Genomic DNA, 144,179 nt, shown 5'->3' on the forward strand with positions numbered 1-144,179 from the left:
AGAGGAAACAACACCCTCTCTCTCTACTCCTCCACCTATTTTGCTCAACTAGGTTGTCTCTAGAATTTGGTTAGTGTTGAGGGTTTTTATTGGTGGTTAATAAAGAGGTATTATTATTCTGCAGCCTATAGCTATACAAACACATGATAAAAATGACTACTACCCTTGTAAAGGTATGCCTGTATGAAGAATGCAGTCATGTAGTAAGACCACGTGAGATGTTAATAAAATGTCATGTTGACACATAGAATGAATCCACATTTCTCTTGGACCCTTAATTTTCTATCTAATTTTCTTTGGAAAATAGAAAATACCACCAGGAAAATGTACATGATTGGTAGGAAAAAAAAATTAAAATCAAAATTTTCACTTTAATAAATATGATTTGTATAAACCATAGTTTAAATGGAGATTGCACACTTCCCAAAAGCAGATTAATTGGATTTAAGAAAATGAAAACTATAGTCTCCACCTTAATTAAGTGAGACTAAAAATTATTATTTTATTTTTTTGGAAAATAAAATAAAATGTTGTCATCTCATAGTGCGTACCCAAGCCAAATGACATGGGTGCATTTTTTTTTGCCTCGAAAGTCAACAACATTTGAACTAGACATTTTTTGGAAATGGGGATTTTTGAGTGCTTTGAGCTCAACGATGATGTTTGTTTGGGCTCAAAGTGCTCCAAAAAATAGGTCCCCAAATCTAATAAAAAACTCCTCTACAAACCAAATATGAAAATCAAGACAAATCTCTCAAGAAAATAATAGGGGCATGAAGATTTGGAGCTCTGATACCATGTTGAAGTTAATGAAAGCTCAACCCTACATCTCCCAAGAATTGCCTACATGCAAACATCTATCAAAGAAAGAGAGAAGCAAAGGCTATGGAGGTTGGAATTCCTAGATCCACAAACGAGACATTCTTGATGAGTAAAAAGAGAGATTGTTATTATCAAAAGTGAATGAATTTATAAAAGGAGATCAAAACCCTAAGAGGTAACTAACCTAGGTTGCATGATAATAATCAATAAAATAATTAATTATTATATGCCCAAAGTTTAGCTTAAGTAGACTATATATAATAATAAAATATCTAATTACTCTAACAAGTTTAATTGCCTAATCACATTCATATATCACACATGGGACAAAGAGCCTTTCCTTGCATTGCATTCCTTTCACAATTCAAATTTAGTATTGACATCCCTTCCTCTATTTGGGCCTTGTTAATCTAATTCAAATTCAAAAGGGGATAGTGCCTAGAAATTATCCTTCTCCCCACACACGTATTAATGCTTTTGCATGAAAAGGAGAGGTTTAGGTCCTATTTTACCCTCTTCCATTTTTCACCAAAACATAAACAATACTACCATGGGGTAGATGTGTGTACAAAGACATTAATGCATGCTACACATTTGACACTCTTGTCCAAGATGTTTACCCAAGTGAGCATTGTGTGCATTTAGTGCATACGAAAGAACAAGATCACAATGATTCATAATAACTATTTGCAAAGCATTGTAAACACAAGATGCAACCTCACATTGTTCAAGTATCTTGTGGGAGAATAGACCACTAATAAGATTTGTACATTCAGTTCCTCGATATGCACAAATTGCTTCATAACAACTAACTAGTGGAACAAAGTAATGTTGTACATAAGCATTTGATAGTTTCTCAATGACTCTTGGTTGTTGTATCAAGTCCACACACTTCGTCATGAATCATGAAACAATAGTGGCATAGAAGATTGTTCCTGATGCATTCATCAAAAAGTCTTCATCTATCATTGACCTCAAAGATCACTCAACACATGAATAGTCAAATAAGAAAACATATTGCATTGTGGTAGACTCATTTGACCCTATAATAGGATAGTCCCATTGTGGCCTTGGAATATATATTCATTTGCAAGTTGTACAATTTGTTATACTATACAAATCAATAGCCAGTACATGAACATGTCAACAAGCTATCCACATGTATTTTGATCAGTAATTCATAAAATTTTGCAATCTTCTATTTTAAAATTCCTAAGATGAGAAACCATATGCATTTGAACTTACTAGATAACATGGAACATATTCTTTCTTACCTTCTTGACGGTTCTCACTTGGTCATATAGTTATTGGTTCACTTTACTTATATCATCACTTTTATTCAAAGAGTATGGTCAAATGCCATAACACTAGAAACACTACGTTATGAATGTTTGTACACTCACCATATGTGGTGATATTAATATCACTCTATGATGTTCACTCTAGTCAAAGAGTCAAATGTAAAAAATATACAAAATGACTAATATGTTTATTACCAACAACACTAAAAAAAGTTGTCTTTTCTTCATTGTGATTATCAATGAAAACTATATAACCATTGCAAATGTCAATATGCTTAATCCCATTTCTATGCCATTGACAAAGTCCATCATTTCAATAGTCTTACATATGGGAAATTTTCTCATATTGTTTTGCTAATATGCTTCAATCTTTCCAAGGTACCTAAGTAATATGTTTAAAAAACATTTGACCATTCATTGATGCCTTATCTGGTATGTTGTAAAAATGTCATGTACATTTGATCTAGATTATCTTCTACTAAATGATGTCTTGCAAATATATGAGATCAATTTTTATGTTATTTTATGCATACACATTGTCAACTTTGACTCTACATATATAAATTATATGGTTGTAGACTATATGACTCTCATTATGCTTAACTTTTGCTAAGATGCAATTATACCAATATAATTTGTATATTTGTATTAAACCTATATTTAGATGTTGGACAAGATATTTTCAAAGCATAGATGTCATTGGAAAAAATTAATGCAAAAAATAGTACTTATAGGACTTTCTTTTTCAATGAAGTATTGCACTTAAATCTTATAACAATTTTTGTATTGTGCACTCAACTTTGTTATTGTTCTGTAATGAAAACACATGTAACACCCCACTCAGGAACCCAAAAGAAATAAACCTAATATGTTACAGAGTTTACTGAACTATTTTTTAAAAAAATTTAAACAACATCAAAGTAACAATAATGCAAAAGCAATATATACATACACATCAAGAACGCGTAATCAATTACAAATATAGTTTCAATTCCTCAAGAGTTCCTTCACATTGAGTCACATTTAAGAAAGTTTTATGAATAAGTTTAAGTCTTAATTACAATATCCATAATCATAAAATGAATAAACACATACATAGTCATATAAGCAAATGCATAAGTACAAATAATAATATGGAAGCACATCTAATGAATAATATCCACTGCACATGTCACAGGGTATGTGAAAATAGATATAAATACATCAATATATAATACAATATCCCGTAGGATCTCAAAACACATGATACATAGTGTAGACAATTAAAATCGTCCCTAAAAATTATATTAATTTATTAATATTGCCCATGACATTGTAATTAATTATTAATTAATTAATTATATTGCTCACATTCTTCTGCTAATTTAATTTAATTATTTTAATTAAATGAGTTCATTCTCCTAAGTATTTAAATTTAATTTAAATACTCCTAACCTTAATGTGTTAAATTAATTTAACACACGATCCCCCATCATCCCCCTTTTTAAATAAATTTTGTTTATTTAATCCTCACATCCTATTAATTCCTCTAAACTCAGGATTAAATTAAATTTCATTTAATTTAATCTTAAACTTAACCTAGAGCCTAGCCTATAACCATCATTTTCATCCTCTTAAGCCTACTTCTTCTCTAATCTCACTTAATCATCTTAATCTCCTTCCTAATCCCCCTCATTAGCTTAAGAGTGTGCTCACACATGTGTGAGCAAACTTTGAATTCTTGACTATTTGCATGGCTTGCATGTCATCTTATGTGGCATCTACATGGATGCCACCTCACCAAGCCCTCTCTCAAGCCTGTAAATAAAGTTCTTGTCTCAAGCATTTGCATCTCTCATTATTTCATTGTTACCATGTTGGTTTGAAATTTGAGCTTGCATTCATAGTTTGAGCTTTCATGGTAGTTTGAACTTGCATTCATAGTTTGAGCTTTCATGGTAGTTTGAGCTTGCATTAATAGAGTTTTCATGGTGATTTTGTAGGTGCATACTAACCATTTGGTAGTTGGTTTAGCTTTGGATTTGCATGGTTTAGCTAGTTTGTCTTTGCATTTACATTTTCTTTGCATTTACTTGTTGATTTAGCTTGCATATCTAGTTAGTTTCTTTGTTGCATTTTGTATTTTTACCATTGAATGCTTTCAAGTATGGCTTTCTCCATAGTCATTTTTTGAAGTATTCTTCATCTCATATAGTTTAGGTTCATATTGCATCAGCACTCACATTTGCACATTCACTCAAGAGATTCATCATTTTGTTGTGTTTGGGAGAGCACACCAAACATACCCCCCATCTTAACACACCAACAAGGCCTCTTATGGGTGCCTTTCTTGAGCTGTAGAGGTGGCTGGAAGATTGGGTTTGTTAGCTGCTTAGAGTTGCAAAACTTAAGCAAGCATTAGTTAGTAAATGTTCTTTCACTTTAATGAGTCTTTGATGCATATTTGATATTTTAAACTAATGTTTGCTTGTTGATTCGTGCTCCCAACAGGTCACATTTTCTAGCACACATTTTGGCACGTCTGGTGGGACCCACGTCCCTGATTTTATTTCAAAAATATGTAAACAAACTTGGTTAAGTCGTAAAACATCACATTGTCATCTCCGTGGGCTGCAACGTTGTCTTCGTTCATCATTTGCACAGATCAATGTCTACATAGACCAGCGTCTCCACTTTTTAGCATCTCTGCCGTAGTTTAAAACATTTTCACTGGCATTCCTGTTTTAACATCTGCGTAGGAATACTTTGTGTCGTCTAAGTCTTTTAAACTATCGTCTATGTGACAGAATTGTGCAATTTTTGAACAATGTTTTTTGCTAATATATTGATTTGCAGGTTTTTTTTTACTGACGGTTTTAATGCAGAGAATTGACCTTAAAAACCTAAAAAGAAAAACCAATAGTGATTTTTATCACTAAAGGAGATTTGTAGTGATTTTTATCACTTAAACTTAAGAGTTAATGAACTTGTATAGATTAAACACTTTCATTTGAATGCATGAATGTTTAGGTTAGCCCACATTTGGACTTGGTGCTTAAAATTAACATGAATTTTTAGGTTAGTAAACATTTGGACTTGGCGCATAAAATTGACATGAATGTTTAGGATGGAAACAACATTTGATTTTGGTGTTTAAAAATAATTCACACCATCTTGAATGCATTAAGGGACAATGGACATATATGCCTAGGCTAGATCACATTTGGATTTGGTGCTTAAAATGAAATCATACACTCTCGAATGCCCTAAGGTAAATTGACTTTATTTTTTGCATTTTTATTTTTACGCACTCGCTTTACTTTCTTGTTGATGAATCCACATTTTCATTTACGTTGGTTCCATTTCAAGTTGGAAAGAACCTTGCATGTTTTAATCACGAGTGTCTTCAAGTAGATAGAAAACTTAAAGCTTCATTGGGAAAGAACAAGTGTCTTTTAAACTCTAAGACCACTTACGTATTCTCTTCCCTCGTGCCTTCGGGTGATCTTGGGTGCACAAGAAATAAGTGGTCTTGTTTTTCATTTTTTTAGGAGGCCTGCTTGGAGATTTCATCACCCCTTGGGACAACCTCAACTCTAGTGTTTTGGCAGAGTATAAATAGCAGGAGGTGAATTGAAAGACACTTCTCTTAGAAGTGGAATATTGTCACTCTTGGCTAAGCCCCGAAGAATTTTATACCTTTGGAAAGTGAAGGAGGAGATTTAGGTTATCGTCTCCCCCCGACTATGTGGCAATATTTCTTTTTATCTACAGATTTGGGCCTCATGTACCTTGTGTATATTGAGGACGCCTCTTAGATAAGCCTTGTTCATCTTAGTAATAGCCTTATTAGGGTTGTTGGCATGTTCAATGTGCTTGTTCAAACATTCAAAACCAAAGCCAAAACATCAAACAAGTTCTAAAACGAGTGAAATTGTGAGGTACCCTTTCATTGAGTGAGATAGGTTAAGTGAGGTCTTCTTGACTCACGGTTACTTTTAGCAGTTGCATTGAGTCTACATTTGAAATTGGTTGAGTCTAGTGATATCTTATTGCAAAGTTTTTGGGTGCTTGAAATTTGGGTCTTGTTTTATTCCTGCCATGACCGATAAATTCAACCAAGTCAAGCACAAGAAAGTGAAATTGTCCAAACCACCTATCTACAAGGAAAGGAAGAACTTAGCACATGGTGACAAACAATTATGATATGATATCAAAGACATTCAAAAGGAAGAAGCTAGACAAGACCGTTATGATAGAATTGAATACAATGGAAAACTTCGAAATTGGTCTGCCTTCCCAGGAGTGAACCCCAAATTTTTATTCCCAGTGAATGAGGATTGAATTAACCACATAAGTGACCATAATATCTTCCATTTTCTATACCTACCTCCATTTTCCAAAACTCCTAGTTTTCCACTTTCAAATCTTCTTCTAGAGAGCTTAAGCCTTTAAAACATCTTTCAAATTTGTGACGCTAGACCTTTTATCTATAAGCAAACATTTATCCTAATTACACTTACTTATTTGGGATCACAAGTCCATCTCCAAATAGTGAGTAATCAATTTGGTGTCCTATCTTGCCTAAAGATCACTTGACTATCTTTGGTAGGAGAAAGATACCATTATCCTCTAATCAAACTTTGTTTGCTAAACCAAGGTCTTTTATCCACACTTGGGTAGTTGACCCCTTTAATCACATAAGCTTAATAGCTCTCATCCTCATTTTTCTTTTTCTTCCATAATCTTCCACCCATTGGTTGGTCACTGTTGCATGGTACACACATGATCGGGAAGGTTCACATTTAATCCCATGTCATGTTTATGGGAATCATTAAGACAATCAAAGATGGAGAATCCATTTCCTCCACTCACAACTTCATTAGGGAGCACAATTCTCTCTAGTTCGAACCTTGGTATGCCTAACTCAACATCCATGCAAGGACCAGAAGATCCCTTCCGTAACACAACTTTAGGGGGCAATGATGAAGAAGTATACCAAGATGAAGATCCTATTGATCCCAATGATGTACCTAGAGATGTTAGGACATTCCTTGCAGATCCCTACAATGTGGAAATGATGGAAAAATCCATTAGGGCAAATAAAACTGAGATATTCCTAAATTTGGTCAAGGATGGTGTTAATGTTCCCCCAAGCTTTGATGAGAGCACTTTGTTTAGACAAATTACCAAATGTGGTGCTCCCGTATTGCCCACTTCAAACGCAGCTCCAACTTCTAGCAAAGGGAAAGAAACTATGGTGACAACTAGTGCTATGCCTACATCTAGCACTTCCACACAACCCACATTCCAATTGAGTGCAGAACATATTCAACAAATCATTAGTGCCATGCCCAATGTAACCACCCATGCTAGTATTCCACAATCTACCTTGACAACTTCAATTGTGGGATGCTTAGGCATTGGGAAAGTGCCTACTCAACCAATGGCAATTCTAACACAACCAATGCACTCCTCTTATTTACAAGTACCAACCAGTATGGTAAAGACATTCGTGCTAATTCTGACAACTGCATATCAATACATTGGCCAAAGTGGAATATTTCCACCCCCTTACACTACATTTGGGACTCAATATAATTTAGGAGGTGGATTTGTAAATTCCCAACAATCACAAGTGCAACCTGATCAAGATTTGGCTCAACAATTCCAAGAATTGTGAAATCTAGTCCTTTACATGAACAACAAAGGGGTAAAGGATGTCTCTTTCGAGGAAATTTGTCATTTTTTGTTCAATAAATCCATCAATATGGTACCATTTCCATCCGGTTTCAAAGTTCCTAAATTTGACAAGTATACGAGAGAGACATGCCCTGTCACACATCTCAAGGAATTTTCAATTCTGTGCCAAGAAGTAGCTTATAGTGATGATTATCTTAAGAGACTCTTTGCATAAAGTCTTGGAGGCCCCGCACTAGAATGGTTAATGAATTTACCTAAGGGCTCTTTTACTTCCTTCAATGATTTGACAAGCAAGTTTATAGCACAATATTCTTACAACATTGAACATCATGCCTCATTGAGTGATTTGTGCAACACAAAGCAACGAAACAGTGAAACTTTTGCCAACTTCCTAGAAAGGTGGAGACATCTTTCTAATCGAATGTCCTATAAAATTGAGGATTCCCACCTTGTGGATATATTCATCAAGAATTTAATACCCGAAATGTCCTTCCACATGAAGATGGCTAGCCCTGAAGACTTTGCCACTTTAGTCAAAAAGGGTAAAAACATTGAAAATGGACTTTTGGAGAAGGGTACCATTAAGCATTATAACTCCTCATCCTCGCACAATGAGTCAAACAACAATAGCAAACCCAAATTCTGGTCCAAGAATAAGGGTGTTACACATGATGGTGTTACTGATGTCAAAAATCTTCAAGGAGGTAACAACAACTACCGTAATCAAAACAACAACAATTCAAATCATGATAATCAAGGCAATCAGCAATCTTGTAATCAAACGCAATTCTTTCCATGCAACACCAACTACAATCGTGACTATGATTGAAATAGGAAGTTCACTAACTTTCGTGAACCTTTGGAAGTCATATTTCAAAAATTAGTGGATCACAACTTGATGGTATTTCCTAACACCCGTCCTTTTGATGAAAATCAACCAAAGACAAAGTGGTAGAGAGAAAATGAATATTGTAAATACCACCGCATCAAAGGACATGACACCAACAAATGTATCAAGCTCAAATTTTTTATCCAAAATCTTGTTGATGATGGGGAAATTGAAGTAGAAGGAGGTCCAACTTTTAAAAATGCTAAATTGAAGATCTTCCAAAAGCCATTCCCCGATCACAACAATGATAACAACAATACCAACAATATGAATCAAGTTTCCACATCAAATGCATTACCTTATGATTATTCTACTAACCACATATCAAGATTTGACTCCTTGTGTGGTAAGAGAGAAACCAGCGATATATGTGGATTTGACTCCTTGTGTGATCACATTGAAGAAGTAGACACTCATGTGAATACCCTTGTCTTACAAACAGTTGATTATGATGCCACCACTCGACAAGGAAGACTTACTTTGCAAGTTGCCACTCCCAACAACACTAATCCCTCAGTGCCACATGCGCCCGTTGTGCCATCCACTTTACAAAGGCCCGCTTCTAGCTATTATGTGTTATCTTAGTTAGGTAAGACTCCTGCACAAATATCCATTCTTGAGCTTCTTACCACATCACCCATCCATAAAGAGATCTTGGAAAAGGCTCTCCTAGAGTCTCGTGTTCCTGAAAATATTAATGCATCCCAATTCACCACCATGATTGGAAACCTTGCAACCCAACAACACCTTGTCTTCACAGATAAAGATTTTCAAGGCCCTGATCCCCACCATAATTTTTCACTCCACATTGAAGTCCTTATACAATGACATAAGATAAAAAGAGTCCTTATAGATAATGGATCCGATTTGAATCTATGTACATTAAAGATGATTTTTTCTTGGGACTTCCAGAAGATCTCCTAGATGTCAATAAAAGGATCACAATAAAAGCATATGATGAGAGGGAAAGAGAATCAAAAGGAGTTATCATGTTACCACTAAAAGTTGGACCAGCCATCATAAATACTGAATGCCATGTCCTAGACTTGGATTTGCCCTATAACATTTTGCTTGGTCGGCCTTGATTACATACACTAAAGGCGGTCCCATCTACCTATCATCAATGCTTGAAATTCCCCCACCAAGGAGGAGAGGTCACAATCCTAGGGGATCCCACTCCTTTTGCATTTTGTAAAAGATTGGAAGGTGCACCAGTGAATTTTTGTCCAATCAGTGAGTTTTCCAAAGTTATACCTAAGCCTCTCACCATAACAGAATCACCTTCCACAACAGTGTCAGAATTAGCTAATGATGATTCCAATTCCTACAAAGGAAAAGAGAAGGTGGGAGATACTAAGTTCAATACTACAGGGAAGAAGGTTACTTTTACTGATTTAGGAATGGGAGAGTATAAGTTTGAAAATGCCTTGTGTGTTGGACAACTACCGCTCTCCCCTCGTTCCTTTGGAAAACCTTCGCAATTGCCACCTCTTGCCAGCAAAGAGACTATGCACATTAACAAGACAACATTTGAACATTGGGGTTCACTTAGTGATGAGCATATGGAAACTAATATCCTAGATTGGCTATATTATGACAAAAAAGATGAACCTGTAGAGTTCCCCAAAGATAAGTATGTTAAGGCCCCGCCCATTATCAAGAACATGGGATATCATGGTACCGGCCTTGGACCTAAAGAAGATGGAATGAGACAACCCTTAGAAGCTAATAGCTATCCTAAAGGACATGGTTTGGGCTCTGTTAAACCTAAGGTATCCTTTGCTAACAACTATTGTATGGTTGAACCTGATTCTGAGACTAAAGAGGAGGAATTCTTCAAAGTGTCTTTCCAATACATTGAGGATGACCTAGATAACTATGTCCACACCATTACCATAGATGACCTTTCATCCATCAACCTACCTCTCACTAACCCCGACATGATAGACTGGAACCTTCAAGATACACCACTAGCTCTCGACATTTATAAGTCTGATGAAGCAATGATGGCACTCTTTGGCCTTAAGAATCTCAAAGATTACAAACATGAGATCCAATACAATGAAGAAGCCTATTTTGGTAGCCAAGTCAACTCTCTTAGTTGCAAAAGTGAAAAAGAAGATAAAAATAAAAAAATAAAAGAAACATCCTCTAGTGAAAACTCCTCTGGGGCACTTTTGGATGAAGAAAAAGATAAAATAAAGGTTGCATCTTCTGGTGAAAACCTCTTAGAGGTGCCAGAAGAGGGAGAGATTGACTTGCCATTCAAATCTTTACCACTAGAAAAGTCATCTATTTTGAATGAAGACAAAATTCCGGTCAACTTGGGTACAGAGGATAATCCACAAATCACATACATTGTCACTACTTTGAATCTTGAAGAGCAAAATACAATGATTGAATTCTTGAAAAAAGGCAAAATCAATTTTGCATGGACATATAAAGATATGCTAGGTTTAGACACAGATTTGGTTGTGCATCATTTGACAGTAGACCCCAAGATTAAACCAGTGAAGAAAAAGTTGCGCAAGATGCATCCTAAGGTAGCACTCTTAGTCAAAGCAGAGTTATAGAAAATTTTAGAGGCAAAGTTCATTCGCCCTATTGATTATCCTGAGTGGGTCTCCAACATTGTTCCTATAGGAAAAGCATCTGGGGGCATCCGTGTTTGTTTAGATTTTCAAGATTTAAATCTCGCATGTCCCAAGGATGATTTTCCACTTCCTAATATAGACATCATAGTGGATTTGACTACTGGACATGAGATGTTATCTTTGATGGATGGATTTTTCGGTTATAACCAAATCAGAATTGCAAAAGAGGATCAACATAAAATGGCATTTATCACCTCATGGGGAACCTTCTGTTATCAAGTCATGCCTTTTGGCTTGAAAAATGTCGACACCACATATCAACGAGCAATGAACACCATATTTCATGATCTTCTACATGTCATAATGGAAGACTATGTTGATGACATCCTAGGAAAATCAAAGACATGTGAGTCACACATTGATGTTCTCACCACCATTTTTGAAAGGTTGGAGAAATATAAAGTGCGCCTTAATCCAAAGAAATGTATATTTGGGGTCAAATCAAGCAAATTTTTAGGCTACATTGTGTCAAGAAGAGGTATTGAGGTAGGTCTTGCAAAAGTGAAAGCCATCATGGATATGCCTCCACCTACTACATTGAAACAACTTCGCAGTTTTTACGAAAAGTTACAATCCATTAGGAGGTTTGTGTCACAGTTAGAAGATAAGGTCCATCCACTTCAACATTTACTTTGCAAGGGAAACAAGTTTCAATGGGATTGTCTATGCCAAAAAGCATTTGAACAAATTAAGACATATTTGGCTAATCCTCCAGTTGCAGGACGACCATTGATTCTATACATTTCAGCTACTTCAGTTGCCCTAGGAGCACTTTTGGCACAATTAGATGACAATGGGAATGAGCAAGCTATATATTACCTCAATCCAACACTAGTTGGTTATGAGTTGAACTACACTGCTATTGAGCCAACATGTTTGGCTGTAGTCTTTTGCACGTAGAAGTTGTGCCATTATATGCTTAATCATACTACATACCTCATTGCCAAGATAGATCCACTCAAATATTTGCTATCAAAAGCCACCCTCACAGCTCATGCAACAAAATGTGTCTTGATTTTAAGTGAGTTTGACATTGTTTATAAGGATCATAAAGCCATTAGGTGACAAGTAATTGCAGATCAGCTTGTTGAAGCTCCCCTTCAAGGTGACCACCCCATTGTAGTAGATTTTCCAGATGACAACATCATGACAATAGCCCCTAGTACACCGTGGAAACTCTTTTTTGATGGATCCTTTACACAAAAGGGATCGAGGGCAAGAATTTTGTTTGTAAAACCACAAGGGTATCTCATTCCTAAGTCATAAAATCTCATTCCCCTACACAAATAATATAGCTGAGTGTGAACGCTTAGTCACAGGATTGCGTCAAGCTATTAGATGGAACATCAAAAGCCTTCTTGTTTTTGGAGACTCACAATTGGTTATCAAACAAGTCACAGATGAGTATCACACCAAGGATGAGAAATTGTTGCCCTACCGTTGGATAGTTGAAGATCTTAAGTAGTACTTTACAAAAATTATTTTTCAACAGATTCTAAGGGCTAATAATAAAGCAGTAGATGCCATGGCTACTATTGCCTCCATGATTGCCATGCCAAAATATAGTCCTAAATGTGAGTTTCTTATTGAGAATATTTTCACTCTTGCTTATGAGCAAACTGATTCAGAGTTGGTGTGTGAGATTGTTAGTCCCGAGTCTCCATGGTACGTTGACATCTTTTCCTATTTACATCACAAAACCATTCCCATAAACCTCACCCCAAATCAGAGCAAAACCTTTATCCATCGCACAGCCCAACATACTTTTTCGAAAACATTTTGATGGAACCCTCCTCCAATGTCTCGGTTCAGATGAAGCCAGAATCACATTAGAAGAGGTTCACCAAGGGATTTGTGGTGCCCACTCCAGTGGCCTTATGTTAGCGAAAAAGCTTCTTAGGACAGGTTACTATTGGCCCACTATGGAAGCAGATGCATATCATTTTGTAAAGAGATGTGTTCCTTGTCAGCAGCATGGCGATTTGATACATGCTCCCGCCCAAGACCTCCAACCCACCATCACTCCATGGCCCTTTTCCTGCTGGGGATTCGATCTTGTTGGTCAAGTATACCCAAATTCCTCAAACAGCCACAAGTATATTATTGCTGCCACTGAGTACTTCACAAAGTGGGTCGAGGCCATTCCATTAACCTACATAACTAGAAAATAGATTTCAAAGTTCATCTTGAACTACATTATTTGTTGTTTTGGTATACCTCAAGATATTATGACTAATAATGGAACCCCCTTTAAAAATCAAGAGGTTGCCACATTGTGTAGGAAATTCGGAATCACCCAGCACTTTTCCACCAGATACTACCCCCAAGGTAATGGCCAAGCTAAAGCTACCAATAAAACCATTTTGAAAATCCTAAAGAAAACTGTTGATGCAACTGGCCATGATTGGCACATCCAAATTTCTCCCGCCCTTTGGGCCTACCATACCTCCATCTGTACCGCCACAAGAGCCACCCCATTTTCCCTTGTTTACGGTTCTGAAGTCGTCTTGCCCATCGAAATTGAGCTCCCTTCTCTCAGAATCTCTCTCAAGAATTTGATATCCAAAGAAGAATACCGAGTTGCTCGCATGCAAGAGCTAGCACTCCTTGATGAGAGACGACTCAATGCCCTAAACCACCTCCGTGTGTATCAAAATCGCCTTCAACTTCAGTATCACAAGAAAGTCAAGCCACGGGAATTTGAATTGGGTGACTTAGTTTTGCAGCATAATATGAAGAACCTCTAGAACTGTGAAAAGAAAAGAAAATTTGAGGCAAATTGGCTAGGTCCATTTATTATTACAGCCAAGTATGGTTCTAGGGTATATCAGATTGCTACTCTAGAGGGAGATCCACTCCCTGAGCTTGTAAATATCCAGCATCTCAAGTGATTCTATGCTTGAGCCTTTGTAGTTCCTATACAGTGTTTATAGTCCCATAAAATCCAAAAAAAAATCAAACAAAATCCAAAAAAAATCATAAAATGTTCTTGAAAAAAAGCCTAAAAAGCAGAAAATGTTCCTGAAAAAAGTATGGTTGATCCATTGTCTATAAGGCTCGTTCCACCTCACTTCATTCCACCCTTCCATTTCCCTTGTGCAAAGTCTTATCTAGCCTTTTGCTTATCATGCATCCAATAGAAGACCTCTTGTCCGTGAGGCTTCGCTCCACTTTCATCTTTTGAAAGACCTCTAGTCTGCAAGGCATTTTTCCATTGAGTGATTGTCAATCCCATTACGCTAAGATTTCTCACAACAGTGACCACACTTGGACTTACATAAAATCACCATTGGAGGTTTGATGATTCAAGAAACTTGTTCGCTTCATAGCCCTTTCCAAAATCACATGACTTTATGATCATTAACATTTGATTTGACAGATTAGTATAGGATGAATCCTTCCTATAAGCGACATTGCAACACTCACTTCTAAACCTAAGGTTCTTGGCAGGAACTGTGGACTGAATGACTACTTGGTCATGAGGTCTTTTATTTGGTTGATTCTATTTTTGTGTGTTAATGGAGAGGATGCACCTTGATCTTCCATATTTTGGTCATACCTGAATGGCTCTCATTGACTACACGTGTTTTTTGTGATATGATCTATTTTTTTGAAGCTTTATTTCATATGTGTTAATTTCAGGTTATGTTAATGCGTTGCGTAATGGGGGCAACGGGTTAGCACACATACCACCAAAGATCCCTAAAAGATTTTGGGTGTGCCCAGACCTCTTCATTGCGTAAATGACATTTGATCCATCATAACTATGCAAACTACACCTATCATTCTAAAGTCTCTATTGTTTGTCTAGTCCACGCAAAGGAGTCATGTCATTTATGCTTCTATAGCATATAATGCATAAACTCATTTGCAAAATCAACTTAAGGTGTGCTCTCCATATGAACACAATGGAATCTCTTGATATCATGTAGTTAGGATGCATGTAGTACAGGGTTTCATTTGAGTCATGCTTGAGACAAGGTTCTATTTATTTCCCCCCTCCTATGCTACGCTACTAGGTTTTTATGAGTGACAGTTTTGACAAATATTCATTCATCAGTTCATTTCCATCAAGTTGCATTAACTTCTTATTATTGCATTCATTCAATTTCCATTACATTAGTGTTCATTTGATTCATCTCATTTAGTGTTCCTTAGGCATTTTTAGTTCATTCCATTAGTTGCATACATTCATTTTAGTCATCACATCTAGGATATATATAGTGCATCCATGCATGTAAAATAAAGCAATGCATACATAATCGCCAGTAAAACCTGCATCATCCACATGTTAGGCATCATGTACATATGCATACATCATAGGACACATCACATAGCATCACATCCTACATCACAAACGTTAGTATCCACATCATAAACATCATATGCATCATATAAGTGCATACACATATAGAGCCATCGAATCATGTCATGTATACATCTCAAAAAATAGTGCCTATACAGTCCATATACAAATCATGTAGAATCATATAGTACAAATGCATCATCAAAAAACTCGCTGCATCTACACATATCTATCAAAAAATTAATCACTATATAAAATCAAGTCGCTGGCTGTGAGGGCCCAGCCCCCCCTATATCCCCCCCTCGAGGAGGTCTCTACTGTCCTATGGACTACTCTGATCTGGCTCTGCCCCCCGAGATCCATGAGCTGGCTCCCCTCTCAAAATCTGGCTGTCGTTGATTAGCAGGTACGACCTCAATATAAAGTGGCCTATAATAGGCTGCCTCTCGTATGGCCCGTGCCTCTGCTCGGCTAGCTATGATGGCCTCCTGCATCACTGAGATGGTTGCCCCAGGTTGTAGCATTGGTCTAGCTATGTCCCTCTGCCTATGGTATCTGTCCAGTTGCGTCTGATGGGTGGATCGCTTGGCTCGTAATGCGGCTACCTCCCCTCGGAGTCTCTCCAGCTCTACCCGCTCCTCTGCCCCTGTATGGATATCCATCCCTGCAAACTCCCTAGCATCCACCCGTGCTTGTAGGGCTGCTAAGGCCTCCTGTGCACCGTCTCCCCTAGCCCTTTGTACCTGCAGCTCTGCCTGTATGGCCCCATGGCCTGCTCTAAGCTGCCTGCTCGTGCCTGCTACACTTGTGCTATCCCCTGTAGTCAGGCTACCTCTGCATGGAGGCTATCTCGCTCTGCCCTCACCATATCCAAGTCCTTTGTTGGCCCCTATCTCAGTCCCCCTGCTAGCACTTGTACCTGCACCTATGGCTACAGTGGTGCCTGTACCTCTGCCTAGGGCCCTATCTATGGTGGTCCCTGTATTGGTGTTGGCCCTCGACCCCTCCTCACACTAGCTCTGCACCTGCAAGGTCCCTGTTGTGCACCCTATGTCAGAGGTGGCATCATAGTTGCCTATCCCCCATCCCTTGCGCCGTCTCTGTCACCTCGTGCCTGCTCTACTGATGGAGGTGCCCCTAGTACTGTGAGTCTGACTCATTGGTGGGCTGCCCACCACTGTGCATATGCCAGTGTGACACTTGCATTTCCCCTGTCCTGTACATGCACCCATGGTACTGCTGGCATCGATACCCATGATATACGGGCCATCCAAAGGGTGGTCTTGTGCCCCCATAGCTGACCATACTCTTGCGACACCACAAGATATAAGAATCTATCTGGCATTGCATCCTGTGTCCTGCCAAATTGTTGTCGCACTTGAGAGGGCATATACCGCATGATCACGTGCATGGATCGACCAATGATCCAGCAGTCAATCTGTGTGTACAAGAGGTACATCTGATCCTCTGCGTCATCCTTTCCATCTGTTGCCAATGTCTGCCCCCACCGCTCTACCCCATCATATGGACTCCACTCGAATATGATAATCTCATCGATGCACCGGTGCCAAAACCCCACAGACTCTTTCGATGTATACTGGATGGGAGCCCAATATCTACAGAGGAATAGCTCCCCAAGCTACCTGGTCTCCTGGTCTCCCGCCAAGTGATAGGCCATGTGACCCCAATGTGCTCCCACGACCAGACCATCAGTAGTGTCAATCCTGGTCCTACAGTGTGCTGGGTTTGATATGCACACATGTGAAAATCATGATATAACTCAACCAAGATCATTTGTCCCCAATAGTAGACCTCTCCCTCCTCCTGTAGTAGGGTGCTCAATACCCGCGCCCAACCGATCAGCCACCCATGTCTTGCATGATTTGGCAGCATCCGCCATATCAGTGAGGTTAGGTATACTGCCAGCTTCGATAGCCTCTGCTCTAGAGCTCCTCTCCACGATAGCCACGATCACTAGACTAGTAACTGTTGTCGTCATCTACCGAAGCACTCCCTTAGGAATGGATTAGAACCCTCTAGTACATACTCTAGGTATGCGCCTTTGATCGGCACTCGCAAGATTCACCACACATCCAAGAGTGTGACTGTAGCCTCCCCCGTCGATAGATGGAAGCTCCCTTTTGGTGTGTGTCATCGCTTTATGAGCGCTAATAGCTATGTTGAGTGGGCCCTCAAGTCTGGCCACTCGTGAAGGTGCTCTAGGTCGTACAGTTGCACATGTCCCCAATCCACGTCTATGAGTCTCTCCTAGATCGCCATGGTCGGAGGGTAGTGCTCCCTCGACCTAAATACCACAGTGTCCTCCTGTAGCATAGACATGCAGCGAGTCAGTCTTTCTAGCCCATGACATCCCTAGAATGGGGCATCTTCCCTTTCCTCCTTCGGATCTATCTTAATAGGCAGAGCCGCTAATTGGCGCAAACGTCGATATGTGTAGATGTTTATTAATGGAAACGTTGATCCGCGCAGACGCTGATCGGTGCAAATGTCGATCAGCATAGATGACAACATTTTATCGTTTGTAGAGATGACTACATGTTCTTCATCGTCTCCACTAGACCTAATCCTAATTTTTCATCTGCAAAGATGACAGGAGGAAACCTATCGTCTAAAATCTTGTTGTCTCTGCGGACACTGAGATCGTCGCTTTGTTGTCTACACAGATGACAGGGTGGAGACTATCGTCTCCGCTCGAACCTCATTTTTGGTGCATTTATGGCATATTAAATGCACCTAATCTAGCCTAGTCTACTAAAACACGAAGAGGATCAGATGACTTACCAGTGGGCCCATCTCTACTGCTCGCTGGTATTCCTGAATGAGCTCACCGAGCTGTAATCGATCAATAGGGTCCATGTTTGCTCTGAATGCTTTGCTCATGGTGTGACAATGACCTTCTTTGGGCCCCTCGGAGGCTTATATAGGCCCCTCGTGGACCTCATTTGAGCCCATGTCTTCTCTAAGTCGTATCTATTTCTTGTTTACCCACAAGTCATGCAAATGTTGTCATTTATTTCCATTTTAATCATTTTTATCAGTTTTCTTATTTTCTTAAGACCTTTTTGCGAAAATTGCCCAAGTTTTATTTTTTGCACAATTTTCACGAGGGGGCACCCTCCTCCTTTATCATTGCCATAGGACTCCCACCTTCTTTAGGGCAACCTATATTTTATTTTCTTTGATATGATGTTGTTCTAACATTACATCAAAGAGGGGCAAAATGTAGACGATTAAAATCGTCCCTAAAAATTATATTAATTTATTAATATTACCTGTGACATTGTAATTAATTATTAATTAATTAATTATATTGTTCACATTCTTCTGCTTATTTAATTAAATTATTTTAATTAAATGAATTCATTCTCTTAAGTATTTAAATTTAATTTAAATACTCCTAGTCTTAATGTGTTAAATTAATTTAACACATGATCTTCCATCGTCCCCTTTTTAAAATAAATTTTGTTTATTTAATCCTCACATCCTATTAATTCTTCTAAACTCAGGATTAAATTAAATTAAATTAAATTAAATCTTAAACTTAACCTAGAGCCTAACCTATAACCATCATTTTCATCCTCTTAAGCCTACTTCTTCTCTAATCCCACTTAATGATCCTAATCTCCTTCCTTAACCCCCTCATTAGCCTAAGATTGTGCTCACACATGTGTGAGAAGACATGCCTACACACTCCCCTTTGCACTCTTGTCTCTCACTCTTTTTCTCAAATTTACTTACAATTGTGTGAGCAAACTTTAAATTCTTGACTATTTGTATGGCTTGCATGTCACCTTATGTGGCATCTACATGGATGCCACCTCACCAAGCCCTCCCTCAAGCCTATAAATAAAGGCCTTGTCTCAAGCATTTGTATCTCTCATTATTGCATTGTTATCATGTTGGTTTGAGATTTGAGCTTGCATTTATAGTTTGAGCTTTCATGGTAGTTTGAGCTTGCATTAATAGAGTTTTCATGGTGATTTTGTAGGTGTCTACTAACCATTCGGTAGTTGGTTTAGCTTTGGATTTGCATGGTTTAGCTAGTTATCCTTTGCATTTACTTGTTGATTTAGCTTGCATATCTAGTTAGTTTCTTTGTTGCATTTCATATTTTTACCATTGAGTGCTTTCAAGTATGGCTTTATTCATAGACATTTCTTAAAGTATTCTTCATTTCATATAGTTTAAGTTCATATTGCATTAGCACTTACATTTGCACATTCACTCAAGAGATTCATCATTTTGTTGTGTTTGGAAAAGCACACCAAACACACCCCCCATCTTAACGCACCAGCAAGGCTTCTTATGGGTGCCTTTGTTGAGCTGTAGAGGTGGCTGGAAGATTGAGTTTGTTGGCTGCTTAGAGTTACAAAGCTTAAGCAAGCATTAGTTAGTCAATGTTCTTTCACTTTAATGAGTCTTTGATGCATATTTGAGATTTTTAACTAATGTTTGCTTGTTGATTTGTGCTCCCAACAGGTCACATTTTCTAGCACACACATAGATACTTCAAATGAATAGAAGTCTTCAAGATAAGAGGAAGAATGATAATGGTACCATTGTATCAAGCAGCATCCAACATCTGTCAATCTAAGAGGGACCCAAATGGTAAGAATGCACTACCTCCTGACTACGTGGTCACCTAATCAGAGTCCCACTCCCACTGTGCAAGAGAGATAATGTACGATCCACACACAGATAATCAAATCATAAAATAATCCTAAGTAAGAAATCCTAATAGCCAAAACTACCTCAAGGGTAACACAAACTACTCAAAAAGAAAAGATAACCAAAGTCAAAATAACACTCATCCAATACCAACACCACATACCAAGTCAATATCTAGATACCAAATATAAATCAAGTATCAAAACCCAAAGAAACACAACCACCTCCAAAACAATGTCAAGTGTTGCGTGCACAATAACAACTGTCGTCATTAAAAGTAAATCAGCAACCATTAACTCCAACAATAAAAACACCACTAATGAATAACTAATCATTCATTAATAAAAGTCACTTGTCAACAATAAATGACATCCAATCAATGAGTAAAACTCACAATAAATATACCATCAAAAGCAATATCCAACAAGTATACCACTACAAGTAAATATTAAAAAAATCATGAAGGAGACTTAGGCTACGTACTATGGAGTGGCATCACATGAGCCAACTCTAGAGTTACCTTAGCAGTCTCTTAGGACCCCAGCCCTCTAGTGACTCTATGTGAAACTAGAATACCCTCTCCTAATGACAAGGAAACTAGTCATACCTCTCAAAGTATTATCTTCATCTCATCCTTAGTTTATACAAGCACTCAAGGCATGGATGAAGAAAAAATTTTAACTTATATTTTTAATATATCTCAAAGAAAAGGGCTAGACAAGATATTTTAATTACTATGTTATCACTTATTACACAACATACAATGAGTTACCTTGGCAACCACTTTGGACCCCGGCCCCCATTGCAAGCCACTCCCATAGACATGCACCTAGACTACCTTTCCAAAAATTGCAAACCATAATAGTGTCCCATACCACAAAAAGTAATATTGATCAAGTTTGGTTCCTTAACAGTCAACCAAAAAAATAACATTAGTTCTCAAAACCCAAGTTCTCAAAATTGCTTAATAGCATAAAACTCATAAAACATAAATCTCAATTCAAATAATAAAGCTCATTATGACATCTAGTCAAATAATCATAAATGAAATATCAAAAATCGCTTCTAATTCACATCCTAACGTGGCCAACTAAACAACCCACAAGGAAAAACCATCATAAAAATAAACATCACAAGACTATAAATAGAATATTAGAAAACAAATAGTTTTCAGCTACATAATTTAATTCCACCAATTTTTCTTATTTAGTTTGGGTCATAAGAATGTGTTTAAAAATAAAGTAAGAATATATATGTTAATATAAATTGTTATGCTAATATATTTTTTTAAAAAAATCAATAAGTATTTAAATATCCAATCTTTTTGTGTATATAAAATATCACATAATATTATCATGCTATTAATTTAAATAATCTTAAATCATAAATAATTTAATTAATAACATAAATGTATATTATTATATTTAAATATTGATATTAATTTCAATTTTTAAAATATTAATATGATTTTTATTTAAGTCTAATATTAATATTTATTTTTCTTTTAATTCATAATGCAACTAGAGATAAAATTATAAATTTAATTTAATTATTTATAATTTCTCTCATAAAGTCAAATAGTTATTAACTAAATGATTACAAAATGAACTCTATCACAACTTCTCTTAAAATATAATAAAATTATAACTATTTAGTTATTAACTTCCCTCTTGCATTAATAAATATTAAATTATTTATATGCAACTAAGAATTTAATTAGACTTAAAGAATCACTAATATTACTAACATTCAATTTAAGTAAATGAATAATATTTATTTAAATTTTAGAAATTAATAAATAATTTTAAAATTTTATCTTTAATTAACTAATTTTTTTTTTTTTAAAATTAAATAAATAAATCTAAAAATTATATTATATTAAATAAAAATACACATGCAATTAGTATTTTTGCATGTCTTTGATCTCTCAAATTATGCAATCATATTATAATTATTTTTTTATTTTTAACATATTTATTTTCACATACATGTAATCATATTATATTTAGCTTTCTATTTTTAGCATGTTTGTTTTCACATGCATGTAATCTTACTATACTTAGTTTCTATTTTTAGCATGTTTGTTTTCACATGCATGCATAAGTTAGTCACAACATGTTTTTCCTCTCAATTAATCTTTTTTCTTTTTTTCAATAAAATTTGCAATTAAATTATTTTAGATATAAGAATAATATTAGAAAGGGGTTTATAAGAATATAATCACAATAATTTTCTACAGCTTTTCTATAATTTACTTCAGTCAAATTTTCTTTATTAATAAGTTTTCCTTTTTCAAAATCTACAACATAATTTTTTATTCAACAATCAATACAGTAAATTAATAAGCAATATGCAAATACCCAGAAAGACATGAAACAGACAGATCTTTCAATAAAATTTTACAATGAATTTTCAAACCCCGCCTCAAAACCACAGCTAAAATCTGAGACAATCTGTAAATGCATGCAAATTCAAACCCTTTAAAACTCTCATCAATTCTTTTAATGCAATTCCAAATTTTGCTCCCCAAAACTTGTGTATTTAGAAACAAGCTTTAATTTCCTTAATAAAGAGTTTTTTCCCCCAAATCAAGCCTTTGATCATGCAATCATGTGAAAACCCTTTGTCTTTAATTACTATATTGTGCATGAAAATTTTATTAAATTAAAGCTTTCTCTCCCTTATTAAATCATGCGACATTTTTAATATAATATTTATTAATTTAACTAATAATATTATTTAGAGTTTATTAAAAATAAAACTCCTAAATAAATTATTATTAAATAAAATAAATATACATATGCCTAAAATATAACTTTAATCAAATTTTTTAAATTTAATTCTTTCATGCACATTTAATTTTTTTAAATTAAAATATTCTCTTATATTTTCTTTTTTTCCACTTTTTAATTAGTGCAAGCACTAATTAAAGCATAGTTTATTATTTAAATTAATAATAATAATAATCAAAGCTCATTGTTTAAATGCAACTCTAATTTAATTATTATTAAATAAATAATTATAATAAAATAATATTAAATCTTTAATATTTTAATATTTTAATATTTTAATTATCTCTTTTTGTCCAACTTCTTAAATTAAACTTTTAAATTTAATTCTTTTAAACTAAGTTACATATTTAATTAATTAATAATTAATTAAATATCATCATATTCTAATTTCTCTTTAACCAATTTTTTAAATAATTAAAACTTTTAAATTAAAGCACATATTTAATTAGTTTTTTTGATTAATTAAATATTCTCATGCTTTAATTTTTTTTTTTAATCAAATAGTATTTAATAATTCTCAATATTATATGATTAACTAAAATATTATAATTAAATCATTTACTAAATAAATCACATAGCGAAACCCACATAAAAGCAACATTACTAAAATAGACCAAAACTCAAAATCAAACAACACAAACAAAGATAAACCCACAAGTTTTAAAAATGGTAGAAAGTCAGTTACGAGTCCTCCTTGCAAGACAAGTATATAGGCTATGGTTGGGATTGGACCTGAACATTATCTCTCCATTCTTACCATTGAGTTATTGTGATAGGGCATGCTCATTCTGACAATTTAGGGAAATCGATGCCTAGTACCTACATTCTGCATAAAAGACAAGCATGTACATGTATATAAATATATCTAAACTAAACAAGCAATGGCGAGGAGTGGTACATCGTGTAGATTCTGACTAGTAGGTGACTATGACTCCCTCCCTTAACCACATCAAACACGACAAATAGAAAGATAAAGCAGACACATGCACCATACACATGCAAGTATGGGGTAAGTACCATAATAATTATAAGTCAAACATCAAATGCTCAGATAAAATTATGCATCATTACAAATATAAAGTAATCATCATTAAAGCATCATTAATGCGCTAGTAACCATAATCATCAATAAACATATGAAATATAATCAGCTAAGTAATTCTTTATTGATATACAAGTGATCCAAGTCATGAAATAATTTCATTATTATAAATCCAATACCCTTGAAACTAACACATGCATGAAATAGACATAAACATAGTTTGGTAAATATAATGGAAAAGTAAACTATGGGTGGGCATTACAACACAAAAATACTATTTTCTACAAATTGCTAGTATGTTTTTTATATCTTCAAACTATTGTAGTTTGATTTTTTTTGCAATTGTTTTCGTTGTGATCATAACTATAGAAAATATTGTATATGAAAGTTTCCATAACATTTTTGTATTAACCCAGAGAATAAATCGCGATAAACAATACAATGTGTTATTAAAAAATTAATTATGCTCACAAATGCAATTATTTGAAGTGGGCACATGCATTTCACTTTCTTATAACCATTAATTCAGTCTCACTTTATAATCTTATGATCTATATATGGTATAGATAAGCTTTTGTTGCTAATTTCTAATGTAGTTTACAAACAACACAATAGGTCAAGTCATTGGCAGTGCAGGTATAGTAGTTTACATGGGTACAATTTTGCTATGGAATGCTTTTAGCAAATCATAGATGGGGCTTTGTTAGACCAAATAGGTTGTATCCACATAATGTAAAGGGATTTTCTCATATGTAGTAGTTTGAGATACCCTAGTAGACATGCATGGAATGAAGGAATACGTGGAGGCTTTGCAGGTTGTGGAAAATGTGACCATGATTAGGTAATTTGGAGTGGGGTTTAACTTTAGCATTGCCTTAACATTATCATCAATAATCAAAAGTGGTCGACTCTATCTTTGAAACATTCTTTCTCCACCCATTTAAATAAATACAAAGGCATGCCTAGAATGACAAAATTCATAGAGGCTTTACAAATTTAAATAAATTTTCCCTATTTTTATTAAAAACAATATATTAATTACGTAAACTAACCATCCAAAACTCTTTTTAGAAGGAAAGACGGTTCTACAAATCAAACAAATATACATTACCTCCACTAAAATTTAGACAAAAGATGTAATAGATATTTTATTAGGTAAAGATTACTCATAATGACAAAGAAATGAGCAAGGTATAAAAGAAAGAGATGATGGTATTGGGATTGGAGAAGAGGAGGTGAAATTGTTTCAAGGATTTGATGTAGGGGAGCTATGCCTCCTCCTCTAATGGCTACCCAATCTATAGTGAGATGGGCAATGATTAATTAGACTAAATGAGAGCATATCATAGTGAAGAAGAGGAAGACGTAGATTTGGTTCAGGAAAGGGATATACGAGATCCCATGAAGTAATTAATACCATAACAAAGGAATGCAATGTATTCACTAACCTTCATATGTCTCTCTAGCATCAAGCATATAGACACCAAGGGCCCATTTGGCAATTGGAATGTGCAATTTCAATATTGGTTATTCTACATTTGTTATCTTGAATTTGTAATTCTAGTACTGGTTATTCAAAATTTTAGTTTTCAGATTTCATTTCATTCACTAAATTGAAATTGGAATTAAAAGTGGTTGTTTCTTCAAAAGCAGTTGTTTCTACTCCTTCGTATCAAATTGGACATTAATCTCGGCTCTTACTATAGCTACCTCTGATTTGCTCAACACACTTGCCTCAGTGGAGTCTTTTACTTTCAAGTAATTTGTAGTCATTGCAAGTAATAGAGATAAAAACTACAGACTGTGAGAGGTTGTGGATCAAACTCAGGACTCATCACAATCAACTCTTTAAATTCCTTCACATGTTCTACAAGCATTATGAAATTGTAGGCTTTGAATATTGCACTACTTCTCACTACAAATTTTACACTTTGTCTGATATTTTTTGCATCTCATAAGGAGTAGGAGTGGGAAGCCCTCAAATTACTATTGCACATGCCATGATGATATTATCATCAAACAAAGTGCACTTGAAATCATAAATTTTAACATTTATGACTGGAAGTAAGATTTACCTAAAAAATTTGATTGGGTTTATCCAAAATAAAAGCATGGTCATTTTGGGTATTATTCACATAGCATGAACAGGGGACAAACATATCTTTGTTTGAAGAACAAATGTTGCCATTAATATCTAAGCTTGAAGAAGAAATATTAGTTTCATATGTCTACAATGTTTTGAATATCTATGGCATCTAGGGCGACCATTTACTTTGTTGGAAATCTAATAGGGAAAGTAAGATACTGAGGGGGGGAGGGTGAATTAGGATCTATAAAACTTTAACTATTCAAACATGAACCATATTTGATAACTTCACCATAAACCCTCATTAAAACCTTAATCTGGTATCAATTCAAAATCATGTACTTCAATATAACATGAGATCTAACATCTAATTACATGAATAAAACATAAAAATAATAGATCAACACATAACATTAGATATGGTAATACAAAAACCCTCTAAGGTGAAGGTAAAATTGTAGTGGGGATGACACCCACAAAATCTTCACTACTACACAAATAAAGTTCACTTAGTTAAGGCTACAAATTTGATCATTGATGATGATCTACCCTGTGAAGGGTGTTCCCTGTTAAGAGCTTACAAGATTGTTAAGTCCCACCTTGATTAAAGGATTAAACATCACAATTAAGTTAGTACTCTTTTAGGATATTTACAAAAGGTTTGTTAAGACCACTCTATTAAGAGATTTAAACCCTGAAACACATGTTAAAATGTTCAATACTTAATCCTTTGGTTTGCACTCAATATTGATAACATATCTCCTCTATTGAATTCACAGATCACATTTCTAATATGATGTTACTAACTCTGCAATTCACTACTCAGTTGCTTCTACCTTTAACAGTTTGATTCACCTCCAAACTTCACATTTAAACTCTTCTTGATTGCACACTCATGCACACATGAATTAGTTCTAAAACCCTCCTTTTATACTTGTTTGATGAAGTTTCTAGATCAAAATCAGATCTAGATTCATCTCATTTGCTACTTGAGCGTTCCATTTTTTTTATTGGCTAAACTCGTTACATAGGAATTAATGATCTACAATAGCATGTGTAATCAACTCCTTGATTATGTCCTCGATCTTCCAACTCAATAAAAATGATTTACCTTGCAGTTTGTGCAATTTCAAACAATTATGCAAAACTATATTACTTGGCTTCAATAGCTTCCTAGTGCACGACCTCTACTACTCTTCCTTGTTGATACTCGACTCATACTCAACTCGACATGAATTGAATTGCTTAGCTTATACTTTGGTCTTTTATGTTTGGCTCAACTTCTATATCACTCAGCATATACTATTTTGCTTGGCAATGCTTGTGTGTACTCGACACTAACTAGTGCTCAGTCGTAACTAAATAAGTACACAACTTCATATATTTTCTTGGCTAATTATGATGGCTCAATAGCAGTGAAGATCAACTAACTCTACTTAGAAAATGACTAAGTGTTTGACACTAATATAAAACTTTACCTTAGGGATCAACAATCTCCCCCTTTGACATTAGTGGCAAAAACACTTAACATTTCATGCTCAACAAAACTTCAAAATTTTAGAATGCCAAAATCTGCACAAAACTACCCCTTAGGATGTGCTTCATACCTTTGCTTAGCTCATAAACTATATACATGTTTTGATTCAGAATTCCCCTTGACTTGATCATCACCCCCCTTATTTTTGTCACTCATGGCTATTGGGGTGTAGGGGTCAAACCAGACTTATCCATAAATGGTTTGTGGATTTGCAAAGTTGAACTTAATGTACTATCCCAGTTTGTCCTTATGGATTCAACAGCTTGAACCTCAATCTCTAACTTTGCTGCTAGATCCACCAAACTATCTGCAACTAACAGATTTAGATCTTTCTGGACTAACTCTTTTGCAATCTTTAAATGCATTTGTGTAACCTCTAAATGAGGTGTCATCATAGCTTGAATTGATATAAGTTTAGCTGCCTCCCTTGTTGAAAATTTAACTTGGATAAGCGTACTACACTAGAACTTGCGTCCATTGTCAGTATGACACTATGTCATAAAACTTCCTCCAACTTCTCCATTCTCTCCCTTATATAAATGCAGATGTATCACATAACCTCCTAAATAGTGTATGTACATTTAGAGAATCTTTTTCCAAATTATTTACAAGGTTTTACCTATCTAACAACGATCTCTGTTGCAACCTTCTCCATAACTCTCTTTTCAAATTTTCTTTCTGACCATTGCATTAGCCTTTCATTTTTATCTATGTCTGGGTCATTTATTTTCTCCGCAATCTTAATTATTTGCTCGAAAATGGGAGCATTCTCATCCAGATTATCAACAAAAAATGAAGCATTAAATATGTCCTTGATATCATAAAGTACATGTTTTTGTGCTTTCTTTTGTTGATATTCCCTTCTCAACTTAGCTTTCTTAACCTTTCTTGCAAATAATTCACTTAATATCTTCATCTGCTCCTTTGTCAAAATTGATTTGTCCCAATCAGGTACAATGATGTCTTCATCCAGCATAAGTTGAAATGCAATAGGGGGCTGCACTCTTTTCTTCTTGATTTTCTTTCCTTTGGAGTGAAGAGTATTATAGCTCGACATTGGTAACTACAAACTTTGCATTTATAACTCTAGACTTAGTCTCCAAACCTCAATTCTTGTATCCTCATCTTTCTTAGGAATTTTGCTTAACTTCTGCTCATCTATGGGTTTGAGTTCAATTGCAAAACTCTATTGTTCTTCCTTCTTTGTTCCCTCAATTTGAGGTCCCCAGGCTTGTGGCCTTTCTTCATCAGTAGTAGATTTTTGCACTCAAACTTTTTGGTCCTTGTCTTTCTATTTTTCTTCAACATTTGTTGTAAAATTTCCTTTTGTAGCTTCATTTTTCTGTGCGATCTCTCCTATATTGATTGACACACTTTATTGCTCAGTAATACTAACATCTACTTGTACTTGATTGCCAATAGGACATAAAATAATAATAGAGATAGGTAATTGTTCAATTAATTGAGAAGTTACTTGTGTATCCATTTTAGGATATTCTTTCACTTGTACCAACACATGGTTGATGTTCATCAACACTTCTTTTGTTGACTTTTTGTGTAGGAGCTTGCTCCTTATGCTCTTGTTCAGTCAATGTTGTCTCTTCGTCTCTTCCTTTCCATCAGTCCCATCTTTTTGTTGGTCTTCTATAAGTTCATCCTCTGTGGTGTTTGTTCAACTTTTCTTTCCACTATCTTGAGCCATTAGATGTATAGTCTCAATAAGTTGTTATGCATCTTCATAAATGTCTTCTTTATTATCTAGCTCAACTTGGCCTACCTCTTTCTCTTCCTCTTCCTTGTCATCATCAAACATAAGACCATAGATCTTCTTCCATGTATTTTTTCTCTCTTACACCACTTCCTCAACTCTCTTTTTTAGTAACAAGTAGGCTCTCCTCTTAGGTACAAATATGTTTGTATGATTCCTCAATGCTAAGTTGATTTGTCGCTTAGTGAGTTCAAGCACAATTTGGGCTAGAATGGCTTCCCCTATTTGTCTTTCAATAGTTAGTGCCCATTTCTAGATAACATCAACTTTATTGTATAGTTCTTCAAGAATCATCTTACCTAATTATATAGGTGTATACTTGAAAGTGATCATCATATCTAGCACTACTTCCTCTACTTTGCTTTTATTAGCATCACTTAAAGTGTCATATTTTATGAAATGAAATCCAGATAGCCCTGCATTGCTTCTTATATTTTGCATACTTCATTTAGGTTTTGTAACTTCTTGTGCATTGCTACCTTGAATTGACTCAAGTCATCTAACTCGATCCTCTTTGCTACTTCTTCTTCATCATTCTTCTTAACCACGAGCCTTCTCCTTAGTTTCTTCATTGGTTTGCTCAGTTTTGCTTTCTTAGAAGTGGACTTCATCTTTGTTGCACTTGTGACTGGTGTAGGCTTGGTTATCTTTACAATTCCTTTCTTTAGTGGCTTGACAATTACAGTGCTAGTTGCCTTGGTCCTTTGTCTTGTAACCCTGGATGGTGTGGTTGTAGGCTTAGTTGCCAACTTCTTCAAATTTTTCTTTACCTTGGGGTCTACCACGACAATTTTTTTACCCTTGGTTGCCTTAGGCTTGAAAAATACTAACTCTTTTCCTTTGCTTTTTTGTCGTTCTTCACTATCACCTTCATCCTCTTCATCATTTCCAAAATCTTCTCCTTTTTCTTTCATAAATCATTAGTGGGGCTTCACCAAATGTTCCTTCCAAGTTCTCTATCATCTTTTTCCTTTTCCTGTCTAACTCTGGAACCTTTGTTTGCACCATATTCTTGATCTTTGCAGTCTCATAAGTACCAAATGGTTCAACATATTTATCAATCTCCTCAACCAATAGTGCAATAATTGTTGTTGACACTTCTTCAATATTCACCTCACAGTGAAGAGGTCTCAACCAAGCAACTCTTGGTATAACAACTTGTACATAGGTGTAATTAGTATCCACTAAGAAACAAATATCATTGTAATACTGGTCTACTACTGACTTAGGGATCTTGTACCCATTTTTCATCTTTTACTTAAACTCTTCAAAGTACACATCCATAACTATCTCAAGATTCTCACCCATTTGACTAATAAACTCATTAATTTGCTTGGTAACAGGTTTCTTCTTATCCCAAAATACATTTCCTATTGTAGGGAATAAATTTTGTACATAAAAGAATATGAAAACAATGAGAGAACCAAACTTACATGAACTATTCTTGGCTTTTCGTATGGCTCCCAGATTTTCTACTAATTGTATATGCTTGAGCTTAGCTAGATCATAATTATGATCCTTCTTAACAAGTTGTAACCCATATCCACAACAACACATGACACACCGTTAAGTTAGCTCGACCGGTATAATTTATGTGCTATGATTCTAACAACAAATTTAATGTTTGGATCCTTTGTGGTTGTTATTGACACAACTCTGTCATTCCATTTTGCTTGAGTATTTTTTTTTATCACATCTCTTCCTTGTCAGTGAATGGTCTTTAACCTATCCAGAACAGGGTAACTTATGACATGATGAATGGTTGACTTTGTAATCTTCACCAGTCCATTCTCCAACTAGAGTTTCGTGTCATGGATTTGGCTTAGTAAAAATTTAATCCGTTCCACCTTAAAAACCTTTAGGAAGTTTAGGGTAAGAGTTAATCCTTTCTCCACTACTACCTTGTGTTCATCCTTCAACCTGCCTTTCTCACACAATTTTTCATACATATTCCTCAACTCAAAGTCTCCAATCTTGCACATACAACATGATCTAACATCATGAAGCATAATGACCCTTGGTGGAATTACTGATAATGCTTCAGAAGAATCATTAGTTAATGCAATATATGGGTATACCTTGAATTTTGGTGGAGGGCATGCTTCTTTTCAAACTATCTGATGATTATTATCCTTCAATACAACCTTCTTCTCACTTTTAGATGCGGTTGATGCCATTTCTTTATATTAACATTTAATTTGTAAGAAAATTTACAACTCGGTCTCAATTTAATTGTACACAACTTACTTGAGATGTCGATGACACCTACTAGATCTTCAACAACTTTGCACAAATTCATTTTGCAATCGCTTTCTTAATTGCTTTGGTAAATTTTTGAAAGCTTGGCGAGTAAAATGAGATTTGGAATGCACTATATAAGGTTAAGTGGTTGAATTAGATCTCCATAAATGCTTTGTACATACATTAGGTTCTCAACAGTTGTCTCGACCAACTCAATGGAACTTTACAAACAAACTTTATTCATCTTCACTCAGTCAATACCAATACTCAGTTCATACTTAAAACCAACTTAACACACTAGTCTCCACTCGATTGATGATACATCTCGGTTCATACTGCAACTTAGTCTTGACTAGACTTCAATATTGGTACTCAATCTTTACTAGATTTTCAACTTGGTATTAAACATCATCATTATTCTTCTCAAACCTTAGACTTGTTCTTGTACATCTACTATCATGTTGATTTAGACTGACATGCATATAATATTAGGAACTAATGTATGATTTATCAATTTAAAACATAGTTCCATACATATCCTTTTTACTTAGTTTGAGGTGGGGGAATCACCTAATCCAATAGATTTGGTGATCACAAATTTGCCATTTGAACTATCGCCTCCATCATTTTTCTTCTTCCAGGTTTGATTCATCTTGGTTTTTACTTACTCAATATTGACCTTTGTCTTTCCATTGCTCTCTTCATCATTATGTGTTGATGCTCAATTCATACAGTCCTTACTTAGGTGATTGACCTTCTGACAATTGAAACATACTGTTCCAAAATTTCTCCAATTCCCATATCTTCCTCTAAGATATATCCTAGCATAATTTGTTGTAATGTGTCCATACTTTCCATAGTATTGACAATTCACCTAAGTATTGTAATCCCAATTTATGGTATTACCTTGTTTAGGTACTTTGCCTTAACCTTTAGGTGTCCAATTGTTCTTTACTTCTGATTTTCATTCTTGTGCGTTGTGGCCATACTTATGACATGTATAACAATAACCTTCAAATCTAGAAGAAGTTGGTGTCTTATTGACCTTTGCTCTACACTCATGTGCTTGATGACCTTATTTTTTGCAATTACAACAATAACTATTGAATTTGGGTTCAGGATTTTACTTACCAATTTGTTAGAATTCTTTAGAATAACGCGGGGGGGGGGGTGAATCAGTTATTCAAGGTCCAAATGCCCTAATAATTTTTTTCACAAATTATAGTGAATCCATAAACTTTTCATCCATCAAAGCTTAAATCAATCATCCTTAGCAAATTACAGTAAATCAATATGCAGAGATAAAACATGCAAGATCAACAAATGACACAATGACTTACGTGGAAACCCAATTTGGGAAAAACCACCAATAACATGCTACTTGATTTTCACTCTTCTAAAGTGATGCCCTGTTAAAGGCTTACAACACACTGTTAAATGTGACCTTGTTAGAGGATTTCACCATACTGTTAGGAATGGGCATGATCAAAGGACTTTAGAACATTCACTTGGAATGTCACCCTGTTAAAGGATTTACAATATGGCTATTAAACCAACCTAAGTCCATAGGATTTAAACTAATTGTTACAATTGCTAGAAAGTAACAATAATAGCTTCTTGATCTGATACAACTTACAACATATCTTGCAGATTTCAAATCACACTTCAGCTCAATCCTTTGCTTGGCTTTAATCACTTCAGCTCTGACAGCTTGTCATCTCAAGCTTCATCTCCTTGAGTCTTCTTACTCATCATACCAATGCAATCATATCTGTGGTCCTCTGTTGAAGTAGAGTAACTGTGCTTTCTTACTCCTTAGCACTTCCTTCAGCACTTTATGCTTTCATGCTTGACCTCTCCTCTCTCTCAGCTTTGTGACCTTGTTATTCCTTAAATAGAAATCTGGATTGCTTTTGTCGCTCGATTCTCCCTCTCCAACTTTAGGGTTTCATATGGATTAGGTAGGATACAATGTATCTACCCCATATCTTGCTCTTTTCTAAAAACTTCGTCTAGAGTCCAGTTGTACTCTCCAAAAATGTTCTACATGGTGTTCTGTGCCACCAGCTCATCACTCTTATCTTTTATTCAATTCACAGAATTCAAGATAGCAACCTTGTCAGCTCATATCTGACGAATCTTCAATTTTTGAATTAATGCAGCAACTTGACACTATTGGTTTACTGATGCTCGGCATCTCTATGTTACTCGACACTTGTATTTGCTCGATACTTGTTTCTGCTCGGCACTTATTTCTGCTCGGCACTTGTTTCTGCTCGGCACTTATTTCTGCTCGGCACTTGTTTCTGCTCGGCACTTGTTTCTGCTTTACAAATGACTTAGCTAAAACCTTGCATCTTTGATATGTTTTAGTGTGCCCATTTTCTTGTGTCTTAGAGTATGTTATCAATACACTTTTTCATCAATGGCTTAGCTGATCCTTGTACTTCATTACAACATCATAACTTCAACCTTTCTCTAGGTGTTCTGGTTACATCTTATTGATTGCCTCCTCCTTGTCAATCAACCATTTGATAGTGTTTGGATCACTAAAGCAATTGTCATTCCTGCAAATAGCAAGTTTGACATCAATGACAAAACAATGATTGAGAACATTCTTTACCAGTTCCATTACTTCCATTACTTTTTATATATGATCATTTCCAACAATCTCCCTCATGATCTTTTTCAATCATTTTCAACAATCTCCCTCTTTGGCATTGATGGCAAACCAAACTGATCAATTGATCGACTTAGTTACCACCAAGATTGTATGCATTATCTTGACTGCTGCATCCTTACTATTGATCTCATATATCTCCCTCTTTCTTATATATCTCCCTCTTGCATTGTATTGATCAATTTTTTGCATATTTCTCCCTCTTTGACATAAATGCCAAAGATGTAGCATCTTTAACATGTGAAGTATAAGCTTTGCATCTCATGTTTTCTCCCTCTGTCACCATGCTTGTGATTGATTTGGAATTTATGCTCCTGTTGTCATCCTCTACATCATTCTTTTGATATTTCAATGATTTGTTCATGTTGATGCATGGTAGCTTCCTTGTTGTTTTATATTGCTTGAGTTAGGGGCATTACCCCCAAATTGCCTCTAAGATATTCATAAGCATCCTTGGGCAATGGTTTTGTGAAGATATCTGTTGTTTGCTCCTTTATATGAATGTGCTCCAACTTCACTTGTTTGTCTTCTACCAATTCTCTGACATAGTGATACTTGATTGCAATATGCTTGGTTTTTGCATGCATTACTAGACTGGGATGTGCATATTTGTTTCTTGTTGGTCCAAGTTACTAGCCTTTTACCTAAAAATAATGCACCTCCACTTGTGCTTTTTCTATTATCAATGTTGCCTCCCCAATCTGCATCTGTATATGCATTGAGTTCAAACTTCTCATTCTTTTTGTAATATAGACCAAAGTTATTAGTTCCTTTGAGATACCTCATTATTCTTTTTATTGCTATGAGATGATTTTCTTTGGGATTAACAGAGAATCTAGCCACTATTCCAACTGCTAATGCTATGTTTGGTCTGCTATGTACAACATATTGTAGTATTCCAATCATGGATCTATACATTGTTTAATTGACTTCAGCTGATACATCATTTTTGGATAGCTTATTTCCTGTTGCCATTGGTGTGCTAACTAGTTTGGACTCCTCCAATCCAAATGTTTTAAGTATCTCTTTGATGTATTTTGATTGTGTCACAAATATACCATGTTTTAGTTGATGTACTTGCAATCCAACAAAGAATTTGATCTCTCCAAACATAGACATCTCAAACTCATGTTTCATTTTGTCAGCAAAGCCTTTGCAAAGCACTTCCTTTCCTCCAAAAACTATGTCATCCACAAAGATCTCAGATACAATAATATCCTTACCTTCTTCTGATTTGATGTACATGTTGCTATTATCATCAATTCTTTCAAATCCTATTTGCACTAGATACTTGTGAAGTCTTTCATACCATGCTCTGGGTGCTTGTTTCAGACCATAGAGTGCTTTATGTAATTTACAAACCATATCCCTGTTGTTCTCATCAACAAATCCCTCTAGTTGTTCAATATAGACTTCTTCTTTTAGTATACCATTTTAAAAAGCAGACTTTACATCCATCTGATAGACTTTAAAACCTCTATATGCAGCATATGCAAGTAAAGTTCTTACTCCTTCCATTCTAGCAACAAGAGCGAATGTTTCCCCATAGTCTAATCCTTCTTCTTGAGCATAACCCTTGCATACTAATCTAACTTTGTTTCTAGTAATCTCACCATTCTCATCTAGCTTGTTTTTGAATACCCACTTGGTGCCAATCACATTCTTGTCAACTGGTTTAGGAACCAAACTCTAGGTTTTATTCTTCTTTATTTGATCAATCTCTTCTTCCATAGCTTTATACCAGTAATCATCTTATAATGCACCATATATTGTCTTAGGTTTAGATTTGCTGATCAGATATGATTCATGTCTTAGTTTGTTCCTTGTCATTTCTCTTGCATCTTTATCACCAATTACCTGTTCAACAGGGTGATATATTTTTACATATTTGGATAATCTTGGTTCTGTCCTTGTTTGCATGTTTGATCTTTCAGATTCAGGGTCACTATGCACTTCGTTGTTAGGTTGTTCTTCATCTATTTCATGTGTACTGACTTCAGGATCAGATTGTGCATTTTCTTCATTCTGTAACTCGGCTTTTGAGTGTAACTCGACATTCACTGGTTGTGACTCGGCTGAAACTGAAATTTGTTGTTGAATTTCAATTTGATTGACAGCATCCTCGTCAACAGGCATTCCTTCATAAGAATACACAAAGGTTCTGTATTCATTCATTCTCTTTGGTTCTTCAGCTTGGACTTATGTATGCTCATCAAAGGTTACATTTGCACTTTCCACAATTTTGTTAGTGTTAGTATTCAAACACTTGTATGCTTTACTTCTAGTGGAGTAACCAAGGAATATACTTTCATCACTTTTTGCATCAAATTTCCCATTTCTAGCATCTTTAAGGATAAAGCATTTGCAACCAAATATTTTGAAATGTTTTACGTTGGGTGAGTGACCATACCATAATTCAAAAGGTGTTGCGCTAGTACCTTTCTTAACTTGTACTCGGTTCAGTGTATGAACAGCTTCTCTCCAGTATTTTAGAGCAACAGTCTTGTCCATCATTAATGTTTTGGCACAGTCAATCACATATCTATTTCTTCTCTTAGCAATTCCATTCTGTGGGGGAGTTCTAGGAGCTGACGTTTGTCTTTTGATTCCTTTGTCATTACAAAATATCTCGAATTCGTTTGATGTGAATTCACCACCTCTGTCTGATCTCAAGCATTTCAAACTTTTTCCTATTTCCTTTTCAACTCTAGCCACATACCACTTAAACATTTGAAAAGCATCAGATTTTTGCTTTAAGAACATAACAGTCATCATCCTGGAATAGTCATCAACAAACAACATTATGTATTTATCTCTTTGTAGCTTTGTACTTCCATTGGACCACATAAGTCAGTATGAACTAACTCAAGTACTTCTTTAGATGTATAGTTTTTGCTTTTGAAACTTGACTTTGTCATCTTTTCTAGCTGACATTGTTTGCACATGATATTGTTAGGTTTTTTTAATTTAGGTAAACCTCTGACTTTCTTCATTTTACTGATATTGACCAGATTGTCAAAGTTGACATGACATAGCCTTCTATGCCATAACCATTCATCATCAAATTTTGCAACAAAACAAGAAACATCATCCATATCAAGGTAAAACATATTACTTCTTGTTTGATCTCCTTTTCCTATCAATTTTCCATCAGTATCATAGATTTTTGCAATTTTGTTTCCAAATTCTACTTTGCATCCTATATTGCCTAACTGTGAGACACTCAACAAATTGTAGTTTAATCCTTCAACATAGTATGCATTATCACGTGAAATTTGTTCTATAAGTTTAATGGAGCCTTTTCCTTTTATTTGACATGGAGCACCATTACCAAATCTAACACTATTTCCATCATACAGAGTAAAGTTAACAAACTTACTTTTGTCTCCTGTCATGTGATGTGAGCATCCACTGTCTATGATCCATCTGTCATTTTTGTTCATACATGTTACTAGTGCTGTAGGTTCACCTTCATCAGACTGATCCTTCATGGCTACATAAACAACTTCATCATCATAATCATCAGAATTCTCTTTAGCAATATAACACTTCTTGCCTTTGTCTCTGTAATCTTTCTTATCATCTTCTCTTCTATATTTATATTTGTTGCCTTCCTTGTAATCCTTTTTCTGTGTACACCTTGCAGCAATATGTCCTACTTCATTGCAATTGAAACAAATGATAGGCATCTTACCTTTGAATTTTCCTTTGCCTCTGTGAAATCTTCTAGCTAACAATGCTTCCAATTGTTCCACATCTTCCTCATCAGTGCTACTGTCACTGGATACATATTTCATTTTTCTTCCTTTCTTTGATTTTACCTGTTCAACATCTTTCAGTGATAGCTTGGCTTTGAAAGCAGATTCAACATTCTCAAGTCTATAGTTATCAAAGTTAGATAACTCAAATGCAGTCAGTCTACCCACTATCCCTTCAAAACTTAGATAGTTTCCTGGTACACATCTTAGTTCTTGTATTGTTGATACTCTAATAGCATAGATAGGGAGCAAGGTTCTTAAGAACTTACTATTAACAATATCTTCATCCAATTGACCATTCAAACATCTTATTGCACTTACCACTTCCTTTATTCTTGCGCTATACTGAGCAGCATTCTCACTTTCCTCCATTTTCATATCATCAAACTTTCCTCTGAGGCTTTCTCTTTTTGCTCTTTGGACATTCTGATCTCCTCTATAGATGTCTAATAGGGATTTCCACCTTTTGAATGCGGTGTCACATCCTTTGATATCATCAAATTCAGCATAGTTGAGTGCAGAAGCAATCTCCAGCATTGTCTGATTATGTTCCTGTTTGTTTTTCAAATCTTCTGCAGTAAGAGTACCAGTTGGATCAACATGTTCAGTAACAATTGAATTTTGGGCATAATCTCCTATGGATCCAAGATGTAGCTTCATTAAACTTTTCCATGCAACAAAGTTGTCTTTGTTGAGCTTGGGGACTTCTCTCTTAGGCATTCTGATCTTTTATTATTCTAGTCCCTTTAAACTGAATCAATAGTTTAGCTCTGATACCAATTGTTAGAATTCTTTAGAATAACTGGGGGGGGGGGGGTGTGAATCAGTTATTCAAGGTCCAAATGCCCTAATAATTTTTTTCACAAATTATAGTGAATCCATAAACTTTTCATCCATCCAAGCTTAAATCAATCATCCTTAGCAAATTACAGTAAATCAATATGCAGAGATAAAACATGCAAGATCAACACATGACGCAATGATTTACGTGGAAACCCAATTTGGGAAAAACCACCAGTAACATGCTACTTGATTTTCACTCTTCTAAAGTGATGCCCTGTTAAAGGCTTACAACACACTGTTAAATGTGACCTTGTTAGAGGATTTCACCATACTGTTAGGAATGGGCCTGATCAAAGGACTTTAGAACATTCACTTGGAATGTCACCCTGTTAAAGGATTTACAACATGGCTATTAAACCAACCTAAGTCCATAGGATTTAAAATAACTGTTACAATTGCTAGAAAGTAACAATAATAGCTTCTTGATCTGATACAACTTACAACACATCTTGCAGATTTCAGATCACACTTTAGCTCAATCCTTTGCTTGGCTTTAATCACTTCAGCTCTGACAGCTTGTCATCTCAAGCTTCATCTCCTTGAGTCTTCTTACTCATCATACCAATGCAATCATATCTGTGGTCCTCTGTTGAAGCAGAGTAACTGTGCTTTCTTACTCCTTAACACTTCTTTCAACACTTTATGCTTTCATGCTTGACCTCTCCTCTCTCTCAGCTTCATGACCTTGTTATTCCTTAAATAGAAATCTAGATTGCCTTTGCCGCTCGATTCTCCCTCTCCAACTTTAGGGTTTCATATGGATTAGGTAGGATATAATGTATCTACCCCATATCTTGCTCTTTTCTAGAAATTTTGTTTAGAGTCCAGTTGTACTCTCCAAAAATGTTCTACATGGTGTTCTGTGCCACCAGCTCATCACTCTTATCTTCTATTTAATTCACAGAATTTAAGATAACAACCTTGTCGGCTCAGATATGACGAATCTTCGATTTTTGAAATAATGCAGCAACTTGGCACTATTGGTTTACTGATGCTCGACATCTTTGTGTTACTCGGCACTTGTTTCTGCTCGACACTTATTTCTGCTCGACACTTATTTCTGCTCGGCACTTGTTTTTGCTCGGCACTTGTTTCTGCTCGGCACTTGTTTTTGCTTTACAAATGACTTAGCTAAAACCTTGCATCTTTGATATGTTTTAGTGTGCCCATTTTCTTGTGTCTTAGAGTATGTTATCAATACACTTTTTCATCAATGGCTTAGCTGATCCTTGTACTTCATTACAACATCATAACTTCAACCTTTCTCTAGGTGTTCTGGTTACATCTTATTGATTGCCTCCTCCTTGTCAATCAACCATTTGATAGTGTTTGGATCACTAAAGCAATTGTCATTCCTGTAAATAGCAAGTTTGACATCAATGACAAAACAATGATTGAGAACATTCTTTACCAGTTCCATTACTTTTTATATATGATCATTTCCAACAATCTCCCTCATGATCTTTTTCAATCATTTCCAACATTTTGCTTATGTAGAAATTTGTTGTATGACCCAGTTTTCCACAGTGATAGCATTTATGCTTCTTGTTTTTTGGTTTTGCAGTCACATTCCTTTGCTCTCCTTGCTTTGATGACTCTTCTTGCTCGACGCTTGATAGGAACTTGGCATAGCTTATTCTAGAAGTGAAATGAGGTCTTCTTGGTGCATTCATCTATTCATTAAGAAATTTCATAGCCTATTTAGGTTTGTTCAACCTCTCAATACGTTCCTTTTAAAATTTCAACTCGTTCTTCAGTCTATCATTCTCTGATTTTAGATTTGCAATCTCTAGCTCCTTCCCAACAATCTCATATTTGCACTTAGTAACTCATTGACCATCTTAAACTGATTGTGAGTTAGCCTCTAACTTCATTGATCCTTTTATCAAGTCTTGTAGCCATTTTTCTTTTGTCTCTATCTACCAGTGCTTTGTCTTCTTCAACCTTTGCTTTGTCTTCCTCGGCCTTTTTCTTTTGTTCAATCACTTCACATAGTCATACTACTTGTATCTCATGTTCTATTTTCAATACTTTAACTTCTTCATTCAAAATGTTCTTCTTCTCCAATATATCTTCAATTGTTGCATCAAATTCACTAGAACTGCCTTCATCAAACCATTATTCATCAATCTCTTCTTTGTATTGGTTGTCATTTTGTTGAATTGCCATGTCTTTCCTTCTCTTCAAGGATTGCCTCAATGTCTCCTTTGCAATCTTAACTTGTTCAAATGCAACTTGAACATCAATCTTCTAGTTCTCAATGATCTTTCCTAGTTTGTAGGCTTCCATCTTCAAGATCTCTAACTCGTGAGTGGTTAGACTTCTACCAAGAGTACAAAGCTTTGATACCAATTATTGGAAATCTAGTAGGGGAAGTAAGATACTGAGGGGGGGAGGGTGAATCAAGATCTATAAAACTTCAACTATTCAAAAATGAACCATATTTGATAACTTTACCATAAACCCACATTAAAACCTTGATCTCATATCAACACAATCATGTATTTCAATATAACATTAGATCTAACATCCAATTGCATGAATAAAATATAAAACAATAATTCAACACATAATACCAGATATGGTAACACAAAAACCCTCCAAGGTGAAGGTAAAACTGTGATGGGGATGACACCCACAAAATCTTCGCTACTACAACAATAAAATTTGCATGTTAGGGCTACAAATTTGATCAGTTCTAATGCTCTACCCTGTGAGGGGTTTGCATTGTTAAGAGCTTACAAGACTATTAAGTCCTACCTTGATTAAAAGATTTAAACATCACAACTAAGTGAGTCCTTTATTTGGAGATTTACAAAAGGTCTGTTAGGACCACTCTATTAAGAGATTTAAACCTTGAAACACATACATGTTAAAAATTTCAATACCTGATCATTGGGTTTGCACTTCAATATTGATAATAGATCTTCTCTATCCAATTCCTTGATCGCCTTTATTATCTAATATGTCACTAACTCTGCAATTCACTACTCGATCGCCTCTTCCTTTAACACTCTGATTCATCTCCAAACTTTGCATTCAAACTCCTCTTGATCACACACTCGTGTACACACAAATTAGGTCTAAAACCCTCCTTTTATAACTACTTGACGAAGCTTCTAGATCAAAATCAACGATCTAATTTATCCCTTTTGCTACTTGAACCTTCCAATTTTTTGATTGGCTAAACTCAGTATATAGGGATTAATGATCTACAATAACATGTGTAATAAAATCCTTGATTATCTCCTTGATTTGTAAAATATGCTTCTAGCTCGATAAGAATGATTTACCTTAAAGTTTGTGCAAATTTAAACAATTATGCAAAACTGTGTTACTCGACTTCAATAGCTTCTTGACATTCGTCCTCTACTGCTCTTCCTTGCTGATCTTCGACTCATACTAGCTTGGCATGAACTAAATTGCTTGGCTTATACTTTGGTCTTTCTTGTTTGGCTCAACTTATATATTACTCGACAAATATTATTTTTCTCCGTGACACTTGTGTGTACTTGACACTAACTAGTGCTCGATCATAACTAAATAAGTACACAACTTCATATATTTGCTCGACTCATTATGTTGGCTTGGTTGCAGTGATGACTGACTTACTCTGCTTAGAAAGTGGCTAAGTGTTTGATACTAATAGTCAACTTTTCCTTAGGGATCAAAATACCTTACAATGTCTTGTTGGCTTTCTTCCCTTTGCATGCAATCCTCAAATTAGCATGCCCAGGCTTTGACATTCAATCCCTTCAATTGCTTCTACAACGAACTTGAAATTTTCATCAAATACAAAAAGTCAAAACTAGATTAGGAATTACAATTCCAATATTACCTATTTACGTTGAATGACAAATGCTCATTTTGGGGCCAAAATGGGAATACAAATTCCTATTTCTAATTTTGATTTGGCATACCCAAACTAAAGATTTGAAATTTTGGGAATTTGTTGATGCCTATTCTAGATCAATTGTAGTAGCCAAGTGGGCCTTAATAAAAGACGCAACACAAAGGAGGAAAAAATATAAAACACCCCAAAAAGATAAAATGATCAGGCATCTGAAAATAATAATAATACTAATACCAATATAAAATAACACGTTGATTGCAAAGTCAATTGAGAAGGTCAATGCCTACCGTGATAGTGCTGGGTTCAGGTTTCATCTTGATGATATATTACATTAAGAGATGTGCGTATTGTAGTGTATGCTCTGTGATAAAAATTTGAAGGACAACCAAGTCAAGAATAGGGATGACTAAAAGGAACATTTAGGAACATTTGTTAGGCAACGATATATAATGAAGCAAGCGTAGAGTAGATATCCAATCAAAGTGTTGGCTCAAGGGGCTGTGGTGGCGCACTCGCTGGTAAGGATCAAACTCTTGATTCCTATTCAAAGCATCCATGCAGGTAAAACTCCACTATAGCCCCCCCACCCGGGCATAGGGATTCTATGCCCAAACAAACATACTATGCCCTATGCCCGGAAAAAAGCCTAACTAAATTAAATAAGACACAACTTGCTCAATTTTTGAACAACACGTTAGTCTCCAACAACCGTTGGATACAAAAAGAAATATGTATTACAAATAATATAAATAGACAATGAAAATCTAGAGCTCTCGGCGACTCCTATCGCACACACAAATTAGCAAACATACTACATTAAATATGTCAAACATGTAGTTGAGTTCCAAAATAATTCATTTCCACAAATGCATTGAAATATCCTACATGATTCGAGATAAAGCAAGATGTGATATTGAGAAAAGTCATAAGGTCAACATTGCTCCACTTTCTTGTTTTTTTGGGAAGGTATGCAATTGTTGAACTACATTTATGAAAGATTGATTTTGCTTAGACTCCAGTAGAAGAAGATAAAATATCCTTCACTGAGGATAAGAGGAAGAAAATGTGAGACATGACGAATGTTTAATCATTGTACTGGACAACATTTCCTTTCCAAGAAATGCATACCACCAATTTCAAAGTTGAATTATGAAAGCACGTAAGAGACTTCAAGAACAAGAACAAGAAATTTGAAATGACTACTGCTCATCCAAGAAATCAATAGGAAATTAGCTAAATTTCTTCTAAGAAATAGAAAAAATATTTATGGACGTACAAACATTTGAAAATAACACGACATTGCAATAATAAATACAAATGAGTGGCTAAATAGAAAAAAGAAATAAGATCACACATATGCTATAATATCTTGTCATCCGACAGGAACTAAAAAATAATGAATCAATCCAAGAGTATTAATAACCCTTGATATGGCTATCATGCAATCTTTTTAATCAAACTCATTGACTTGTGTTTCACAAGTAATAGTTCATAAGAACATCTAAGTATTCCATTCAAAATCATGAAAGAAAGGTTCTTGTGAATCGCCACTCATGAAACATAGGTCAAGTTTGATTCAACAAACTAGAAGTTGAATCCTAATAACAACATCATAAATTTACTTACTCTTGAAAATATCTCTTACTTATCAATCAATAACTCAATTTTCATATTTTTAGTTTTTCATTTGGAACATAATTACTTATGCCCATGACATAATTACTTACGCCCATGACATAATTTTGGTTTATTTAGCAACCTCTAATCTTTGACCTCAAATATATTGATAAGTAGGAGATAATTTCCACAACAAGTCAAATTATGATATTGCTATGAGGATTTAACTATGGAGGAAACTCTGTAGTTAAGTGCCTCAGGTTGGAGTAGTACTGGGATGGGTGACCTCCCGAGATATCCCGATGCTTCACCCCTGTGAGCATCACCTAGATCCAATGAGTGCTAAGTCTTTCATTTATTCTCATGAGAGATGGATTCATGTTGAATCACTACTCATGAAATATGGATCAATGAGTTTGACTCAACAATCACACAGCTAAATCCTGATAGCAATATCATAACTCAAATATATTGTGTGTACCCACCACATCAATTAAATTAAATAAATAAACAAGAGAATTCTTGCAAAGCGATCCATTGCATCAAATCCTGTGTAGGTTGAAATAAGTTGAGAGCGCTGTATAGGGTTTTGGTAAGGTTTGGTGTTTTAGACATCACTAACTGAAGCGGCAGAGGGGGAGCAGTAGCCAAATCTAAGACTATAGAGATGGATCCGTTTTCCTCCCCTTCGCCGAGTTCTTCTTCAAGCGCTTCCAATGATCACTTAATGGACCAGCTGAAGACCCAGATTGCCCAGGCATACGCCGAAGAATTTCTCGAGGTACTTTCTATGAAGTAAACCACAGCCAATGCTGATAAAACTTGTCTTTGTCTTTTGCTAAATTTAGTCCTTCTTTAAATAGTATTTGTTCTAATGACAAAGGCATATGTTCTAACGATACCTTTTCAATGATATCGAACACTCATGGCATGGCCAACATAGCTTTGACCCTGTGTTGCGAATATGGGTTTAGTGTTTCTTGAACCGGGCCCAGTATTATGCGTAGGGCTGGGTTTTTCAAATTTTTCGTTTCTTAGGGTTTATGGAAATGTTCAGTTCATTTTAGTTATTGTATGTCGGAAATTATGCCAAAAGGTTGTGGTGACGAGCTTCATTTCCTGTGCCCGCGAGTGAGAGTATCCCCTAGTTTTTCTTCATCTAAAATCCTCTTATTTTGTTTTGCGTTCCACCAACGGGGTATGCAGTCCCACCTGTTTGCTTAGGCTTTATAGGTTGCAGGGCTTTGGCATTTTCTCCTGCAATCAGGTGAATTGCAAAGGCAAGTTTGATTACCTGGTATCTGGTGATCGGTCCCTATCCCTGGAAGGAGATTTTTTGGATTTAGTTTCAGGCACTCATTTAAGTGTGGGTTAGCATAGCCAGATGCCTCACAAGCTCAAAATCATATTCAGGCCTGCTAATATTTTTAAGACACACATGCCTGTGTTTTTGATGTATTGGGTATGCTTATGTTTGTCATTGTTTTGGTTAAACAGGAGAGAAAATGTGCAATAATAGTTGTGGATGTTTTGCTCAAAAGCTTAATTAATATTAATACTGTAGATAACAGGATTGATGGTGAACATGATAGATATTGTTTTTAGCTTGAAGAAAAAATGATTGTAGTAGCAATCTAGAGTAGGAAATTGCAATTAGTCAGAAAATACACAGCCTGAGTTGTCTGAGTGGTGAAGAATTTGTGCTCTTGAAAAAGAGCTCACTAGTTCAAATCCCACTGAGGGTGAGCTATGTGTACTTCGTTTGTAGCACAGTTAGGTGCCTCTAGCGAGGAGTACGAGGCAGTCCCATATTATTGCCACCTTATGTACACCAAAAAATATATGGCTGGTATTGTTGACTATAAATGGTCATTCCTCTCCTTTCCTTACAATAAGCATGGTGAGTGCTTAAGTAGACATTGCACACAACCTTTTTCTTAATTGGATTGTTAAAAAGTTCTAGTTCAAATCCCACTGAGGGTGAGGTATGTACGCTGCATTTGTAGCATAGTTAGGTGCCTCTTGCAAGGAGTATGAGGTAGTCCCATATTATTGCCACCATATGTAAACCAAAGAATAGATGGCCGATATCATGGACTATAAGTGCTCCTTTCCTCTCCTTTTCTTACAATAAGCATGGTGAGTGCTTAAGTAGACATTGCACACAATATTTTTCTTAATTAGATTGGTAAAAAGGTTTTTGTGTTATATATCGAAATATCTTGTTACAAAAAAGTGGCCTTACCACTGATTTCAACTATACAATTGTGCCTTCAGAACGCCAATGTACGTTTTTGAGTTGTTTTAGCATCTCTTCTTTATACAAAATTACACTAAATACGAGTTTATATAACAATTTAATATTTAACAAAAAAGGAGTAACCAGTAAAATGCACCAAAATCTTTGAAAGCCAAATCTATTCTTACTTATCCTTCAACTCTCTTTTCTCTTGATGATGGATCACAGAGTGTGATCCGAAACGTTGACATAAAAACTCTTAACACGGTCTCTTCCAGAAACTGTTGCTATACATGATTGATTGTGGAAAATTGATGTGTTTAAATTGTTTTGACTTATTTTTTCGGCTTGTCAATTCTCTATTTATCGTCATTGGTCAATCTCCATTTTACAATGTCTGCTTATAATTAATCTTTAATGAGCTCTTTGTTCCTCCTTGTCCATTGTGGTGCTCCACAAAAGAAATGACATAATGGTGGCTTGAGCTCTATAGAGTGGATCCCCTTACCTATATTAATTTCCTTGGTATGGCAATGACCATAAATGCCTGTATGCCATACACCATCCATCTCTTAGACAAGTGTTCATAATCCACGTGGTCTCATCTTTACTACCAAATTCTAGATGCCAAGCCATAAGTAGAGAGTCAATGTTGGTGTTTGTGCAATGCATGTGTTCCACGTCGTCATCTCATCACCAAACAACTTTTTTAGCATTTGCAAAAACACGGGGTCATCGATCTTGGGGACTTTTTGGGCTCGTGTCAGTGATTTTGTCAAGAAATGCCAATTGTTGCTTTTTGGTTTGCAATTGCCCCCATCTTGTTAAACTTTGCACTACATAGCTCTATTTTTCATTGGCTCAATACTTTGCAATGGCTTCTCCATTTCAGTGACCGTTGCTCTGCAGATATCCTCGCCCATGTTTTGCCAAAAAAATAGAGGACGCAACAATTGCAAATGAAATAGACCCTTTCTAATCTCACTTTAAGATGGTCGATGATATGATTTCTCACTAGCCAAAATATACTTTTTTTTGTGATTCATACGATGGTTGGCAAGTCAAGGTATGGCAAAATTCAATACTTTTCCATGAAAGCCTACAAATTCTTAAGTTTTGTGTAGTTTATATGCTTCATCGTATTGTTGCTCCTTAAATGTTAAATCTTGCAAATCTTACCATACCATGCCATCATCTCTACAATTTAGTGTTATTGCCCATTTGAACAATATGTTTGCCACCGCGTTGCAAGATTATACATGAGTGACTTTGAAAGCTTCAAGAGTTGCCAAATTGGCACAAATTAATTTTATTATTTTGTTGATTTTCCAAATTTGTGATGTCCCATATATTATTGTATTTGTGATTCTTTGGTATTCGCCTTTTAGGTGCAATTCTTTTCAATATACCCCCAAATTGATACTAGATAGATTAGTGTCAATATTGCCTTTCCAATATTTACCTACACATCTTGTAGTAGACGGTCTTGGATTCCCTTTCAATATTCCATCAAAATTAATCTTAATCCGACCCTCTTGTGGAGTTGACCATGCTAGTTGGATTAATCTAAGAATGCCCATTAATGAGTAACATTGCATACAACTGTTGCTTGAATGGGAAAATGATTTATATTTTTGTTGGACTCATAGCTAAGTTTAACCTAGGCATATCATATTCTTAGGCAGTGGGTAAACTTATTAATATTTCATTGTTAACATGCATTTAATATTTTGTGCTAATAGTTGGTAGGTAGTTGTTCCTTCTCTTGCACTTGATTGGTGCTACCTCTTTCACTTTTCCCTGTATAAGCAGAGTCATTGTACATTTATATTATACTTTTATGTGAAGGCAAATTGGTTGCACGTGTACCTAACATTAAAGTACAAAATTTTGATTTTAGAGGCATTGACATTTGTCTTTTCATTAGCGATGGAGTATCTTCATGGGACATTCTATCCCATATTTGCTAGAAATTGGAGGTATTTTAGGCTTTAAAAACCTCTTTTCATACAACATTAATCACAAGCTTAGGCTCACACTAGATCTCTCTCCTTCCTTCATATGCACTATGGTGTCGCTAATGTGGACTTGGTTTTGTGGCTTGTAGGTCCACTTAGAGTCCCAAATTGTTTGAATTGAGTTTTGATCGACCATTAACCAAGGTGCCTTGCGATAATTAGCGTGATTCATTTGCCCTATTTGGGCCTCTAAAGTCTTTGATCACAATTTTAAGGTACTTCCTTATCAGTTGAAGATCTTTTAGTGGCGTTTAGGATTTCCCAATATTTTATTTTGCCAATTTTATTACATTCGGGAGATTTCTACATTTTCTATGTGACGACACTATCTTTGTGTATTTGAAAAATTATCAATGTTGCACTTGGGTTTTTCTTTTACCTTGGAGAAGGGGAACTATAGGCAATGCCGTGATTTTATCTTGACTCATCTTAGTGAGTGTCATTTATTGCCATATTTGTTTTATCTTTTTCCTATTCTTGGTAGACCTTGTTAGAATATTTTTTGGAAAAGCTCTAGGGCTAAAATCTATAGAGTTATTTTTGACAGTGATGATCTTTTGGTGTCACTTATTTGTTTTGAGTGCACTCACATTATTTGGTATGATATTCGAGAGTTGTATGGAGCATAGTTAACATATTCAAACTTGGAGAGCACTTGGCAAGCCCAATTTTTTTGATTCAACATAAATACATTGGGGGAATAGACACGATGTGGGCCGGCACAAATCCATTTCTACACAAGGCTAAGATTGGATGTCTACCACAACCCACTTGATTGGTGGCTTGTACTTGATTTCCCCAACAATGGCTAATCTCCATACAAACAGTTACTATCTTCTGGAGTTGGGGGGAGTTTGTAGGAGGTTTCTTGACTTTGTAAGAACATTCTTTGTCCTAGGTTGCAATGGCCCTTATAGGATGACCTACTTAAGAGCCCACATGCACCCTCCTCTTATACCTCAGGCTCTCCTTCTCACATGGTGGGTTTCAATTTGTATGCATATTTATTCTCTATCATATAGGCATACACTTCAGCATTAATCCCACACACAAAGATCTATATCATGGTTGGAGATCTTTGGGTTTGTCAACAAACCCTTTCTCTGTGCAATAGGGGTGCTTTAGTAGCTATTCCCCCTACTTGTCTCTGTTGCAAGGTGCCTTAAAGTTGTTCTCCCTTACTTCATACCTCCTTTGATGTAGGAGCAGGTAGGTAATCTGACATCATTGCATAGTTGTGTTTTCCTGTTCTGTTCTTATTGTTTAGTATGAGAGATTTGGCTGATGGTTGAGTTGCTGATTAAATCAATGGGTGATACCATAGCTTTGTGTTCTAGAGGATACTTGGGTCTTTCCTCTATGACCCCAACACATTTGGTTAATTTTGGTTTGAGTTATGATCAATTTGTTGGCAAGTAGTCTGTTCTTGGTTCTTGGTGAACAATTTGTAGAGGAAATTTGGCGGCTTTGATTTATTTGGTTACCTCATGGGTTGTGATCATAAATGCTTAATGGAGACCAATCTGAGGTTAGTTTCCTATGATTGTGCCTTGTTCGGATCAAAGGTGTTTAGGTTTGGATCTTTGATGTTTTTATGGATAATGTGTTCTTCATTTTCTGGGCCGACTTGGAAGATCTAGTGTTTAGTCAAGGATTCTTGGATTTGATTGGGTGTGATTGTGGATCTTGGTTGGTTGGTCATGTGTGCACCTAAATCTAAGATAACGTGGTTTTATATGAGTTATGTTCTTTATTTGGGGCCCGTCCTAAATAAAGTTACACGCTTCATTTAATTCTTTGTTTGAGCTGACCTGTAGGTCTAATTTGCATAAATATTGTACCTATTGATATAATTGGGGGAGAGGAGATAGAAGCTTGAGTTAGGGGCATCTTGAGAGATGATAGCTCAGAGGCGAATGATTAGACTGAGATTTGAGTTACTTTCTTTTGTATTTGGCCGCAACTAGGGAGGCCTTACAACCTGACATGTTGCTTGTAATTTGAAAAGATTTTGTGAATAGAATGGTTGATGTTTGAAACATATCATCTGTGTTTCATTGTGTTTATGTTGCGTGATTCGTGCTGCAAGGTGTGGATTGTCTATTCTTTAGATTTTCTGTCCTTGGTGCTGCATCAGATGTTATTAGAGCAAAAGCTTGATTCTTGTGGTTGCCGCTCTAGGATTCAGTACTTGTGAATCTTTGGTTGGTTGTTTATGAGGTGGCAGATTGCAGATCTGGCGTGCAACAATTAGAGGTGTGCACAAGGTGACTGGAAGTGGACCTGTTGTAGGGGGTTGTTCCTTTTGGTTTCTTCCTTGTTGGTTTCTTCCTTGTTGAACATATTGCCAGTTTGAGGCAATTGCACTTAGGAGTTGGAAAATGCCTCCTAGAAGGATAGACCCTAGGGTGATTGAGCAGATGAAGGCAGATCTTAAAGATGAGATTAGAATTGAATTGGCAGGGATGAGGAATGAAATCATGAATGCTATTGTAACATGCTAAAGTTTCTTACTAATTTAATGAATAAAAAATAAAAAATAAAATTTCTTTCCCAAAGTCACATGAATGACAATTATAACGACCATAGCATCATCTACGCATGATTAGCAATCATTTCAATTTACATACATTCAAGTAAAGGAAATAATTGATCTAACTGCTTCTTAATCCAATGAAAGAGAAAGTGATCTTAACCATAATATCCATTTACAATACATATTTGTAAATGTGGAACATAAATATTAAGTAAAATACCCGAAATCCAAATGTCTTGCATATAGACCTTATCCTTGAGTTGTGCAATCCTTGGCTTTCAGAGGAGAGGAGAAGCATTGCCAAAGGCTTAACCTCCCAACCACAAACCCTTAAGTATCTCGACACAATCTTTACTGAGAAAGGCCCTCCCTACGTGGGGATTAGGCTTGGGACACCATTGTCTAGTCACTGAGCATCCTGGTGTAGAGTGTCGGCTAAACAACTAGCTAGGCTTAGGATACCTTCCATACACCTATCTGCTAACTGGTAGCAACCTTGACCTCTAGTGTTCACAGCAACATGCATGCCACTAACCTACCATGGCCAAGGGTTTGTCAGGGCACTATGTACATGATCACCCACCACTCAACTTGACAACATGACTTATACAATGGACTATCACGAGCTGACATAGATTTTAAACATCTTTTATTACTAGCTTAAGTTGCTGATTGTTTTCTTTTTATCATGCAAGACTAAACTATATTTCAATGATTGCTATTTCACACCCTTCATCTCGACCATGTTGGTCTTCCTAGATGAATCGTTGGGTCAATGTATAAGCATTTGTAATCACAACCAATGCACCTACTCAACCTAGGCCATGGCATTATAAAAGATAATTAATTCTGTAAAGTCTATTCATGATTCATAATGGTGCAGTCTCTTATCTCATGGGATATGTTTCAGAGATCCTTGAACAAATTCACACTTCAATTATTTATGAATTCTAAAAGGAAAATTATTTATATGAGAAATGCTAGAGTTCTGCTCAATTTGAAGCATTCTTATGATGTTATACATAAAGGAAAGAATACAATAGATCATATCTAGATTGATCTCTAACAACATTAATATTACTCTCCAAATCCAAACTTCAGCTACGTCTCACTATATCAACTAAAAACATAAAGTTTTTAGTAGTCATAATTTCATGACCCGATTAGTGGCCGTCACTTGAAAATGCTTGAATGGTTCTTGAGCAATGTTGGAACTATGCTCACTAGCTGCTATGAAATGCAAGAATTATATCAATCGTCTACTACCGTCTAGTGCACGAAGCCCGGCACTGAAATGATGAATATGATCAAGGTAATGCTTGAAGAAGGCAAGAGCACTATCTACTGAAAAATGAGGATGACAGATGGTAAGCGTATATTGGAGATATGTATGGAACTCACAGAGAATGATTGGGAAGCAAGAATGAAAATAAGTGTTTTAGATCGTAGGTGATGGTATTCACTTTGTGGGAGGTATTAATTTTTTTTCCAAATGAGCTATGGTCCCATAAATCTTTGCCTTCTTGGCTGCATGCTTAGTTACGAGCAAGATTGTGAAGGTGGTGAGGAGATCAATATGGCAATAATATTAAAATGACCATTGATAAAAACTATAGGCCCGACAAGAATGATATCGATATTAAGATAATATCTTTAATATCTTTATTAAGATATTATCTCCGTAGTTAAATACTTTTTATAATGGTCAACTACATGTCTGTAGTCTGTCTTTCAGTCTAGATAGGAATGTTTCCTGTCCTGTCTCTTTTGTCTTCAATCCAGATAGGAATGTTTCCTATCTTGTCTTCAGTTTTGTTTCTAATTTCGTCTTCAGTCTACGTTGTTTCTTTTAGAAACAACGTCCTTGTAATTCTTTATAAGGAACACATTTGTTCCTCTGTCAATTAATCAATCATCCGGAAATCCGTTAATCTGCCAATTCTTGAATCTTGTAACAATAGAAATATGGTTGCACAAGTGAAATAATAAAACTATTGCCAAGAGTAAAAATAACTCATGCTAGAATCAATAACAAAACTTTTGCCAAGAGTAAAATAACTCATGCTAGAATCTTAATATAATAATATCATACTATACCTACCTATACTCATGTATGTATGTAGAAATGTATTTATATGCGTGATATTTTAACAACACATCTAGCGTATGTCTTATATCGAGTGGATGTATACATACTTCTAATTTCAATTCACGCGTATATATATATATATATATATATATATATATACTGTGTCACAGGTTCGTCGAATTTTCGGCTTCAAGTTCGAAATTCGGCGAACCTATAAAAAATGTTAAAAAATCGCTCAAGTTCATAAAAAAATTTGTATGGAATTGTTTTCTAGTTTTTTTAAAGAAAAAATGCAACCATCTAAAGCTTGGCTAGGGCAAAATGAAGCTCTGAAGGTTGCGTCTGCAGAATGTTTGAAGGTCGCGTCAGCTCCATTTTCATCGTCTGTAGGTCACGTCTGCTACATTCTCATTGTCTGGCGTCTGAAGATTTTGACGTCTGAAGGTCATGTCTTGCGTTTGCTACTCCATTTTCATTAGCCGACTGCTCTCCATTTTTGTCCGCAACTGTGCTTGCATTTTCCTACGACAGTATCTCCATTTTCGCGTGTTTTTGTCTGCGTCTCCAATGTGGATTGATAGTATAATAAATGTTTGATAAGATTATTAAAATAAATGTTATTTTTATTGTTATTAGGTTTCAATATTTTATAAGATTATAATAATAAATATTAAATGTTATTTTTATTATTTTTTATCAACAAATTTACTATAGGAAAATATTTATATTTTATACATATTTATTTATTTTTAATCTGTACAACTTTAATGTTTTCTACGTTTATTTAAATAATTAATTATTAATTATTACTATATTTTATTATTATTTATTAATTCTGTAATATTATTGTTTTATTTAGTTAAGATTATATTTTATTATCATTTATTTTATTAATAAAGATTAAATAACTATATACTTTTTTTTTTTGAAAATTACATAAGGCGAATTTAACGTCGAATTTTTTTCAATTATTTTTACTTGTCGAATTTCATCCAAATTTATAGTTGTCGAACTCGAACTCGAACCTTGTGACTTAGTGTGTATATATATATATATATATATATATATATATATATATATATATATATATATATATATATATATATATATATATGCAAGCATATGTAGATGCTATGTTATTATTGTACTAAGGCATAACAATATCACAGGAAGGTCTGAGATCATCCAATTTATAAGGTAACACATTTTAATTTAATGCTTACTGATCTTTTAAATAATGCATATTTATTGAGGGGGTGGTAGTCCATAGTATACTCTTGCTTGTCTAGTCGTTTACCCCTCAGCCTTGTTGGTTAGAAGTCAACGTGTCGACCATTGATGGATTGGTGTCCCTTACCCAATTCCTCTCTGACAATGCTTCTCCCCCTTTGATGTGCTCCCGCAAAATGGAAATTCTCCACGATAATATCATATACCGCAAAATAATTAAATTTACTATAACAAGTTATTATTCATAACCATCATAACGACTAACCACCATTTCACTTCCGATGAATTTATAATGAATAACCAACTTTCCATGCTTTCAAGATAACAATAATCATAATAACATCATAATGATTAACTAATATGTCATTTTCACATTAAACAATATCAAATGACCGTCCTACCATTTAACATGATCATAACTAATTTTACTTGTCAATTGACTTCACATCAGACCTCAACGACTATATGAACATTTTTAAATTAGGCAAAATTTGGTGTGTAACAGCTATAGCTGGTTTACAGATATTGGTTTACACAGAAACCTTAGAACTAAGGATGGTTATGAAGAGGTTGCTAAGGAATTTGGAGTTGAAGCTGAAATATCTGATGGTGATGACAAATATGACAGGTTGGGAAGATCTATGGTTAGGTTAAGTACCTGACATAGGATGGAAGTATCTGATTTCTCATGTAAATTGAATCCAGAGGACTTGATTGATTGGATAGGTGAACTTGAGGACTTCTTTGAGCTCGAAGACATTAGGGATTCTCTTAGAGTGAGATTGACACAAACTAAGTTGAAGGGACATGTTGCATTATGGTGGAAAGAATTACAGAAAGCTAGATATGAAGAAGGTGAAATGAGGATCACAGGATGGAGTTTATTGGTTACCAAAAGGCAAAGTTCATACTTGCTGACTAGGAACTTGAGTTATTCAAGAAATTGCAAAACTTGAAGCCGAAAGACATGGGGGTGAAGGACTACAACGAGGAATTTTACAAGACCACTTCTTTAGCAAAAAGATAATCGAAGAAATAATGCATGATGGTTTCACGGGTTCTATAGGTAGAGAAAGTTCTGTGTTTTAATAGGCAGTTTAAGCAAAATTAGCTGCCACAAAAAAGTATTTTTTCTTTGGCTCAATAGGTCTACCCTACAGAGTGGTAAATGTATTATGCCAAGAGGGAGGGTTCTAGTTGAACTTTCAGGAAGAGTTTAAGTCAGACAAAATGTCATCATTATCAATAAGACAGGAATATATAGCTTTGACTTTCACATTAGATAGAAGGGAACCATCAGGCTAAGTGTACGTGTAAATTGATCCTTAAAGATCTCATAAGTCTTGGGAAGGGAAAGGGTCATAATGACATATCTAAGCATTGAAAAAGTACTCCACTGAATGTGTGGAACATTGTATTCACCACAAATATCACCCCATAAAATCAATTGTCCTTCAATAATGATACCACTAAACAATTTTATCCCTTCTTGTTTACTCGCTGCTTGACTTGACACCCATGCGATAGAACTAGTGGTTTGTCCTTATGCTTCTAATTCCACCAGATGGATCTCTCACAACCTAAGATATTGTTTGTGATGATATTATTATGACCAATAAGGTACCTCACATGTTCCCACGCTTTCAAGATGTTTTTGAACATAGAGATCTTGTTGGTCTCACTGGGAAATGCCCAACTAAAAGATTAGAGAGTGGAAGTTCTTTCCAGTTGGAGTTTTGTTTAGGGGTTGATTTGGCAATATTCTATCTGATCAAGACCTTCGAAGGTTCATTACCTTGCAAGGCTTAAAATATCCACTTCTATCTAGACATAGGCCCTGCACCTTTGGATTTTTCAAGCCAAGTCCCACTTTAAGCTTACTTGCTATACATCAAGCCCACCTGACAACATTTTTTATCCTGTGCCTGCTACCATCTAACCCCTAGAAGATCCTAATTTGTTTGTGGATGTGATTAAATTAATAATTAGTACCCAACCATGCAGGGGTATAGTATATGTTATATGAGGATAACTTTGTTTGACATACCTATTGTCTGCTTGTCAAGGACAAGAAATATATTTTCAATTTCTTCAATTACGTATATATCTTTTCCTTTACGCAATTCCACATCTCTTGTAGGTTGGGGTTCATAGAAAATTGAATCCCTAGATATTGCACCTACTGCTCCAATCCACCCCAATGCATCAAGTTTTTCTCAAACCAAAGGGGCTGTTTAGAGTGCCAACTGAGCATTACAAACTTGGCCAATGAAATCTTAATACAAGAGGCATCAAAGAATAAGATTAGTTTAGTCATCAGGTGATCTGTGCCTTATTCATTTAATTTAACTAGTATTGTTGTATCATCAACAAATTTGACTTAAGTCCTTATTAGGTTGGCCAATGCCATGAACTCTAGGAGATAGGCAGTTATCTTGCAAAAGGAAGTATATTGCGTCAACAACGACAAAAGTGGACGTCCCCATCTAATGGATTTAGAGAGATCAACGTATTCATACTTATTTGCATTCCCTCCCACACAAGCCCTAGCATCTTGCATTAGATTCCCAACCATATTGCAAATTCTCCTAGGGAACACCAACCCTTAAGTATCATAAAGATAAAGCTCCATTCTATTCTGTCCTAAGCCTTCTTGATGTCATTTGGAAGGATACCTTCCAATCTCCCAGTGAGCAACTTGTCAAGGTTTTTGTATGAGACATTTAGGAGGTTATAGGCCTCCAATTGTTAACGGGGGTTCTATTCCCCCTCCTTTAGAATCAATTTTATGGGACCACTATTTATATCTTTGCCCAATGAACTTTTATCTGAGGCTTCATTATAAACCAATAGTAAGTCTTTCCCTATCCACTCTAAATGTTCCTTGTAGAATTCCACTGGTAGCCGATTGCCATGGTGACCTCATTACTAAGGGCTGTTATTGCCTTCCTAATCTTATTTATAGTTATGTCTTTATTAACAATATAACATCCTTGTTAAACTTGCAAAGAATAATATTTTTGATCTTGTTCCTGGCATGTTCCTTGCCAAGGTCATTATCTTGTGATGGGAAGAGTTTACTGTAGAATTGTTTGAATGCATTCAAGATTCTATTGAATGATTAGTGTTTCTATCACCATCCCAGCCACATTCTATAGTCTCCCTGGCCTCTTTACTTTTAAGTATTTGAGAAAACAACTTAGATCCCTTTTCCCCAATATTCAAGTCAGTTCATTTTGACCCTCATTTTGAGGCTCATAATCTTAATGTCTTGCAGTTTCCTCAAAGCATCTTTAGCTTGCCAAAGTGTGTCTCATGTGCTTCAAGATTAGCAGGGTCCATTTGCAAACATTCCAAGGATCTGATTAACTAATGATGAAGTAAGAGTCTCTCCTATTCTGCTAGCTTTGTCTCTCTCTCTGAAATTACACTATCCAACTCCTATACTGCTGGTACAACAGATGGACTCAAACTCTCTTGTGTGTCTCTTGTATCTGTTTGGCTCCTTCTCTTTACTGTTATTCATTGATTTCTGGATTTAAAATTTAACATGAATGTCATGTTTTATTTTTGCCATTTTTTGTGAACATCAGCAACACATGATTTACATATTGTTAAGTCATCTGTTGTTATGAAATGTTGGCCATGGGCCATCCCAATAATTCTTGACTATTACCTCATCTTCACCACAGATTATGAACTGCAAAGTTATATTTTAAGTATATCTGTTGATACATCAAAGCTATATAAGCAATAGCTTGTAGCACAGATGGGGGAGGAAAGAATATACGAAACTGATATTATTTCTGATAAAATATTTCTTGAACTGATTTCTGAAATTCTAGTCTTCAATTGGTTTGCTGGGAGGAAGGGTCCCCCCGCAGCAGCTGCCGAATGAGTGTAAATATTTTATTTTTCTGCAAGCTGGGATTATTCTGGATTGATTTTTTTGTTGAATTAATTTTGTAGTTGATATCTGCCTTAGTTATCTATTAATTCAGATTGAATTATTCATTATAATTTCTGTCTGAATTAATTATGTTGTTGATTTGAGCTTTATTCCCTAGCTTTGGATTCTATGAATTCTATTATATGTGTTAAGGTTTTGTTTGCGCAGCTCCTGTTGCCAGGAAGCGACAATTCCTTAAGCTAGAATTATTTTAATTTGCATTGGATTTATTTTCTAGCTACATTTCATAGCCACTCAGTTTGCAATCTACATCCCTTGTGTAGATTGCCACAGCACCTTTCACAAGCTTACAATCCCTTGATTGACACTTGGACCAAGCTGAACCTAGTTTATTCCTTACCGTAGTGTTGGCCTATCATCATCCATGACAATAGAACAACCATTCCTAATCCATGTTTATCTTATCTTCCATTAATATGTTCACTTTTGGATGGTTGATCAAGGATGGAGGCACACAATCTGTACTATCCAAGGAGTGCATAAGGTGGTCTGACTGGAGTTGCATTTCTTAGCCTCTCCTTGAAATAAGATCTTGCACTTGAAATGGGATCGCATGGGCATAAAATATTTTTGCCGTCAAATTGTTGGCTTGCTCATGTTGCAGATTCAATCATCTCACTAATGTATTTTTCCCTCTTGTAGTAGATTTGGCGTCTCTCTTCTAGCTGATCTTTTGGAATCAAAATTGCATGGATACGGATACAGATACAAATACGGGTACAGTATTAGATGTGGCCATTTTTTAAGACTCCTGATATATGGTTGGATACAACATAAAGAACAAATATATATATATATATATATATATATATATATATATATATATATATATATATATATATATATATATATATATATATATATATATATATATATAACACATCTTTTTAAACTATTACAGGATATTTTCATTATTTTGCTAGCAATATAGACATATAATGCTACATACGTAATTATTAGTTGATTTAAATATTTACAATGCAAAAAGTGGTAAAGTTGCTTTTTGGAAGATAACCCAAAAAAATAGGTAGCTGAAATAAAAAACATTTCATCTGTCTTCCTCATTTGGTGTAGGTTTTTGTTTATATCAACGAAAAAAAAGTTGCATGATTGAAGTTTGTTTTAAATTAAGGAATATTTATGTCAAATTTCTATAATAACAAATCACATAGTATTTGCCAGAGTTGAAAAATTAAGATTTTTTGGGCACATTTGGGTAGGGAATCCAATGTGTATCCATGTTGTATCATATCTATATTCATTTTTGGATTGTCAAAGATGAAAGAAATGTTCCAGAGGTTGTTGGTGCTCTTGAACTGCAGTTTTGAGTGAAAGCAAACTCAGTAGAACATATCTGAACTCAAATTTAAATATAAAGAAAAAAAAAACCGATTGCCATGAAAAAAAAAAAATTGTAGAGCCTTTCTTAATGCCTGGAAATGTTTTTCAAATTGGAGCCCTTCCTCTTCAAAAGCACAGTGTAACTGTTGACATTAGTAAGCATAAATTTGTTCAAATTTAAGTTGCTGCTCTGTGAAATCACAATGATAGAACCAGGAATCTTATCAGTGGTGGGACAAAATAATAAAAATGCTTATGCTTTACTTCTCATTTTCAGGCATTTAGGGCTGGATAAGGGGTAATGGGACTAGTGGGATGCTCATCGCCTTCATAATTTTTTAAATTTCTATAAATTTAAGTAATTAAAAAGAAATCCAAAATGTCTTTTTTCTGTTTTGGATGGCTGGATGACCTCAAGATGGACAAGGGATGTCTCAGGTGTCCCGTACTGTATCACAGATGTTTCCTTACATTGTGGGACACTTTGGGGACTTTTGGGATTTTTGAGAAAATGTATAATATATATAAAATACTTAAAAATAATATTTACACAAATATATCAACAATCACTATGTAATTAATCTGGAAACAATGAAAAAATTGAAAAAAGAAAGTGATGTTAATGTAGGGGTCAAACAGAATGACTGAAAAGGCAAAACAGTGCATATGCAAATATAATTGATAAATTTCTATCATACATAACTATGGACTAAGAAGGGAAGGGCAACAAAATTGAGACTTCACTTAAAATAGTCATCTTTGCTAAAATAGTATCCCTTCCCCTACAGCAGATAAACAAGATGTGCACAACCCTGCAGTTGGACCTTGGATCTTAGCTTGCTTTAAAATATATGTGGCTGTTCTTTGCTTCCTGCTATGAATTTAAGTGGGTTTTATGTTGTTCTCTATCATGATGGATGAGAAAAACAACTCTCCAGGCAGATCTGCAAAACGTGAAACCCACAAACAGAAAGCCAATTTTTTTGAACTAGGGTTGGATCTTGTGGAAAAAAATTCAGTTGGGTTTAACCTTTTTTTCCCTCCATAACTGAGTTTCACAATTTCACATTCTTTGATCCATATCTCTGCTTCTGTTTGATTCTAGTTGATTTTTCTCACAAAAAATTTCCTGTGGTTTCTATAATACTTGAAGTTTGTGTTGGATGTTATTTTAGAGTTTTTCCTGTTTTCCTCCAAAAAATTATGCTTTCTACTCTTCAATTCATAGTGTTTTGCAGTCAGTTTTGGTTCAATTTGCTCATCTGCAATAATTTGGAGGGTTCCACAGCTGTTCTTAGTGTATCTGTATTTCTAGGGAAGAACAATTCTGTTATCCAACACTAGATTGGATGAGTCTGTGATAATTTCTGCTCACTGGTTTTGTAAATTTTTGAAGGGTCAGTGGAAGAGTCTGTGGTAGACTCTAGTCTCTTGTTACACATCATTCTGAAGAAGGGGACTGCTTTCACGTGGTCATTATCATTCTACAAATACAGGGAGGTTCTCAACAATAGCAGGATGTTTCGACGTATTTGTGACCACAAGTATAGACTTTTGTAGGGTAGTACAATGACCATTAAGGGAGGGTATTAAAATAATATTATATTTACTATAATGGTCATCTTAGGTTCTATATTTAGATTCAGATAATTTTTGTGCTTTAGTCTGCTATTTTCAGTGACATGCCTTGTAATTTGTTATTTATGGAAACTCTGTCTCCTCAGTTTAATGTAATCCATTTATTCCGTTTATTCAGTTTTGAACAATTTCATTTGATTGTTATTATCATCATTTGCATCACAGATTACAATGACATTCACACGCCAATTTATCCGGTCTGTCCAAATGTGGTATCAGGGATGTATGGGCTGGATTTTAGATGGACCTGGAGTATTCCCAGCTTTGTATCTAACCCTAAACAGGATAAAAATAATTCCAAAGCTTTTCCATATGAAATTTAGGATAAGTGTAAATTAATTTTTATGATTTCTGAATTTTGAACTGCATGGGTGAAATTTGGTGAACCTTGTGACATGGAATACGTAGGCGAGAGTTTCTTGAATCTGCTAGCTTTTGGGGTGAGATTTTCTTTTAGAGGGTTTATTCAGCTCTGATTCCATGGACATTCTTGCATGGTTTCATGGAGACTTTTATTCCTTAAGATTTAGCTTGGCTAATATACCTTCACATAAATTGTCATTCTAAAAACACATTCAATCCAAGGTTCCCGAGAAAAAATATGGACCCAGATTTGCAATGGCATTGTTGTAGGTGTGCAATGACCGTCACAGATGGTGGGCAACAAAATGTAAGGTTGATTTCCAAGATTTTCAAGATTTTGGGACACAAGATGCATTATAGTAGTAGGGTTAATTCTGTTTCAGTAGGGATCATTCTTGCAACATATAAAACTGTTAAAGACAATGAGCATTATGATATATGTGAGATCATAAGAGTTCAGGTGTTGGACAACCTCAAAGGATCAAACATGATAAATCGCAAGCATTTTGATTTGGTTCACTGATTTTATGAATGTTTCTCCACACCATTCATAGAATATCTAACATGCATACTAGTGCATGGAAGGATGTTCCCACAACAACACAGGTTGTAGAGTGTACTACAACATGCAAAATAAAAGTTTGATGGATAATGATTTGTTTGGTCTGTTCAAAGGTTATCAAAGGGAAATGAAACAAAGGATGCGGATACCTAAGGAGATAGTGGACAAATATGGAGACACCATTTATTTTACGGTAGAGATTAATTGTACTTGCATGGAGGCAGTGGAACCCATATGCTGTTACTCAACACGTGGAAGCTATATCGGCTTCGAAGAAAGACCCTAGTGCAGAGAGATGGGATTGTACTTGCATGGAGGCAGTGGAACCCATATGCTGTTACTCAACACGTGGAAGCTATATCGGCTTCGAAGAAAGACCCTAGTGCGGAGAGATGGGGTACATACAAAGCAAAGTTTGAGAAAGTATGGGAGGAACTCACGAGGAGTTCAAGGAAGAAAAAACACAAAAAATAGTTGACAACATTGCGGAGAAAGAAGGTATATCCAAGGAGTAGATGGCTGAGTTGAGAAAGAAGGGTAAAGTAGCTATGTAAGCTAAGGTAGAGGCTTCTACTCTTGTGAGGATTGAGGGTGAAGGTACCGTTGAACCTAAACTTATGAAGTTATTAGATTCACCTTTGTTAGTGTAATAATCCGAGCTTGTTCTGGTCAAAGAAAATCAAACTGGGACTAGAGACATTTTGTCAAATGGTTGGCATGTATCCCGAGTCTTTAAGTCTTGATACTGCTGTAAGAAATCAGACTCTAGGAAATACAACAATATTACAAAGACTTTGCAAGACAATGTGAAATTCAGGAAACAACAGTGCTGGATTATACTATTCTCCACTATAGCAGACTTATGCAATAATATAGCTATCCGGAATCATAGAGACAAGGACTAATTGTATTACAACGTGCTAGCTTATGTTTATACCACTAACACAAGTTTCAAGCACAATGGAGTGAATAAGTGGAACCTGGTCTAAAACGCATAGAACTGGAAGTCTGCACTGCTGCTCACAGCATGTCTCCAATGGCTACAGTTCTGGAACTGTCAACTCCCAATCACTCCAACACTCATCCTGATTTACTGGATTCAGACTTAGCGTCATGTTTATAGCCTGTGACCCCTCTGTAAGTGCAGATGTAGATGCCGTAACCAATATACTGACCGCTAACCATGCCGTTCCTTATGCTCCCTGCGGATTATGGTGTATACTCGCTGACTGTAATATGCATTACTGAAGGTGACCCAACTTCCATGTAGGCTTGGTATGCAGGTTTCTCAGCTATGTTAAACTCATACCCTTGGCTATGGATATCTTCTAACCTTGAATGTTGTCCAAGTATGAACTGTCTGGTGATGTGCTGCACTCACTGATTACTATAACCAACTTTCTTCTGCTATACTTCTTCCTGCCATCAAGCTTCAATCTCTCACAAACCTTCAAAATATCAATTCTGACCTGTACGTGCTAGTTACCTGTAAATATCTTCAATCACCTGTATTTCTGTCGCTGAACTTCCACGTCTCATAAGTCTTCAATGTATCAATTTGGAAACTTGGTTCTGAAGTGCAATGTGGGGTGCTAGGTTTGCGTCTAGCCTCACTATTCCTCCTTGAGGGGTTTTGTCCTTAGGAAGTATCCAGTCACAATAAGCAACCTTTCGGATTTGTATAATAGCATATATTCATGGTGTCCATCCCAATGTAGCTCCACGCTTTTATAAGCTCAATATGAGAGAAGACACAAACAACTAGGCAATGTGGGATTAAAAACCAATTTCGTCTTTAGTCACTTAAGTAACTTTGTAACTTTATAACATTAAAATATTTAAATAAATCACTTAAGTCACTTGAACTTTAATATTTTTTGAAATACTTGTCTGATTTGCCATGCCGTCTGAAATAGGAATCTCTCCTCATAATTCTCCATGTGACCAAATACACTTTCTAAAAATAGAAAGGGTCCATCTCTATTACTGTTGACTTACTATACATAGTAAGTATGGCAAATGGAGTCCAAATGACACATCGAACAAAGGCCAAATCCATAAATTGCTAAAAGTTGGAGATGAATTCAATCCTCAGAAGACACTCTAACCATCCTCATTAGCCTATGAGGGTCCAATATTAGGCTAACTCCCGAAATTCTGATGCTGGCAACTAATGGGGACATTATAGTCCTCCCTTCGCTAGATTGCTTGCCCTCGAGCAATCCAACAATGATAGTGAACTCCAACCTCCACTTGGATCCCAAATGAAGTAGTACGTGACACCCCTGTTAACATTGAACCAACTGCATACCACCAATATCATCAGGACCAACAACATAACTTGCAATATAGCACTTAAAACTTGTGCTAATGATGTAGGAGTTAGAATATCACCAGGAGGATCCCCCACAAGAAATATCTTCATCCTAGTTCTCACCCATATAATATAAACTAGACTGGAATTCATATCAACAATCCCTTGAAGAGACGTAGCTACAAGAGAACAATATGCACCCATGCCAACTGTATCAACCATAGGTGTAGCCACGTCAAAATCCGTGGACAAAGGAATGTTACTAACTACTGCAACACAAAACTGAATCTTTACAGATGGTGAAAATTGAGCCCAACTCCACTCAGGTTAGTGATCAACATCAACCTCAGACAGCGGATTGTCATAAAACAATGTTGCATCCATGTCAAACATAGCATTATTCACGAAGTGAACATCAACACTTTGTTGATCAATAGTATAGCACGACTCTAATACTACATTGCTCACTTCATCAACAATAACAAGTGTACTACCATTAGAGCACACATATACAACCACCTTGCATACTGCTAAACTCCTCATTGGGTGGCTCAACCAACACAGAAGTGGCTGTTAATATGACAGTATCCTCACATGCTCCTACTCCTACTATCGTTGCATCGCCATCAGATACATGATCCGGGGAACTCATGCCAACAATTGCATCATCTGACTTAACCTGACATAAATCCTCATCACATTCCACCTCAATTGTGCCCAAATCATGCAATGTCTCATAAGAAATGTCCTGCAAATCTGAAGCCGCAGTTGTATCATCACCTTTTGCTCCTAGAAAAAGTGATATCATTCTCTGCTCAAATCTCGGCTATGAAATCAGTTGGGTTATCCATTTGTGATTTTGATTCATCTCATTCACTAGCACATCCAACTATTTCACAATACCCTGTATCTCAGAATCTCCCTCCATTAGCGGAGAAGTACGCCCTCTGTGGGTGTAATGAATACCAAACCTTCTGTCACCATCCATAACATTGAAAACCAAGTCCTCCACTTGTGGGTTGAAAGAAAAGTGATGAGCACTCTTCACAGTGTAATGTGGATAAAAGCTCCCAATCTCTGTCAAGGGCTCATCGTCATCAAACTGGAAATTAGAAGATGGTTCCAATCTCTGACTTTGAACTATTGGTCGATTAGGATCTTGGGCAACCCTCTCAGTAAACCCAACCACAAAATCCTTATTGGGAAGCATTTTAGCTAAGGTCTCTACAATCTTGCTCACCAATCGTCGAATAGCGCGAGAGCCCCGAATGAGAGCACCCTCAGATATACTGTGTGAAACCTCCCGCAAATTCGAGCTCTCAAGCAAATACTCCATGAATGACTCAGTACAGTAGAAATTATATGTGGAAGCATCAATTTGCTCCCCCACAATCCACAACTGATCTCTCTGAAAATGTGACAATGCCAATTGTCCAATGCTACCAGCTATAAGAAAAGAAGAAATAGATTCACTTTCAGTAGAAGGAAGCAAATCACCATGAGAGCCGGTCTCCACTGATGCTCTTGCCTCCTCTGTACATACTACACTCATATCCTGGACGAATGTGTTTGCTACATCATCACGTCCCTCATCCTTAAACATAGAAGCAAACTCACTACCAACCACAATATGTAATTGAACAGGGCCTGGGGCTGGTGTTTATTGTACCCGTTCTAAGTCCTTAGTAACCTCACCCCACTGTGACTGTGACTCTTGAAGACCCAACTGAGTATGTTGAAGAGAGTCCACCGTCACCTCAAGCTCCCGAGTGAGCTCAACCACCTCCTCTTTCCCTAACAACACCTCATAGCAGGTACTACCCCACTCCAAAAGGCAATCTCTGTCATCAACTAACTGAGAGTAACTATGCTTCAAGATCCTAACGGCCTCTCGAAGCACATGAACCTCTGCTAGGGAAAAACTACTATCACCATGCTCCTCTGACATTGGGGCACCCCAACTAGATGTAGCTAGCATATGCCCAATAGCATCATAATGATCAAGAGATGAATAAATGTCACTATCCTCTAAACTATCTTTGGATCTGACAAGCTCTCCGCCAACCTTTGTTGATGAAGCTTAAGTTTTTCCACTCTCCTAGAAAGTATTCATTTTGGTGCTAAATTCCTCATTACTCCACCGGCTTCTAGAATTACCCGTCCTCCTATGTCTGTCCATAGGAAAAAACAAACAAACTAAAGTGCTGGTCACTCCAACTGGAACAACAAAACTGAAAATAAAATAACTTCCCTACTGCCACCGACAGTTCATATTAAACTTTCCTATTATTCTCCATTGCTTGTTACCTTTGCTCTGAGGGATTTCCGTACTGTGTGATTGTTATGGGACGTGAGTTTGATGTCACTGCAGCTTCCAGTCTCCACGTCAATCTCTGCTATGAATAATGCTCAGAAAAAACCATCTGTGCTGAAATAACCCGTGAGAATGGAGAGCTAAGTTCACGCCAAGTTTACCTTGTTTCATCTATGAACTGATCATTCTCTTGTCCACCAACTGCTGCTATGACCTGTACAGCTGCTGTCATCAATAGCCAACTTCCTTCTTCTAGCTTTAGAAATTTACTCCAAGCTCATAACCAACTTAAGCACCATTTTCAGACTTTATAATAGCACCGGAGGATCAAACTTTTATCAAACATAAGCACTCAAAGTTTCTAGGATATAATATGGAAGCCCAAAATATATTAAGAATCCTACAGAATTGCAAATATCTATATTTCTTTGTTTACTCCAATCTGATATAAATTTGAGAACTGTAAATACCATTTACTCAATCTGTAACTCCACAACTAAACTTTGAACGAACCTCTGACTGTACCCAACAGGATGGCAGGTTTGAGGCTCTGATACCACTGTAATAATCTGAGCTTGTTCTAGTCAAAGAAAATCAAACTGGGACTAGAGACATTTTGTCAAATGGTTGGCATGTATCCCGGGTCTTTAAGTCTTGATACTGCTGTAAGAAATCAGACTCTAGGAAATACAACAATATGACAAAGACTTTGCAATACAATGTGAAATTCGGGAAACAACAGTGCTGGATTATAGTATTCTCCACTATAGCAGACTTATGCAATAATATAGCTATTCGGAGTCATAGAGACAAAGACTAATTGTATTACAACGTGCTAGCTTATGTTTATACCACTAACACAAGTTTCAAACACAATGGAGTGAATAAGTGGAACCTGGTCTAAAACACACAGAGCTGGAAATCTGCACTGCTGCTCACAGCATGCCTCCAATGGCTACAGTTCTGGAACTGTCAACTCCCAATCACTCCAACACTCATCCTGATTTACTGGTATCAGACTTAGCGTCATGTTTATAGCTCGTGACTCCTCTGTAAGTGCAGATGTAGATGCCGTAACCAATATACTGACTGTTAATCCTGTCGTCCCTTATGCTCCTTGCGGATTATGGTGTATACTCGCTGACTGTAATATGCATTGCTGAAGGTGAACCGACTTCCATGTAGGCTCAGTATGCAGGTTTCTTAGCCACGTTAAACTCACCACCCTTGGCTATGGATATCTTCTAACCTTGAATGTTGTCCAAGTATGAACTGTCTCCTGATGTGCTGCACTCACTGATTACTATAACCAACTTTCTTCTGCTATACTTCTTCCTGTCATCAAGCTTCAATCTCTCATAAACCTTTAAAATATCAATTGTGACCTGTATGTGCTAGTTACCTGTAAATATCTTCAATCACTTGTATTTCTGCTGCTGAACTTCCACTTCTCATAAGTCTTCAATGTATCAATTTGGAAACTTGGTTCTGAAGTGCAATGTGGGATGCTAGGTTTTCGTCTAGCCTCACTATTCCTCAAGTGGTTTCGTCCTTTAGAAAGTATCCAGCCACAGTAAGCAACCTTTCAGATTTGTATAATAGCATATATTTGTTGTGTCCATCCCAATGTAGCTCCACACTTTTATAACTTCGATATGAGGGAAGACGCAAACAACTAGGCAATGTAGGATTAAAAGCTACTTTCGTCTTTTAGTCACTTAAATAACTTTATAACTTTATAACATTAAAATATTTAAATAAATCACTTAAGTCACTTGAACTTTAATATCTCTTGAAATACTTGTCTGATTGCCTTGCCGTCTGAAATAGGAATATCTCCTCATAATTCCCCATATGACCAAATACACTTTCTAAAAATAGAAAGGGTCCATTTCCATTACCCTCGACTTACTAACACAATAAGTATGGCCAATGGAGTCCAAATGACATAGAACGAAGGCCAAATCCATAAATTGCTGAAAGTTGGAGATGAATTCAATCCTCATAAGACCCTCTAACTATCCTCATTAGCCTATGAGGGTCCAATATTAGGCTAATCCTCGAAATTCTGATGTTGGCAACTAATGGGGACATTACAGGTAGTGGTTGTTGTCTTAGACACAATCCCTACATTTTAGAGAGTTACAGGGCGAACATCTAAAAGAACACCACTGGTAAAGGTAGATGGGAAGAAAGATAAGGCAGCCCCAATTGCTAAATGTATTGCAAGATCTTCTAGGATTCCTTGACTCAAAGCTATGTCTAAGGGATTGGGTCCTAAGAAGAACAAGAAAATTGAATCATCTTTTGAGGAGCTTGTAGGGAAGAAGTCAAAGAGAGAAGAGAAAACCAAATGGAAGCCAAATGTGAAGGTGACTGTGGACATAATTGAGAACAAAGGTATGATAAATCAATTGAACAAATACTATGACAGATATAGTTCTGACGAGCAGAAGATGTTAGAAGATTTTTATCAGTTATCTTTTGAATTTCAAGAGGAATCTCATAAGAATTGAAGGTAACATTTTGATGAGTTCTTTGAGAAGTTGGATGTGCAAAGACAAAGGGCACTAGAAGAGGATAAAAGGGTTAAAGAAAAGAATTTACATGATATTTGTACATTTCATTATTTTTGAAGTAATGCATAGAATCCTTAGGAAAGCTAAGGATGAGATGAGATCAAAGATGTGGATCATTAAGATTATGACATGAAAATATGATGAAATTGGAGAAGAGACTATGAATGCTATTCCAAAGGTCGTGATGGAAATATATAAATCAAGGTTACTCAAGTACTATAGGTGAAGGATATTATCATTAAGTATCAGATTGAAAGACTATTGAGCCAAAGGTCATCAAGCAGAACAAGGATGATGATGACAATAAGTTCTCTAGCACTGTGCAACAAGCCGACTTCTTTGTGTTTGGGTGCACATCACTTTGGATTATTCTAAAGAGGACTAAGAAAAATATTCTTTCCTACGAAACTTAATTTCTAATAAGGAAATAAGAGAGATAATGCTAGAGGCAGTGTAGATGGCTGAAGAAGTGGAAGGAACCTGATAAGGACAAGGAGGAGGACAAGACAAATGAGATTATGATTGAAGAGGAGATCAGACTAGTTATTTAACCTTCATCCTCGAGCAATGATCTCTCTCTTTTGTTCTCACAACGCCTAATAGGGTTAAAGACCTTTAACATGATCTAGTCTTCTAACAGGGACTTATGTACTGGGTGTATTGTTTTGACTCCTAATAGGGTGAGCTCTCCTAACAAGGGCACTTTTATACTAGTGCATTATCTTGTGGGTTCGATCCCCACTGGGGTTTTCCCTTGGCTAGCGTTTCCTCGAGAATAAATGATGGTGTTATGAGTTCATTTATGGTGTATGGTTTTCTTTCATGCTTTATCATTTCAGTTATTGTTTGGTGTTGTTATAAGGAGATTAATTTGTTTAACAGTGCTGCAACACTGATTTACCCTCGCTCTAAGTGTTGCTTGATCCTAACATTTGCCTCCTTTTGCTAAACGAGAGGCTTAAATCCTTTCCACCTGGATAGAGCCTCATTTCTTCTCATTGCTTTGTCAATCCCAATAGGTCACCTTGGAAAGGGGAGTACGTCTCGAAATCACTCCTCACAAGAGTTCTAGATGCCATCATGCATGTGGTCACCTTGGAAAGGGGAGTAATTCCCGAAATTACTTCTCACAAGAGTTCTCAATGTTGTCATGCATGTCAAAACCAACCGTAGGTATTGCCCATTCTAGGACAAGATAAAAAGCTCAGCACAATTGTCCCTCACAATGGCTTGCATCACCCACATTATTATTCACATTCAAACAACCACCAATCAATTGTGAGTTGATACTAAATCACCCACAACGCAGTTTGCAAACTTTGTAAGTACTCTTTGAATAAGGAAGTTGTAAGTTCTAAACAATGTAAATGATTATTTACAAGTAAATCAACCTCAAGGTTTACATTGCTTACTTGCAACTTTGGTGTTGAACACAACTAAGTTATCATTATGTGATTTTCTGATAATCACTTGGGAACTTATGCTTCCATTTTTGTGGAGGATCGATAGGCTTTCTAAGTGTGAATGATATGGCAATTTGGGTGCATCAGCTACTTCTAACAATGGTTTGAAAAAAAGTGCCAATCAAATGAAGGCTTAGAGATCTAAGCTATTTCTAATTCTAACTCTACTAATGCAAGATGCTACCAATGTTTTGGTTAGATTAAACTAGTCCTTCGCCAAACTGATTACACTAAGGAGGGTGCAATCTTCTAGAGGTGCCCACTTATGCTCGTCAAAATTATGCAAATCAATGAACATCAAGTAATCGAAATGAAGTGCTTGTGTTGGGGGTTCAAACAAACCTTACATTGTTACTTGGAATCAACAACACTAAATTCTATGAACATGAAGTTACCATGATTCAACATCTTTCAGACCATCCTTACAGTGTTACTTGGAAAACACAAAGTTACCATGATTCAACAACATCTTTCATTATCTACCTAGCTACTCAACTTAAACTATTTCTAACTTCTATTTAACATAAGAAAATTTTATTTAAAGCGAGAAATCTAGGAAGTCATTTAACACTCTAAAGCTTCTTAAGTATTCACCATGATAACAACAATGAATTAGGAAAATCTTTAGTAAAAATTTCTTCAAGATCAGCAACCTAGATTATTTCAATTAACTCTTATTATTTACAACTACCACTTACAAGCATTAAATGTTTACCAATGAGAAAATTGCATTCCTTTCAAATACATATCTATTTAAGGATGGACTTGTGAGATAATTCAATAGAGGTAAAACATTAAATGCATTCCTCGTGCCATTTGAAACAATTAGTATAGTGGAGATGAAGGTTTTCCACCTATGCATGCCTATCTTATTTCAACTTCACTTCTCCATCCTACTTCTCTTGGAAATCGTCTCATTCAAATGTTCTTGAAATTGAACTTGTCTTGACATCTCGATATCTTGGCCTTGATCTTTCTTCATGACTTGAACATGTGTGCATCTTGACTTTTTTTATTCCAGGGGATGTGTATATTTGCAATTCAATCATCATCCTTGGTGGAGGTTTCCAATAAATTTGGATTTACAACATTAGTAATTGTGACACATTTTCTTTCATGCTGCTTTGATGTTGCCCTGATTTCTCTCTCAATCCTTAGGATTGTTGGCTTTGACATTGCACTTGGACTTCCAAATCCTGGTTTTCTTCACTTGCTTGATGGAGGACTTGAAAATGCATTGTTGATGTACCCATATTGACCTTGATGTGGTACTCACAACACTCGCCCTTGAATGTCACCCGCGCTAATTAAATGTCCATCACCATGTTGATATTGGTTCTCATTCGCTTGAACTTTTTTCATTTCCCTGTAAAACATGAAAATGCTTGTGTTAAGCTAGTAAAAAAGGCAAACATAAGGAAACTTAAGATATTCTCATGATCAAGTGGCACATGGTTTCAAATGTTGCTGAAGTTGCATTTGTATGAATCCATGCATTGGTATTAAACAACTTCTAAATGATTTAAGTTCTGATTTATGATATCCAATTTCAAATCATTCAATTTCCCTTTACACATGCCCAGCAAACCATTTGATTTTCTTAGTTTATTATTGCAAACTTAGTTACAATCCATGCCATGTTGAAATGTGTAAGGAATTTTGAGTTTCACAAAAGTTTAATTTTCTGATTTTTTCCCCTTACCTATTTTTTGCTCCCTGCCAGGTCTACCTTTTTCCCTTGTTCTTTTGATAAATTTGCTGGGGTATGGATTAAATTGCATTTGATTTGAAATGAAGTCATGGATTCCTTCTTTATAAGTTTTCATCCAAAAGGTCATGTCTATTGTTTATGAGGCTGACCTAGCCTTTAATCAATCAATTTGCAATGATTCATCTTTTAATAGTGTAACATACACTTTTCTCGGGTCTTAATTAACAACTTGACATATCAAAGAAATACAGTTATTACTTCATTTTCATAGGAAGACAGTTAAATCAGTTACATTCATATGAATGAGATTAACAGTTAAAATTAGTTAGACAAAATTTCATAACTAAGAATTGAAATACCATAAATGAATTTTCTATGGAAATTAAAATTTACATAGCATGGAATTTGAACCGATAAATCATTGTAAAAATGCTTTTGCAATCATCCAGATTAGTCCACAAATACCACTATAACAATATCATATAACGACTACCATTCAATACCGCTATATCAAAATCAAATGACAATTACCATCAAATACCGCTATATAAAATTAGGGCATAACATACCATTATATCAATTAGGGTATCAATTACCATTGGATCATTTAGGGCTGCAAACACCATTGTATCACTTAGGGCTTCAATTACCACTGGATCATTTAGGGCATCACATACCATTGTATCGATTAGGGCTTTGGATACCACTGAATCAATTAGGGCTTTAGATACCACTGTATTATTCATTTCCTTCTGAATGCTTAACTATGGCAATAACATAAGATTAGAAGATATGCTCATATTTATTGTTCATATAAATGAAAGATTGATATAACAATCCATCAAATAAATCTTTCTCTTGCAACTAAATGAAAAATAATTGTAATGATGATAAAACTCAATTAATCTTACCTTAGTCTTGCATATACATCATAAAAACAAATTTACCTATTTCCAACAAACGTTTGAATGCATAGCTTATCTTTGTCTGTTGCACTTTCGACAACTTGTGGAGAGGTGAAACATTGTCAGGGGCTTAACCAACCCACCTCGGAGCATAACTTATCCCCACACAATTTCTATCGAGAAAGGCCCTCCCTACTCGGAATAGACACGGAACATCTTGTCATCCACTGAGTATCTTGGTTTTAATCACACCACTCGACTTGACAATAGGAGAATACAATAAACATGCATGAGCTATTAAGTATATTTCATTTAAGTTATTCATGTCTGATTTTTCTTCTGCTTTCTTGTAAATCTATTCCACCTCTTCACCTTACATGGCTACATAGCCGATGATTCCCAGGTGCTTGAAAGATTATGAGCACTCAGCCCTTTTTACACCTCTTCACCATTTCATGGCTACATTGCCGGTGAATCCCAGGTGTTTTGGAAAAGTTATGAACATCTTGCTCTTAATATCTTTTATCATAATTTATGACAACATAGAACTTGTTCTTGAGATCAGCATTAATCATTGGATAGTATTTTCATTTCAGATTTTATTGTAGTTGAAGACGCTTACATAAGGGTTGTATCTAATTTACTATGAAAGTTTAAAGAAAATAAACTGATAACAAGGACATTGAGTATGTAGCAACTCATATTTGTATCTTGAAAAATAAATCTGGAAAAGAGAAAAATCTTAGATGCCTAACTGGTTGTTTTGGAAAGCAATAAAATAATATTGAAATGTCGTAACATGACCTAATGTGTTGAAGTATATAGCATCAATCGAAGAGATATACTCATTACATTGAGTATTTGTATTCATGATTTACATGAACATTGTTTATGTCTCATATTAATAATAAGAATATATATATGTATGAGTGTATTTATGTATGTCTATGACTTACATAAGCGACGGGCATAGTTCCAAGAATCACGGCGATTCATGCGATTCACGCGGTTCGTCGATTCGATTCAAGCCAAACGATTTTTTGTGAATTGGTGAATCGAATCAGCAATAAAGGGTTTATGAAATAAGTTACTCACTAAATTTCAAGGGTTTTTTAAATTTTCCGATTCATGGCTGATTCGATTCCGATTCATGGCCGATTCACGATTTGATTCGGCCTTGCCGATTTCGATCCGATTCCGATTCTTGTTACTTTGGCGACGGGACATGACTTTGTTGTAGCTTCTGTTAGATTGAGTTTATCAAAGCTACCTCATTGATGATAGATTGTCCTTAAGATAAGTATATTATGTATATAATATATATTATATATTATGCATTATATATCTTATATATATATGATATATGTAATATAATATGTATTATATATATATATATATTATGCATTATATATTATTATATAATAATATAATAATATTATATTAGATTACATATATGGTTAATTTATTAATATTATATATATGTTAAAGGTGAGTTATACATATAGTTATTTATAAACTAAATGGTGATTAATTACAGAGACATGTCTCCTCATATTTATATGGGATCTAAATTTGCATTTGGAAATTATCAATTACAATGGCAATGTGAGTACATATGCAGAAACGATTTTAGTTACTTTAACATGGTATCAAAGCCAAACTGCAAATGTGAGGAAGCAACTTGTTTTGCATGGAATGTGTCATTGATGTCAAAATTAGTATGGTTTAGGCAAGCCCAGTACTATCCAGTAATATTTGTGATTTGTTTTGAAATTTGGAATCATCGTTTTTCAAAGGATTTTGTATTAGACTGGACAAAAGCTTATTTGGTTGAAGGAAAAATGTCACTGTCGCTGCTTGATACAATGAGCAGAAATAAATCTCAAAAGTTCTTAATAATACTTTATCAAGCTAGTAGCTTAATACATAGGTCAACAATTTTGTGTTATCTGGCTACTTCAAATTTGGAGATAAAATAATATTGCTTGGAGATGCAGATAAACTATCCGGAGATACAGTTACAATGCCTGATGGGGGTTGTAACCGAACCAGATTCTAGAGCTTGTGGTCTATTGTCGATGAACGCCCAAGTTATTAGTAAAGATACAAATTGGAGAATGCATAAACAAATAACAGATGAAAAGGAACACCATATAAATTATGCAGGTTTACCATTGCGAGGTCAACATAAGTTTGACACGAACATGATCGAGGAAGTAAGAGAGAAGCAACGAATAGTCTTTGACCAAGAGATCATAGAGAAACTAATAAGTAGAGGTCTCACGGAAGCCTGGAGGATTAAGATCGGGAAGTAACAAAGTCATGTCCCGTATGGAAGTGTTTGAATACTCATATACATGAAAGAGGCATCATTTTTCTAAAGGAAAAAAAAAACATAGGGAGTATTGATGTTATTGCCAACATAGTCCCTCGACTATTGCGTGACGTGGAATAGGGATTATCAGACCTCATGACGAGAAATACAAACCCAAAACGATCAGAGTTAGTATTGCAGATCTCAAGTAATAGAGGGGGAATACCCAAGTGACTTGACTTATATGAAACCATTGGGTCTCATATACCTAACGAATAAACAATAGAGAAAGAGTATGCATGAACAAAATATATCACCTGGGGAAATCCACGTAGTTAGACACCTTGGAATTGGATGGGACAAGGATCACTATTCACAAAGGAAGTATACAACACAAAAGAAAAATACATGGAGTAGGATGATCAACTAATTAAAGAGATTTAGATATGGGGAAATAAGGGATTATTGATATCAACATTCAAGAAAGTTGACCCAGAGCCACTAGGCCATCATAAAATGTTGATATTTTACTTCCCAACAAACATTAGAATTATCGACATCCAAATCTGCAATTGAAATAGTTATCTTGAGAGGGAGGGTGTAAGTATTAAATGGTTTGCAATGAAATGGGTGAGAAATAGAAGGGATGGCATAACATTAGCATGATTATGTGTCATTGTTGAAATGGAGAAAAGGAAGAACATTGCCCCATCAATACAAACATGATATGCATGCAAATCCATCCGTCAATATAAGGAAAGCTATTATGTGTCATTGTTGAAATGGAGAAAAGGAAGAACATTGCCCCATCAATACAAACATGATATGCATGCAAATCCCTCCGTTGATATAAGGAAAGTTGAGTAAGCTGCATAGATTGTGACTGGTTAAAGGGAATGAATAATAATGGACATATGATAAGGTAGATTTGAAAATAAATACTAGGGCAATATAATTGATTAAGATTCAAGAAGAGGCACATATTTAAGAAAGTTAAATTGTCCACTTTTTGGCTAATGTGAGGTCCAAGGCAGTCTTAGGGTAATAAATACATCGATTCTATTGATCTCATAAAAGGTAAGTATTATGTTGATTAATTTGTGTTAATTTTTCTTTGTGCAAAGTGGTAATGATTTATTATTTATATGTGTATTAACATATAATTGAAAGTTTGAATTTGTATACATGTACTTATATATGTATAATTGCATTTGATGACATTTAATTTGATATAATGATTGAGAGATCTAATATGAGAGTATGGAAGATTAAGTTATTACTTCTATTAATCAAAATATAAAATAAATATTACAATCATTTATGTTATTGTTAGTAATAGGAATATGTCTAATATTAAAATGAGGAAATAATATATTGAAAACATAGATTAAAATATTCGTATTGAATATATGTATATATTTAAATATTTATTTGATCTATATTATATTGGAAATTATATAAAGATTATTATGTTATATACGTAATTAGATCATTATGAATTTTCATTTTGTAAATGTAAAATTATTTTCTCACAATTGTAGATTATTTATATAGTGAATTGTGATATTATTAATGAGAAATATAGTGATGTTGTAAGAATCCTAACTAATGTTAAGATTCTTATGTATACTATAAAAGCTATGTGCCCTGATCTTTTTCTTTGAGAATGTTATTTCAGGCAACTTTGAAAGAGAGGGAGCAGAGAGATGATATGATTTAGTCAATCTTTGGTGATCTCGATCATATTGATTCAGAGGGAGTAAATCGTGTTGTGATAGAATCTTCAATTATCGATAAATTGTAATAGTAAAGAGGACTATAATTCATTCAACTATGTGATCTTAATGGACCTACTCCTTGTGTACATGATATGAAAGTGCAAGTTGGAACTTAGAAAGAAGTCGTCAAATTTGATGTGATGTGAAAGTGTTCAATGATATAAGTGTGGTAACTTTACATTGTTGGGGGAATAACAGGCAATGTTTCATTCCCACTTGAACTATCCTTAGAAAAGGAGATATTCCATGACCCTCATGGGCAGATAAGTACTTATATCTTTTACATTTATCTATTCATTTATTTGTAATTCTATACAAAATATAAGGGTTAGTTGTTTTGATCTTTTCCTTTTATGTTTGAGGATATTCGTACATGAAAAGAAGGTTGGTACTTTACATATGCTACCAAATATTGTGCAGACTAAATCTAATGATAGTTGTTCCAAAGACCCTGATGATTAAGATGGATAAAGTGAAGCTCATGAAGAAAACATCTTTGATGATTAAGATTATGAGATTCTTCTACATTAAGAGGGAGTATGACACTTCTTCGAAGGCAATGCTGGAGCTTAGAAGATTGATACACAGAGGGAGTCTAGAAATACATATAGGTGACTACATAATGTTGATGGGCCTACTTCTACGTATATCATGAGGGAATGATGAGTTTGACAGACATCCTTGGGTAAAGAGAGTTTTTGAGGAAGTAACAAAGAGGACCTGACTTCCCAGGATCGATGTTCAGAGGGAGAAATTTTTGAGATGTAATCCTTTGTGGATGATATCTTAAGACTCTGAGGAGAAGTTCTAAGGGAAATTCTTTATAATGTGCTCTCCTCTATGAGAGAGAAATATAAGGTGGAAATCCTTTGTACCACCCTATGATTAGGTTCATGGTAGTTACTATTTCACATATGATATGTAATGAAAGGTGATGATCTTTCATTAACATATAAACAGAAGGTAACCATTATAAGATGACGATCTTGTAAATGGTAGACTTGCTATCATAGTTCTTTGGGCCAGATTTTATCGGACACCATGATAACAGACAAATAGAAGGTAATTGTTTGTAAGGTGATGATCTTGCAAATGATAGGCCTGTTATCATGGACATCTTTAGATATTGCTTTGGGTAATTAGAGATCATAGATAACGAACTCATGTTATTATCATGGACATCTCTAGACATTGCTTTGGGCAATTAAAGATCATGAGCAACAAAATTTCATGTTATTATCATGGACATCTCTAGACATTGCTTCGGGCAATTAGAGATCATGAGTAACAAATTTTCATGTTATTACTATGGACATCTCTAGACATTGCTTCGGGCAATTAGAGATCATAGATAACATTTTCATTATGATTACTCTAGATATTGTTTCGGACAATTAGAGATCATAATGTATGTTATGATAGCGTTCATAACATTGTGATTGTAGTTATTTGACATCACTATTTCAGAGTATTTAAATCAGATAATATGTTGTGTATAGATATCCTTGTTTCTGATGTTTCATAAAATGTTTTTGTTACTTCTCCCTTGCTAAGAGGGAGTGTTGAAGTATAGCATCAGTTGAAGTGATATACTCATTACATTGAGTATTTGTATTCATGATTTATATGAACATTGTTTATGTCTCATATTAATAATAAGAATATATATATATATGTATGAGTGTATTTATGTATGTCTATGACTTACATAAGCTATGGGACATGACTTTGTTGTAGCCTCTGTTAGATTGAATTTATTAAAGCTACCTCATTGATGATAGATTGTCCTTAAGATAACTATCTTATATATATATATATATATATATATATATATATATATATATCTATATATATATATATATATATATTATATTATGCATTATATATCTTATATATATAATGTATATATGATATATGTAATATAATATGTATTATATATATTATGAATTATATATTATAATATAATAATATAATAATATAATATTATATTACATATATGGTTAATATATTAATATTATATATATGTTAAAGGTGAGTTATACATATAGTTATTTATAAACTAAATGGTGATTAACTATAGAGACATGTCTCCTCTCATATTTATATGAGATCCAAATCTGCATTTAGAAATCATCAATTACAATGGCAATGTGAGTACATTTGCAGAAATGATCATAGTTATTTTAACATAATGTATACATTGGATATATTTGAATCTTTGCAATCCGAATTGGAATCTACTCTCCTTTTGGCGTTGCAAACGTATCAATGTATAATACTTCAAGGGTCGAGTTCATACGACAGGGTCACTATTTGAAATGGACGCTTAGACTAGAAATAGATATGGGACTTCGAGTCACGGGATTATATGGATTCGGGTGCTGGAGATAACAAATGAACAAAGAGTGCAGTAAAAATGGAAGGTTGGCGGTATGTGGATGCTAATATTGAATGCGCAAGGCAGACGAGCATATATAAAAGGTGCCGGACTTCATACACGGCTTCAGTTTAAAAGGAGAGCCGTGGTTTTTTGGCTTTTGCCGGTTCAAAGATTATATGCAAACTTATATTGCCAAGTGTTTAAATCGACTATAAAAGAGAGGGAAAATAAAAGGTTGGAAGAAAGAGTTGGAAAGATTATAATTTGATTATTTTCAATTTATCACGCCAAGTGTTAATCTGTTAAAAGCAAAGAATATTAAAATGGAAAAATAAAGTTGGAAGATTATAGTTCGAATATTATTATTATTTTATATTTATATATGTACATGTAAATATATTAATGAGGTGACATCATTTTATTAAATTATTATAATATAATGATGCCATTTCATTTTTATATCTATACGTACGTATATACATATATATTATAATAATATGGCGAAAGATCATTTAAAATCCTTTGAGATACATTTTATATTTTAACTCAATTATTTATGTTTTTCTAGATTATTTTCTTAATAGCTCAAGTGGGTCCCACAAATATATTTTATGTTCAAGTTGCCAGGTCCTCAACCCATTTGCCCAATGATGATGATGCTCCTGTGCCTAATTTTTTACTGACAATGCTTCCACCCCTTGGACGTGCTTCCTACAAGGAAATTCTCGGTAGTTAAATCATATTATTATAACAAGTTATAAATATCATAACGGCTAATCGTCTATTCAATTTCATGAATTCGTGATAAATAATTATAACGACTAACCATATTACCATTTTGTAGGGTTATAACAAATTTAGCTGTCAACTAACTTCATGTGAACCTCAATGGCTATATTTTAAATTAGGTAAAAAATTGGGATGTAACAAATAGGCAGACTTGTTTCAAACCAATTGAATTTATCAATTTGTTTCTCTTTTCTTTGATTTACCTGATTTGGAGGCTTGAAATTTTGCTTTATTATCAATTTGAGTTTTTTAAACCTCTTAAATAGAGTCCCAACATTTGAGTGGAAATTAGGGCTGTCTTGGGATTGATCCCCAAGATTTGGGTGAAAACTAGCACAAGCTCTGTTTCCAACTAAAGACTAACTCTCACAATTTGCCAAGCGTTGCGTTTTATCACTTGATTAAAACTTGAATGCTGGTTGGAATGCTTGGGATCAGATGACAGATTTTATTAATTTTTTTATGATTTTAAGTTTGTTCCAAAATAGATCCTCATCTCAATTTTCATCATGGCAAAGTCAAATATTATTTAAATTTTTTCCAAAAACCAATTGAACTTGGTCTTGGCGTTTCTGATTTCACTCAAATTTTGGGCGGACTTCATCAAATTTTTGGGCTTGGAGCCCCAACAATGTCAGAATCCGATCCTTGCTTGGGCCTGAAGCCCCAAGTAGGTCAGAATTTCAACCTTGCTTGTTCGTCTTCCAAGTTCAGCCTCTCAAAAAATATTGCAAGGTATCGACAAATATTTTGAATTTATACCCTGACCTTGACTTCTTCAGTTGAAATTGCACATCAACTTCATGATTATTTTGGAATCTTACATATGTTTGCTGGGATTTGTTTGTTGTTGAAAGTGGGGTGATCGAAACTAGATACCCAAGCATTTTGCAATTTTTCTAACAGCAATGAGATCATCCTTTTAAGTTCATTCCTTGAGTATTTGTCTTGTTTTAGCAAAACCTTCACCTTGTTCTAGATTCAAAAGTTAGGAACCCCACAAATTGGGTGGAAATTAGCATCCTCTTGGGCTTGGAGCCCCAAAAAGAGGGCGGAAATCAGCCCCCCCCCGTTTAACCTCATCTTAAGTTCCATCTCCAAAATTCTACCGAGTGTTGGACAATCTTCTTGCACCTTGCCCAAATTTCTTATTGTTTTCAAGATTCTATTTCATCATTGAGGTCAAAATCTTCATTTATTTGCAATTTGCAGAGGAGTTGTTTGAGGATTGCATACTTGACATGGCAATCAGATCACATTCGAAGGCAAGTTTAAATTTCATAGATCTCCTTGTCATTTTTATTGCCTTGTAGTTAGATCAGATTTTACATTTGCCTCGAGTTTGGGAGTCCCAGCCTTAGTGTGGAAATGAGGGTGTGCTTGGGATACGAGCCTGTAGAAATGAGCTGAAATCCTACTCTTCATGAGCTCATCCTTCACTAAGGTTGGTGAGGAAATTTGGCTGTGTTGGAAACTTGACTTTCTTGACTTACAACTAAGAGCCTGACTTACACCTTAGACTTGCTTATGTTTTCAACCTTTTCAAGCTTCAAGACCTGGAATTCTCGCCAGACTACACTAAATCTAACTACTACTGGCTGCCAAAGGGTAAAGAGGGGGTTCCCATTTGCGATGTGGGAATGGTGTGAAAAGGTCACAATAGATGTGTTTTTACAAGTTTAACTTGTGTTTTCATTGACGAAGGAAAAATATGGGTAAAAAAAGTATTAATCTTTAAGAAATTTCAAGTTTTAGCCTTTTTAATTTGCTGGGTTTTTGTGTAGTTTTTCGAGTATTTTCTGAGTTGAAATTTTTAGGCATTTTGAGAACTCTCTGAGTACGAGTCTGTGAACTATGTTCCAAAGCAGCACTCAAGAACAAGCTCAATCATCTGGAAGCTAAAACAACTGCTATGCTACATGTGCTCCATAAGGGACCCAAACTGAGAAGTAAGACCAGTGTTGCTTCTCATGCTGTATAACATCTCCGAGTCAGATGCTAACATATATGCCCGCCTGTTTCGGATGTGATCTTCTTAGTCTTACCTGCCAATGGTAGCACTATACTTTCTAAAAATCCCAATCGACACGAACAAGTTTATAAGCAGGAGATAATTTCCACAGCAAGTCAAATTGTGATATGGCTATCAGGATTTAACTGTGTGATTTTGAGTCAAACTCATTGACCCATGTTTGTAAAACTCAAAATGTAATCGGATGTCAAATTTAACTAAATGTATCTTTACAGTAAAGCTATATGTATCTGAGATGACTTTTCTATCTTTCTTGTTGCTAGTCTTCTTAAATGCACAGGCTTCACAAAACTTGTGTCTCTTAACACATCTTTTAAATTTTAAGAACAAAATATGGTGTGCACAAATGATAAATCATCAGTTTAGCTTGTCAAAGCAAGATCCTTTATCCCAAAAGATGAAAGAGAACCATACTAACTAGATATTTGAAAGGTTAATCATCTACAACAGCAATCATAAAACGAGCCTTTTCTCTCCAGAATCAAAAAATAACTCTCTTTCTCTCTCTCTCACACACACACACACACTCACTCGGGCGTGCACACACACACACACACACGACACTCGCACAATGTGTCAAAAATGTTTCTCATATAGAAACTACTGTATAATTCTGAAAAGTAAATTTTAATTTGAACCTATTCTTCCAAATGTCCTTTCTCTAAAGGAGGATAATAATCTCTGGAAAGCTGAAAGAAAAATCAGAGCATGACAAGGAATCAATCACTGAATCAGACACCCAAAACCCTGTGAGACCTTCTCCTGATAAGAAATGGTGTTCAGTGAACAGAGGGCCTCCTTAAACATGCATAAGATTTTGCAAAACATATGTTTATACATTACATGAATATTAGTAAGCAATCTCCAGAGATGATTAGCTGAATATAATTGGTCAAGTATTGGTAAACAGTTGTAAATAGTAGTAAACAATCTGGAAGTGATTTTGTACTCTAAATTCTTTCTTGCTATGCCTGGTAACCTAGTTTTGAATTATTTGTATTTATTCCAGTTCGCACTCTGCACACAGGAGTTTGTAAATTACACTCTTGGAAAGCTGATAAGCCCCTTTTGCAAGATTTTTGTTTTATCAAAACATGTTTTATTCACTTTGATGAATCTAATTGAAAGTTTTGTACTCTTAATTTCTTTCTTGCTATACCTGGTAACCTAGTTTTGAATTATTTGTATTTATTCCAGTTTGCACTCTGCACACAGGAGTTTGTAAATTTCACTCTTGGAAAGCTGATAAGCCCCTTCCGCAAGATTTTTGTTTTATCAAAACATGTTTTATTCACTTTGATCTAATTGAAAGTTCCTGATTAAGAATTCTTTGCATTGACTGTATTAAGTAGTAGATTTTGTATATAAATACTTTGTCATCTCATGCTTTTTTAATGATTGTACATACACTGCAGGAAAATGTGTTGTTATCTCATGTTGTTTATGATTGTGCAGACTTTGCGTACAAAATGCTTTGCCAAGTGTGTTACCAAGCCTGGCACAAGTCTGAGTGGAAGTGAAAGCAGTTGCATTTCAAGGTGTGTGGAGCGTTATATTGAGGCAACAGGTATCATAAGCCGTGCAATCTTCAGTGCATCTCCTCGCTAATTGACAGCCTGTATTGACTAATATTTCCAGGGCAGAAGTTAATTCAGCAGTGAGATTATCCAATTTATTTTTGAATTTTAAACATTAGGGAATGTATGTGAAAGATTTTGTTTCCTCGTTCCCAATTTTGAGAAAATATTTATAACTTCGTTTAAGTTGTGCCATCCTTTCTAATCTGCATGTTTATGTTCCATTACCATTCAAGATATATTAGAGTAAAAGCATTGCATATGTCTTTATGCAGTTGCAGCCAAGGGGGCTTATGTGTGAGTGTTTTATTATAATTGCATTGCTGCATGCTAATCATTATATTGAATCGGTTGTCCTGTGATATAATCAGGGAAGAAGATAAATGACATCTAGTTTGAGATTGTTATTGTACAATGTAGACCATACCCAATTTGTTTTTACTATGTTTTTATGGCTTCATCTATTTAAATGCAGTTTTACAGTTAGATGGTAATAATAATCTATTTAATTGATGCATGCAATCACAGCTTTTAGCATTTGGATGATAAATATATTACCAGTTGTGTGTCCTTTGGAAAATTCAGCCAATATGTTGTTTGGAAATCTTCAACAAGGGTCAGACTGCCATATATGCACATGTAGTATGGCTCAGCTTTTTGGGATGACTCTGAAGGGATTCTTTCAAACTAGTTGCTCGATAAATTGATTGGTATATGGGGAATATCTCTTGATCTGCAGCAGAACTCAAGTAAATGCAGCTCTGATATTTCTTCAAATTGATGTTCCTTTAGGCCCCGTTTGGCTGCAGGAATTGGGCAGGAATAAGAAAATCTAAATACTTGCATTCGCCAATTTGACATCTGTTTGCAAAATACAAAATTAGAATTAGAATTTGCCTAATCCTAATTTGACCCCAAAATGAGCATGGCGGAATTCTAAGAATAGCTTATTCTTATACCAGTTTTTAATAAATCCAATTTGATGGGTTGTCGAGTCCTTGACTTTGTCGTTTGAGTGTGTTTTGCCACTCAACTGCATTTTTGGACTATTTTCTTCTTCCATCATAAGATATTAACTAGGTCAACATTATTTAACATTTAATGTGTTTTTTTTTTAAATGACAAAAAAGATTAATATCAAATTTGATATCTTTTCTAAATTTTTATAAAATTATTGTGTTTAGTCTTGTAATTAAAACTATGTTGAAAGATAATTTAAATATCGTATTTTAATGATCTCAACTTATTTGTATTTTTTATTTTTTTAAATACTTTTAGAAATAAAATGATTTGAGTTTTTATCTTGTACTCATTAAAATAATTTCATTTAATATAGAATTAAATATATAATATACAATATAATATGTTTTTTAAATTTTGATGAATTTCAAAGGTTGTGGTATATATTTCACATATTTCACTTATAAAATCAATTTAAAAAATAAATTAAAGGTTAATTAAAATAATTTAGCTTTTAAAAAATTAACGAAAGTGTTAGTTTTTATAAATAAAAAATCTTGTTTATTTAAAATATTATTAAATTAAAAACAATAATTTAATTACTAAAATTTTAAAACAAAACTTGTTCCAATTCCTATTTCAATTGTTGTAACCAAACATAAGAGTATGCATCTTTCGACTCCTCTTCCAAGTCAACCAAACAAGTTCGAATGATATTTCAAAACTTATTTTAAGAATGCATGAATACTAGAAGATAGCTTATTCCAACATAGATGAATATTGCATTCAACAATTCTTGTAGCCAAACGAGCTCTTTCTTTCTGTATTGTCCTTGTTATCCTATCAAAGTCTGTACATTTTCTATGCTTGGACTTGAGCAACCACTATTTTTTTCTAGGTCTTAACTAACAACTAGCATATCATGAAAATATAGCTACTACTACATATCCATGAGAAAACAATTATAATAGTTATGTACATGTGAACGAGATTAATGGTTACAATAAATTTAATTGGATTCTTGTAATTAACAATTGATAGCATCATCAATAAAAAACAAAGAATTTAAGTTTTACATACTTAAAATTTGAAAATGGAATCTGTCTAGGGCAACATTTGCAAAACTCAAGTTAATACACATATGCCACTTAGGGCACGAATAGTTATACCACTATATTGTAAAGACAAATGCCATTTATGGCATCAAATACCACTGTATCATCTATTCTCTTTCTGTTGCTAACTATCATAGTAACATATAGTTAGAAGATATGTTTAGATTCATTATTCACATAAATGAAAAGTAGAAATAACAATTGTCAGATAAACCTATCTCATGCATACAAATATATTTAATGTTTACTTGGGAAAATCAAATGATTTTACTGCTTATCATTTACATTAACGAGAAAGTTGATTACATTGAAGTGATTAACTGATTCAAATATAAATCAATTTATCATATCTTCAACTTATAATTTCAAATATCAAGTAAGATACCTGTTATTGACAAGTGTCGAATGCATAACTTATCTCTGTCTTGTGCATGTCTTGGCATTTGGTAGAGAGGGGAAGCATTGACAGAGACTTAACCTCCCAAATGTGGACCCTTAATTATATCCACACAATCTCATTCAAGAAAGGCCCTCCCTACTCATAATAAACACGGAACACCTTGTCCATCCATTGAGCATCTTAATAGTTAATTCCACTACTTGACTTGAGCACTGAGTATGCTTGGACAATCATGAGTTGATTTGGATTTTAGCAATTTCTTTTTAAGATTTTTATGCAGTTGAGAATTTGTTTATAGTTTGTTTTTCCTTTGCAAGGTTCATCTCCTCTTCACCGATTCACACGACTTCACTAGCCTTGGGTGCATCCTAGGAGACTAGTATTAATAATGAGATCTTTAACATATTGTTTCCTTAAATACCTTTTTGATTCTTACCACAACTGGTATGCAACAAATATCAGTAAGTCAAAATATCATTACATATGATTCAAATTTATAGAAGATTATGTCATGCATAATATAGCAAAGAACATGTTATGGGCATTGTGATCTGTCCCTATGTAGTTGTCATGCAAAGATTAGAATTAAAATAAAAGAACAAAGCTTATACTTTTTAGGTTCAATTATTATGGTGACGTGGTTGCAGACCATGGTATTTGTAGATTATATTAATGAATCATCATTCGTTTGATAGCAACAAAACTTGGTACTTATGGGAATCATAACTATGCTAGACCATAGTTGCATTGCAGATTATAAACAAGTCTATCCTCTACTGATAGCAATAGATAATTATTTGTATTAGAAAGAAGTATAGAAAAAGAAATAATTGTGATTGATCCATAACTTGTAAAACAACATCGATCAACCTTGGAGGAGATAGATCTTGGGATATGCTTTACCCATGTTACTTGATGCTCAGTCCAAGGTGCTGATAGAGAGAAGAAAGAATAGGGAAGAAGATAGAAAAGAAAAATACTAAACTCTTGGTTTAGAGATGCCGCTCGATAATAATATGATTGTGCCATGCTCGGGCCACTTGTAGCTGCAGGTGATTTATGGTTTCACAATGGGGTAAAAGCACAAACTTGTGTCACCTTTTATAAAGAAACGTGATATCAGAATGTGACAGTTCAACATTAATGATAAAAAAAATGATATTTGTGTTTAAAATATGAAGATGATGTAAAATGATGAAATGTGTAGAATTGTATGAATTTTTTGCCTATAATTTTTATAATTTTTTTGACTAAGAATTTATTCATTTTATTTTATTTTGAAGTCCTTTTTTTAATTGTAAAAAATATAGGATGTAGTTCTCGTCAAACAAGTATGTGAAAATCATCTTTTTTTGTTCTAATTTGAAAATATTTTATAGATGACATGTATAGCTAGTGAACAAAAAAAGAAATAATCATTTTTGATGTATATTTTCTTTGTTATAAGTACTCAAGCTCGACCTTGTCAGAATCCAACAATTTTTTCTTCTCGTCAAAACTTCCCTATCAAATCTATACCTTCTTGAAAAAAAATTACATATTCGTGAAGAGGATTCTCTCCTCTAGTGATAAATATAATTTTTAATTTTTTTATATATGATTTACTATTTTTTTCATTTTTTGAGAGAGCATCTTCTGAAATGTTGAAATATCGACTTATAATATTTTTAGATTATAACATATTATAACAAATCAAAACACTCAAAAATTTATATAATGATGATATTTAATTTGAGATTTATAAAAGGGTATTTTTAATTTTTGAAAAAAAATGAGTTTCGATAGAGAAATGAGATTTGACCAAAACAGGTTTTTGTATCACAAACGGTGACACAAATCTATGCTTTTACCAAATGCTCGGTTACAAGGAACATTGGTTAGAAGAAGGTTTTGAAAATTCAAATATTTAAAAGATGAATGCCAACTTGAACATGGCCATCGCTCATCGATAAGGAGTTATAAGATTATATTTTCATGGTATAAAACAAACACACACACACACACACACATATCTATATACATGTGCAATTTAAAGGGTACGTATAATTTATCTCTAACATTATATTCTCTCTATATGGTAAAGTTTTAATTGTACCTATATGTGTGTGTGTGTGTGTGTGTGTGTGTGTGTGTGTGTGTGTGCAATTTAAAGAGTACGTATAATTTATTTCTCTCTATATACATATGTGCATATATATATATATATATATATATATATATATATATATATATATATATATATATATATATATTTGTGTGTGTGTGTGTGTGTGTGTGTGTGTGTGATGTCACCATGATACTTTGATGATGATGATACACACACACACACACGTGTGTGCGCACACGCGCGCATGTGTTTACACACACATACACATATAATGTGTGTGTGTGTGTGAATTTATAATGTCGATCACTTCCTTGGTCTCAAAATAAGAGAGAGTTTATAGTTCTTTTCATGATATTAAATGTTTAAATATTTTTCTTGTTATAAAAATTGACCATGTAGCTCATGGTATTTTCTAATACACACTATTGCTTATCTAGTTGTTTACCCATAGCCATGGTGGTTCAAGACTTGTACCTATTTGCCCAGTGATGGTGGTGCCCCTATGCCAATTCTTTTCTGACAATGCTTCCACCCCTTGACGTGCTTCTGCAAGGAATTTCTCCACAACTATATCATATTCCTCAATATAATATCGATAACCATAACAAGTTATTAATCATAAACTATCATAACGACTAACCGCAATTTCACTTCCCACGAATTGATGATGAATAACCAACTTTCCAAGATAACACTAAAATATCATGATAATGGTTAACTAGCATGCCAACATCATATGAAAGTATAATGATTAACCATCTTACTATTTCAAATGATCATAACTTATTTTACCTGTCAATTGACTTCACATGTAACCTCAACAACTATATGAACATTTCAAATGGAGCCAAAATTGGAATGTAACAACTTAATCCATGTAGATATAAACATTTATGGCTCTTTTAATTAGTTATTGCAGAGCCTCGTGAAATTACCAAGATGTGCAGTATGTTAGCACTTTGATAATGCAGATTTTGAAAGCTGTCATTGACATCACATGCATTGGTTGCATTCAAAAGTGTTTTAATATGAACATGTACTTGTAGTTATCTTTTTAGTGCAATATGTAGCATTTTGATAATGCTTATCTTGAAAAGGGCTATTGACAAATATATTAATAGTGCCCATTAACTGTTTAATATGATTGTGTGTTTGTAGTTATCATTTAGCTCGCCAATCTGAACATACAAATTATTGTATTAAACTGGTAAGTTCCACCATAATATACCAAGATATTATTTTTCTTCAAAATTTTTGAGTAAGCCTTTTTAATTGTAGCATGATGACATTGAGAGTTTCAAAATTTTACTAGGATTTAGGGAACATACTACACATCATCCATTACTATCCTTTTGATACTCTTTTAGCCAATTGCCTATGTTTGGCATAAGTTTATTATTGTCATAGCCTTGGCTATAAAATGGTGGAGATGAGGAAACAAATGGTTTACAAATCTCACAAGGTGTAGTATTCCATTCTCTTTTGAGCTTGGTGCTTTATTTAAAGTTGATTATAGTAAAGACTACAGTTTGAATACCTACTTCAGTTGGTCTTGTTTCCTCCTAGAAGAGGCAAAGGTGAGCATAAATTAGTTAGGTTTCTATTTTCACGTTTCTTTTCCTTGGGACAAGTATTGATAACAATTTAGAGGTAAAGGTATACTATGTGTTTTGATAGTAAAATGAAAGATAACTGTTGGAAATATGTGTTCGACATACTGATGTTGAAGAAAACAAACTTACATTAATTAGATCTCTTATACATGTAGTGGGGTGTAAGCTTAGTAGGCATGTCAGAAGGGCTGCAAATTATGATCCAAAATGATCATAACTTGAACAAAAGGATTTCATATATTATTCATTCATTTAAATAAGTAGAGATTTGATTTTTGTGTCAATTTTGGTAAATTGAATCTTTGTCAATTTTTGGTTCTTAGTTAAAAGTTTGTCCTTCTAGATTGGGTGGACAACTGATAAGTTAGATATTAAATCTTAAAAAAAAGAGAATACAATAGATTTCAAGATTGTGTATCTTACTGATATGGAAAAGAATTACTGAACTTTGGGTTTATGTATTTGATGCATTGATGTTAAGACAATGACCCCTTTGTCTTGGTTGTAGTGAAAGGATATAGAATATTTCAAGATCATGATGCTTCTATTTCTATCAAAAGTATTAGCTTTTGAAACTAAATTTTCGAAGTTTACATAATTTGAGAAATAAAAAAATTGCATATGCTTTTTTGTTTTGAAAATTTGTCTTTTGTTTCAAAATGTATATACAGTAGTCTAGAATGTTTAAATGTTATTTGTTCTGATATTTGATAAAATGAATATAGAATGAAACATAAAATATTAGCCTTGACTTATTTAGAATGTAGAGAATTTCATGTTTAGAAAAGTAGGATATAACTTTATAGTATTATGGTGTACCTTCTTTGGGCTCTTAACATTTAGACATTTACAATGAAGAACATTGCTTAGGACTTTTTTTTTTCAAGTTTGAAAAAAATCTTTGGGCATTTATATATAAGCGCAAAATATGGGTGGACTACACATAATTAAGATGAACACGTGTATTAAATTGCATTAACATTTTTAGTAATAATAATTCTAATTGGTAAAAGTTGATGTAGTTCACATTGCTTCGGCTCAACATGTTCTTTTTAACCTTACCTACTAGTTTTATTCAACTCAAGATTTTGACAAAAACTCAATTTTTATTTTACTATACAATATTTTCTTGTTTTGTTCACATTAGAGGACCATACTATGTATTATAGATTGAATTTGATTGTTTCAATTATCATTTTTCATATATTGCATATTTGAATAATAATCATTTATATATTGTATTTGAATTTGATAATTTACAATTATTAATAAGAAGATTTTGTACAAGTCAAATTGTGATATTGTTTCATTAGTGGCTGTTCACAAGATCTTCTCTCATGATAATGAATTAAACAATAGGCATTAATTGTTTATGATGTTCACAAGGGTGAAGCATCAAGCCCAATACAACTAGCTCAAACGCGCTCAACCTGAGAGGTTTCTCCAAGGTCAAGCCCACTTAGTTTGCTATCCCTTTTGCAAAATCTTAAGTATTGTTGTAGTCCTCTTCTTATCACTTGACCTAGAATCCATAAATTGGTATAAGTTAGGAATTTTGAAGTGGGGATCTGTCTTACTAACCAAGTGAATTAATATATTACTCAATGTTTAACCATCATTTATTATGGATTTCAAAAGAAATGCAAACCAATAAGTAATTCACTAAACATCCAAGATTAGCCTAGATTTGTCATCCGAATGATTTTTTTTCATATAGATTGCATAAACTCATTCCTCCCTCCTTACTAACTTTGTGTGATGGAAGACTTATTCTACTAAGGGCATGTGAAACAATCTACAAGTGAGCTTGTTTATTTTGGGATTTGATTTAAGTGAGTGAATTTTTCTGATAGATCCCCTTCCCAAGGAGATGTTACAGTTGGGTTTGAATCTTCTACAAATGATGCCTAGGCTTCCCCTTTTAGGTCAATTGATCCTTTACTTTTGGCTCTGTTGTAGGGGATTTTTTTCGTTGGATAGATTGTTTGGCATATGGGTAGAGCTTTGTTGTGCTTTCTTGTACAATGGTTGGTGGTTTGTTGGCTTATACCTATAAATGGATTATACCTCTAAATACCACAATATATGTTGGTGCTTCAAAATCTATTGTACGACATTTTTGAGCCCTTTAAAAACTTGTTTGGTCCTTTATAAGAAAGAATTTTAATGGCAACCATTTTTTACCATATTCAACCCAATCAAAATAAATTTTCTCACACTACCCATATATATTCCAGCACATCAAACTCTATGTATCCTTAACTGATATTTTTGTAGTGATTCTTTACAATGCGAATATCTCGATGCTTCACCCTTGCCCACCTATGAATTTTTAATATCTAGGCAATGTGGTTAGAGAGATAGTTTACCTAATTTAATGATTTTAGGGTTTCTAAATTTAACATGTGAGTGATCACATATTTTTTATGTTTATTAATTTTTTGTGCTCTCTAATTATTATTATTATTCATTTCTACAATGAAAATATATTAGTGTATACTAATGGTTTAGTGGGAAAAGGAAGACACTTTAATAGGATTGTAGATCTCCCATTTTTGGGGCCACTAAGCTATTCAAATATGTATGTGAGGGAAAGAGGGGAATTTCCAAATATGATTGCACTTATAATCCAAATTAGATTAGCTAGAATCCAAAGAAAGAAGGGCACCAATACTAAATTCAAATTATGAAGGGAAATACAATATAAGGAAATGCTTAAATAATATAGATCTAGATGGTATGTGTATACAATCAACCCATTAAGATATAGATCCAAGATAAAGATATGAAAGGGAATGAAAGAAAAAGACATCTTGAAATGCACAAGGGAAGATGTATTTTAGCTCCACAAGTTGTAGATCCAAGCCTATTTTTGAATATATGATTGTGGATCGCCAAATGAATTGACGAAAGGAACAAAACCCAGAAATTGTTCGACAAAAAGGCACAAAGGACTAGGTCAACCTTGAGGAAGGATGTCTTTCCTTGAATTTGATGTAGTTCGACAATAGTGTAACAAAATCAAACCGACTTCTCCAGAAAGCTTTCAGGGAGTTATTTTCAGATCTGCATGCAAAATCTTGCTATCCTATTCCTACATAGATATAAACTTGGTTTTGAGGTTTTTTTGGGAGAGGGATTGCCTTGGTCAAGCCCTAGATTGAGGAATCAACCTTAAAATGTAAATGTAAATATATGTAAAGGAAACAAGATAAATGTAAATATTAACCTTGCTTGTAAAAACCCTTGTTAATAAGGATTTGTCATAATGTATGTTGTAGATCTTGAATTCGGTACGAAGAATGTATGCTATCTCCACAATTGCAACAAATATACTATAACCACCTCATGGAGCCATGATGCCAATGTGCACAAATGGAGAAGATAATGAATGCGCCAATGTAGATCTCCTCCTTTGATGACCAACAATAAGCTAAATCTTGAAGAGGAAATGACCACAAAGAATCTTTAGATGCTTGAAGAAAGTTTCTTGCTTGAATGCTTAGATGCCTTGAGCTCTGCAATGCCTAGAGTGCTTGATAATATGTGACTAATTGATGTGAGTTGTGAAAATGAAGCCTCCAAGCCTCTTTTTATACTAGTTTTTTGGTGGGAAAATTGTTAAAGGCTGATTTAAGGTTTACTATTAAACTGAGAGTTAACTGCATGTTGATTGTTAAGTGGAGAGTTAACTGCATGTCGACTATTAAGCGAAGAGTTAGCTACGAGCCTACTGTCAAGTGTACAATTAGCTGTGGATTGACTATTAAGCAGACTATTAAGTAGAGAGTTAACTGTAGGCTGACTATTAAACATATAGTTAACTTCAGGCCGACAGGGGGGAAAAATAAATCAGCTTGTAAACTTGAGACCTTTTGGGCCCCAAAACTCATAATTATCAAGGAGAAGGTCGACCTAGGTCGACCTAGACCGACCAGGTTGACTTGGGTCAACCTAGTCCTAGAGAATGGAGAGAAAAAGCCTCGGGAAGGCCAAGAAAGATTCACATATGAAACTAGAAGACATGGTGCACAATAGGAGAGAAATAACATCGAATAGAGATCCATCTATGGTCCAGGTGGCTAGTACATGATGAGCTAAAAGATCTTAAAAATGAAAGTGCATCCATTTTAAGATGGTACATTTAGCCCCGACTTTAGCGAGAGTATGAGTTTCCTAAAACTCACGATAAAGTAGATCAAAAGAAAAATATGATCTTATCACAACGTAGGAGAAAAAGAAATCATCAAGCTAGGAACAATGCATAGATACGAAGATAACCCAAAACTCCTACCAAGCTAGAAAGGATAAAGTACTCTAAGCCATACTCAGAATCTGTATTTTCTCCTAAGGAACTTAGAGTCTTCATCATATCCCAAAATCATAATAGGAGAGATGTTACTAATAGGAATGAAAGAAGGGGGTGTGACCAACTCGCCCAATAAGGTTTTTGTTCCTTATTGTGAATCACACAAAAGGGGATAGGATTGAATGATCTAATGGGTTGGTGTGCTTGATAGTCAATCCCACAAAGAAGAAAGGGGGATTATTGAATGGTCTAGCGAGTTTGTGTTCCCGTTAGTCAATCTCACAATTTTCTTTATACTCTCATGATATAGTACTCCTATATTATGAGAATGGTTTACATATGCTCTAGGATAGGTCAAATGGTCTAGTACATGTGTGTTGCATACTAGTCAACCAACTTAAGATATAAAAGAGAGAGTAGCTGGTCCTAACAAGTTGTGTCATGCTAGTGTACTCTATATGGTGTGCTTGCAAAATAAAAACATATGAAAAAGATATGGGAACCATGTATGCCCCCCCTTAAGATGGAAAAATAATGACCTATTTTGGCATCTTAAGGATGTGATGAAAAGAGATATAACAAGTTCAACATCAAGATAGTATCCACAAGCAACACCTAGTCCCAACCAAAGAGGTCACAACTCCTACGAGGTCATGGAAGGATAAAATACATAGATACCATGAAAGAATTGAAAAACTAAATCCTTGAAAAAGGAGAATATGCTATGATCAGACTCCAAGTTAAGTGATTAATCTACCATGAAAATCAAATTGCAACTGATGTAAGATTGGATGTTACACGATAAACAAATAATGCACAACCAAAGGAGAAAGATGGATAAGGTTCCCTTGGCCCCCAAGTGTAGGAACAAGAGAAGAGAGGACCTATTATTCTACTCACAAGGTGAACCATGTATGGTAATGAGCCCTCAAGAGAGAAGCTAACAATGTTATATGGTGTGGAGCAACATAATAGGGATCTAAATGTTATTTGAAGAAATGAGGATTAAAAGAGATCTCATCAGGAGGGAAGATCTGAATAACCTCATGATGAAGAAGTTGTTTAATCTTAAAATGCATAGCATAACAATGATAAAAATGATACATACAAAATAGAAGACTCAAGCTTCTTACTATGATTCTTTCTATGTTTTGGGCTAGTAATCACCTTAACATAAAGAAATCTAGGAAAAATGAGTTATGTATTAGTAGAAGATATGTTAGAAGAGGATGTGGCCAAAGAATGAGATTCAATACTTTGTTGTGCACATCTTAAACTATGATTGGCAATGATGTTAAAAGAGTGCCTATGCCCACAATTGCCTAAGGGCATATGATTTTTATCACTAGATCTAATAGATTCATCATGAGTGGAAGTAGAAACAAAGTTGGTGAATAGAGGAGTTGCGCGATTTCTCATAAATCAAAGGTACTTAACTCTATATTTCCCAATAAAGGCTGGTATGAAATCTAAGGATCCCCAATCATCACCTAGAAGGGTACTTGTAGAATGGGGATTATCATTATATTCTTGATTTGTTGTTCCTCAATATCTATACAACTATTTGGCTTAGTATCTGCATGAAAAGTGTATGTCACATTGTTATAGATACACTTGAATTTTTGATGAAGAGTTGAAGGAACAACATGCATAGCATGTAACCAAGGTCTACCCAAAAGAAGATTGTAATTAAGAGGTCTAGGCATAACATGAATATGAGTATCCAAAATAACTGGACATACTTTGATAGGTAAAGTGATTGTGCCTAAAGTTTTCTTGGAAACATTATCAAAGCCACATATAGATTACTGTCAGTTTTAATATGTGAAAGATCAATATTAATTTGTTTAATCATATCCATACTAAAAATATTAAGCCCATACCCATTATCAACTAGAGTTCGACAAATAAGGTTACCATTGACTAGGATAACTACGATAAGAGTGTCATAGTGATCTTGAATCTCTTTAGGAGGTAAATCATCATGAGTAAACACAATTTGATGTGGACAAAGGGTAGCATTCATGCATTGTAAAAAGACATTGATGTTATCTTGATTAGGAGATGGAGTAGGAAGAGTTGATAAAGATTTTTTCAGTGCTTCATGATATGTAGGAGATGTTTAATGAAGTTCCCAAAGAGAAATCTTGGTGGGGGTATTATGTAGCTACGATACCAAATCATAATCCAACCCAATATTTTGAGAAAGATGAGGCGGAGGGGGAAGAATAGGTTGAGAAAGTTGAAGAGAAGTGGTAGGTTGAGGGTTATTCCATGTACGATAGGTGTGAGACACCATATAATATTCCAAAGAATTACTATGTTCTCCTTTAAGATTTATTTGAGGACAACCCTTAAGGGTAAGGCGAGGTTTATTTGATGAAGGACAATCCTTGAGAGTGATAATAGGATTAGTAAGAGGTTAAGGAATATGAACCATATTAACTCGATAAAATTCTCTCCTTTCCATAGAGTCATCACTTGAAGAGAGCATTAAGGAGATCACCATTATCCTCTTTTCCCAAGGAATCCATAGGATAGGGATTATGGATGTCCATTAATGAATCTTATCTACTAGGAGCATCAAATGAAGACAAGGTCGCATTGATAAAAGTATTTATAATGTTCTCTTCTTGCTCTAAAAGATCCCTAAGAGGAAGGTATGTTTTAGGAGAAGGAAAAGTATCAACTTTTTCATCTTGAAAAGAAAAGGTATTAATCATCATGTTATTATTTTCACAAGGAAGAGAATAGTCAACATCTTTATCTAGAGGTTCATCCCAAATAGTGATATTTTGAATGAAAGGTTCATCTCTATCAATAAAACACACCATAGCGGAATCATCATGAAGTAAATGAGGGTACATATTCAATGTTATAAAATCCATGAAAGATAGAGATGTAGCTAAATGCAAACAAAACTAGATCTAGATCCCCAAAGAAGAGATAAAGTTCATCTAATGTAATGAAGAAAATGTGAGAGATTAAAGGATAAAATTCCAAAAATCCACAAGAGGGAAATGCAAAAGAAGAGAAATCTTAAGAAAGATCTAACTCTAAAAGAAAGGGGTAAGCAGACAAGTTCACCAAAAGAATTCAAACACTTCAAACAATCTAACTCGTAGAAGAAGGGAGGTTCACCAAAATGTTTAGGAGGAAAATGGAAACACTTTAATCGGATTGTAGATATCCTGTTTTCTGGGCCACTTAGCCATTCAAATATGTATGAGGGAAAAGAGGGGAATTTCCAAATATGATTCCACTTATAATCCAAATTATATTAGTTAAAACCCAAAGTAAGAAGGGCACCAATACTAAATTCAAAATATAAGGGGGAATGCAATACAAGGAAATGAACTCTTAGGCTAGGTTATAGGATAATGTGTATGTAAAATTGAACCAATTGCTTAAATAATGTAGATCTAGATGTTATATATATACAATCAACCCAATTATGATATAGATCTAAGATAAAGATATGAAAGGAAATGAAAAATAAAAGACTCACCTTGAAATATGTAGAGGAGGATGTATTTTAGCTCTGAAAGTTACAGATTCGAGCCTAGTTTTGAATATTCAACTACAAATTCCTACATGAATCAACGAGAGGAACAAAACCAAAAAATCGTTCGGCAAGAAGGCAAAAAGGACTAGGTCAACCTTGAGGAAGGACATCTTTCAATGAAGTTGATGTAGTTTGATGACTCTGTAAAAAAATTGAACAAACTTCTCCAGAAAGCTTTCGAGGAGTTATTTCTAGATTTGCTTGTGAAATCCTACTATCATGTTCCTACACACATAAAAACTTAGTTTTGGAGTTTTGTTGGGGGAGGGATTGCCTTGGTCAAGCCCTAGATTGATGAATCAACCTTGAAATGTAAATGCAAATGTATGTAAAGAAAACAAGATAAATATAAATATTTACCTTTCTTGTGAAAAAACTGCTCAATAAGGATTTGTCATGATGTATCTTGTAGATCTTGAATTAAATATGATATCTCCACAATTGCAATGGATCCACCATATCCACATCATGGAGTCATGGATGAAAATGTGCACAAATCAAGAAGATAATGAGTGCCTCAATGTAAATCTCGTCCCTTGATGCCTGACAATAAGCTAGATCTTGAAGAGGAAATGACCACAAAGAATCTTTGAATGCTTGAAGAAACTTGCTTGATTGAATGCTTGAACACCTTGAGCTCTAGAATGCCTTGAGCGATCCGTGACTTCTTGATGTGAGTTGATGCAAAAATGAAGCCTCCAAGCCTCCTTTTATATTAGTTTTTTGGTGGGAAAATAATTAAAGACTGAATTAATATTTATTGTTAAACGAAGAGTCAACTATAGGTTGATTATTAAGTAGAGAGTTAATTGTGAGTCAATTGTTAAGTGGTGAATTAATTGCAGGCTGACTTTTAAGCGGAGAGTTAATTGTAGGCCAAGTATCAAGTGGAGAGTTAATTGCAGCTTGACTTTTAAGCGAGAGTTAACTTCAGGACGACAAGGGAGAGAAATAAATCAACTGTTAAACTTGAGACTTTCTTGGCTCTAAAAATCACAATTATCAAGGACAAGGTCGACCTGGGTTGACCTAGTCTCAGAGAATGGAGAGAAAAGGCCTCAGGAAGGCCCAAAAGGATGCACAAATGAAATTGGAAGATATGGTGTGGAATATGAGAAAAAGAACATTGAATAGTGATCCATCCATGATCCATGAGGTCAATAAAGGATGAATGCTAAAAGGTCTTAAAAAGGAAAGTGTGTCCATTTTAAGATGGTACATTAATAATTTAAAAAACAATGATAACAAATAGTTTAGTAACATTATTAGTATTTATCATAAGCAAGTAGTATTGCATTAATTTATGGATAGAATTAATTCTTTACACCAATTATAATTTAGTATGTTTTATGTTTAGTCAAAAATAACAATTTTTCTATAGTCTAAATGTGTTGGTAAACATATATGTCATTGCTAAAGCTTCTTAAAAAATTGATTTTGTTTTCCCAATGAGTAGTGACAACCACACCAACAGTTGGAGAGAGCATGATCAAATCACAATCTTCCTATTCATTGAGAGGGGTAGCTCCTTCGTATGATGGGGTATTTGTAGTTTTTGTGTACTTTTCACTTGAAAGTACATAAAGAAGAAAAGCTAAAATTGAAACAAGATAAACAAAAGAATAATAATAACAAAATTAAGGATAATGAATCTTGATATAAGAAATATAGGTAATTCTAGTACATTCACATCGAGATACCCAAAGATGAATACATATCATCAAATCAATTATATAGAGTGAAAAGACTGTAGAATTCCAACATTACAAAAGAGATTATCAGATTCACATATGAGAAGTAATAATAATTGATTAACACTTCTTAGACATATGATTGAATGTATTCTTCATTATCTTTTTGAAAATATACAAAATCAAGGCAAGAGCCTACAACACAATTGTAATTGTGAACCTATCATCTAAGAGGTCTTGGGTTTGAATCTACTTGCGCTTGATACATAATAACAATAATAATTAATTTCAACAAATAATAATAATTCTCAAGGCTTTGGCCCATTGCCTATTAAAAAATATGCAAAATTAAAAAGTCTCTTTGGAAATTTCTTCATAATTTTTCCTTTGCCAAAAATTTTTATCATTTGCTAATGGACTTGTATTTATAGGCTCTCTTTAATAGCCAACACGTAATTACTTAGCATAACCACCTAACCAGTTTTTATAACTACCCAAGGTTGTTACTCTTGGAATAACTACTTAACAAACAACTTAGAGTTGTACTACCTTTTTGAAAGAGAGTTTGGATTATTCCCAACTTTTATAATGACAAAATCCAAAAGGTAGATTTAATTAGAATATTTACAAAATGAGAATGTATAACTTAAGAATTGTGCTTCCCTTTCAGATGTAGAAAGTGTTTCAAGGGGGGGCATGTTGCAACTGATTGCGAGATAGGGAATGCTAAATTGAAAAAGTCTCCCTCATGGTGGAATGGTGCTTTTAACGATCATTACATAGTTTTTAAGGGCCCACCTCATTTTGATGGGCAAGCTAATGATTTGGTGTTGGCTCATGATGGTAAGTCTCCTTCTTATTCCACTAAGGGTACCACCTCTTTGGAAGGTGATACTGCTCCATCTAACATGGAAACTCGAGGTACGTATGCTCTTTCTGCTAATAGTAAATCAACTAACTTTACAAGTGCCACTATTTCTACTTCTCCTCCTGTTCCTAAGGAGAGCATTTCCCCTAGTACAATAGGAAAATACGTGTCTTATGCTAGTGTTGGCTTTACACCATTTGGTAAGCCTACTATCCTTGTCACCACTAGTGCTGGTTGTGCCTCTTTGGGAAAGCCTACTATCCCTATCATTGCCAGTGCTGGCTGTGCCTCATTCGGCAAGCCTGCTATCTTTGTCATTGCTGATTTTAATAGATTCATTGAATTGTTGGCTCGACATTCTTTGATGACCAAGGTTGAAGATAGATGGATTATAGTGTAACGCCCCGCCAGGGAACCCAAAAGAAAATAACCTAAAGTTTCACTAAGTTTTCCAAACATATTTTTTTTATAAAGATAATAACTTAACAACAATAGATATAAAATAATGGAAACAATAACATACGCATAAACACATACCATAAAACAAATTACAATTCTTAAGGGTCCCATCACGTTGAATCACATTTAAGTTTGATTAATACTAAAACCAATATATAACACATCCACATTTAAAAATAACTACAAGTACAAATCCATTTAAAAAATATAAAATTATCCTGAATGCCACGTGACAATAATCAGAATGCACAATCATCCATTGTACAAGTCACATGGTATGAAAGGCTGAAAGAATATACATCATAAAATTGATTACATCATCTCTTTAAAATCCATTAAATTAGATACAATACAATATAGTACAACCATCCATCATAGAACATAAGAAACATAATAAAAAATGGCACAAAATAGGTAACTCCATCCATGACATCGAACTGTGAGATCTCAATGGTAAAAGTAAAAAGCACTACCACCCAACCTCATGAAACCCAAAAAGGTCCACTCCCACCGTGCTAAGGAGATAGTCTCAAGTCTCAAACATGACAACAATCCCAAAAGTCAAAAGTAATATCTAGGTCAAGAAAAACCTAAAAGCAATCTAACTCAAAGGTACCAAGATATAAATGACATCTAAACCCAGAGGCAACAAAGACACATAGGAAATCTACTATGTAAGTGGGAAAGTGTCATCGCATGAGCCAACTCTAAGGTAACCATGGTAGTCTTTTAATCCTCTGCCCCTAGTGACTCTATGCGACACTAGTATCCTTCTGTACTGACAATGCATACTAACAAAGCAAGGTCACAAGCAAGCATCCTCTATACTCCTATCCTAGCCTGTACTAGCACTAAAGGCATGGGTGAGAAAAAATAATGACTCTTATTAATTCATCTTTTTCTCATTTAATGTAGTGTTATCACTTATTAAAATAACCTACAATGCGTTACCTGACAACCTCTTTAGGGCCTCGACCTCCATTGCAAGCCACTTCCCAACATGACATACAAATATCCTACCTTAAGCTCAATAAAAGCAATGGATCTCACACAACCATAAATCACTCATCAATTCTTAAATAAGAAACTGGAAAAATATTGAAAAAATTACTGATCCTAATCACAAATTCCACAATTAAGATCATCCTAATAGGACCGATCAAAAATCAAATGCACAAATACAAAATCATGCCATCCCCTAAAAATAATAACCCATAACCACCTCAGTACTATACAAGCAATTGGGAAGCAAACCAAAGATAACTGATTGAAGATTCAAAGGTTATATCAAACAAGACACACCATACACCTTAGTTCTACACAAGAGAAATTGAAAGCAATAACAAAACATCCGATCAACTCAACATAGAGCACACATGACAAATTACCATGGTTGGGTATAAAAGATCATAACCAAAATAAGCCATAACATCATCATAGAACAAAACTTCCAAGCCTCTGGTAAACATCCTGGTTCGGTCAAAGCTAAGTCAACCCCAAACCCAACATACAAGAAAACATACAACAGGTAGTGTAGTTTTGTAGTTTTGTTTAGTTTTAAAAATACATAGTTTGAGTTTACAGTAAGGTTTGAGTTTTCATTTCATTGTAAGTTTTGGATGTAAGTTTTAGATTTGATCAAGTTTAAGAAATCCCCCTTACAACTTAACCCATATTCAGTTTTAAATTTGACTACCCAATTACCACTAACTCGCAACATTATCATCTCTATTAGGATCATATATTAAACAATAATTATTAAATAATTAACTAGTAATTATTTAAATTATTAAATAATAAACAAATTACATTAACTAATTTCCTTCTAATGCCCTATTAACAAATTAATTAATTACTAATTAAATAATAAATTTAATTGTTAATAGCATAACCTTCTAAAAGAAAAATTCTTAATAATTTAAAATACCTTAATAATTAAAGAAAATTTATTCATAAAATAATTTACTAATAAATTTTAATTAAATTAAAATTTAAATAAATTAAAATTTAAATAAGCTAAAATTTAAATAAATTAAAATTTAAATACTTTAAATTTTAAATAAAATTTTAATAAAAAGATCGCGTGTTTTAAGGCTCGTTGACCTGCCATGAAACAAGGGCCACTGTTGTAGCAAACCTTGCTACAGCCACAACAAATCCTGCATTAGCAGTACATGTCGCAGTAGGATTGCCGTGACAGTCTCCATGTGCTGTTGGTGGTAGGGAGAAAGGGTGGGTGGGGGGTTGGTGGCCTTGCCCACCTATATATATATATATATATATATATATATATATATATATTTGTTTTGTTTTATATAAACAAAATAAAATGCCCCCCATAATTTTTTTATATAATTTTTTAAAAATAAATATGTGATCATAAATTGAGTAATTAGAAATCATAATGATCCACATTTTTCTCTTCGATTGGTTAAGGGGTCATTTCCTCTTACATCCTTCGACTTTGTGCCAACCCAAACCCTCATAACTGCCATCCTCGAGATGAGAATATGATGGATTATCTAGATTCCTGCATTTAAAGCTCATATTTTCTTCCATTGACACATACTGCATGTTAGGACATCTCTTGGTCAACATTCTATTAATATCCCTAATAGAGCCCCTTTCACCTTCTAGAGGAGTAAAATAATTTCTAGTTGGGAGAGCAACCACCATCGATTTGGACAAACCTTTAAAATCCCTATGAAGGGATGCTCTGTTTGCAATCGTGGCTTCCCCAACACTTGTTTAATATATCTTCTTTCATAAAATTTGAAATCTTTGACACTTTCATAAAATTTGAACTCTTTGACTAATAATTAAGGACCAAAGGTCCTACTCTCGTTTCTTATTATATTAGAATTGATTCCTTATAGACTCTAAAAAACTATCTCACTTTAATAAAAAAAAAAAAACAAAACAATATCCAAATATTTTGAAAACCAGCAATCTAACTGTTTACTTTAGAGACCTATAAATGGAAATGGAACATTTTTCTGATAAAAAATAATAAAACAATAGCTATCTAAACCAGAGTCCAAGACTTTTGTCAAAGAGATTATCAAGTCATGGTAGGTAAAATTCTCTCTCAACCTTGGACAGAAATTGCACGCTTGGACAATTGAACAAATCCTTGTATTGCCCATGCAACTTTCTATGGATAATCCAAATTCCACGTTATAATCATCGCAAATCTCGGCCAAGCTTTGCGTAAGCCATTACGCACTTGCATTTTTACTCCTTATCCTTTGTAAATAATACGAAAATTCAGTTATTCCAAATCTTCAAGTGTTTGAATTTAAGGGAACAAACAACATAGTCTCAAAATTTGGATGACCTCGTCCAAAGAAAGCAATTATGATGAAATTGATTGTTTTATTATACTCGTTTGTGGGTCCATTCTTTATGCCACTAATGAATTTTCTTTACCACATATATTTGAATTTTGTTGTATAAACCTTTATCTTCAGTGTTTCAATCAAACTTCATATCTATTATGAGAATGATATAGTCAAAAGATGACAACAAAATATAGTCTATTAATCTAGAACGCGAAAAAGATCTTTTTCTAAATGGGAGTCAATAAATCACAGATTATGTACAAGGACGTGCACTTGCACAATACCCACTACCATCTCAGACATTTCTGATTGGTGGAAAGTGTAGAGACCAAATTTTCTTGAAGAAAATATGTAGGGTTTAGGGTTTATGGTTTAGGCCATTGTTGTATGATTTGATCTTCAAGAAAACAATTAGGGTTTTTATTATTTAGGTGTAGGTAAGTTCGAAGATTAGTGTTAATGTCAAATATATTTTGATTTAAAAAAGAAATTGTGAAAAGTAGAATAGTTTGATTCAATTTTTATTGGTTCATGTTTTGTGAATAGTGGTTTACAAGAACTCATTTATTAAGATTATGAATGAAATTTGCTTAATATTCATTACATCTAGGTGACGTTCAAAAGATGAAGTACAAGACTTTGATGGAGCTTGAACTCAAGTGTTCTTTAACTATGAGCATGAGAAAAACCATTTGTTCTTACTTGAGGTTAAGGTTTAAAATATTATGTTGTTTTTTGTGAGGCTTCTACCTCCTAGTGGTGTAGCATATACTTTGCACGCTTTCCTATTACTCCATTGATTCATTTCTATTTGTTGGTTGCTAGTATGTAGTGTTATATATTTTGCAATCATACTTTTTGAGGTTCTAGATTCTCCTCAAAATCTATTGTAAAGAATTTTGGGTCCCTTCAAAACCCATTTTTCTCCTAATTAAAAATATTCTGATATTTCTATCTTTTTACTTCCTCATTTTATAGGGAAATTATAAAGATAAAAGTTTGACTGTTGAATATCATGATGATTTATCTATTGTGGAAATCTATTGATATAAAAATTTCCAACTCAAATAAGGGATTATTATTGTTGTGCTTCTATTAGGAAGAATTGTTTAATATCATGTTATTCTAACTTCATGTCATTATTTGAATTAAAAATATTTTTTTTATTAATCATTAATAAACTAACTACAAAATGTAGCTATTCTAATAAAGAAGAGTATGGTCATAACAAACCTCACCATGTATAAATCAAGACTAGCATATAAAAATTATGAGTTTTTCATATTTTAGAAAGATATATGAAGTAGCTAAAATATTGCTAGTAAATATGATTTTTTTCTCATAACTCTTTTTGATTTAAAGGTTACAAGGGGGGTTTTTACTACTAGCACGTTCTTGTTCCTTTTTTTTCCCTCGCAAGCCTTTATGTAGACTCATGAGTATTATATTTGTCACTCTACTATTTTACAAACTCAAGAAGTCCTTAAAGAAAGGGTTGGTTCTCCTTTTTGTTATTGGCATAAGTTTAGCCATAAAAGATCTTTGTCATTGACAATAACTGACCCCTCTAGCATAATTTTTTTGAATTTCCTCCTAGAGATCTTTAAAGTGATGATGACCTATTCAATAATATTAGAGTATAGACTTAGTATGGTCCTACTCTTACCTTGAAACTTCTCTTCATTTCTAATAATTTATAGTCTAGAGAATCTAAGTAGAAAGTATAAACTAGAAGTTGTTCACCATTTTAGAGATATTATTAATCTTAGCAAATAGAACATCCATTTGATTATTATTTAGAATGAAAACCATGTAAATCACATTTCTTTAACAACAAGAAAATAAAGAAGACATGTTTAATGGTTTCTAAAACTTTTCACATGTTACAAATTTAATCTTATTTATTCAAAATAATATAAGGAAGTGTTTGAAGCTGTATAATCCACCTAAAAGTATCCTCATTTATTTCATTTTTATTATTCCATATATTTCAAATAGTACTTTACTAATTTTTAATTTATAAAAATCCACATTCCAACAAAATTGAGTTGAGTAAATAAAGAGTCCTTGAATTTTAATAAGTTTGAATAATTTTTGGACTGACATAAATCATCTTAGTATCATTTTTCCAACATGGCTTGCTCTGGAAATCATTCTTAGAATTGGAGATAATGGGGCATTCAAGTGAAGACAACATCTCTCTAAGAATAGTATAGGTCTATCAATGTGTAATGGGGATGTCATATGCCTTACTCAATATTGCCAATGGTTTGATATTTCCATTGATAATTGATGTCTCTAAATCATTGGATTCCTTTATTGTTCTATTTTTTTAGCCAAGAATCCTTGAAGTAAAGCAAGTGGATTATCCTTATAGTAAAGATTCCACCATATAAGTGAGTCTAGGGTAAGTTTGTATATTAGGCTATTCTAGAAATAAGAAGGGGTCTTACACACTCACATGCCTTCCATATTATTTAAATAATCCCTTAGGAGAGATAATAAATGATCCTTATAGGATATCTCAAAATAGTAGATCTTTCCAAGACTTAGCCTTTTTAGCAACACATCTTCTTATTTTATACTTGACAAGAAATTCTCAAAGATTATCACCTTCAATATCTTTGTCGATCCATTTAACATATAGGACCATCTCAGAAATTTTAGGCCTTTAAGACCAATGTCACCCCATTTCTTCTATAAAGTGCACCAATGACATAAAAATAACATTTTTCACTATATTCCCTATTTGACCATAAATAATTCCTAATTGTCTTCTAACTATTGTTGATTTGATAAATTCTAAAGAGCCAAATGGAAGAGTGGTGGATATTGTACATGAAGATAATTTTTTTTTGACAAACTTTAATTCTTCTAGCTAGAGATATCTTTAAGGAAAGGGCTGAGTATGAGTAGGTACCTTTCAAATTTATTAGTTACTACCCAATAAATTTCAAAATTGAAGAACAAAGGTGGGAGATTACTCTAAAAACTAAGAATAATAAATTTAGTGTATGATAGATTCACTAGAGGCCAAAAAACATATTGAAATTTTGTAGAACTAAATCCATATTCTTATCTTCCATATAACAAATGTATTTGTGTTGTTATAGATTGGAGGTTTATGATATCTTGATAAAAGGTTATCTTGATGTATTTACCCCCCAAGAAGATATTCTAATCCATACTTAGGTAATGTGATGAATAAAATGAAATAAAAAAGAGATAATATTGTATCCTACATGCTTATCTTATGGATTTATCTCATTTAAATCTTGTGAGTTTAGATCCTTCAATATTACTTTGAGCTTCAACATTCATAAGAAGAGATTCCACCTAGTTATAAATATTATCTAGAAAGCCAATAAATTACAAAATCATGATCAAGAATGTCCCCTCAACTCCATCACATTCTCCCTTGAAGTATGGAAAAAAATCCAAACATTCTTCTTGTTTTTACTAGCCCAATGCATTATCTTCAAAAGGATTGTAAAGTTTTATAATACACATGCATGCGCACACACACACACATGTTGACCTCACATGCATCTTCAATAGAAAAACTAAGAGAAGTGTTTAGTGTTTTCATTGATCTCCAAGAACATTTATTTGGAAAAATATGTGACAACTAGTCAGATAGAAGAAATAAGTCTAGAGTTATCGGTCTAGAAACACACCGACATACACATTGGCACACCCGCATTGGCATAAGAAATTAGATATGGATTATAGATGATCCAAGTCATCAATGTGATGAGTCACCAATGATGTGACAAAAGATGAAAAGATAAATGATGCAAGTAAACAAGGATGACATACCACCATTAGCTCACAAAGAGTTTGACAACACTACCAGCCTAGACCCTAGGCACAGGGCTCACGAGTCCTCTATGAATGAAGTAAGTTTGGAATTCAAATTTTGAATTCAAGAATGAGTGAGATAATTTAAGCATGGAAAAATATGCCCTAACATTGATTGGGAGATATGCATAACAAGCATAAAAAAAGAAAAAAAATGGGGCAAAAGAGAGAGGAGAGAATTGTAATGAACTATCATAGACAACTAAGGAATAGGTGAGAAAAGAACACTCACCAAGAAAGCATGAAGATCAGTCCATCTTAAAAGGAAATATAGTAGATATCTACATGAAAAATTATGTTAATCTCAGAGTGTCAACACACTTAAATTTTTTTCTAAGTTGATGCCGAGTAGAGTATAGATGTCAAGCTGCTATATGTGTTGAGCCAAAAATTCAACAAGTGCTGAGTCATTTAGATGTGGAGCAAACAGATAGTGCTAAGCAAGATAGAATTTAGTATGTGCCGAGCATCAGTAATTAGTAAGTGCCGAGTAACACAAAATCAACATATGAGTTTGTGTCTTCACAAACTAAGATGTAAATCATTTTGAGCCAACATATGGATAAATCCCAAAAGATTAAAGATAAGATCAAATATATTTAGATTACCTATGCAATAAACATGAAACCAATCACAAAAATGGAAAGATTTAAGTGGGAAAGTTAGATGAATCTCAATTGTAGATTCATACCTAACACTAATTCATGAAGCCTTTTTAAGGTGGTCGAAGCCCCATAATTTATAGAGTGTGTGAGAGAGAATGCATGTGAGAAGGTGATGATAGTAGTGAAAGGGGTGAATTGATTAGGTTGAAGGTGACTTATAAGAAGGATAGAATTGCAGAATCAGTTATCAGAACAAAAGGATCAAGGTTACAACATTTTCATACCAGATCAGTGAGGATCAGATTGGACAAAACAAGGATATAAAATCAACAATAGTAGAGTACAAGTAATCAGGTCAAACATTCTACTATACTTTCTAACAATTGTATTAGCAGAATGAAATCCTATGGAGATAGGTTGGTTTAACAACCATTGTATAAAGCATTTAACAGGGTAACATTTCAAGTGAATTTTTTGTAAATCCTTTAGCCAGGTACACTTTTGATAAAGTGTTAAAATCCTTTAACAGGATAGGATCTAACAATCCTTGTAAGCCTTTAACAGGGCAGACCTTTCACAAGACAGATCATGAGAATGGTCAAAATATGTAGCCTTAACAGGTGAACTTTATTGCTACAGTAGTGAAGAAGTTGTGAGTGTCATCCCCACCCTAGTTTTATCTTCTCATTGGAGGGTTTCTAGGTAATCATATTTGGTGTCAAGTGTTTATGTGGATGTGTTTTATTTACATGTTATTTACATATGTTTATACATGCAATGTTTTAAAGTTTTATTGGTTAACATTTAAGTACTTCTGATTCACCCCTGCCCCCTCCTTTTAGAAGTATACTTCCCACTTGTAAATTCCAACAATTTGTATCAAAACTACGTTCTCATCAGGAGAAGCCTTATAGCTTGGAGAAAAGATCTTGAGATGGAAGTCTACAAGTTAGGAAAGATCATTAATAATCAGGAGATTGAGATACACCTACTACAACAATTGGTTAAAGCCAGAAATGCTTTGAGGAGTTTGCTAAAGAGAAGGAAAGAAATTGCCATAGCTGAGAATGACACCCAATACAAGGAGATTGACACCACAAAATTATTTGTAGATAGTAACTCATGTGAGTTTGATGCATAAATTGTAGATCTCATGGACAAGAACAGAGCACAAGTTGAAGGGATCAGAAATCTCAAATTGGAGCAAGAATCACAAGCAATACTACTATGTGAAGTGACTTAAAAAAAGAAGAAAGCCATTGAGGATAAGGTTGTGATTGAAGAAGACAAAAGAATCTTGTCAAACAGATTGGAAGAAAAATCAGCAGAATTGTCTAGGATCTCAAACACGCAATTGGACACCCTAAGTCAAATGATGAATACCCATCATGAGATAAATATCAAGGACATTGAGATATCTTCATTGACGTTGCAAAATGAGAAACTACAAAATGATCTAAAAAGAGAGAAGGAATTTGCTAAAAGCTTAAACAAACCAAATGAAGACATCAAGTACTTTGAGCAGCTATTGAAATCCCCTAGATCTAGTAAAGACACATAAGGTTTAGGCTATACAAGCACTGAAGAGGGAGAGTCATCCAAGATTGTTGAACAAAGGAATGACAAAGGTAAGAACACCAAACCCACTTGTCATTTTTGTGGTAAGAAAGGACATACAGCTAATGTTTGCAGGAACAAGAATGGTAGTCAGAATGCCAAGCCAAAGAATAGGACACATTGTTACAAGTGCAAAAAATAAGGTCATTAGGAACATGAATACAGAACCAGAACTAGAACTATGCATGCACCAAGATTTGAAGGACGTTGCTACAATTGTTAGAAGTTTGGACACAAAGACTTTGAATACAGATCTAAGACCACATGGTCATCAAACAAGGGAAGAAGCCATGAAAATTCCTACAATTGGGACTACAATACAAGACATAGCTGTCACTACTATCAAGAGTATGGACACATCCCTGAGAATTACACAAGAACACATTTAAGTGGAAGTTACAACAGATGGTTAAGCCAAACTACATGCTTTAGTTGTTTGAAGACTGGTCATATCAGTAAGCACTGGCCAACAAGGTCAAAGGCACCTAACTCAGAGTCAAACAAGGGAAAAGGCAAGATAGATGTCGGGCATATTAGAGGAGAGATGAATAAAAAATGGAAGAAGAAAGATGGATGCAACACATCAAATGAAGGGATCACTTCACCTAAAGGGTCAAGTGGTCATACTTCATCAAACTAAGAAAAATAAGGTATGTGGGACTGATATTTAAATGCTTTATCATACATCAATTCCTAGAATGAGTTAGTACTAAAAAGGATAGATCAACATGAATAAAGATGCAAGGTTAAATCTTCAAAGTTTTCATATTGCTGCTGAGTAAGGAAAGTTGCCTTCAGATGCTGAGTAAAATCTTAGTAGATGCCGAGTTGATTACCAAAGTTAGTTGAAGCTGAGTTAGTAGCGGTTGCCAAGTAAAAGGAAATTCTTACTGAGGATGAGTAAGAGAAAATCCAGTGGATGTCAAGTGTTGGAAAATCAATGGGAGTCAAGTAAAGCAGAATTGCATAAGGAGTTGAGTGGATAGCTATATATGCACTAAGCATTAAATGCTATGTAATGAAGGGTATAAGGTCAAGTTTTTGATAATTTTTCATCATTGTGAACATAGAGAGAGAGTGAGAAGAGCATAAAAATGATTTCCAAGAAAATATTGATGCTTTTGCAAAGATTTCAACAAAGATTCAGTATTGTTTGATCGATTCAAGGTATTTGCATGAGTGTCGAGCTACGCAGTTACGTAATTTTTACATCTTGAAACCCTAGTTTTTAGAAATGGCCTCTAGCTCTAGGAATCCCAAAGACAAGGAACCATTTGAGGTTTAGTTGGTCAGTAATGAAGTTAAACAACTATATTTTAGACCAATTCTTGAAGTGGCTTACAAAAATGACTCTGCTGGTGCTTTATTTAATATTCCACCTAAGGTTGTTATGGTGCAAGATGTCAGAAAGTGTTATAATTGTAAAGTTGGATAAATTGGTGACATGGAGATTCGACATGCCTATGAAAAACTTTGTGAGAATAGGGTATTGAAGGAAGAATTTCAGATTGTTGAAAGGAAGGGCTTAACCTGTGCCCTAGATTTCCCCGTAGTCTTTAAGACTGAATGGATAAGAATAGTTTTGAGTTGAATTCATGATGGATTCCTATGGTTGGAAGGTGGACCCATTAGGTTGTCAAAGAGAATCATACATAGGGTGACTAGTTACCCAACCCTAGAATGGCCAAAGACCCTGAGGAGTGATTCAAAATAAGCTATTGAAAAGAACACTGGGGCAAAGTGGAATAAAAGAGGCATGACAATTGACACAATCAGAGACCCACTTGTAGAATTTGTTGTTAGGGTCATATCCCATAAATTCTACTAGTCAAGTTGATTGAACAATGTACCTTGCATTACAATTGATGTGGGATACAAACTTGTCAAGAAGGATCATACATGTGATCTAGAAGAACTACAGCTGTAATAGATTATGGAGAATTTGGGAGCAATAAGGAGATCCAAGAGTGCTTAGTGTAAGTTTGGATCAATTTTAATATGCATATTTTTCTATGTTTAGAATGAATTCCCCTCTTTTGGTAAAATAAGTTGGAAGACAAATAGGTCTATAGCAGTACAAGTAAATGAGTATATAGAGCAGATGGGAGCCAATGTTGAAACCTTAATGACAAGCTATTTTGAAGACTTCAAAAAGTCTATGAAGCAAAGGCTCAGAATACCAATTTCTCTTGTGGATCAGAATATCAATGACATTTATTTCTTAGTTGACATAGACTACACTTATATCAAAGCAAAAATACCAAAGGTGAGATGGCTAAGACCACTTGGATATGAGATAAGAATAGATGAGGCCTCAGCAACAATCACAACATTGCTTGCAGAAGACATTGATAAAAGTGCAAATCTTTTTGGCTCTTTTGATCTTGTAAAGTCTAAAGTAGAGATGGAGTTGAAAACTACTTCAACCCTAAAGAAAAAGGACAAATTGGTCAACAAGTTTAAGGCCAAATTTGGAGAAGGGACAATAGAAGGTGAAGATGAAGATGCTGAAGAGGAAGAAGGTGCTAAGGAGGAAGAGCAAGCTAAGGAAGCACCAACCAAACCAGAGCCCAAAAAGAGAAAAGCTTAGAAACAACCTCCAACATAGCCCAAGGGAAAAAAGATTGCCAATCTAAGCCCAGCCAAGCCTACTACAAGGGAAAGTACAAGAGTCACAACTGATGAGGCTAAGGAGCAAGAAAAGAAGAAGTCTATTGAGAAAAAAGGTCCAACAAAGAAGAAGTTGAGAAGAAAATATGTTGCTCAACCTGACTCATATGAAGAAAGAATAGAGTCAGAAGACACAAGCCAATTTAGAGTGGTAAGTCACATCACCAAGTCTAATTTATAAAATATATGTGATAATATTAGAGATAATGCAGACTTATTTGGTTTAACGGGCATTGATTTTAATAAGTTGAGTAGAGGAGAACAAAACATGGTTGAAGAATCAGTCTACACCATAATGGCAAAGTTCAAGAACACCCCACTTGAACTTGACAATTCAATACCCAAAGAGTTATATTCTATTATTGAAAATAAATGACATTATTGCATTAATATGGAGAAAGAAATAAGAGAGTCTATATTGGCTCGAGTAATTCCTGAGCTCATAAAAGGGCAAATAACTAAGGATAATAAGAAGCATAGGAGAAAATTTGCACCCAAATATAGAGCCTTTAGCATTCTCCAGAATAAAATTGAAGATGTTAAAAAGTCCACTCAAATGTGGAAATTAATTTATGGCCTAAAAACTATCAAAGAAGGAGAGGAAGATCCCTTTGAAGGGAGAAACAATGGAGAAGAGGATGAAAATGAAAAGGAAGGTGAAGGTGAGAAAGAAAAGGCAGATGATACAGTGGAGAAGGAAACTCAAAAGGATGATATGGAAACTATTGAAGAGTAGCAAACATAATAGAGTGTGCAAGACACACAATTGCCACCTCCAAGTCCTCCACATGACATCTCTACACCTACATAATCAATAAAAGTAAAGGATGTTCTTGACAACTCTGGTCATAACATAAATCCATTGACTGCAGAGGATCTCAAAAAGATCCTTGACCAATTGACTCTACAAGCTCAATTATGCAGTAATCCAGTGTTGGTTAGTGTAGATGAGTTGCAAAAAGCAGTAGCTGACTTGACTAGGGATAATATGGAAACACAAGAAACATCTTTTATCATCCCTACAACTACAAATGAACAACCTAAAGAGCAAGCTACACAAGATACACCAGCTAAGGTTAATTCCATAGATAAAGTCACTACAATTGTAGAGAAGCAAGTAAAGGATCAAATAGGACAGATGGATACTTCTGTTCCTACTGCACGAGGTGCACCTCCACAAATGATCATTGTTGATAAAGGAAGATCAGAGGAGGATAAGGAGACCCGAAAAGAAAAGGAGCAAGAAGTAATTCAAATTTTGGTTAATCTGCCAACCACTAGGACTCCTATAAAAATGCCTCAAAAGTCGAGCATTGAAGCAACACCTCTTCAAATTTCAGCACTAGGCTTGAGCTCTAAAAAGGTTGCAAGGGTACTTCACTATGGAGACCCTACACTAGATGAAGAAATAGTCATTCCTAAGTATGACTATGCAACCATGAACATTGACTACATAAATGAAGTGCAAGAGGCACTAGAGAGGAAAAAGAAGTAGGAGCTACTAAAAAATGAGTATAAATAGAGGCAAGCATTAATTGATATAAAGGAAATCTTTCTAGATGCATTTAGCTTGTAGGCACCTGATGAAGCAAAGCCCATTATGGATCAACTTTCAGAAATAGTGGACCAGGTGCAAAGTGAAGACCATGATACTAATGCAAAACTGACGGAATGGTTAGAAAATAAGTTTCAAATGAAGGTGAATGAAAGAATATCTGGTGAGATAATACTTTCATAGGTAGAGCTGGCTACGAAAATTGAAAAGGTGAAGATAGTACTTGAGAATATCTTCTCATTGTACTCAAAATTGTGTGATCCTTCCATCTTCACATAGGAAACCAGCTAGAGAATAATGAGATTGGAAAAGAACTTAAAGATATCAAGCATGAAACTACCTAAATATCCAACTCAAAGTGAGAAGCACTTTAACACAACGCTTCACACACAGAAAGAACTAGCTGTACTAACAACAGATGAGGCTAATACAAGTGCCAAATTAGTTTAGATTCAATCTGTCCTAACCCTTCACATGGAGATTTTACAAAAAGAACTAGCCTATGCAAAAAATATGATAAAGAAAGATCCAAATCTTTCTACATTAGATGGCTTAGTTTACCTTGCAGCAAAGACAACTATACAAATCAAATCCCTAGAAGTTACAATACAAAACTAGGATGCTACTATGAGAATTGTAATGGAAGTGAACAAAATCTTCTTGGCAAAATATTTAGTCAATATATAGATCCTTTGAAATAAGTGTCAAAAAGGAGGAGATAAAATTAAAAGCAAAGGGGGAGAAATCGAAAAACTAGAAGGATACTTAATTTGCAAAGGGAGACGTGTGAAAGGGGGAGCTAAAATGAAAGTGGGAGTGATAAAACAAACTGAGAAAAGAAAGGAGAAGAGTAAAACAAGAAATAGGGCATAACAGTTTACATCAAATAAAGAGTATCAGAATTCAGAATTCAGAATAAAGAGAAGGAGAATCAGTAGAGGCAAATCAATCTACTTAGAGAGATTTTGGATACAAGGATATGGCATATCAACTTAAGGGGAGACACAAAATTTTGAGGTATATAGTCCTTCACAAAATTTTGAACAATTTTGAAGTTTTGTGTATATGTCAAACAAAATTTATATTATACTCAAGGAGATTAGTTTCATCATGTATAGTCAAGTGATTTTGACACTCATGTCAAAGGGGGAGATTGTTGATCTCATATTGGTTTTGACAATTGAGTGTCAACACACTTAAGAAATTTTCCAAGTTGATGTCGAGTATAGTATAGATGCTGAATTGCTATATGTGTCGAGCCATAAATTCAACAAGTGCTGAGTCATTCAGATGCCGAGCAAACAGATAGTGCCGAGCAAGACAAAATTTAGTACGTGTTGAGCATCAGTAATTAGTAAGTGTCGGGTAACCCAAAATTAACATATGAGTTTGTGCCTTCACAAACTAAGATGTAAACCATTTTTGAGTTGACATATGGATAAATACTAAAGGATTAAAGATAAGATTGAATTTATTTGAATTCCCTATGCAATCAACATGGAACCAATCAGAAAAATCGAAAGATTTAAGTGAGAAAGTTAGATGAATCTCAATCATAGATTCATAATAACCCTAAGTCACAAAACCTATTTAAGGAGGTCAAAGCCCCATCATTTACAGAGTGTGTGAGAGAATGCATGTGAGAAGGTGATGATAGCAATGAAAGGGGTGAATTGATTAGGTTGAAGGTGATTTAGAAGAAGGACAAAATTGCAAAATTAGTTATTAGAACAAAAGGATCAAGGTTACAACATTTTCATACCAAATCAGTGAGGATCAGATTGGGTAGAACAAGGATCTAAAATAAAAAATAATAGATTCCAAGTAATCAGGTCAAACATTCTACTATACTTTCTAACAATTGTATTAGCAGAATGAAATCCTATGGCGATAGGTTGGTTTAACAACTATTCTATAAAGCCTTTAATAGGGTAACATTCCAAGTGAATGTTTTGTAAATCCTTTACCCAAGTACACTTTTGATAAAGTGTTAAAATTCTTTAACAGGGTAGGATCTAGCAATCCTTGTAAGCCTTTAATAGGGCAGGCCTTTCACAGGACAGATCATGAGAATGGTCAAAATATGTAGCCTTAACAGATGAACTTTATTGCTATAGTAGTGAAGATGTTGTGGGTATCATCCCCATCCTAGTTTTACCTTCTCATTGGAGAGTTTCTAGGTAATCATATATGGTGTCAAGTGTTTATGTGGATGCATTTGCTTTACATGTTATTTACATATGTTTATGCATTGAATGTTTTAAAGTTTTATTGGTTAAAGTTAAAGTACTTTTGATTCAACCCCCCACCCCCCTCTCAAAAGTATACTTCCCACTTGTAAATTACAACAAATTAGTCCCACATCTAGGTCAAACAATCAGTATGCTTTCTTACTTTTGCATCTATTTGTAAGCTCCTTATAGGGAAAGCTTCATTAGAAATCTTATTGTAAAATTCTCTAACAAGCTTTCTCTTAGAAGGAGATTTGTAAATCCTCTAACTAGTTAGATTTTAACAAAGCTTTTGTAACCGTAAAAGGTTGTAGGAATTTCAAAGAAGATACACTTACAGAAGAAGCATTTGTAGCTCTTAAAAGGGCACCCCTTTACATAATTTTTAAGGGTTAGTGGATATATTACTCCCACCATGGTTTTCATCCTCACGTCGAGCATTTCCACATACAAAATACCTATATCAACTTGATGAATAATTTTGTGTGTGAGTTAACTTATTTTTATCTTACTATGCCACATTTATCTCATTTCTGGGAGTAAAGTGGGTTATGTTAAGCCTAGTAGGAGGAACAAAAAAAAACCTATTTTTCAAATGGTACTGATTCACTCCCTCTCTCAATACCAATTGGGACCAATAATTGGTATTAGAGCATAGATCCCTATGACAAGTCTAACAACTTTAGGGAAGATCTAATGACATCTTTAAGAAGGAAACTAGAGGAAGTCTCAAATACCATAAAAGACTTGAGGGAGAAGCCAAGAAAGTCGTTACCAAAAAGGAAGAAGCTGGTGCAAAAACTCAATGAGAGCGAAGAGATCATTGCAAATCAACATAGTGGCTCTAAGGAGTCAGAAGAATCCATCTCTATCCTAATGATAGAAATAGAACAATTAAGGGAAATGAAAACCCAACTAAGAAAAGAAAAATATAGCTAACTTAAGTGTTTCCAAAGCTCAAATAGAAAGAGACGAAGCCATCACAATAGCAAGGAGAGTGGGCAAGCCAAAAACTGAAGAGAACAACCATCCAAACATGGAATTGATCGAACAAGTGCTCAAGATCATTGAGGAGTTGAGAAGCATAAATGAGAAAATGAAAAGATGAGGAGATTTGATTGATGGGGAACTAAAGGCTTTGAGAAGAGAAAAAAGTACAACCACTCTTGGTTACCAAGGTGACAACAAAATCGATGAAGGAGAGACGTTTGGAGCAAATAACTAGAGCATCAAGAGATCAAGAAGCACATCTTTGAAAAGTAGGGGTACTACTAAAACCACCTACAATTTTTATGTTAAGAAAGGACACATATCTAGTGTGTGTTGGTTCAAGTAGATTACACCTGTTCAACATTGTATCTCTGAAGGGTACTGTAACAAGTACCATCTCTATGGCCACACTACACAACATTTTGTATCTCATTTTAATGAGAAAAGAATTGGTGGACATTGCTACTATTACAAAAACTATGGACATAGAGTAGAAGATTTTCAAACCAGAGCTTAAGACAATCAAAATTCTCCTAAGGAAATGAGTCCCATTCGAAGGGACAAGTTTCCCAAACTGTTTTGTATGACCTGTGGAAATGAAGGTCACCCAATAACTTAATGCAAGCCATGGATGAACTCAATAGCCAACACTCGACCATGGAAAGGTACCAGAATGACCTACTACATCTTTCACAAGATAGGCCATCTTGCAAGAGACTACATATATAGTAGAAGATAATGCAACAAGTCCCAGGTCAAAAAGGAGAAGACCATGACCATCAAAGAGCTAGAGAAATACTTCACCACCAAGTGGATGAAGAAGAGTGAAGGGGATGAACCAAAGCCAAAAGAGGTGGAAATATCATCGGTCATTGGTGAGACTTTACAAACTAAGCTCACAAATATTAGAGGGGTTAGCAGACGAAGGTAACAATTGGAAACTGGTCCCCTAATTAAAAATTGGTAATAATATTTTAGGAAAGGAAGGAGTGTAGATGCTGAAATAATGCGTATCTTGTTGATCAAGGTGATGAAGAAGTAACAATTGCAAAATGAATCAAAGTATTAATGACACATGTCCTATGATAGGTAAATATTTTTTTGATTGTTGTAACCCTAGTAGAATAAGTCTTTTGACATAAATACAAGAATTTAGAGTCATTTGATAATTTTCATTGTGAAAACACTTGTGCTCTCATACTTTGAAACCATAAAAGATTAAAAGCAAAAAGTATCAATTGAAAGAAGATTTTTTCACAATTCTACACAAGTAAAGAATCTTGAATCAAGTGCATCAATGGCATAAGAGATTAGCAAGGTGAATCTAATCAATAGAAGACAAAGAAGTCATCTTGAATACAAAGGAATTATAGCAAGAGGGAAAGATGCTGATGATAAAACCGGATGTCATCTCTCCATGATGATGTCTTACTCATAGAAGATGTGAGTGCATAACTGGAAGTCAAGATACAAGATATCAAAAACAATGAAGTAGGGAAGTTGTATGACACATTATTCTTAGAGGGAGCCCTGAAAGAAGAACATAAAGATCTCATGGAATCCATACCAAACATAGTAGTAGAAATACCCAATTTCTTCTATGAGGAATTGGTAAGATATGTTCTTTTCATAAATCACAAGCAATTTATGTGGTTAGACCAACCTTACAAGATCACTAAGGCCCTAATTGAAAGGTTAACTGGGTTCAACACTTTTGGCATAGATCTATCGATGAATATTGTCTTGATAAAGCAAGAAAATTTGTTGACTAGAGGAAAAATAACACAAGATGGAATATGATGTATGATTGGTGACATTCCAAGCCCTACATTGAGGTTTATGACCATGGTGTTAGACTATAAGCTATGCCACAATAGCTAAAGAAAATATTTTCTAGAAAACATCACTCACAGAGTAGTTTGGATCATCCATAACAAATCAAGGGTTGATCTATGTGGATATCTTCACAAGTAGATTTTGGAAAACATTGGGAAGATAATGATTGATCATTAGAATAAAACACTAAGGTTTAAATCCATACTGATATGTATCTTTTTCTATCTAAGAGGATAATTTCCTAGATCCCCAAACATCAAATAGAGAAAAGATTGATTGATCATGACTCAAATAGGAGAGTTTTATAGAATGTTGGAAGGAAAGGGAAATTCCATGATGTGTGTGTATTTCAAGAAATTCCAAATGGAGATGAATTAGAGAGAAAGGATACCCACATGTTTGGTGGAAACTTACAAGGGTAATATTTTCTTTCAAGAAAGCACAAAAAAATGTATTGTGTTCTCAACACAACCAAGAATCCTATGGTCATGATGCAAGAGCATCCTGGGTTTCCTTGTAATCCTGCACCCTTTTTTCATTTTTCCAGTTGCTGCCGAGTTTCCAATTATTGTCGAGTACCAGTTTCTAATTATTGCCAAGTGTTAGTTTCCAGTGTGTGCCGAGTTATCTAGTGTGTGCTAAGTTATCCAGTGTGTGCTGAGTTACCCTTCATGTGCTGAGTTACCCAATGTATGTTAAGTGACCCTTCATGTGTCATGTTTCCCAATGTGTGCTGAGTGACTCTTCATGTGTCGAGTTACCTAGTGTATGCCAAGTGACAGAATTTGGACGTGATTTTTGCGAGCCAACTTGTGGGATTTATTTTGATTGCAACATTTATGTTAAGATCTTTTCTTGGGATGTGTCTAGGCCATTATTAGGTTGGCCTTCCTCTTATGTAATGTTCTAGAATACTCTATAAGCTATTTTGGCAAGTATATATAGAGTGTTTAGGCTTAGAGTTAGGCAAGTTTTTGTGAAGTTTTCGGAAGAGGTATTCTAGAGAGCAGAACTGAAAGTGTGAATTTTCTATTGGATCTTTGAATGTGAATGTATTTGTATTTGGCTGTAACCCAGAAGTCCTTACAACTAGGAATGTATGAAGATATCTTGATAAATCAATAAAATTATTTCACTCTTCTTCCTCCTTTGGTTTTTGTTCCTTTTTTTTTCTTCCATTGTGTTAACTCTTGCAAGGTGGTTTGGATAGCTAGGTGACCCTTTGGCCTTAGTTATTCACCCTTGCTTGCGTTAGTTGGTATCAAAGCCTGAGGTTTGTCCTTGTGGAGATTGGATTGTGTAGAACCCTAATTTGGATTTGGTTGTAGGGTGGTAGATCTGTGGATTTGACCCATAACTTGCAGAGGGTTATGATCTTGCATCAACCTGATTTGTAAAGATGGTTCGTGGTAGAATAAATGCCAATGATGCTATATTGGATTAGTTGAGACAAATTATATCCATATTAGATGTTGTAGAGACAACCCAGAGGAGAGGAGCACATCTTGATGATGTAAGTGATGATGAAGCAACAACACCAAACCATAATCCAGAACCTGAAGAAGATCAAGATGAGGAAAGATTGTTACTAGTGTTTTCTAGGGAAAATTCAAAGCCTACTATAGAAGTTGTTCCTTATGATGGAAAATTGGATACCAATGCTGTGTTGGATTAGATTTTTGATATGGAGAAGTTCTTTGAGTATGAAAACACTCCTAATAATAGAAAGGTGAAGATTGCAGTTACTAGGTTGAAAGGTCATGCATCACTATGGTGGGAACATTTGCAAACTGATAGACAAAGGAGAGGAAAGGAGAAGATCAAAACATGGCCAAAGATGGTGAACAAGGTAAAGAAAAAATTCCTCCCTACTGATTACCAAATTAGCTTGTTGAGAAAAATGCAAAATTTGAAACAAAAGGACATGACTTTGAAAGAATATGCTGAGGAATTCTATAGATTGGACATCAGATTTGGACATGTGGAGGATGATGTTGAGAAAATTGCAAGGTACATTAATGGATTGAGATCTAGAATACAAGATGAAATAAGTTTTGTGAAGTTGGAAAGTGTAGAAGAAGCATATCAATATGGCTTGAAAGTTGAGGAGATCTTGACAAAGAAGCATGAACAAAGACAAAGAGGCAGAGGTGGTAGATTCCAGAGAGGTAGAGGTAGTCCTTATGGTGAAGGTGGAAGATCTAAAAGTTTTGTACAAGATAAAGACAAATTCAAATGGAAGAATAATGACAAAGGCAAGATCAAATGGAAAAGTGGTAATTCTTACCAAGGAGGTACTAATTCTTACAAAGGAAGAGGTAATTCTTATTCTAGAGGTGGATTTCATGGTAATTATTTTAGATGTGGTAAAGAGGGACATAGATGTTTTAAATGTAGATCATTTGAAAGTGGACAAGGTAACATAAATGTTGTGATTCAAGGAGATGGTGAGGGTTCACCAAGTGGACCTAAGGCTAGAGAAAATTTGACGGTGAGAAGAACCTTATGTAATATGGGAAGTGATGAGGAACCTATTTTAAGGAGGAGTCTTTTCAAGACAAGATGTAAGATGGTTGGAAAATGCTACAAAGTGATCATTGACAGTGGAAGTTCTACAAATTTGGCATTAGAGGAGTTGGTTACAAAGTTGCAATTGTAGAGGTTAAATCATCCTAAACCTTATCATGTTTCATGGATCGAAGATGAGCATAAGATATTGGTAAGTGAGCAATGCCTTGTGAAGTTTAAGATTGGACATTACTTTGATGAAGTTTTGTGTGATATTATGCCTATGGATTGTTGTCATATTTTGTTGGGTAGACCTTGGCAATATGATAGATATGTTGTACATGATGGAAGATTGAATCAATATACTCTTTGGGTAAATGGAAAGAAACAAACATTGCTGCCTTTGATTGAAAGTCCAGATGAGGTCAGTTGTACTACAATAAAAGTCTGCATGGTTAATGGAAAGCAATTTGTAAAGGAAGTGAAAAAGAATCAAGTCTATTTTGCCATAATTCCTAGAGGACCAAGTGTTGGTAGTAATGACTGAGTGACAACAGATAGTGATAGCTGAGTACTAGTAGAAATTATAGAATTGTTGAATGAGTATAAGGATATTGTTGCTAAGGATATTCCTGATGGTTTACCACCAATGAGAAGTATAAGTCATTCTATGGATCTGATTCCTAGAGCTAGTTTTCCAAACAAAGCACCATATAGATTGGCACCTATAGAGAATGAAGAACTTAATATACAAGTGTATGAGTTGTTGCAGAAAGGTTTGATCAAAGAAAGCTTGAGTCCATGTGTTGTATCCACTATATTAGTACCTAAAAAGAATGGAGAATGGAGAATGTGTACTAATTTTAGAGCTATTAACAAGATCACAGTGAAATATAGGTTTCTTATGCCGAGGATGAATGACATAATGGATTGTTTGAGTGGAGCAAAGTATTTTACCAAGATTGTTTTCAAGAGTGGCTATCATCAGATCAAAATTAGAGAAGGTGATGAATGGAAGACTGCTTTCAAGACAAAAGATGTTTTGTATGAATGGTTGGTTATGCCTTTTGGTTTGACTAATGCACCTAGTACTTTCATGAGGTTGATGAACGAAGTTCTAAATTTTTTTTGGGTAAGTTTGTGATTGTTTATTTGGATGATATTCAGATATTTAGTAAGATTAAGGAAGAACATCTTGAGCATATTAGACAAGTACTGTAGAGGTTGAAAGAGGAAAAGTTGTTGATTAATCTAAAAAAATGTTCTTTTATGCGAGAGCAAGTTGTGTAACTAGGATTTGTGATTTTAGCTAATGGTTTGAAGATGGATCCTGAGAAGGTTAAAGCAATTTTGGAATGGCCTACACCTGAGAATGTGGGTGAGGTAAGATCATTTCATGGTTTGGCTAGTTTTTACAATAAGTTTATAAAGAATTTAAGTTCTATTTGTAATATTATGACTGAGACAATGAGGGGAGATAAAAAGGACTTCAAGTGGACACATAGAGTTGATAAGAGTTTTGAGACTTTGAAACAAAAGGTTGTTGAATTACCTGTATTGGCTTTACCCGATTTCAACAAAGTATTTCAAGTTGAATGTGATGCAAGTGGTAATGCAATATGAGTTGTATTAAGTCAAGAAGGTAAGCCTATTGCTTTCTTCAGTGAAAATTTGAATGATGCTAAAAGGAAATATTCTATGTATGATCAAGAACTTTATGCTATTGTCCAAGCATTGAAGAAATAGAGACATTATTTGATTCCTAAAGAGTTTGTATTGTATACTGATCATAAAGCTTTACAATACTTGGAAAGTCAACATAAATTGAATCAAAGACATATGAAGTGGGTTGAGTACTTGTAGAGTTTTACATTTGTGATCAAGCATAAGAGTGGAGTTACTAACAGAGTTGCTGATGCATTGAGTAGAAGATGTTCTTTGCTGACTGAAATGAAGGTTCAAGTTCTTGGTTTTGATAAAATGAAAGAGTTGTATTATGCTGATCCTGATTTTTCTAAGGCATGGAGAGAGTGTAGAGTACCAAATTTGATAGATCACATAAGCAAGTATGATGAGTATTTCATTCAAGAAGGTATGTTGTTCAAAGGTATTTAGTTGTGTATTCCTAGAAGTTCTATGAGGTTGAATCTGATTAAGGAAAAACATAGTGGTGGATTGGCTGGACATTTTGGAATTGATAAGACATTGAGTTTGCTAAAAGAGAAGAATTATTAGCCACAAATGTATAAGGATGTTTAGAAATTTGTAAAGAGTTGTGGAGTTTGTTAAGTTGCAAAAGGGGTGAGTCAAAATACTAGTTTGTATACACCTATTACTATTCCTGAGAAACCTTGGAGTGACATCAGTATGGATTTTGTTCTTAAATTAGCTAAGACAGTAAAGGGGTATGATTCCATATTTGTTGTAGTGGATAGATTTTCTAAGATGGATCATTTTATACCATGTAAGGAGACATCAAATGCTAAGCAGGTTGCTGAACTTTTCTTTAAAGAGATTGTGAGATTGCATGGATTACCAAGAAGTATTATTTTTGACAAAGATAGTAAGTTTGTTGGTTATTTTTGGAAGAATTTGTGGAAGAAGATGGGTGCTGAATTGAAGTTTAGTTCTACATTCCATCCACAGATAGATGGACAGATAGAGGTTGTGAATAGAAGCTTGGGTAATTTGCTGAGATGTTTAGTTGGAAATAAGCCAAGTAATTGGGAGATGGTATTGGCACAAGTTGAATTTGCATATAAAAATTTTGTGAATAGGAGTACATAGAAGACACCTTTTGAGATTGTTATTGGAATGCTGTTGGAAAATAAAGATTGGGTAATTGAGAGGGGAGGGGTGAATCAGTTACCACAAAAACAAATTCAACAGTCCCAAAGATGCCTTAAACTTAGTTGCTGCTGCTACTCAATAAACACATAAATTACTGCTTAAAACTTGATAGATGTTTAGTTAATTTATTAAGCATTTACTGAAATAAGCGACCATGCAAAAGAAAGTAATCATGAACACAGTAGACACCAGATTTACGTGGAAACCCAATATGGGAAAAACCACCAGCAACTAGTCACCAATTTTCACTCTTCTGAAGTGAGCCCTGTTAGGAGCCAACCCTGTTAAAGGTTACAAAACACACTGTTAGGTGTGACCTTGTTAGAGGATTTAATCACCCTGTTAGGAGTGGCCTTGTAAGAGGTCTTTAGAATAATTCAACTGAATTGCCACCCTGTTAAAGGATTTATGGAATGGCTATTAAACCAACTCTGTTAGGAGATTTTGGAATCACTGTTACAATGGTTAGAAAGCAACAATGAATGATCTGAAAATACATGCAACTTATCTTGCTGAATACAGATCTCAGTTTAGCTCCACAAGATCCTTATTGATTAAATATATCTTTGCAGCTCCAAGATTTTCCTCTGCTCAACTCTGCTTAGGCACACACAAGTCTCTTCTTTGCACTTCCTTGCACTATCCATATACACTCTCTTCCACACTTTTCCGCATCTTGAGCACCTCTTTATATACTATACATAATACCAGGTCAGCCCAACCAACTTGACAAAACATATTCCAAAGTCGGCTTGAACTAACAATCAAAACAAAATTCTTCACTGGCCGACGCTGCTCTAAAAAAAAAAACTGCTTCCTGTGTTAACCGGCAGAACTCGGTAAAAATTACAGTTATCGGGGAATTCGGTAAACCTGCCACTTCCTTTGGAAATCGACTAGACTCGATAAAAGCTATCTTCGACTACCGAGTGAGCTCGGTGAAAACTAAGCTTTCCTTAGCTTACCGTGCGAACTCGGTTAACACTAACTGTCCGCTACAAAATCTTTTGATACCCGAGTGATCTCGGTAAGAACTAAACTTTCCTTAGCTTACCGTGCAAACTCGGTTAACACTAACTCACCGTGTGACATACAGGAACGCTCGGTATACACTGCAAAAGGCTTTACTGACTGACTGAGCTCGGTAGACTCTGTAAACTGTTTTCCTGACCGACAGAACTCGGTAGACTCTGTCTGATAACTGATATGGCATTTGTGTAACATCAAAGACAATACACAATTACTTAATTGTATCCAACAATCTCCCTCTTTGGCATTGATGGCAACACAACATGTCATAGCAGAAATAAAATTTGAAAGCAAGTCTACAGCAACACAACACAATTAACAATTCTCCCTCTAAGATAGAGAACTCTCCCTCTTACAGTAATCTCCCTCTGTGAAGGAATTACATAATCAAATTTCGAAAAGATATGACAGTAAAACTCTCCCTCTTTGACAACACATGCCAAAGACAATCCAATTTCAATGAATTTCATTGTACTTTTAGTACTGATTCATATGCAATATTTCCTTGATTTTCTGCATCAACTGATGATTGTTCAATTTTGTAAGAGTTGATGCATCACTAAAACTTATTTTTAGTGAACTTCAGATAGGGGAATGACCCCTAACTTACCTCTGAGATACAAAAATGCATCCTTAGGTAAAGGCTTTGTGAATATGTCAGCAATCTGTTCCTTTGTATGGACATATTCCAATCTGATTTCCTTGTCCTGCACCAATTCTCTGACAAAGTGATACTTGATTGCAATGTGCTTAGTCTTAAAATGCATTACTGGATTCTTAGATATGCTGATTGCACTTGTATTATCACAAAACATGACAACTGGTTCCTTGATTTCCATCTTCATGCCTTGTAGCAATTGCTTGAACCAAACAATATTAGAACAGTTTACTACTGCAACAACATACTCTGCCTCTGCTGTTGATTGAGATGTACAATTTTGCTTTTTGCTTGTCCAAGAAACCAACCTCTTTCCAAGAAAGAATGCACCTCCACTTGTGCTTTTTCTGTCGTCAAGGTTTCCTGCCCAATCAACATCAGTAAACACTTTTAAGTCTAGGTTTCCTCCAAATTTATACCATAATCCATAATCTTCAGTTCCTTTCAGATATCTCATTATCCTCTTGATTGCCATCATTTGATTTTTTCTTGGTTTGGCTGAAAATCTTGCCACAATTCCAACTGCAAGAGCAATATCTGGCCTAGTATGAACCATATATTGCAACTTTCCAATCATAGATCTGTACAATGTCTGATCTATTTCCTTTGAATCATCTTCTTTGGTAAGTTTTAGTCCAGTACACATGGGAGTTCCAACTGATTTACAATCTTCCATACCAAACTTTTTCAATATCTCTTTGATGTATTTTGCTTGAGTGATGTAGATGCCATTCTTGTTCTGTTGAATTTGAAGTCCAACAAAGAATTTGATTTCACTGAACATTGACATTTCAAATTCCTTGCTCATTTGTTCTGAAAATTCTTTGCAAAGATCATCATTCCCTATGAAAACAGTATCATCTACAAATATTTCTGCCAGGACAATCTTATTTTCTGGTCCTTCCTTGATATACAAACTACTGTTATCATTATTTCTTTGAAATCCAATTTGAATAAGATAGCTATGCAATCTTTCATACCATGCTCTAGGGGCTTGTTTCAGACCATACAGTGCCTTGTGCAATTTGCAAACCATGTTCTTTTTATCTGGATCTATAAAACCTTCAGGTTGTTCAATGTAGACCTCTTCATCCAGTATACCATTTAGAAATGCTGACTTGACATCCATCTGATAAACTTTAAATCCTTTGTAAGAAGCATATGCTAATAAAGTTCTAACACCTTCCAATCTAGCAACGGGAGCAAAAGTTTCTCCATAATCTATGCCTTCCTCTTGAGAATATCTTTTGTACACTAATCTAGCTTTGTTTCTTGATACTTTACCATTTTCATCCAACTTATTTCTGAAAACCCACTTTGTACCGATTACATTTTTGTCTTTAGGCCTGGTTACAAGAGTCCATGTCTTGTTTTTCTCCATTTGCTCTATTTCTTCATTCATTGCTTCAATCCAATTATCATTTTCTAATGCATCTTTGACAGTTCTAGGTTCAAAATCAGCAAGTAAACAAGTACCTTTCAACTTACTTCTTGTGATGGTTCTTTCAGATTTATTTCCAATGATCTGATCTGCTGAATGATGTCTCCTGACATACTTGGCTAGAACAGGTTCTTTTCCTTTCGGATGAATCTTGTCGTTATCTTCTTGCATTTCTCCTTCATGCTCAGTTTGGTCTGGCTCGGTATCAACTGGCTCGGTATGCACATGCTCGGTTACCTCTGGCTCGGTAATCTCTAACTCGATATTCTCTGACTCGGTAGACGTTGGCTCGGTAGATGTTGGCTCGATAGATGTTTCCTTCAACTTGGTTAGTGATGACTCGGTAGAAGAAGGTTTTTGATTCTCAGATGTAGTTGATATTATATCCAGTTCATTGAAGACGAATCTTTTGTAATCTTCTGGTTCTCTTCTGCTTTCTTCTTCAGTCTTTTCTGCAAACTCATCAACTTTCACATGTATACTTTCTATGACTTTGTGAGTAGATAAGTTCAAGCATCTATATGCTTTACTCTTGCATGAGTATCCAAGAAATATACCTTCATCACCTTTTACATCAAATTTACCTTTTCTAGATTCTTTCAAGATATAATATTTGCTTCCAAATACTTTCAGATAACTTACATTGGGTTTATAGCCATACCATAATTCATAGGGAGTTTTGAATGAGTCTTTTTTCAACTGTACTCGGTTTAAGGTATGAAATACTGTATTGATAGCCTCCTTCCAGTATTTGATAGTAACATTCTTTTCTATTATCAAGGTTCTTGCACAATCCATGATGGATCTGTTCCTTCTTTCAGCTACGCCATTTTGTTCAGGAGTACCTGGTGTAGACACCTAAAAACCTTTAGAAAATAAAGTATTTTTATTTTCTGAAAAAGTCCTGATGACATCATCATTTATTAATTAATTAATTATTTAATTAATTAATTAATTTTTATGCCATTAAATCCTTTTATCTTAATTAAAAATATTTAATTAAGGAATCCCTCCCAAAAATGTTTAAATCTTATTTAAACATTATTTCCTTATTTATTAATTATTTAATTAATAAATTGACCAAAAATCCTAAAATAAATAAAAAAATTATTTTTTGCCCAAAAATTGGCCAATTTCCTTATGACCAATAACCTCTTCCAAAATCTTCTAATCCTTCTTTAATTTCGATTAAAGGCTAATCTCATCATTTCCTACCCCTAACCCCAACTCAAAATATTTAATTAAAATTAAATATTAATCCTCATATTTATTAAAAAAGTTTTAATAAATATCTCCTCAACCCAAACCCTTGAAATAAATAAAACTTTATTTATTTCCTAAAAATCTAATTTATCCTCACCCTAAGAAGTTCTAGACTCTTCTAGAAAGTCTTTATCCTCATCCAAAATCTAGACTCTTCTAGAAGATGTCTTTAAACCTAATCCTAATCCCCTCCTAACCTTGTCACATTCCCTAAACATGGGTTAAAACTTACTAACCCAAGCCAAAGTTAACAAATATCTCCTCCTTCACCCACCCTCATTAAATGCCATCCACTTGCCTATCCCTAAGCTAATCCTAAACCATCCTAATCCATCCTCTAATCATTTGCACAAGCCTAAGCAAGCTTAAAACTTTCCTAATCAAGTCCAAGTCGAATTTGCTCTCATCACCCTCAAAATATCTCAACCATAAAACTTTATGAAGTCCACTAGGTCATAAATGACTCTTACAAGCCCTTTTATTGCTCTTACAAGTCATTATGAGGGTCTTTATGAAGATTTTATCTCTTGAGCCTCCTTTGTTGACTCATCCTTGCCCTTTCCTCCATCCTCTCACCATGTGACATGTGTCACTTCTTGATTGGCTATAAGGAAGCACAATCCATGTGCTCTCCTCTCATGCAATCTGAGCCCTCCATAAGCTTTTTCCCATCCTTGCATCTTAGCCCTCAAACCCTCAAGCCTCTTGCCTATAAATTGGATCCTTCCCCTTTACAAAATAACACAATCCATGAAGTAAAGTTATAATGCTATTTTGAGAGCCAAATCCATACTAAAGCCATCTATCCACACCAAAAATCCACAATCATCCATTGAAGCCCTTTTTGAAGCATAAAGCTTGAGCATACATCCTATCTATTTAGACAAAGCTACTCAACAAGAGAGCTTCTTATTGAGAGAGCCCATTAATGGCTCATATTCTCAATTAAGAGCTCATCTTAGTCTATCTTGAAGTTTATGAATTTTGTTTAGTTTGTAGAAGCTTTATTTAAATTTGGTTTCTATTAGCATACTAACATTTTCTCATATACATTTTGGCACGCCCGGTGGGACCCCGCATGGGTCATCTTCATTAGCTTTTTAAGTCAAGTTTTGTATGTCATTTGCTGATTTTGGCTAATTTTTCTTGTTTTTGTGATTGGTAGGATTGTATAAATTGGTTTTGTAGGTCTACATGAGCATGAAGAAGACAAAGGAACTCATAGTCAATCTCATAGTGTTTGCAGATTTTTCAAGCTTATAGGTGGAGAAAGCACTTGGGATTATTCTTCCTCTTCTTGTCTATATTCTTCTTATTCCATCTACTTCTTCTTCTTCTTCTTGTGGGAGATCTTGGCCATTTTTTTTTTTTTTTGTTAAGGAAGCAAAATCATACACACTTCTTTTTAGTGCTTAAAATGAACCCCCAAATCATACTTAAATCCATTAAAAAACTAACAATTTGCAAAAAAGAAAAAATCTTTTAACAAGTGAAACTAAACCAATCTAATCATTTGCATCCTTGCAACATCAAGGTTTTAGATGCATTCATGCAAAATTAGGAACACTTCATTTTTGGGAATTTAAAAAGAACTTCAAGTTTCTATTTCAAAAGGTTCAAAATCAACACTAAGTGCACACTAAAGTTCTTTTAAAAAATTTCATGAAAACTAAGAGTCCTAAATGGTTGCCAAAAATTGTCCTAAAAGCTTTGTTATTTGTTCCAAACAAATGTCTTATTGCAAAATCTTGAATGTTTCTTAGGATTTTCATGCATCAAAACAATCTAGGAATATCATTTTTGGGCTTAAAACATGCAAACTAGAACACAAAATTTTGAATGAAAACCAAAGTCCAAAGAGTCATTTTCACTTTTGAGTCCAAAACAAAATCTTGAATGATCTAAGGTTAAAACAAAGCACTTCAAAGTTCTTAAAACAACACACAAAATCTCAATCTTGAATGCTCAAAAGAAAACACTTGAATGTTTAACCACTTGTCCTTGAATGCATGTTGCTAAAATCACTCTTGAATGCCATGGATTAAAATCTAATTTTCCTTGAATGCATGATTAAAAAAACAAATCCAATCTTGAATTCTAAGGATCAATTAACCATTGCAATATCAAACACTTCATTTGGAGCTTCTAAAAATTGAACAAAACAAATCTCTTTTTGCAATCTAGGTAAAGTTTGATTTTTGGACATTTAAGAAATCTTGTTAAGTTAAAATACAAATTTACAAAAATCAATTTGAGTAGTTCCTTGGACTCACCTCTTTTCTAATCACCCATCAAATATTAACCATTGGTTGCAATCTCAGCGCCATTTATGGGGATGGGTCTACTTGAAAAAGGTGTTAAATGTTCCACAATCTAACTCACTCACTTGGTCTTTGAATGTTTGCTTTAACTTTATCAAAATTCTTAAATGATCAAAAATCTAGATTAAATCGATCACACTTCAAGTTTGGGCACTAAAATTGAACAACAACTGACGTGGAGAGCCTCCGGGCGCGCGCTTGAAATCGAATCTCACACACTTTTGTTTTGGGCTTAAAACAAACTCACACTCAATCTTGAATGCCTTAAAGAAAATTAATCGATACTTGACGTGGAGGGCCTCTGGGCGCGCGAGTTTGCTTTTGTTGACCCTAACTCTTCTTATTATTTTCATTCTTCGATCGATTTACTTTTGTTGGCGCTTCAAGTTGGAATAAACATTGTATCTTAAACATGAGTGCTTGCAAAGTCTAGATCAGAAAACTTAAGCGTCAGTTGGTAAAAGAACAAGTGTGTTTTTTAGCCCAAGGTCATCCAAGTCTTCTCTCCCCTTGTCGTCTTTCGAGGCCATCTTGGGTGCATAAGATTAGGATCCAAAACCTTGTTTCTTTTTAGGAGGCCTGCTTGGGGATTTCATCACCCCTTGGACGACCTCAACTCCAGCGTTCTGGCGGAGTATAAGAATCGGAAGGTGAATCGAAAGACACCTCTCTTGGGATCAAGATTTTGTCACTCGGGCTAAGCCTCAAGGAACTTTATACCCTTGAGAAGTGAAAGAGGAGAAGTGGGTTACCGCTCCTCTCGGCTGTGTGACATCTTTTTGGTCTCATCTACGGATTTGGGCCTCACGTACCTTGGGTATATCGAGGACTCCTTAGCTAAGCCAACTGTCAACCCTGTAGACAACCATCTAGGATGTTAATGTGTTTGAGGTGACTGATCGAAACATTTGTAGAACATACACACTCCTTGGCGCAAGTATCACTTTCTGAGAATCAAAAACTTCTATCTGGTTGTTTCTATCTATTGCTTGATCTTTTATTTGTTGAATAAATATTTGCCAAACTTGGTCAATCCTAGCTTAGGGCATACTTAGCGTAGTCACTGCCTATTCCAGAAGTTGAATGAGTTGAGGCAAAACAACCAAGATCTCTCAAAGCCAAGCAGATTCAGAAATTGATGTCAGAGCAACCCAAACCCAAACAGAAGTTCCACAAAGTTAAACTCAAACCATCTCTAGCATACCAAGAACTTTCAGCCAAGAGAAAAGAAATAACACCAAGCCCACGAATTGCCAAACTCCACAAAGCAGAGGCAAAAGCTACCGACGAAGCACTTCAAGAGGCCTGGTTAGAGTGCACCATCAAATTTAGCCAACATCCAGGAGTTAATCCTGCTTATGCCTTACCAACTAGGCATGATTTCTATGATTAGACACCCTTGTTTCTCCACATCTTCTTGGATAAGCTTCACTTTAGAGTCATTTTTGTAGAAAAGCCAGCCATCTTAGGTTATCCCCTTAAGCATTATTAGCTCATCCATATCATTTAGAATCAAACCATCTAGCCAGCAATCAAAACCTCACATCCAAGCCTTAAAAATTGTTGTCACTTTTGCCAAAAGTTTGCCACTCCTAAAAATCTTCCAAATCCATCAATCTCACCAAGGTTATCCCTTTGACAGAGCTTTGTCTAGGGTAATCCAGCTTTGTCACTTGTTATCCCTCATCACCTTGAGCTAAAGGTTGGGATCCACAAGTGGTCAATCTCGTGTTCTTCCTAAAGGATCATCAGTCTATCCTTAAGTTGACACAATCACCACCGAGCTTGCACATATGAAAGCAGACCTTTCGTGCTTTGGCAACATATCTTTGAAGTTTGAATCTCCAACCCAATCCTCCTTAGGTTTTGTCATATAGCTTTGCCTTAACCTAGGAAATCATTTGCATAGAGAAGCCTTCCCGCTTTTGCATCCATCAGCATTATTGTATCTCATCCCTAGGAGCATTTTTCATGCCACCCGTCACTCGCTTAGCCAAGAAGAAAGAAACAATGGAGCCCTATCATTTGGATCGAACAACCTCACCCCCCTTGAGCACTTAGCCATCCTTCAGCCCAGAGAAAGCTATGCCATCATGTACTGACATTGAAGCTTTCATGAACCAACCAGGAAATGCAGTATTGGTAAATGCCATTATAGACAAGAACAAAGAGACAATCATGGCTAATTTTCGAAGGGAAAATGTAGGAACCTTTGACTTTGGAAGACCCCCTCCATTATCAGATCCATCTCACCCATTGTTTGGGCAGCTACCACCACCCATAGGCTCTTATGATCCAAATTATCCTCAATATATGCCAAAAGAAGAGCCTCCAGCCAATCCATATGATCCAATAGACCCAAACATACCATCATCCACCCAAGTTGAAATCTCCATGCCGCAAGCCAACCCAGCCACCACCACTCCATCCTTGGTTCATACCTCTCCGCTCCAAACCCCCTTTACCCAAAACAGCTCACCGTTCACTCCCTTCACTATTGCTGCTGCTGCTCCCCAACCCAGCCTTCCAAATCCACCCATCTCCCAAATCAGTGCTAGCATCTTTGGCCAACCTCAGCAATATACAACAGGGATGCCACCCATGGGGCCAAGTAATCAACCTTTCATCACCCCCAGCTTGTTCACTGTAGCCCAACACACAATCCCATCATTTCCATTAGGTCTTGGGAGCTCAATACCATTAGCCACAAATCTACAAGCTACTACCCTCACTCCACAAAGCTATCAAATCCCACAAGCTACTACCAATTTTCTACCAAGCTCCCAAGTGACCCCAGCCCCTGCCACCACTCTACCAAGCTTCCAAATCCAACCACAAAGCTATCAAACCCCATCAGTTCCATTCCCAAGCTTTCAATTCCCACCACCTCCACCACCAACTAATCCATTACCTCCAATTACCAACTACTTTTCAATGCCACTTCTAGGAGGTAATCCACCACCCCAGCCAGCCACCAATTATTTGCACATACCATCCCAAATGGGGGCACAACCCACATATATTGGTCAAACCCCACAAGCCCCCCGATCCTTTCCCCAAGCCTCTCAACCATCTTATACCTTACCTCCACAAAGCAATCCATTTATCCCACAGCCAGCTTATGTTCCTCAATCCCAACCTCAAATCCCATATCAACAGCAAGCCTCACAGCACATGCAGCAATATGCGCCACCTCCCCCTCAACAACCTGTCATCCACCATGCAGCTGCCCAAACAATGTACAATCCCTATCAGCAAATCCCTCATAGCCATCCATATTCAGTGGCCCCATCCAGCACATACCTACCTCAAGGCACTCCTACATTGGGGGCACCCCATCCATCACCTATCAATTCAGAATGGGAGCAAATGAAGATAGCTCTGAAAGCCATCCAAGAAGGGAATGATCCGAAGACATTCAAGTTTGAGAATGTGTGTCCTTACCCATTTGACAGAGCCATTACCATGACACCATTTCCCGAACACTTTGAGGTACCCAAATTTGACAAATTCAGAGGAAAAGGAGACCCTGTCACACATATCAAAGAATTTTACATGCACTGCCAGGATGTAGCATACAATGATGTCTTCCTCTTGCGCCTTTTTCCCAAAAGCTTAGCTGGACCAGCTCTTGAATGGTTTTATAGAATCCCCTATGGCACAATTAAAAACTTTGCTGAATTATCTGAGGCATTTGTAGCCCAATATGCCCATCTTGTTGAAACAGAGCTATCAATAGTTGATCTTGTCCACACCAAGCAAAAAGGTGGAGAAAGCCTTGCCGAATACCTGCAAAGATGGCAAACCCTTACCACTCGCATATCCTGCACCTTGCCAGAACGCCATGTTGTGAAAATGTTTATTGATAATGCCCATCCTAGCTTGGCTCACCACATGACCATGAACTGTTTGCAAACCTACAAAGATATCAAAGAGAAAGGAATGATCCTTGAGCAAGGACTCATTAAAGATGGTGTGGTCAAGCTTTACAAGGAAGCCAACCAAAATCAATCACATTCCAATGACAAGTCTAGGTATTGGAACAAAAACAAGCACGTTGCAACAGATGGCGTCACTGACACCAGACATGTGAATATTGTTGGTCCTTCTCACAACCAGTCCAACCCACCATATCAACCAAAAAATCAAGAAGCTATCAACTACCAACAACAGAATAACCAAAGCTATCAAAACCACAATCCAAGACCCAACTTCCAAGGGTCTAGCAATCAAGCTAATGCCATCAATGTAGCTGCAGGACAAAAGCCTAGATTCCAACCTACACCTAGAAACTATACACCCCTTGGTGAACCATTGGATGTCATTTTTGAGAAATTAGTCAAAGAAAACCTCATCAAATTTCCTCCTACCCAGCAAATTGACCCAAGCCAATCCAAAGCTGCATGGTACAAAGATAATGAGTACTGCAAATTTCATAGGGTAAAAGGTCACACTACCCTCAGATGCATGAAACTAAAAGACTATGTGCAGGACCTCATTGATCAGAAGGAAATCACTGTTGGTGCCCAAACCTCTCCCAATGCAGGCTTACAGATCTATCAAAATGCTTTTCCTCCACACCACAACCAAAATCCTGGAAAAGCACCTATCCAAACCAACAACAACAACACCAACAACCGTCAGCCAAACCAACAGCATGGGAAGAACAATGACCACACTTCATCCTATATAGACTATGGTAGCCTTATAGGTTGTATATCCAAGAAAGAGCCTTCCGTCAATGTTATCAATATCCAAGGACCAAACAATGAGTGTGCAGTCACCACTCGAAGAGCGCGATTTAACATCGCAGGCCCACCTGTTACACCAACACCATCAGCTCCATCAAAAAGCCAGTACAATATCTTGGAACACCTTGGGAACATGCCAGCCCAAATCTCCATTTTAGACCTTCTTCGCACTAGTCCTGTGTACAAGAACATCCTTGATAGTGCTCTCATAGAATCTCGTGTCCCTTTTGATATCAATGCTACTGATTTTCGTAATCTTGTTGGACACCTCTCATCCTCATGTGCCCTATCGTTCAAACCCACTGACATACCTGTGGTCGAGCCAGATCACACCCTTCCGCTTCGCATAGCCATCATGGTATCCAACTTTGCTATAAAAAGAGTAATGATAGATAATGGATCAGCCTTGAATATTTGCACCCTAAAATTCATAAAACAAGCTGGGTATACTGAGGCAGATATCATCAGTGAGGTTATCACCATCAAAGCTTATGACAACTTGGAAAGAACCACAGAAGGAACTATTTTGCTGCCAATCAAGGTTGGGCCAGTCATCCAAGAGACACTCTGCCATGTTATTGATCTAAACCTACCATTTAACATCCTCCTTGGTCGCCCATGGATTCATGCCATGAAAGCCGTTCCATCCACTTACCATCAGTGCATCAAATTTCCGCATCAAGGCACTGAGGTAACCATCCATGCCGATCCAGAACCCTTTGCTTACTGCAATGCGGTTGAAGCTTCATATACAAACCATTGCCCTGGAATTGATATTGGCACATCCATTGCCAGCTCATCCCACACTTATAATGACCCAGAAACCATCCTCGCCTCTACCCTGTCTACCGTGAAGATCAATAACAAAGGTTGTGGAGAGTATAGTCTGTCAGATGCATTTATTGTCGGGGCACTCCCACTTGATCCACATGCCCATGGACGACCGACATATCACAAAGCTAAGGAGGTTCCACCTCCTCGATACAAACAGTTTGGCCCAACAACCTTTGTATCCTCAAAAATCCCTCTTCATGAGGAGCTCACTCCAGATATCAACAAATGGTTACATAAGGATGCACCTCAAAGAAATCAAGCACGCCTTGATCACTTCAGCCAAAAGTATCCCCAAGAACATAAGCTCATCACTGACAAATGGAACTATCAAGGTGGTGGTCTAGGACCAGAAGAAAGAGGCATGCAGTGCCCCATCGACGCACATAAGTGGGAATCGAAGTCAGGTCTTGGCTTTGGCATATCCACAACTGGGGGCACCAATGAGAACGGTCACGCTTTTTCAAACATTCACCGCAACCTTGTCGAAATCGAAGACATTCCTGAGGAAGTTGAAAAGAGAGCCTACGACGATATCCTAGACCAAATCTCCCTCGGAGACTCTGTTCTCCAAGAACTATCCATCCACCTCATTGACCTACCACTCGCCCATCCACAACTCATAGATTGGGACCAACCAAGTGTCATACACATCGATGAGTTCACATCAGAGGAGGCACTTCTAAGATTCATGGGAGCTGAAACTCCTCACAAGAAAACAAAGCCAGATTCTGCCTATATCTACAAGCTAGATCCCAAGGGGTATTTTGGAGAAAATCCCCAACCTAGTTCCGATACACCCAAAATTGGAACTAAGGTGAATCTGAGACTAGCTAAGGCAACGAAGAGAACCCCTCAGCAAGAAAATCCAGAGCCACAAGAAGAACATGAGGATTTAGCATTGCCTCCTCAAGATAATCGACCAGAGGTGTCTTCTATTCTAATCGAGGATACTCGAGAAGTCAACATTGGTTCTTCAGAGATCCCCAGACTTGTTCACATTGCTGCGTCCCTATCACAAGACCAAGCTGACCTCCTCTTTGAGGTCTTAAGAGAGAATATTGGCCGATTTGCATGGTCATATCAGGACATGCCAGGACTTGATCCAAAGCTTGTAGTTCATCATCTTGCAGTTGATCCAAAGATCAAGCCCGTCAGACAAAAGCTTAGAAAAATGCACCCCAAGGTGGCATTATTGGTCAAAGCTGAATTAGAAAGAATGCTAGCTGCTAAGGTTATCCGAACTATCGACTACTCAGAGTGGATCTCCAACATGGTCCCTGTCACTAAACCTTCCGGTGACATCAGAATCTGCACTGATTTTAGAGATCTTAACAAAGCTTGTCCAAAAGATGATTTTCCCTTGCCCAACATAGATATGATTGTAGATCTTACAGCTGGACATGAAATTTTGTCCCTCATGGATGGATTTTCTGGGTATAATCAAATCAAGATTGCAGAAGAGGATCAGCATAAGACAGCATTCACTACCCCTTGGGGAACCTTTTGCTACAACATGATGCCTTTTGGCCTAAAGAATGCTGGGGCTACCTATCAAAGAGCTATGACAGCCATTTTTCATGATCTCATCCATAGCATTTTGGAGGATTATGTGGATGATATCTTGGTCAAGTCTCATACCTTCATGGATCATCTTGCTGACCTAGAGAAAGTCTTTGATAGGTTAGCCAAATATCATCTCATGCTGAATCCCAAGAAATGTGTCTTTGGGGTCACATCTGGCAAGCTTCTAGGTTTCATAGTTTCTAAACGAGGTATAGAGATCGACCCCAAGAAGGTCAAGGCTATCTTAGACATGCCTCCTCCCCAGACACTGCGACAGCTTCGCTCTCTTCAAGGAAAGCTCCAATCTGTTCGGCGCTTCATCTCCCAGCTTGCAGATAAGTGTACACCATTTTCACATTTACTGAAGAAGGATGAGAACTTCAAGTGGGATCCTTTATGTCAGCGCAGCTTCGACCATCTCAAGCAATATCTCATCAATCCCCCTATCTTGGTTCCACCAGTTCCTGGTCGTCCCCTGATTTTGTACATATCAGCAACACCTACTGCTCTAGGGGCACTTCTAGCACAACTTATTGACTACAACAGAGAAAGAGCCATCTACTACATCAGTAGAACCCTAGTTGGTTATGAACTCAATTACACTCCTATGGAAAAAGCTTGTTTGGCAGTTGTTTTCTCAACTCAAAAACTTCGCCATTACATGCTAAGTCATACCATCCAACTAGTCTCCAAGATTGACCCTCTCAAGTATATGCTCTCTAGAACAGCACTTACAAGTCGTTTGGCCAAATGGGTTATGCTCCTTAGTGAATTTGACATCCAGTATGTGGATAGAAAGGCAATCAAAGGGCAAGCTATAGCAGATCACCTAGCTGATGCACCTCTAATAGATGTTTATCCGTTGATCACAGAATTTCCAGATGAGCATATCTGTCTAATTGAAGAACAACCCCCATGGAAACTTTATTTTGATGGCTCATACACATCTCATGGATCAGGGGCAGGAATATTGTTGGTCACACCTCAAGGAGATTACATTCCAAAAGCCTTCAAGCTACAATTCCCTAGCACCAACAATATAGCTGAATATGAGGCCCTCATAGCAGGATTAAAGATAGCTGTAGAATGGAACATTGTTGAGCTACAAATCTTTGGCGATTCTCAGCTCATCATCAAGCAAGCCCTAAATGAATATCAAACCAAAGATGAAAAGCTATTACCCTACAAAGAGCTAGTTGATCAGCTAACCCAACATTTTACAAAGCTTCAGTTTACACAAGTGCCTCGAATACAGAACAAAGCAGCAGATGCTATGGCTACTATAGGCTCGCTCTTGGAAATTCCCCAAGCAGCTACACAATATGAGTTTTTAGCGGAATAGCTCCTCACACCCGCCTATGCGAATAAGGATTCAAACCGTGTTTGTATCTTGGTTGGTCCCCAATCCCCTTGGTACCATGAGATTCATGCTTACCTTAACGATGGTATCATATCCCCTCACCTCACATGTACCCAACGCCAGAACCTCATCCGAAAATCATCCCGCTATGTTATCATAGCCAATACCCTATATCGTCGAGGTTATCACGATACTCTCTCTCGATGTTTAGACCAAAATGAGGCCGCGATGGTGTTAAAGGAAGTACACTCTGGACTTTGCGGTGCCCACACGAGTGGTATTGTCCTAGCGCGACAAATCCTTAGAGCAGGCTACTATTGGCCTACCATTGAAGAAGACTCCTGTGACTTTGTCAGAAAGTGTCTCCCATGTCAGCAGCATGCAAATCTTGTGCACGCTCCGGCACAGGATCTACAGCCTATTGCACCACCTTGGCCTTTCGCTTGTTGGGGCCTTGACCTAGTTGGAACTATCACACCCCTCTCATCTGATGGACATAAATGGATAATAACAGCTACAGACTATTTCACTAAATGGGTGGAAGCAGTCCCCCTAGTCTCAGCTACAGGAGTTCAGGTCTCCAAGTTCATCTTGTACCACATTGTTTGCCGCTTCGGCATCCCATCCACCATCTTCACTGACCACGGAGGTAACTTTGAAAATCTCAACATGGAAGAATTATGCACTTCCCTCCGCATCCATCACCGCTTTTCTAGCCCATATTTCCCACAAGGTAACGGCCAGGCAGAGGCAACTAACAAAACCCTCCTCAAAATTCTAAAGAAAGTTGTCAATGATTCCGGCCGTGATTGGCACCTACAAATAAATCCAGCCCTATGGGCCTATCGAACTTCCTTCCGTACATCCACAGGCACAACTCCATACTCCCTAGTCTATGGTGCCGAAGCAGTACTACCTATAGAGGTTGAACTTCCCTCCTTGCGCATATCTTTGCAAGGGCAAATATCAGATGAAGAATATAGAGTAGCTCGGCTCACCCAGCTAGATCTCTTAGACGAGAAGCGACAACAAGCCTATGATCATCTCACAGTCTATCAAACTTGTCTCAAAAGGAATTTCAACAAGAAGGTGCTTCCACGACACTTTCAGCCAGGTGACATGGTCCTTAAAGAAAACATGAAAGTCCAAGCAGATCGAGAAAAGAAAGGCAAGTTTGAACCTACATGGCTTGGTCCTTATGTTGTCACTGCTTCCTTTGGCTCTGGAGCTTATCAGCTATCTACACCAGAAGGAGAACTCTTGAATGATCCTACTAACATCATTCATCTCAAGAAGTTCTATGCTTGAAGATCCTTGGTATACCTAGCTTTTGAAAAATACAAAAGAAAAAAATAGTAAAGAGAAACAAGCGTCCAATGGTGAAAACTTGGCAATTCAAGCACCTTGGATAGGTACCTTGGTGAAAACCTGGTAATTCAGGCGCCTTGTGTACTAAAGACTAATCCATTATCTATCACTATCCTATCCCTCATCCATTTACCCACCATCCCATAAGACACACTTTCTTGTTCCCTTGGTGTTCCAACCAAATATCCAAAAATCTGATGAAGCTTGTAAATACCTCCTGTACAGCTTGTAAATCTTGTACCAAAGCTTGTATTATACCTTGTAAATCTTGTACCATACCTTGTCTATCCAAATCTTGTCCAAGGTTTGTACCATATTCCAGCCTATAAATAATCCTGTATCCTAGCTTGTATACTATCACGTGCACACACAAAATTCCATTTTCCTTAATCTTTTCGCAAACCATCTACCTATCCACCTATCACCTATTATAGACATCCCATCCTTCACAAACATTTCCATCTCACAAAAACCAAAACATGAAAAAACTTGTACATTTGTAACATATCTTGGTCCATCATCTTGTACATCCTCTTTAGCTTAGTACCATTGTATCTATCCAACGTTCGTGTCAGTTCGTCCTTGGTCAACATCTTGCACACATCACACACTTTGGTTAGATATTTCAATGCATCCTTTAGCTAGATTTCCTATCACCAAAGTGTTATCTTTCTTAGTTCAGCTTGCCAGATGCATCACTCATCCAAATCCACCAGCTTAGGTGCTCTCCGATAGGTCCTTGCAGGATTTAGCTTTCCTCATGTCTGATCTTGGTCCGTTAGTACCTCGTCCTACCCATCTCGTTGGCAAACGGTTCTCTTTTGGATTTTCACTTTCTTTTGATTTGGGATCTTCCCTTTTGGGTTTTGAAGTATCTTTTCCAAGCAATCTCCTTGTTCCCTCCTCAAGGTTGCCACGATCTTCCATATCATGGTATGCTGCGAATGGGGCAATTAGAGCGTAAGGTTTTGATTAGGTCTTTCGTTTGTTTTTCTTTTCTGCTTGTGGGTTCTCCAGTGTCATTTCCACGCTGCTTCCTCTAGGATTCATGTGTGATGCTGGGGCAATCCTTGTGTGTTTGTTTTGAGTTAGTTTGTCAGTCCTTTGGACGGTTGGTGAAAAGGCCTTGATGTTCTTGGTAACCTTGGCAATTAACCAATAGTCCTATAGCAAATCTAGTGCTCAACTACATGGTGGTACTTCTCTTTGAAGTATCCCCCCGCTCAAAAAGCTTCAATGGTTTTCCTTCATCTCCATTATCCCCCATCCATTTCTAGCATCCGTCTCTCCTACCCCAGCTGATGCATCAGTATCTCTTTGAATCACTCATCACTCTTAGCTTTAGGGATCCACAATCCTAGTCTTAGGGATCCACCAATCCAAATCAACCCACCAAACCTCATCTTTCGAGATCCACAATCCTAGTCCTAGGGATCTCCGAAACCCATCTTCTGCCAATCTAACTCTTTGAAATCCTATTCCATCAGCTTTATAATCCCCTCATCCATCTCCCTATCCTGGATTCCTTTTTATAGTGCTCTGCTCCTTCATCCTCCACCTTCCCTAAGGTCTTAAGCTTGCTTCCTCTTGTGCATCTGATTCTCCTTTATCATTCTCCCATAGTGAGAGTTTGAGCTAATTCAGCCCCTTCTCTTTGCCAATCTGAGTCTCCTTGCTCATCCCAGATTCTTGTGTTTTTCAAGAAGCCACCGAGCCTCGCTTTCTCTCCCCGCTGCCT

At 35.4% G+C, this 144,179-nt stretch overlaps 1 protein-coding gene across 1 annotated transcript; it reads left to right on the top strand.

Moving 5' to 3' along the window:
• The first annotated feature begins 45,097 nt into the window (after nt 1–45,097).
• TIM13 (translocase of the inner mitochondrial membrane 13) lies at nt 45,098–84,897 on the top strand. The gene is made up of 2 exons (XM_089810775.1): nt 45,098–45,341; nt 84,581–84,897. The coding sequence occupies exons 1-2, from the start codon at nt 45,228–45,230 to the stop codon at nt 84,731–84,733; spliced, it is 267 nt and encodes an 88-aa protein (XP_089666901.1). The 5' UTR covers nt 45,098–45,227; the 3' UTR covers nt 84,734–84,897.
• The last annotated feature ends 59,282 nt before the right edge of the window (nt 84,898–144,179 follow it).

Source organism: Cupressus sempervirens, chromosome 11 (genome assembly GCF_028749045.1).
Source record: "Cupressus sempervirens isolate cs-2001-9-10 chromosome 11, ASM2874904v1, whole genome shotgun sequence".
NCBI classification, from domain to species: Eukaryota; Viridiplantae; Streptophyta; class Pinopsida; order Cupressales; family Cupressaceae; genus Cupressus; species Cupressus sempervirens.

What these genes read in the sequence shown, in the direction of transcription:
- TIM13 (XM_089810775.1), top strand. Translation starts at nt 45,228, where the DNA reads ATGGATCCGTTTTCCTCCCCTTCGCCGAGTTCTTCTTCAAGCGCTTCC. An exon ending in ACGCCGAAGAATTTCTCGAG is followed by an intron (nt 45,342 to 84,580) that starts GTACTTTCTATG and finishes ATGATTGTGCAG; the next exon opens with ACTTTGCGTACAAAATGCTT.